The sequence below is a fragment of the Psammomys obesus genome, unplaced genomic scaffold (genome assembly GCF_907164565.1).
Source record: "Psammomys obesus unplaced genomic scaffold, mPsaObe1.curated_primary_1811, whole genome shotgun sequence".
NCBI classification, from domain to species: domain Eukaryota; kingdom Metazoa; phylum Chordata; class Mammalia; order Rodentia; family Muridae; genus Psammomys; species Psammomys obesus.
In genome coordinates this window covers 37,416,557-37,550,819 of record NW_026596034.1, presented here as the reverse complement: position 1 = coordinate 37,550,819, position 134,263 = coordinate 37,416,557, and the positions used below count along the sequence as shown (strand labels likewise).

At 54.3% G+C, this 134,263-nt stretch overlaps 8 protein-coding genes across 15 annotated transcripts in view; 6 read left to right on the top strand and 2 right to left on the bottom strand.

Moving 5' to 3' along the window:
* Galns (galactosamine (N-acetyl)-6-sulfatase) overlaps nt 1-4,915 on the top strand; it is a 34,211-nt gene extending 29,296 nt beyond the window's left edge. The window contains exons 13-14 of the mRNA XM_055620737.1: nt 1,408-1,525; nt 3,301-4,915. Of these exons, the coding sequence (XP_055476712.1) occupies nt 1,408-1,525; nt 3,301-3,387 (205 nt within the window). The 3' untranslated portion in view covers nt 3,388-4,915. The remainder of the gene's footprint in view (nt 1-1,407; nt 1,526-3,300) is intronic.
* A 1,039-nt stretch (nt 4,916-5,954) lies between these two features.
* Aprt (adenine phosphoribosyltransferase) lies at nt 5,955-8,144 on the top strand. The gene is made up of 5 exons (XM_055620738.1): nt 5,955-6,113; nt 6,242-6,348; nt 7,261-7,394; nt 7,565-7,643; nt 7,745-8,144. Exons 1-5 carry the CDS (start codon nt 6,034-6,036, stop codon nt 7,885-7,887), a joined length of 543 nt encoding a protein of 180 aa, XP_055476713.1. The 5' UTR covers nt 5,955-6,033; the 3' UTR covers nt 7,888-8,144.
* A 750-nt stretch (nt 8,145-8,894) lies between these two features.
* On the bottom strand, nt 8,895-13,228 carry Cdt1 (chromatin licensing and DNA replication factor 1). The gene is made up of 9 exons (XM_055621321.1): nt 13,006-13,228; nt 12,373-12,516; nt 12,142-12,293; nt 11,441-11,638; nt 11,199-11,344; nt 10,968-11,068; nt 10,346-10,534; nt 9,920-10,072; nt 8,895-9,834 (listed from the first exon to the last, which is right to left on the bottom strand). Exons 1-9 carry the CDS (start codon nt 13,219-13,221, stop codon nt 9,472-9,474), a joined length of 1,662 nt encoding a protein of 553 aa, XP_055477296.1. The 5' UTR covers nt 13,222-13,228; the 3' UTR covers nt 8,895-9,471.
* A 13,853-nt stretch (nt 13,229-27,081) lies between these two features.
* Piezo1 (piezo type mechanosensitive ion channel component 1) lies at nt 27,082-86,605 on the top strand. Its single transcript, XM_055620934.1, has 51 exons — nt 27,082-27,418; nt 59,265-59,360; nt 64,268-64,390; nt 65,291-65,333; nt 65,453-65,591; nt 67,638-67,803; nt 67,905-68,118; nt 68,205-68,376; nt 68,495-68,581; nt 68,660-68,747; nt 69,660-69,760; nt 70,010-70,267; nt 70,926-71,037; nt 71,120-71,298; nt 71,380-71,528; nt 71,644-71,826; nt 72,058-72,173; nt 72,373-72,533; nt 72,696-72,872; nt 73,253-73,378; nt 73,472-73,672; nt 74,066-74,270; nt 76,004-76,108; nt 76,479-76,632; nt 76,721-76,964; nt 77,044-77,140; nt 77,232-77,403; nt 77,880-77,969; nt 78,045-78,145; nt 78,558-78,629; nt 78,966-79,066; nt 79,722-79,815; nt 79,893-79,949; nt 80,026-80,198; nt 80,313-80,419; nt 80,631-80,837; nt 81,016-81,274; nt 81,340-81,528; nt 81,678-81,990; nt 82,286-82,421; nt 82,507-82,654; nt 82,772-82,986; nt 83,122-83,280; nt 83,366-83,513; nt 84,680-84,868; nt 84,974-85,066; nt 85,156-85,328; nt 85,392-85,514; nt 85,588-85,667; nt 85,749-85,965; nt 86,042-86,605. The coding sequence occupies exons 1-51, from the start codon at nt 27,355-27,357 to the stop codon at nt 86,289-86,291; spliced, it is 7,626 nt and encodes a 2,541-aa protein (XP_055476909.1). The 5' UTR covers nt 27,082-27,354; the 3' UTR covers nt 86,292-86,605.
* On the bottom strand, nt 86,575-93,115 carry Ctu2 (cytosolic thiouridylase subunit 2). 8 transcript variants are annotated; one of them, XM_055620935.1, is made up of 16 exons: nt 93,016-93,115; nt 92,720-92,794; nt 92,453-92,544; nt 90,804-90,874; nt 90,550-90,609; nt 89,503-89,563; nt 89,051-89,160; nt 88,584-88,870; nt 88,374-88,509; nt 88,078-88,209; nt 87,558-87,649; nt 87,351-87,454; nt 87,133-87,271; nt 86,967-87,033; nt 86,834-86,892; nt 86,575-86,750 (listed from the first exon to the last, which is right to left on the bottom strand). In XM_055620935.1, exons 1-16 carry the CDS (start codon nt 93,081-93,083, stop codon nt 86,609-86,611), a joined length of 1,695 nt encoding a protein of 564 aa, XP_055476910.1. In that variant the 5' UTR covers nt 93,084-93,115; the 3' UTR covers nt 86,575-86,608. The 8 variants fall into 8 exon arrangements, with proteins under 8 accessions (XP_055476910.1, XP_055476911.1, XP_055476912.1 ...); XM_055620936.1 differs by having other exon boundaries at nt 92,453-92,579; nt 93,016-93,096; XM_055620937.1 differs by lacking the exon at nt 92,453-92,544 and having other exon boundaries at nt 90,796-90,874.
* An 83-nt stretch (nt 93,116-93,198) lies between these two features.
* Rnf166 (ring finger protein 166) lies at nt 93,199-103,552 on the top strand. Its single transcript, XM_055621383.1, has 6 exons — nt 93,199-93,419; nt 99,119-99,275; nt 100,868-100,980; nt 101,259-101,373; nt 101,567-101,674; nt 102,422-103,552. The coding sequence occupies exons 1-6, from the start codon at nt 93,265-93,267 to the stop codon at nt 102,485-102,487; spliced, it is 714 nt and encodes a 237-aa protein (XP_055477358.1). The 5' UTR covers nt 93,199-93,264; the 3' UTR covers nt 102,488-103,552.
* Nucleotides 103,553-108,845: 5,293 nt separating this feature from the next.
* On the top strand, nt 108,846-115,196 carry Snai3 (snail family transcriptional repressor 3). The gene is made up of 3 exons (XM_055620744.1): nt 108,846-109,015; nt 112,629-113,222; nt 114,379-115,196. Exons 1-3 carry the CDS (start codon nt 108,940-108,942, stop codon nt 114,558-114,560), a joined length of 852 nt encoding a protein of 283 aa, XP_055476719.1. The 5' UTR covers nt 108,846-108,939; the 3' UTR covers nt 114,561-115,196.
* Nucleotides 115,197-127,942: 12,746 nt separating this feature from the next.
* Nucleotides 127,943-134,263, top strand: part of Mvd (mevalonate diphosphate decarboxylase) — an 8,668-nt gene continuing 2,347 nt past the window's right edge. Inside the window, exons 1-8 of the mRNA XM_055621573.1 lie at nt 127,943-128,170; nt 130,770-130,840; nt 130,945-131,059; nt 131,315-131,461; nt 132,399-132,598; nt 132,928-133,002; nt 133,174-133,392; nt 133,759-133,874. Coding sequence (XP_055477548.1) covers nt 128,098-128,170; nt 130,770-130,840; nt 130,945-131,059; nt 131,315-131,461; nt 132,399-132,598; nt 132,928-133,002; nt 133,174-133,392; nt 133,759-133,874 — 1,016 coding nt within the window. The 5' untranslated portion in view covers nt 127,943-128,097. The remainder of the gene's footprint in view (nt 128,171-130,769; nt 130,841-130,944; nt 131,060-131,314; nt 131,462-132,398; nt 132,599-132,927; nt 133,003-133,173; nt 133,393-133,758; nt 133,875-134,263) is intronic.

Below are 134,263 nucleotides of genomic sequence, written 5' to 3'. Positions count from 1 at the left end.
ATTTATTTATTTATTTATTTATTTATTTATTTATTTATTTATTTATTATTTTTGGTCTTTTGAGACAGGGTTTCTCTGTGTAGCCTTGGCTGTCCAGGAACTTACTCTGTAGACAAGGCTGGCCGTGAAATCACAGAGATCTACCTGCCTCTGCCTCCCAAGTGCTGGAATTACAGGCATGCACCACTGTGCCTGGCTGAAATATTTGTTTGTTTGTTTGTTTGTTTGTTTGTTTGTTTGTTTGTTTGTTTGAGACAGGGTCTCACTATGTAGCCCTGGCCTGGAACTCACTATGTAGACCAGGCTGGCCTCAGACTCATAAGAGATCTGCCTGCCTCTGCCTCTTGAATGCTGGCTTTAAAGGTGTGAGCTACCTTTAGCATTAACTGTCAGGGAGCCACCAGCCAGTACCCAAGGCTGGGCCATGGCTCCTTCTTCCTCCCCATGCAGTCCAGGGGCAGACTTGTTCCCTGGGATGTGGCAGCCCATGGTTCTCATGTATAGTCCCCTGAGGACTAGGCGACAGCAGACATGATTTCAAATGACAAAAGACTTGGTCCACATAGTCCTTTCAGCTTCATGGTAATACCACAGTTGGTGACAGAACGGAGGTTGGTTATATGTGAACTGTGTAGTACATCCATTAACATGGTTTTTTAGTCAGGCAGTGGTGGCTCACGCCTTTAATCCCAGCACTCGGGAGGAGGCAGAGGCAGGCAAATCTGAGTTCTAGGTATACAGCCTGGTGTACAGAGTAAGTTGCAGGATAGCCAGGGCTACACAGAGAAACCCTATCTCAAAAAAATTAAAAACAACAACAAACATGTCTTCTTAGTGAGAAATGAATCAAAATGCTGCAAGTGTCTGTGCTTTAGGGATATGGTTGCTCTTTTGTCTCCATCTGTACCTGACCCCTTTTCAACATGAGACAGTACTTTCTAAGGAGAAAGCAAGTGTCGTATGTGTACGTGTTTCAAACTAGTACCAACTGCTGTGGCGGTTCCCACAGAGAAGCCCTAGTCCTTAGACCCTCGGTCTCTAACCCATATACCCCTGGCTTCTCACACACAGGTCATACTGGCAGTAGCAGGAGGTCTCCCTGCCTCACATAGCTCAGCTTCCTAGGTCCTCATTTCCCTCCCCTGGCAGAGTCTAACAACAGGAGAGCAGCTCACAGTGCAGACAGCTGTCAGGCAGGCTCGAGGGTTACCAGGTAGGAGCCCATAGCCCACTCTTGACGTCAGACTGCCATCCTTGCTCTTCCACCTCCAGAGACCAACTCAGGCCTCAGGCTTGCCAGGCTAGACCACTCTATGTCCTAGGATGTCTGTGAGACTGCTGAGCTGCCTGCAGGAGCTGACTGGCTCTGGGCACAACAACCTTGTGACCAAGCCTTCTTCTCTCCAGCTTTGCCAGCACCGAATACCAGGATGTCCTCAGCAGGACCACCCAGGTTGTCCAGCAGCACCAGAAGTCCTTGGTTCCTGGACAGCCACAGCTGAATGTGTGTAACCAGGCTGTCATGGTGAGTGGCCCGTGCATGCTGGGGCTTGCCTGTGCTTGGATACTGCTGCCCATGCTACACGTTGGTCTCATCCAGTTTTGAGGATGCCTTGGCTCCCTGTACACACGCAAGCTCAGCCTGGCAAGAAGAAATCATTTTTCTGGGCAGTATGGGAGGGAAATGTAAAACATTCCCACTGACGCTAAGGACCGTTGGAGGGTGAGGAGCCTCGTTCAGGACTGGGTTGGGCACAGCCTCCTCTGAGGGTCCCACTGGGGAACAGCTTCTTCACTGCAGTCACAGACTGCTGTCTGAGTTGCTGGCTGGTTATGGCCAAATTCCTTCCCAGGGGGAGATGTAAACATCTACCCCTCCTCCTAAGGTCCCCATAACCAACAGAGGTACATTCCACCAGAGTTTACTCTGGGGAACCAAAGAACTTATAAGCTTTCTTATAGGACAGTGGGTAAAGAGTTTCAGGCAGGAGATGAGGGAGGGGCCTTTTAAAGCAGCCATGCTAGCAGTTCTATACCCAGCCAGGATGACTCCCTCAGAACTGTGTACACAGAGCTCCCTCCCCCAGTCCTTCCCTTCCTCTATACTCCAGCCCCTCCCCAATGCCCCTATGCTGCCTACAGTTAGGGCGGAATTGTGTACAACTGGGAGGAGTGGCTGAGCACTCAGGTGAGAGTCCTATGATTCTCATGGTCGCCCTCCTTAAGGAAAGTGAGTGGTCAAAGCACCAAGCTGTGCTACCTTTTCTGCAAGCAAGGCCAGCTAAATTCATGAAGATGGCAGCAGTCTGGCTCAGGGGATAGTCCCACAAGTTACTAGTGTTCCCACTATGGTAGGCCAGGGAGTTCCCTCTTAGGACTACCGAGTTTCTAGGGCCTCAGGAGCCTGAGCGTCCTCATGGTAGGCATCGCTGTTCCCATCCAGTCTGCAGCTGCTCTGTAGTCCAGTGAGCAGCCTCACAGGACAGTACAGGTCTTTCCTAAGGAGTGGCTGTGACAGTCGGAGGCCTTTGATTGGGTTCACTTTCTCTACCAGTTAAATAATTAAAAGGCCGGAAAAATCTGGAGTACAGCAGGTAGCAATGAGAAATCTCAAATACCACACAGAATTGGCAGCTGAAGAAAGGCTTAACTGGGGTCGAGGACACACACGTGCAGCAACACCAAGTCTCTGAGAGGTTTTTTCTTCACTCATACAGTGTTTGTCGGTTTGAAGAAAGCTAGGATTGGCCAGAACTGTGTGTAGCATGTCCTGGGCAGGCCTTGACATGCTGAGAGACGAAAGCCTGCAAAGCCTTTGTCTTAAGCTGGCGGGCTTTATCAGGAGGGAGAGGAAGAAGCCTAGCCGGCCATCTTGGAAATTCTCCTCCTGTATCGCCTAGACATGGCTCCTCTCCCTGTCTGTCTACCAGGGAGTCTGTCTAACTCCTGTGCTCTCATTGTGTGGCAGCCTCTTGTTCCTGGTTTCCCCCACTTGGAAGCTGCTGAGATTAGGCAGCTGGGTAAAGTTCTGCCCTGCGGCTTCCCTTACTGGGCCTCACTTTCCTTGCAACTTACTTGCCAGTTCCAGCCCACCTACCTCCTTCTCCGCAGAGCCAGAGCTGCTGCTTGAAGCTGCTGTCCTGGGCCCCATGTTCCTAGGATTCTGGAAGGCATGGAGATAGGGATGTCTCTGCCCTGCAGCCAAGTGGGTGGACGAGGTGGGAGGGCCATATCTTGTTAATTGTGCCCAGACCAGAAAAGCCTGAATAACTGCAGTTCTTCTTAAATTTCACTTTCTAGAATTGGGCACCCCCAGGCTGTGAAAAGTTAGGAAAATGTCTGACACCTCCTGAGTCTGTCCCTGAAAAGTGCTCCTGGCCCCATTAGCCAAGACCAGAATCTCCAGCCAGCCCTGCAAGTGTCTGGAAGACCTTGGCCTTGAGACTGATGGATGAAAGAGACCGGCTGCCCTCTGCCTACCTATCACAGGATGGATGGTCCTGCAATCAGTAAATGGTTCCAGACTGTACATCTGGAGTTCCGACCCTGGAGTCCACTCTCCAGCACTGCAGCCTGTTTCCCCAACTGGCTATTGAAAAAGAAGTAGCTCTCACTACCCCTGCTGGCCTTGACAATGACACAGTGCACCAGCCCCAGGTCTAAAGGGCTGTCTTTGCCTCCTCACTGTTCCTGCATATATTTCAACCTTGGTATTGTAGACAAAGTGAAGATTTCAGCAATGTGCTAAGGACCCACCATCTACCTGCCCATCCGTCCTCATCCCTAGGTTAACTCCCTTGAGCTATCCTCCCTCTTTTCCACTGGCTATAAACAAGAGACCAAGATAGCACATTTTCCAGCCCAAAGTGAGATCTGTTGCTGCCCCAGGGAGAAAGAAAGATGATAACCTAAGTTTCTGGCCTTGGCTTAGCATAGTATGGGGTTGATTCTGCTGTACCTGCCACCTGTCATACACAGGCTACTAGACAGAATCTCCAAGGTCCTTTCCCTGAAGGCTCATGGGAATTGTCCATCATGAACAAGTTTTCCCAACTGTGAAATAATTGTAGTGCCAAAATGGCATTGTAAAGGTTGGAAAATAATAATGAAGAGATTGAGAGACCAAGAATAAAGGAACAGGAAGTATGTTTGCTCTGATATCCTTAGTCCTATTTATTTACTTATTTTGAGACAAGGTTTCTCTGTATAGGCCAGGCTATCCTGGAACTCACTCTGTAGAACAGGCTGGCCCTGAACTCAGAGATCCATCTCCTTCTGCTGGTTTTTAAAACGTGATTATGTTGGGAGACATTGGCATTAAATGTCCATGTACCTGTTGCATGAACTTTCCCTGGGAGACATAAACATCTATACGCCCCAGATGGGATACCAGTGACAGACTAAAGGAACCACTGCCTCCAGTGAATTCATTGCTGCATCACCCAAACTGAAAAGTCTCAAGCCAGCATGGATGACAACTTCCCTATAGATACATACATGGAGCCTCCCTTCCGTTTACTTTCCACCCTGTATATATTGATTGATTAAATAAAATGGAATGAGCTAATGGTGAGACGAAGCTATATTATATGAGTGAAGGTTTATTAGGAGCAGCGTGAGAAGGGAAGGGATAGAGGAAAAGCATGCAGAGAGAAAGGGGAGGAGGAGAGACAGAACAGAGCAAGAGAGGGGGTTGTTGGTATTCAGGCATCAGGCTTCTGGGTTGCTTAGTAACCTATGATGTCATCACGTGTTACCAGCTGCACAGGAGCTATACTTGGACCCCTCTCTCTTGTGCTTTTGCTGTTCCTCTCTCTTGCTTTCTCTCTTTTCTCCGTCCGGGCACCCCTTCCCCTCCCCTTATCATGTCTCTCTCATCTCTCTCCATCTCCATCCAATAAACCTCTTTCATATATCTGTTGTTCACATCATCCTTTCACGGGGGGGGCGGGAGGGGGGAGAGAGGAAAGAGCAAAGGGCAGAAAGGGTGGGAGGAACCAGAATGTCTGGATTATATAGTGAAGGGCCTCCGGGAGAGTGGAAGCCCAGCACCAGGGTAGGGCAGGCCTGCCAGCCCCGGCCTGCAGCAAGTGAGATCTAAAATACATACTCCAGCGCACCTCCAGAGGCCACTTCAGATGGAAGGACTGTAGCAGGCAGGGGGTGGGGGTCGGGGAGGGAATGGTTGGAATGCACGAGGCCCTCCCGCACCCTCTCCTTCGATGGAGCATAGGCCCAATCTAGAGGATCTCTTTTGAGTAATTACAACTGCAGTGAAGATGATAATAACCACTATACTCAGAGGACAGCCTTCCACATCACTGCCTGTTGATCCATGCACTGTTGGGCAGGTAGATCCTATGTCCGTGACAGATCTTCCGGTCCCCCATGCGAGGAGGACACATCCTGCTGCAGGGGCACAGGAGGGCCTGTGGTAGGCATTCCCCACCCAGGTGTGCTATCCTGCTTTTCCTCTCCGCTCTAGGCCGTACACAACGCTCTTGCACCTCTGGACCCTAGACTATCCACCAGCTCCCTTCGAGCTAATTCCGGAAAAGCAGGTGCTGAATCTCAGCCCCTCACAGAGTGCACAGAGGGAAGGAACCCAAGGCGAAACCACACCAGGGGCCTTGAGCAAGACCTGCCCCGGCCCTTCCTGGTCCAGCAGGCTGGCCTCAGGAAAAGCGGGACCGGAAAGGCACGCGGGAGCCAGACCCAAAAAGGTGCGCATCTTTTTTCCACCCATATGTCCTTGAAGCAGGGATGCTTATGTTTAGGCAACTCAAGAAATAATCCCGGGTTTTCAATTTGAAGTAATTTAGGGTTCGAGCAAATACGCTACTTCCTGCCTGAGGCCACGCTTCCACCCAGTCTAGCAGAGGCCCCGCCCCCACGCCCAGCCCCGCCCCCGCCGCCCCTCGTGATAGACCCTCTACCCGCCCACCAAGGACGCCCCGCCCTTGTTCCCGGGACAGGCTTGACCCTAGCCAGTTGACACCTCACCTCCGCCCTTCCTCTCACACGCACGCGGCCATGGCGGAACCTGAGTTGCAGCTGGTGGCGCGGCGCATCCGCAGCTTCCCCGACTTCCCCATCCCGGGCGTGCTGTTCAGGTGCGTCCACGAGCCGCCCAGGCGTTGGCGCTGCGCCCTCAGCCCTCCAGCGCAGGCGCGTGAGCTGTCTCGGGGATCTTGCGGGGCCTCCGCCCAGCCATACCCAAGTCACCATCCTGTGTTCCCAGGGATATCTCGCCCCTCCTGAAAGACCCGGACTCCTTCCGAGCTTCCATCCGCCTCCTGGCCAACCATCTGAAGTCCACGCATGGCGGCAAGATCGACTACATCGCAGGCGAGTGTTCTTGCTAGGCCGTGCCCGTTCCCACTGTCCGGGCCGCCATCCCGTGTTCCCTTTTTCGTGTCACCCACACCCACCCCTCCTTTCTCTGACACTCCTAAGTTCCCTGTTCTTCTCTGCCTTGGTCCCGTATTCACCCCGGATGACTGCGGAGTCTCCCACCCTCTGACCTCTGCTCTCAAAGCCTGTCCCTACTAGAGATGAACTCTGCTCTGTCCATGTGTGCAGGGCCAGCTCTTCCTCTTAGGCCTGGAGCTTGGCTAGCACCCTGGCAGCAGGAATGGGAGGCGCACGTGTGTGCTCTGAGGATAACTTTGAGTCAGGCCCTGGAAACCCAGGTGATGGACATCCTTGCTAGTGGTCGCCTTGGGACAGCAAGGAGCGTGCCTGGGCAGGCCTCAAGCCCGATAGCCTCCGGGGCTGTTTATCTCTCTGTCCCCTTGCACAAGCTCCAGGCTCCATGTGTGAGTTTCTGAAACACGCTAGGGTAGCTGAATGTCCACCAGGAGAGTCCAGAGGGAGGGTGGGCACCCCAGGGTGGCCCTGGCAAATGCTCAGGGGCCAGAGTACTCGTGCCCACTTCACTTCCTGTTGGAACCCCCTGGCCATGCTCCAGAAATGAGGGTATGTATGCATCTTTCCTCTTTAGCACAGGTCTGGAAGTGACCTGGAGTCAAAGGAACCCAAGGTGAAACTACACCAGGGGCCTTGCGCAAGACCTGCGCCGACCCTCCTGGTCCAGAAGGCTGGCCCCTAGACTGGGATGCACCCTGTAGTTGAAATGCTCCTGGGTAGATGCTGCATTTGAGCGGTGGCCAGAGCCATCTCTATTATTGTTCTCTCTACCTCTGGCCTATAGGCTATCACCCAGCTCTACCCAACAACTCTCCTCCCTTACCCTGACAGGCCTAGACTCCAGGGGCTTCCTGTTTGGCCCCTCCCTAGCTCAGGAGCTGGGCCTGGGCTGTGTGCTCATCCGAAAGCGTGGGAAGCTGCCGGGTCCCACTGTGTCGGCCTCTTACGCCCTGGAGTACGGAAAGGTAAGCGAGCTTCGGGTAGAGGAAGCACAGGGTCAGACCACTGCCGAGGATGTTTAGGAGTAAATGTTGGGGCTCAGGCTTGCACCACCAGGAAACATGGGGAGGCCAGCAGTGGAAAGGCAAATGGACACTTGTTAGCTCCTGACTCTCACACTGCTTCCTGTCTTCAGGCTGAGCTGGAAATCCAGAAAGATGCTTTAGAACCCGGGCAGAAAGTGGTCATTGTAGATGACCTCCTGGCCACTGGAGGTAAGAGCCACTCCGCACTTTACAGGTTACGAAGGGCCAGGCCCTGTCCAGATGCTGACTCAGCAAAGAACCTTACCACTTCTCTTCTCCCTTCACACCAGGAACCATGTGTGCCGCCTGTCAGCTGCTGGGCCAGCTCCGGGCCGAGGTGGTGGAGTGTGTGAGCCTGGTGGAGCTGACCTCGCTGAAGGGCAGGGAGAAGCTAGGACCTGTACCGTTCTTCTCTCTCCTGCAGTACGAGTGACTGGGGAGCTGAACGGTTGCCACACCCCTGCTCCCAGCACCAATAGTTGGACCAATAGCCAAAGGGCACCTAAGTGGCCTTTATGAACTACCAGCTGCTCTTCTGTGACTGTGTTCACGTGTTTCTTTGGTCAGCTGATGGCCAGGCCTATGGACCACCTGGGGCCTCGCATCTTCTAGATGTACCAGACCCTGGAATGGGGCACCAGCTGCGCTATGGAGGGCATGACAGCAAAAGCAATAAACAGTTTTGTTACACATGGTGTTTCCTGCCTATTGCATGGGACACATTCCATAGCCTCCAGAATGACATTACAAGGACAGGGGGCTCAGTGTCATTTTGTGGACCTCCCCATAATAGGTAGAAGCTGGCAGGCTCAGCTGTGGATAGAAGGCACAACCCCTAGGAAGCAGGTACTACTTTATTAGTCTCCCTTTGATAGAGATAGCTAACTACATACAAATTTAGTTTAAACAGCATTACTACTTTTCTAGGCCATTCCTTTAGGACTAAAATGAAGTCACTACCTTAAACTGTCTTTTAGTCAGGCATGGTGGCACATGTCTTTAATCCCAGCACTCAGAAGTCAGATAGGTGGTTCGATGAGTTTGAGGCCAGCCTGGTGGTGAATCCAGGATAGCCAAGGCTACGCAGAGAAACCCTGTCTCCAAAAACATTTTGTAGCTGGGTTTGGTGGTGCACACCCCAGCAGGTGGATCTCCAGTTTGGTCTATGTAGTTCTAGGACAGCCAGCGCTACACAGAAAAACTCTTGTCTCAAAAAGAAAAAATCCAATTTTGTTTAAACATCAATAGCAAGTTGCAGGGATGCTGGGAATGACAGAACCAGCCTTGCATGTGCCAAGCAAACACTGTCACTGAGCCACACTTCCAGCAAATTCTTCCTGGACCAAAGCCTGATCTCACTAGTCACGAAAGGAAATACTGCACAACAGCACCATTCAAAGGGGATCCTACAGTGACAGGTTCAGTTTAATCTTGGTGGCATTTTATTTAAATCTTAGATGACTTTACAAAAAGCCAAGACTAACAGTCATATCCAGGGCCATACAGGTATAGAAGGTTAAATTCAAAACAAACCACAAAAATCTTGATCTCAAAACCTATAAAGATAACTTCATTAAATATAAAAGGCCCAATATCACTCAGCCACTCAATTATCATCCTTGGGAAATTTGGCCAGAAGTTCAAGTTCTGTGTGTGTCCTTCGGGCTCTAAGCAAGACAGCAGCTGTCAGGAGCATGGAGGAACAAGGCTAGGCAGGCCCAGGGCTTCCACCTGGACCTTGATCTTGACAGTACCCAGAACTAGCCTTGAGTAGCTTGTGGGATGGACAGCCAACATACCCTGCTCTCCCAGCGTACTTCCCCAACACTCCACAAGTGCTGGGGCTAGGGTACACCAAAGGCTCAGAAGCCAGTTTAACACCAACACCACTTTACAAGATCCATGGGCACAGCAGCTGCCCATACTGGCGGTAGGCCCTTGGGCCTGAGATGTGGAGAGCGAAGCTTAAGTGGGTTGTACTGATGAAAGGAACAGGCAGTCAGGCGATGAGTGCGAGTCACAGACTCTCGGTGTGGACCTGGTGGGCCAGCCTCGCAGTGAGGCCAGCCAGGTCAGTAGCTTTATCCAGCTTGATGTAGGTGTCAGTTCGAATGTGATGCAGGCTGAGCCAGTCTGGCAGCAGCTCGGCCAGGAGCAGCAGGTGCTTCTCCATCTCCCCTGGGCTCAGGGCAGCTTGGCAACTGTCCACCATCCTTGCACAGACCACCTCCATTGTGAGTGCCGGCTTACGCTCGGACACGAAGACACCACGCAGCACGCGGGCCAGCTCTGGCAAGCGCTCTAACCTCTGCAGCCGAAGCTCTTGCTCCGGGCACCGCGTCATCTGTGCTAGCTGCTTCTGGACCTCCTTGGCCCTTATCTGCATGAGGGAGGGTCAGCAGCAAATGGTCACCAAGGGCCTCCTCTCATCACCAAGTCCCCCTAACCTGTTACCCAGGACTTACCCGTGCCAGCAGGGCTTGTGACACACCCTTGAGGGCACTGGAAGTGGCAGCAGGTGGGGTGGCTGGTGGGGTGGCTGGGAGCGCTAGACTAGAGGAGCCAGGGCTAGCAGGCTCCGCTGAGCGCAGGGCCAGGTTACTCAAGGCCTTCTCCATCTGCAGAGGTCACAAAAGGTCACAAACTGCCCCATCCTTGTGAGAGGGAGCCTCACCCAGGAAGTATTGGGAGTCCCCAGCATATGTACACAGCCAACTGTGCGTGTGTCCATTCATGTGTGTGTTGCCAGGGTACAGAGCACACCTGACTTCTCTGTGCCCTCAGCTGATGGAACATCAGGCCAACCCAGAGGCACTCAGCTAGCCCTCTGGGGTTAGGCAGCCATATTCCCTGAGGAGAAAGGAATGAAATTAGAGGCTAAAGAACCTCACCTTGGGTGACATCAAGCTGCGGGCACGGGCCAAAACCTCCTGGGCAGTGGTGAGCTTCTCCAAGACAGGAGGCTGGGGCAAGTCAGCTGGCTCAATATCAGGCACTTCATCCACATTGAAGCGCGGGTGCCAGCGTGTTAGCTGGTCTTCGGGCACGGCCATAGGGGGGTTCAATGAAGCAAGGAAAGCCTGAAGGAAAGGAGGAGAATGTTGGACTGCTCATTTCATTTCCAGCCAGAAAGAAGAACCCCTGGGCAAACAATTTAGCCTTTCTGTGTCCAGGTACACAGTCAAGTATAAAGAAAGGCATGTTCCTAGCACACGAGCATGGCTGACTAAATGACAAGAAAACCCTCACAGGCTCTCAAGTTAATCCCGAGTGTCCAGCTTTTGTGTTCCAGGCTCCCAGGGTCCCCAGCTCCAGCCTACAGTGTAGGTTAGGTGTTGGCAGCAGAATCAACCCTCCTCACACTTAAAGATAACCATAGCCAGGGGTTGGGACAAACCTTTGTATTTGAGGTAAGGACAGCTACTGAAGGGGGAGCAGGGCCATTAGGGCCACTGTCCACTAACAGCAGGGACTGAACCTGCTCAATGGCCTCCACAAACCCCGAGCATTCACCTTGTGATGCTCCTTGACCCGCTGCACCAGGTTCTGCCGGAAGACCTGCCGGCGCTGCAGGAGGCACGTGGCAGTGAGCTGTGTGACACCACCGCCAGTCTCTGTAAGGGGAAACCACGGTGAGCCCGGGGCCCCAGACTGAGACCCAAAAACCAGGCCCAGGACCACACCTCACGCTCACCCACAAAAGCCCGAGACGAGTGAGAACGCCCAGGACCTCCAAGGACTCACCCTGATTCAACAAGGGCTCTATGGTGAGCTGGTAATCAGATCTCTTGACGCCGTCCTTGAAAGTGGGGACGTTGCATTCCTGGCGGAAGCAGTAGGACGTGGGGTACACGGTCTTGATCTGGCCCACGTTGCGCTCCTCAAAGCGCCTACAGAAGGAAGAAAGGGCTGAGTGAGACGGAGCGGGCTGGGCAGCCGGCACCAGACATCAAGAGAACCCAACAGGCTCCCACCGCACCACTCACTTGCGCATCATGTCCTGAACGCCCTGCTTGACTTTAGCAAAGGTGGCCGTCTCGGCGCGGTTGTGAAGCATGCTCACGATGGTGTCCATGCTGCGGAACATCTCGGCCAGCACTTGATACTTGTAGGGGAGGACGAGGCCCGGGGGACCAGGCTGGGCCAGGGCATGGAAGCGCTGGTAGGCAGGGACCTTCTCCACACTGTCAACGGGGCAGCAGTCTCATTAGACTACCAAACGACACGGTGTGACACCACTCACCCCCACACCGCCCAAGAGGGCAGCGCTGCTCTTTGCAACCAGAACCTCAAAACTACCCAGTCGCAGAGTCCGTGCAGATCTGCTGCTGCCTTGAGGCCGGCATCAGGAAGAGACAAGCAGCAGCCTGCTCCACACACCAGCTCTGCCTTACCCTCTGAGGCCTGCAGCCTCAGCTTGGAGAGGCAGACAGACAGGCACAGCACCCACAGCTCCCTATAGTACTCAGAAAGAGGCAGGGCCAGGGGTGATGATGCCCTTTTCAGGTGGTGGACAAGGGCATTGCGCCAGAAAGGAGCACACTGGGGTATTATCTAGGCAATCTGGCTCCAAGCCCCATGGCCACACCAACTGTCTCCCCAGTAGGCCATCCACCCACTCAGGCCCTACAGTTCCTCCTTTCAAAGGCCCATCCTCCCCTGAACCTTGTGGCCCACTAGCACTCACCATGGTTCCTCTGTGGGCACCTTGGCATCTGGGGTACAAGGCTCCACAGCATTCTCCTGGACTCTAGCCCTTAGGGCTCGAGCCTGGGCTCCCAACTTCCGTGCCCGCCTCAGGCAGGACTTGAGCTCTGAGATGGAATCCTCTGAAGGTACCTGGGGACACAGGTGCTTGTCAGTTCTGCCAGCTGTCCACATCCCTGCCCACAGTTCACCCTCAGCCCATTTTCCTTACCTTGTCCCGCTGTTGAGCTGTGGCACAAAGGCCTGGGCCGTCTGAAACACTGGCACTCTTTATTCTCTTGACGGGGGATGGGTGTGCTGGGGGGCCAGGGTCAGCTGGAGAGCTGGGCTCAGCTGGGGCACTGGGGCAGGAGTCCTGGCAATTAAGAAGCCACAGATCAATAAACTGGGTTGAGGAAGAGTACCTGCTCGGTAGGAAGAGCACCGGCCTGCAGAGCTAGAACCAGACTGTCAGTTCACTCGACCCTGAGGGCTGGAGCCAGGCTCTAGGGGGTGCCTGTCAATCGAGATGTTTGATGAAGCAGTTAGGAAAGATCCAGCTGGCCTGCTCCTTGCTGTAGCAGCTTTCAGGCCTAACTCTCCAATGCCTTCCCTCCTTTTCAGGAGCTCCAGCCCAGTGCTTTGCGGAACCCGCCCGCCTGCTGTAGCCTCCCAGTAAGTCTAGGTGGCCTCTCGCTGCACTCCTCTGCAGGGACTGACTCCCCTGGGCAGAGGAAGAGGTGCCCAGGCTGCTCGCGATCCTACTGCTCCCTGCATCTTGGCGCCCAGTTCCCTGCCTGAGCGCCCGATAACCTGGATTTCCTCTCCTAACCAAGGGTCCTTTAGGGTGGCGTGCACGCCTCACCAATCCAGGCAGCCGCAACCTCCGGCGAGCGGGCGGCGAGGGCTGATCGCTCCTGGGTTCGGCGTGGGGACGGGCACGCTTACGGCTGCTGCTCCGGGAGACCTCGGGGGTCACGAGCCCACTGGGACTCGGGGTGAGGCAGGTCGACTTGGCCCGCGGAGCAGTAAGGCCCGGGCGACGGCACGCATAGAAATCGGTAACACGACTCTGCGCCATGGCGCCAAGAAGCTAGTTCCCGCGGATTTCGCGCGGTTTTCGCGGCTTCAGCCGCGCCCCGCCCAGGCCGTACCATTACGCACAGCTCTGGGAGGGGGAAACGTGCATACTCTAGAGCATGCGTGCTAGCATGCACCAAGACACGCATGCGTGTGTGTTCCCCCCCCCCCCCCACACACACACATCGGCGCCACACTTTTGGATTGGGTGACAGTGTTTAGGAGGGAGAAGGGGCAGGAACGAGTTCGACCCCTGAGCACTGGCGCGCAGACGAGCGGCACAGCAATGAGCTATCCGCGTCATTTCCGCGCGCAGCCAGGCCGTGGCGCGTAAGCGTTTCAAAGCCACTTCGCGCGCTGCTTGGATTGTGGCGGCTGGAAGGCCACGGCTTCTGCCCCCGGCAAAGGGCCGATCAGGTGAAGGAGACGCTTTTGCTCCTGTTCCTCATATTTGCAAAATAATAGCCTGGTCTCGAAAGCCAGCAAAGAAGCTGGATCTGAGTCACAAGCCACTGCTGAGAACCTGGTCCCGGGCGCGAGATGACTCTACACAGGATGGCTCAGGCAGCCGAACATGCTCCAAAGGCATCTCATTTCTCTGGCCACATCCGGGCTAAGGCGTGCAGAGGTTGGAGTTGCGCCGTGGCAGGAAGCGGCCTAGAGGCCTGGGAAATCCGGGGAAGACACGCAGGACTGCTTTCCCCATGACCTGGCAGTCACTGCCACGCAGTGCTTCCAACACTCCTGGAGGGCCATGCAGACAGCACTGTCATTTTGGACAAAGGTGGCTCCCGAGCAGGGAGGGGATGAGGGGAGGGGACAGCTCGGAAGTGGAATCAAGGAGGCCTGGATAGCTGTAAGGACGAGCTGCCCCAAATGAGATTTCTCAGGAGGTGGGAGCTTGTACAGCCCAGAACATGAGTCTAAACCGCATCTGCAGCTGTGGAGTAAAGAACCCAGATTTAGAAGCAGTGCGTTTGGAGACTTGGTGCTCGCTCCTCATGGGTGTGGAATGCCCTGGAACCTCACGGCCAGTGTTCCTTCTGGAGGCTTAGGTGCAGCCCATAGTAACCATTCTACATTTGTAAGGCCACCTCTGGAAAACAGGACTTTGGGATGACACAGCATTGGAGCCCCTCAAATCTTGGTTTGCCCAAGTGACAGGACAAAGCCAGCTGCCTTCTGGTCACAGCCAATTAGATAAGTGATGCATGGCTGAGCCAATCACATGTTCTGGGATCAGAGAAGGCTCTGGAGTCTGACTACCACCCTTTGTGCTGGTGGCCTCCCTTGATGGTAAGACAGCAAAACAGTGACTTTCCAGAGGCACAGTACCAACTGAGCTGTGTCCCTTAACTATGACATCCTCAGCTTGGCTGGACTTAATCACCATACCTCTGGGCATGTCCATGAGGGATTTTCTAGATAGGCTAATTAACGTGAGAAGGGCCAAGTGTCACCATTCTGTGGGTTAGGGTCCCTGACTGACACTAAAAAGGAGAAAGGTCTAGGTGAGGCAGCCTGGCAGCTCACACTTGTAACCCCAGTACTTATGAGACCCTGTCAGATAACTTTTAAAAAGATTAAACTAGGCAAGGTGGTGGTGGTGTACACCTTTAACCCCAGCTCGTGGGAGGCAGAGGCAGGCAGATCTCTGAGTTTGAGGCCAGCCTGGTCTGCAGAGTGAGTTCTAGGACAGCCAGGGAAACCCTGTCTCAGTAAATAAATAAACTCAAAAGACCTCTGTGCTTCCTGACTGAAGACATGGGACCAACTGCTTCACGATCCTGCTGCCATGCCCTCCATGCCATGGTGGACCTTCCAACTGGGAGACAAAATAAACCCTGGTCAAGGCCTCTTCCAACCCACGGGGCCATGGTCACAAAAACGGATCAAAGCTGGCCATGATGGCGCACACCTTTAGTCCCAGCACTCAGGAGGCAGAGGCAAGAGGGTCTTTGTGAGTTTCATGCCAACCTGGTTTAAACATCAAGTTCCATGTCAGCCAGAGAGTCCCTGTCCTTTGTTTGTTTGTTTTTGTTTTGTTTTGAGACAAGATTTCTATGTAACCCTGGCTAAGACACCCTGTCTTTAAATAATAATAATAGTAAATCTACATGATGCTTGATTAAAGCAACTTGAGGAAGGACATGGTACAGTTCGTCATGACAGGAAAGCATGGCGGCAGGAACAAGAGGCATCTGGGCATGTTGAACACAGTAGGAGAGATGGGCACGGATGCTCACCTCAATTTCTTTTTATTTAGTTCATACAAGGGTGCATACACACACACACACACACACACACACACGGTACCATTCCCCTCCTCCTTTAAACCTTTTTGAAACATCCTCAGAGACACACCAAAAGGGGTGTGTGATTCTAAATCCAATAAGTTGCCTTTGTTGCATATTTTGTTACAACAGTTAAAAAAGTAACAGTCACCCCGTTTTCACCATCATCATCCCCATCTTTTTCTAACCACCTGAGGACAGTTGCCATAGGTCCTCGGTATTGATGATAGCTATGGTCTGGCGTCACCTAACTTCCCTAGAACCCACCCTTGTTCCCCAAGCCCTGTTCTCTGCCAGGCTACAACCTTGATACTGTTACAGGATGAATGGTCTGTAGGCTCTGCTCATCTGCTACATCCTCTTGCCGTCTGTGGGAAACAATGACGAGGAGCCATAACTGCAGCACGTCACTGCCTTCAGGTGCGTTTAGTGACAGAGAATGGCTTCTGTCCAGGTTTGCTGAGCAGACAGCCCTGCTTCCTGTGCTTGGGATGGCTTCTCTGTCTCCTTCAGAGTGTTTCTCTAGATCATACCTGTGTGCAGGTGAAGAAGCCGAGGCTCCAGGCTGCTGAGCCAGGGAGCTGGACTGCACTCCCCCTTCCAGCTCTCCGTGTGCCGCTATCCCTCACACTCCCAGACAGGAAACAGTACTTGGGCTCACGGAATCCCTCAGGGACCTGCTGAGGCTCTGTTAGTCACCTGCAGCCACAGAGGAGCTTTTTGTGGTCTTGGCTTTTAACGCTTTTAACGCAGGGTTTGTGGGCAAGTAGAGAGGGGCACTTTCACCTTCAATGAAGGCATCTGGGTCTCAGCCAGGATTGACCTGCACTTGGCTCCCTGTCTGCCAGACAGCCTTGGAATCCATTATGGATGAGATAGAGCAGGATGGATGGGCAGATGCCTCTGCTTGCCACGTGTTGAGTGACACCAGCGGTTTCTGCTCCTTCCAAGACTCAGTTTCCTTGTCAGCTCTGGGATGTGTTGTCTTGTGGACCCTGCTTCACAACAACATGGCTGCAAGACTCTGAGGAGGAAGAACTGAGAGCCACATCATCATCTCAGTGATGACAAACGCCCCATTCTCACTCACACTTGGTTTCAGAAAACATCACACAGGGAAGGGCTAACTTTGCCTTTATCCGTCTTAGTTCTCTTTCTTTTCTGTTGCTGTGGCAAAATACCTGACAAAAGCAACTTAGGAGAGAGAGAAGCAGGCCAGATGGTGGTGGCGCAAACCTTTGATCCCAGCATGTGGGAGGCAGAGGCAGGTGGATCTCTGTGAGTTCAAGGCCAGCCTGGTCTACAGAGTCAGTTCCAGAACAGCCAGGGCTACACAGAGGAAAGGAAGAGAGAGACAGAGAGAGGCTATCAGACTCACAATCTCAGGTTTCAGTCATCATAGCAAGGAAGTTAGAGTAGGAGGGGACTTGAGGGGGAACTGGTCACATCTTGTGCAGAGTGAAGCACAGAGGAGTTCATGAATGCCAGTGCTCAGCCTGCTTACCCGGACCCTGTGCCAAGGGAATGGCGTTACCCGGAGTGGGTCTTCCGGTTAACTTTAATTAACATAATCAGATTATTCTCTATAGGGAGGCCTACTGGCCTGCCTCTCCGGGGCTTCTGCATTTTGTCAAGTAACCATTGTTTGCATGTCCTGTGTTGGCATCTAACATCTGTACAATAGGAATGCAGCATGAGCTGTGCGGCTCCAAGTTTTCCACTAGTTCGATACGAAAAGGAGTAAGAATAACGTGGCAATAATTGGGTCAAACTTTTATTTCAATTTTTGTGTGGGTCTTTTGCCTGCATGTATGTCTGTTACATGCATGCATTGCCAATGGAGGCCAGAGGACATCGGATCCCTTGGGACTGTGATTACAGATGGTTTGAGCTGCCATCTGGGTGCTGGAGTCAAAACCAGGTCTTCTGGAAGAACAACCAGTATTCATAACCACTGAGCCAGCTCTCCAGCACAAATTGCAATAACTGTGATAATTAAGTGATAGCACTTATGCCCCCAAAGTCTCTCAAAGCAAAATGAATTATTTATCTATTATTTTGTTCTTTTGAGACACGGTATCTCTTCATAGCCCTGGCTGTCCTGAAACTCACTCTGTAGACCAGGCTGGCCTTGAACTCACAGAGTACCACCTGCCTCTGCCTCCAGACGCTGGGATTAAAGGTATGCACCACCACACCTAGCTTATTTATTATTTTTGAGAGAGGCTTTCACTATGCATCATTTGCTGTCCTGGAACTCACAATGTAGCCCAGACTGGCCTCAAACTCACAAGAGATCTGCCCTACTTCTGCCTTTCAAGTGCCGGGATTAAAGGCATTCACCACCATGCCTGGATAATATAATTTCTTTAGATGAGACATTTGATGAGACATTTATTGCCAACCACCCAAATCATGACCTTGATTGTCATCACCATCACCACCATTCGCAGCAGCAGCAGCAGCACTGCGTTATCTTACCATCCTGGTGGCGTTTATAGCTCCTCCTCTTCTGATGGATCGCAGAGCCTTGGATAGAATGCCCTCAGCACACTTCCTCTCCCGTATCTCCTATTTCAGGTGGCACAGTGATGCTTGGTGGAAGTAGGGCATGGTGAGAAGCCTAGCCTAGACTCTGTCAACAGGAAATGACTTGTGGGCGTCAGCCTAGACAGCAACCCACTCTGGCCACAGGTGAAGCTGTGAAAGTTCGGCAGGCACATAATTCTCAAGAGCTGCACAGTCAGCTAAAAGTACCAACCGCGACGCGGGGCCCTGAGTGCACAGCCTGGGCAGCAATTGGATCTCAGGGCTCTGGGTGCAGGTGCCCTGCTTGAGAACCACTGGTCAGCTGGGCTAAGCTACCCACTGTCTCTTCTCTGCTGCCTGCTACCCTCCGAAGACCTCGTACTTAGCCCCTCCTCGGCAAAGGGTCTTTGAATTATTTATAAGAACTCAAGAAAAAAATGCCTAGAACTGTCTGAATAACTCAATAGAGCCCTGGCAGCACTTCCAATATTTTCCCCAAACTGCAGAGCTTATTCTAGGAGGAAGCCAGGTCCTGAGCGTGGTGAGGTAAGTGAGCTCATCCCAAGGTCTCTTCTCCTGCATCCTTCCCAACAGGCTTTGCTGTTCTTCTTGCCTAAGGAGGAAGAGTAGGTCCTGAAGGCCTCACAGAACACCTCCCTGGAGTACCACTTTGAGTGCCCAAATGAGCACTGGTCTTCTACATGCTGCCACTTTCAAGCATAATGGCCATCTCCTGTGTACCTGCAGCCTCGGGAGGCTGGCTGTTATTAGGGGAAGCTCCCATGATTCCCTATCAAGTGTTTAATTTCCTGCTTCTTCCAGTGGGTCTGCCTGGGGCCAGGAGCTGAAGAGCAGCTGTTGTAGTTATCTGGAAAAACCCACAGATTTGTATCACAGGTGGATGGCATTTAAGATAAAGTCACCTAGGAGGCTGAGGCAGGGGGCTTACCTTAAATTTGAGCTACAGTGTGAGACTCTTGTCTCAAAAAGAAAGAAAAAAGAATTCACTAGCTGGGTGTGCTGCCATATGTCTTTAATCCCATCACGTGGGAGGCAGAGGCAAGTGGATCTCTGAGTTTGAGGCCAGCCAGGGCTACACAGAGAAGCCCTGTCTCAAAAAAAAAAAAAAAAAAGAAGAAAAGAAAGCCAAACCTGGGGTCAGATACCATGTGTACAGGGCGCGCATGGAGGCTCAACCCCTCTTAGGTACAATGCTCACCTGCTGGCCTCCTTGGTGAACTCTAAGCCGGTGTCGGCCTGCCTCCTAGGCAGTGCTGAAGAACAGAGCCCACCCACAGTTAGGAATGGTGGCCAACAAGACGTGCCTCCGTGACAGGTAAGGCAGCTCCAACCCTGGCATTTGGGACCTAGGACAAAGGAGAACAATTTCTAGGATGAGACACTTGGGCTTTGAAGTTGTATGGCTGGACCTGTGGCCTTCGAAATGAGCCAGGGGCATTAAAGGGCACTGAGTAGGCCCTAGACAGTACAGGCTCTATAGCTGCTCCTAACTATAGTGGAATGCTGGCTAGACCATAACCTAAACGGAGGACCTGGAGGCATTTTGACTTTCCTTCTGAGGCTTCCTCTGCCATGGGGACTGACAGCAGTGGCTGGACTGTTGTGTGGAGCATGGCAGGGGAAGCCACACAGAAGGTGGAGGACACAGGGAGGCCATGTGGTGACCAGCATAGAGTCTTTAGCAGCCTTTGGTGAAATCCCACCTGTGGTGAGGAGGAAGAGAAAGACAAGACACATCAGGGAAAGAGGAAGGTCCCAGGCCCTGGGAGGGACCTAGACAGGCAGATGGCAGAGAGCAGAAGGAGCCAGTCATGGGCCCCACCCCTGAGAAAAGGTTCTGGGCTTCCAGGCAGTTCTTCCCCAGTGTGGAATCTAGGAGGGGAATTCTCAGCATTCCTGCACCAAGCTGTGCCTGAGAGACTCCTGAGGGGGTATCTGTCTACCTCACTTACCCCTTGGCTTGGTCCAGCCTTCAGATGTGCCCCACACAGGAGGTGATGAAGGCCTGCAGGGGATCTTGCCTCTCAGCAACCTGTCTAAAACACCAGCTCAGGGCTGAGGAAATGGGATTTCACTGAGCCAGTCTTCACGGCCAGCAGGACTGAGGCATGCTGGTTGGCAGAGGCCCTGGGCCTCTTGACCAATAGCCCTGTCTTCAGGCCTTTCCCCTGATAACAAAGCAACCATAAAGAAACAGCTTCATGAAGGACTCAGGGAATCCAGAGGTGAAAGGGAGGTCCTAAGGGATACGAGGGGCCACAGATAGCTGCAGTGGGGCGTGCTACATTCAGGGGTTGAACCTGCAGGGACCCTGGTTTTGAAGTCTATTTTTTTCCTTCTTCAATAATCCCTGTAGCAAGTGAGTGAGAAAGAGGGGATGCGAGTGCTCCTAGGTATGGTTGAGGAGAAGGTTTATTGTAGATATGAGGGAGAGCACAGCCAGAGGCATCTGGAAGGATCCAGACCGAACCAGGCCGTGAGAGGAGAGGGGATGGAGGAGAGTAAAAGAGAAAGAGAAGAGAGGGCAGAGGAGGCCAAGAGAGTACATAAGCAAAATGGCTGAGGTTATATAGGATCAGAAGCCAGGGGAGGGGAAGCAGAAGCCCAGCCCCTAGGAGGGAGGGGGTTGAGGTGGGTGGAGAAGCCAGTTACTGAGACTTGTCCCAGGTTCCTTTGAGACCTGACAGTTGAGACTGTGTCAGGGATAGGACAGTGTATACAAACACACACCCATATAAGCCAGCTACTCATAAGGCCACTGAGCCACACCCCTAGCCAAGGACTGGGGACCTAGAACACTAAGGAAGCAGAGCTGGAGCCAAGGGCGGCCCTAGAGGCTGGTCTTGGCTGACTATCTCTGTGGAGCTGGACACTCAGTCACACTCAGGGGTATGCTGATGAGCTGGCCACACCTCAGGACTTGGGTATTTACCCAAAGCTGTGAGGACAGCTATACCCCTTTAGAAAAGGTTTTGTGAACTCATTTTTGTTTGTGGATACAAGGACCGCAGTGGTGTCTGACTTCTGACCTCAGGATTCTCTGGGACCAGGTAGCTCTCTGTGTTGGCCCTGGGGACGCCAAGTCACGGAGACATCCCAGGAGCTCTCAGCCCTGTGATCCTGATGGTTACACTAGGAGGTAGGACAGACATAGGGGATGTTCCAGGTTCATCTGCCTTAGCTCTCCAGACATGGTAGCGACCACTGGGCAGCTAAAGGGCTCCTAAGTCGTTCCGAAGGAGTTTGGGGATGGTATCAAGGTGGCTGTGTAACAGAGGGGACACTCTGGATGTTCTCAGGAGTGCTACCATGCCAGTGCACAGTACTCAAACAGTAAAGGTGGCTACCCTAAGAGCTGTAAGTGCTGGTCATTGTCACCTGTAAGGAGGGACATAAAATCAGCCCAAATTCAGGCTGAGGGTGCCCAGGTCCTTTCCTCCCGACCTGGGCCCTCGGGGCATGAGAAGAGGGCTCACCTCACTGTGGCCAGTGTGAGCGTGCTTTCTGCCCTTCCCTGGGAAGCAGGTAACTTCTATCTCTAGGGCTGGGAGACACCTAGGCACCTCAGCCTGAAGTAAGCCAGGTCATGAAGGGCCTGGACAGGCTTCCAGAGTGGAGCTGGGTCTTCCTTTGTAACCAGTCCTGGAGCTTCTGGAAAAGGAGGAAGGGGCTGAGTTCGCTGGCAGTTCCACCTCTGTGGACAGGGGAACTGTGAGTGGCAGGGGGCAGGGGTAGCCAACTCTGCACACAGGCCTGCACCTCTTCAGTCCTGACTCTGATCAGACCCTGGAAGAGGCCATGCTGTGGTTCCCTGCCTCCGAGGACCAGGATGGGGAAGCCAGCCCCAGGGAGGAGGCCAGGGAACACTTACCAGGGCTGGAGAGCAGGTGGTGGAGCTAGAGGAACCCCCTGTCTATGGCTCACTTTGCTCCAGTGTTAGCATGGATTGGAAGGCCTGCCCAGCGCCACTCAGCCGTTGCTGCTCCTAAAAGATAGTGCAATGTTTTGGGGCCCTGGAAGTCTGGACAAAAGCTTCAGTTATAGATCCTCTGTGGCCTGTCTAGAAACAAACCTCATGGGATGTTTATGTGGTTCGTGCAGCTCTGGGCTTGGGTCTGAGCCATCAACCTCTGCTTGGTTTGGGCTTGTCCCTCCAAAACCCCCACTTCAGTCCTGATCTGGTTTCACTGCCTAGATGGGCTAGTATAACCACAGACATCCTTCTGATGCTGAACTCATTTGGAAAATGCTGATGACTAATCTCACTGCCGTCCCCCATCTTTCTCACATGAGTGTGGGCAGAACTCTTGCTCCTTCCCCCACCCCACTCCTGTTAGTAATTTGCCAAAGGCTCCTGGCCACAAGCCCTGCTGGCATGCTTCCCAGAGGAGTCTCAACTACCAACCTTATTATTTTAAAAACAACATCTATTTGGTGTGTGTGTGTGTGTGTGTGTGTGTGTGTGTCTGTGTGTGTGTGTGCGCGCACGCGCGCGTGCTCGCGTGTGTGTGCCTGTGTGCGTGCGTGCATGCGTGTGTGCCTTCTTGTGCCACCGCATGTATGTTTAAGTCTGAGGACACCTTCTGGGAGGTGATTCTCTCCTTTCTCCACATGGGTTCTTGGGGATCCAATGCAGTGCTGAGCTGAGCCATCTCTCTCTCAAGCCTTTAGACCCTTGACTATGTATTTATTTATTTATTTGTTTGTTTGTTTGTTTATTTATTTATGACTTAGTTTCAGGTAGCCAAGTCTGGCATTGAATTCCCGATCCTCCTACTTCAATATCCAAGTTTTGGGGTTATAAGGCACCAGGCCCAGCTTTTTATTTGTTTTAAGACATGGTCTTGGCTGGCAGGGAGTAAGTAGTGATTGTGCACACATTTAATCCCAGCACTCAGGAGGCAGAGAGAGGTGGATCTCTGTGAGTTCAAGTCCAGCCTGGTCTACAAAGCAAGTTTCAGGACAGCCAGGGCTATTACACAGAGAACCCTGTTTTGTTTTGTTTTGTTTTGTTTTGTTTTGTTTTGTTTTGTTTTGTGGGGGAGGACACAGTCCTACCCTGTAGTCCAGACTGGCCTTGAGTTTGGTTCGATCCTCCTGCCTCTGCCACCTGAATGGTGGGCTCACAATGTATACTATGTCCAGCTTCAATGACCAACCTTCTAATCTACCTGGCATTTAGGAAGCAGGAAAGTTCTAGGTACATCTCCAAACAATAGATATGAAACTGGGGTCTTCAATACACTTGTCCAGTGTTATCACAAGCAGGGGCAGACTCGAGACAAGTCTTCAAGTGGGAAAGAGTGGGCAAGGTCAACCCCTGGGCTCCTGCCCGGCACTGGGCCGTGAGGGTGTCTATTACCACGTGTGGTAGCTGGCTTGTGTGAAAGCTTTAAACTTATGTGTCCCTTGAAGGCAGGAGGGCAAGGGACAGCTCCAAGTATGCTCAGCAACACGAGTTGGGGTCCTCTCAACCCAGAGAGGCCTTTCTGGGTTCACCAGCTGCTGACCCTTAGATTGAGGACGAAGAAGAGGGGAATGGCCCATCTGTTAGAGCTGTGTCTTGATAGAGCCTGTTTCTGTGCCCAGGCCAAGGCAGCCCTTTGGAGTAGTCCCTCGATGTGCCGGCAAAGGCAGGTACCAGCCAGCTTTCCGGATGCATTTTTCTGTTTCCAAAAATGGGACCTGGCACTGGGCAGAGGTATACTCGGGGAGGTAAAATAATAGCTTCCCAGCTATCACAGTTGCTGGGCAGGAGTCAAGGAAGTAAGATGCTGGCGAAATCAGCAACATGGGCCACCTCTGGGGGTTCGGGGAGGCGTTAAGATGTGCTATTTGAAAACTGTGCAGCTCTTTTTTTAAAAAAAAAAATATCTCTCTCCTAATTATATCCCAATCACACTTTCCCTTCTCTCCACTTCTCCCAGCCCCTCCCAGCCCCCACATCTTCTCTGTTCCCCTTCAGAATAAAGCACACCTCCCAGGGATGCCAACCAAACAGGGCCTAGCAAGGTATGATAACTAGGCACAACAAACAAACAAACAGCAAAAACCTGTTTGCTATAGTAAATCACACAGCATCAACTTGGCATTTTAATCACTTTTCATTTTTTCAAGACAGGGTCGCTCTGTGTAGCCCTGGCTGTCCCTGGAACTCACTCTGTAGACAAAGCTCTGTTCAAACTCAGAGATCCACCTGCCTCTTCCCAAGTGCTGTGGCTAAAGGCCTGTGCCACCACACTTGGCCATTTTAATAATTTTAAAGTGTGCAACTGAAGGACTTTCAAAATCCTCTACCTCCTCTTCTTCATTTCTGGAGATAAAGTGGTCCATCCTAGCCTCAAAGTTGCAATCCTCATGCATCCTGAGAGCTGGACTGACTGCTTTGTGCCACCATGCCTAGCCCTAGACTCTTCTAAGTTCCCATTTCCCAATCTCCTCCCTCCATGCACCCTGCTCTGGCAGCCAGTGTCTTGGCCTCCCTGTCTGACTATTCTACTCTACTCTCCCCGTCTGACTCCCTGGCTTAATCTAGATACTTTCATGAAGTCCAGCATGATCCCAGCACTCTTAAGAGGGAGGCAGATCTCCATGAGTTGGAGATCAGCCTGGTCTACACAGCAAGTTCCAGGCCAGTCAAGGCTACATATTTTTTGAGACTCTGTCTCAAAAAATAAAATAAAATAAGATGGCTACTTGTCACTGGATAGATACAGTTTGTCTAGCAGTCCTTGGCTGATAACATTTGGCCTGTTTTTACCTTTTGTCCACTGTGGATAGTTGTTTTTTTTTTTTTTTTTTTTCTTAACACTCAGATTTCAAGTTCTACATTGGTTTTTGAGCCTTAAAAAAACCAACCAACCAACCAAACAAACAAAAAAAATCAAACAAACAAAACCCTGGGGTTCTACACCATTTGTCCTTTCTGTCAGACTCTCACTACTAGGCTCAGCATTTTCCAGATGTTTGACTAGCAACAGTGCTATAATTTGGTTCCCTTCTATGGCCACCCATTCACCCACTAATAGAACTTGGGGTGTTTCTGCAAACCAGGATCAACATTCCAGTATAGACAAGTGGTGATGACTGGATTATGTCTCAGAAAACATGGGAATCCTAGGGGCACAGCTGAACCCCCCTGTCTGCTCTGGCCCACTTCCATTCTCCCCAGCTAGGGGACAACCCCTAGCCAGCACTGCATAAACTCTGTGTGGCAGTACACATCTGCAATCCTTCACACCTGGATGCAGGAAGATCAGGGGTTCAGGGTTATCCTTGGCTACAGAGCAAGTTGAAGCCACGTCAAAAGAAAGAGGAAAGAAGTGAGAAAAGTGATAGAGAGGTTCCAGGGCTCTTACTGGCCTGGCCTGCTCCTTTCCTGTTGTTTGGCAAGCGACAAGTAGGAAAGTTCTGATACTAAGGATCTGGTCCGTTTTGTGAATTGTATTTGATTTAGAGTGTGACTGACTATGACATCAAAAGGTAGGAGCTTGCTTGCAGGCTGAGGCTTCATGCCTGCTCTGTTGCATGTGAGGGTAGCACGGGTTTCCCAATGGTAACACTGTATCTTAGAAGCTGCTTCTACAATACAGGGAGTCTTCAGACGCCCTGTAACTGCTACAGAGAAGATGCAACAGTGCAGGATACATTTTAGCTTCTTTGAGAGTTCCTGTGCTTGCACCTTTTCGTTTTCACCTTTTGCTAATTTGACAGTTTTGGGCCACAAACATTTCCGTTCTTCTAGAACAGCGGTTGGTTCTTAACCTTCCTAATATTGGAACCCTTTAATACAGTTCCTCGTGTTGTGGTGACCCCAACCATAAAATCAGTTGGTGGCTATTTCGCAACTGCAATTTTGCTACTTTAACCAATAATAATGTAAATATCTCTTTATGCAAGATAGCTGATATGCAACCTCTGTGGAAAGGTCGTACAATCCCAAAGGAGTCACGACCCACAGTTTGAGAACTACTGCTCAAGAAGGTCTGAATGGTTTTCTGAGCCTTCCCCGTGTCTCGGCGGCTCCCATTCAGAGCCAGACTGGAGGTCCATCTTGGAGACCAAGTTAGGCAAGGTTTAAACACCAGAGGTCCAGGGAAAGCCTGCATTTCTGGTGGTTTTGGAGAAATGAAGGTTCTGAAGTGATGACTGGTTGACTTGAGCCTGCTCGTGCCCAAGGCTCAATCGTGGTCACACCATCTCTCTTGGTCCCTAAGCTCCAACTCTACTCATTCTCCACTGCGGCTGAGTCTGGGCATGCTGAACTTGGTGCAGCTGTACAGTCCTGAGCCCTTTTCCCTTTCTTCTTTTCTGAGCCAAACCAAGGCGGCTTGGGTGAGGTACCCAGCACACGCAGGTCTCAGACCTGGTCCGGCCACAGTGGGACAGCAGGTGCTCTGGCAGCATTTGCAACTGTCTCTAGCACACTGATTAAGGCCAGGCCACACAGTGGGCTCGGAGTGACTGGAAGCAGGCCCAGAGCCCCAGTCCAGACCACTGGGACGCAGCTGTGTGGTGGCAGGGCGGCACCGTGTCCCCACCCCAATCACCAAGGCCTGGCCAGCGAGGCCTCCGAGGTGCTGCGGTTGGAACTCTGGCAGCCCCCAGGGGTCGCTGCGTCCTCACAGCTTGGGGAGCAAAGCGAAAGTTGCTCCAGCCACGAGGGGCGCAGTTGCGCGTGGGTGCTCCAAGGGATCTGGGGAGCCAGGTCCTTGGGAGTCTTTTAATATTGCCCCAATCTCAGGTCCCTGGCCCCGGCCCCCCCCAGAGAGAAGCGCCCCCCGAGCACTGTGCGAGTGACGCGGTGGGCCACACGGGGTCCTCGGGGACGCGCGGACCAGGGTCTCCGGCTCACCGGCACCAGCCAGGCCGGGAGGGAGGGAGACTGCGCTGGGCAGCGAGGGGTGCCTGGGCCCGCCAGGCCGTCGGGGGAAGCGCGGGGGCGGGCACTCCGGGGAGGGCGGGGGCCGAGCTTATAAAGGCCCGCGGGCGGGAGCAGCAAGAGAGCCGCCGAGTCGCCGTCCGGCCCTGCCCGGCCTCCGCGAGCCGCCCAGAGTTCCGCCCGGGGCGGGCTGACACCGCAGCGCGCGGGCTCCGGCCGTCGGTAGCAGAGGGCGCGGCCGGCCGGGACCCCGGCCCGAGGCGGAGGCCCGCAGGAGGTCGTTGCAGCGCCGCGCCGCGCCGCACGTGCGGAGACCCGCCCCGAGTGCCATGGCGCGCGGTTCCCCCGGCCCTCGCGCGTCCCTTTAGCTGCGGCGGCGGGACCCCGGGCTGCCCCCGGGCCGCGGGGCATGGAGCCGCACGCGCTGGGCGCCGGGCTCTACTGGCTGTTGCTGCCCTGCACGCTCCTGGCGGGTGAGTGGAGGGCGCGGGCGGGAAGGCTGCGTCCGGGGAGCGCCGCGCCGCGCCGCCCGGCCCCACAAGGGTGCGCGCGGTCGAGCAGAGGCGAGGAGATTCCGCGGGGCTCGCGGCCCAGGGCGCCCGCATTCCTGAGGCGTGAGCGCGCCGGCGGCCTCGGCGGGACCGGGCCCGGCACCGAGTGGAAGCTCGGCAGGCGGGCAGCGGCAGAGGCGCGGGTCCCCTGAGCCCCAGATAGCGCTGGGCGTCTCCGCGCGGGCTCGAAGGAGAGGCCCCGGCCAGGGGCTGTGTGTGTCTGAGACGGGAAGGGAGCGCGAAGTTCTATTCTCTTTGGTGTTTAGGAAAACAGCAAGAAGGACGAAAAAAAAAAAAAAAAAGTCGAACTTGCATCGTGATTTCCTGACGAAGCCTAGAGCTTTTCAAGTTAGAATCTTCCTACCAGAACTAATGTTCCAGCCCTAGGCGCAGTCCCACTTCGGAGGCTGGCCAGCCCCATGCCTTGAAAAGAGCTCCTGTCTTCCCCGTGCTCTACTTGGTTACCGTCCAGAGGGACTGGGGCACAGGGCGCCCCAGGAGCTTCTGGAGTTCCCCAACCTTGGCGTGTGTCCCTTGGCTTGCAGAGAGCTTCTGCCCTTTGGTGTTATAGGTGCGGGGCTCCTTTGCAGCTCTGGCCTCACTCAGGGCCCCGTGCCCAGCCGCTCACCCCCCTTATGCCTGCTGAAGCAGTCAGCTCCCCTCCGCATGTGACCTTCTCCACGGTCTGATCAAGTTAGCCCGCAGAGAGTTGAAGCAGTTTGCGCTGCGAAAGTTTTTCTGCCCCGTGGAAATTCATTTGTCAGGTGGGGGATTGTGTATGAGTCCCTCAGTCCCCCCAGGGACACTGCTCGCTTGCCTCCTGTTTTAAGTAGCTCTCTTAGGCACAGGCTCCTGGGGTGTCTGGCCACCTGGGCAAACCCTACTGCGACTTCCAGACAGGCTAAGTTTTGATTTGTAGGACCGAAATGTGGTGGGGCGTGGAGGAAATTTTTCAAGGCAGGAATCAATGAAAACCATTGAGCTTGGAAAGGAGGAGCCAAGGGGACACTGTCCTCAGCTCAGCCCGGACTTAGGATGAGCCAAGGTTCAGGGCCCACATTGGTGGCTTGTTTTCCTCACCGGCCTGTACACAGGCCGGCTGTAAAAATAAGCCAAACGGGAGGATGATGATGTGGAAGACAGGCACCCTTAAAGATGCCTTAAAGAAACAGCTGGAGCTGTTTCTCAGGACACCTGAGGCTCCTTAGCTGTCTGTCAGCGCTTGGGGAAAAGAGGATCAGGACAGGGAATGGGTGGTCTTGTAGCGTGGAAAGAAAGGCTTCTTCATCTTCACGGAAGAGGTCCTCTTCCACAAGCAGGGCCGTGCTTAAACAAAACTGGCAGACTTTGCTCTGACAGGCCAGATGGCGAATGTTTTCACATCATGAAATACTCTGATTTTTTTTTTCCAGCTGTTAAAAAAATGCGAAAACCATTCTTAGCTGGTGGGCAGTATTGAAGTCAACCTCAGCTCAGGCCCAGCCGGCTGCTGGCTCGAGCTTATGACCCCTGAGGATGGGTCAGGGCTCTGAGCTCCCTGGCTTTTCAGCTGCAGTGTGTGGGTGGCAGGGGAAGCTTCCAGTGTGAGTCTGGTTAGGACGGGAAAGAGGCCTTGCCAGCCCAGGGGGTTCCCACCCAGCCTGTGTGTTAGTCACCTGGGGAGCTTTCAAAAGAATATTGATGACTAATGCTCCTGCCTTTCCTTAGGCCCAAACTGTTCCCCCAATAAAGTCCATTCATGAGAACATACCCAAGCATAGGCCACACCTACCCTGACACTGAGCCTGGGTGTGGGCTTGGTCATCAACAGTTTTCTTTATTCTGGGGGAGGTGGGCAGGGGACACAGAGCCAGCCAAGAGCTGGTGACACAGGAGGTGCTGGCATCCCATTCGTTTCTATGGGGCTTAGTCATCGCTGCGGGGACCTCTTGCTGGAGGTGGAAGATTCACTCCATCTCTTGAGAGCCCTCCCCCTCCCCCTCCCCAGGAACGCTTTGAGTCCTGTGTTTTGGAAACAAGGGCTTCACAGGTTAGTCATCCTAAATGCTGGGTGCTGGCTCAGGCCTTCTTGAAGGTCTGAATCATCCTGGGGTGCTCAGCCCCCCCTTGACACTCCCCTAACAGGATGACAATCTGAAAAGCCAGGCAAGGTGATGCCCCAGTCTCAAAGGAACAGTGACCAGCCCAGGCAGACTCAGCTGGTGACTTGGAAACCTGGGGATCAGGACTCAGAAGGGATGTTTTGTGCTTGGGAGAGAAAGGACACGTCTCCTGAGTCTTGGCCTCACAGGGGAACTAGGAACATAAAACCCAAGCAAGAGCCAGGTGGTAAGAAAGCTCCCACGTGGAGGGTGATGACGAGAAAGACTGTGACAAAGCAACATGGTCTCTGCTCTCAGGGTGTCCAACACATGGCACGTGCCATAGCATGGGAGGCACATCCCTGATGCAGTGGCACCTGGGCTTGGCTGATTGTCTCTGTTTACAGTCGGCATGTGTCCTCCTTCTCAGAGTATTTTCATGGTCAGCCATTTACTGTCCAGCTGTGAGGCTGGAGGTGGGAATGGTATCTGGCTTGCCCCCCAATCCCCAGTCCTGGCACACACACACACAGCTCAGAGAGGAACTGGCCAGCCCTCCCTCAGTGGTCAGATCTATTGCTGCAGCTCAGGGCCAGAGAGAGCAGTAAGAGGGCAGAGAGTCGAGCTTTTCCTGCCGCAGAATGGGTGAGGTCCTACTTCCCCTTGCAGCACTGTGGGGGACTCCCTGCTGAGCTTCAGTGACTGGGCCTGGCAGAGGGGTGGGACCCTGCCCTATGGGCTGGGCCTGGGAGGGCATGAGCAAACAAGACAGGAAACCCACCAGATCTCAGGGTGTTTAGGGAAGGAGCCGGTGACCATTTCGAGAACTGATGGCTGCTTGTGCTATGTTCTTATTGTAGGTGGTCACTGGCAGCCAGGGGAGGGTCCTGCAGAGGGAGTGACCTTGCTGGGGTGGGCAGAATCCTGGCCCCAGACTGCTTCCTGGGCGGTGCCTCTGCCTGCTTGTACTGAGGACACTAAGTTTGCTCTCTTACTGTCAGAGCTGGGTGGGGTAAGCCCTTTGACTCCCAGTCTTGGCCCCCCTGCACCTCTGAGATCTCCTTTCAGTTTTGTTACCTATTATAGAAATGTAATTAGATGTTTGCTTCTTCATTTGCATTTTTTTCTTGTCACTAGAGTTCAGCATTTACACCTGCCTTCTATCCCACCATTGGCTTTTGGGCTCCCTATCAGAAGGCAACTGCTTAGGATTAAGAAGAATTCACAGGCCCAAGAGCATGTCTCTTCCCATCCATATGGGATGAAGTTTCCTTTGCCCACTTTGCTGGCAGGTACCTATTTAAGGTCACCGGGAGGGCAGAACCTGCTGGAGCATGTGCCTGTGCCACAGGTGATGAGTTTGTGAGTGAAAGACAGCAGACAGCAGACAGTGGCGGCCAGTCCATTCATCTTGCTCTGAACTTGCCTGGCCTTTCGCCTCTTTCAGGGCCTCATCCCCTCCCCTGTAAATGGAGCTATAACGGCTTCAAGGCCACTTCCAGATTCTGTTTTCTGGTCCCTGGGCTGTGCATCTCACACCCAAGCTGGGGAGGTGGAAGGGTCGGCTGTCTTTGGAGAAAGACAGTCCTTCCTTGGCTTTGGTGGCTAGGTGCTTTGCCGTGTGTGCTGGGAACCGGCCATCAGCGGCTAGGTCGGTTTTCCGGGAGCTGAGCAGAATGGGGCTTCCCACCACTGGCTTCCCTTTAACACAGAGGAGTCTTCTTGGGAAAGTCAGGCACTGGTGCCCTCAGTTGCCGTGCATAGACCTGCCTCGGGGAGTCTCCAGTTCTGTGCCCTGCATGGACCACCAGGCTGCACATGCAGCATGCAGCTTCCTGAACCGTCCCGGTTCAGCCATGCGTCCTCTCATCTAGGTCTTGTGGGACAAAGTCCTGGGTGGCAGCCAGGACCAAGTTCTGGCTCCAGGCCAGTGATGCCTGGGCACGGGGTGGGCGTGGGACTGATGGACGTGGTGGTAGAGGTAGGAGCACTCACCCCTTTCTGACCGTGAGCCCCCGCAGCTGTGCATCGGTGGAGAGAGGAACAGAGGGAGCAGCTGCACCCACAAACAGGCTCCCATTAGCCCCTCTCAGAGGGGCCCCACATAGGACCATCCCAAAGGACTCTCTAATAATGACACCCCAAACAATCTCTCCAACAATCCCTCAAAGTGGGGCACCCCGGAAGTGCCTTCCAAAGTCTCTCCCTCTTTTGTCTGAACAAAACAGTATGAATGGACAGGGCAGGTGACCTTGTGGCCTGCTGCTGGGTTGGACTCTGAGGGCCAAGATGGCTTGGGTGGCAGAGAAAAGCCAGGGTGGGGTCTCGAGTTGCAGGAAGAGGAGGGTGTAGGATAGGGGTCAGCTAGTCCAGACGGAGGGAATAGGTAGCCAGGCTTGAGGATGAGGTCACTGCAGCATTCCAGGGCCTGCTGCCTCCTTAGAAGGAGACCAGCTGGGGCTTGGTGGGCGGAGTGCTGCTGGAGTTAGCGCTGCTAGGATTTGGGGTGGGAGTGCAGGAGATCCCTCCCTGTGCCTGGCCCCTCTTTGCAGAGAGGCCTCCAGGACAAGAGCTGGGCGTGGGGGCATGGGAGGGAGGCTGGGCAGAGCCTGAGGCTCCCCCACAGCCAGGTTTTCAATTATAGTGATCCCCTTATCTATGGTTCATGCTCTAAGACTCCTGGTGCAGCCTGTCTTTAGTGACCAAAGCCTGAAATCCCAGCTACCCTGGAGGCTGAGACAGGAAGATCACAGGTTCAAGGTCTGTGTACGTCAATTACCAGGCCCCGTTTCAAAGGAAAAAGCAGAAAGAGGCGCTAGTGAGGTCGCCCGGTGATAAGAAGCCTGGGATGCGTGATAGCCTGGGTTCAGCTCCCAGCACCAGGAAAACCAAACAAAGAGCCCCGGTGGAGCCCTGTCGTGTACTCAGCAAACCATTTTTCCTAAAACAAACAAAATACCTTCAGGAGATGTTGGAAATCTGCCATTGTACCAAACAAAGTCTTTGTGTCATCCATCATTCTGTATATGCACCTGCGATAAGATTTAATGTACATACCAGGCTTAGGAGTGAACCGTAACAGCTAATGATAAGATTAAATAATTACCACCATAGACGGCACTGAAACTTATTTAAGCCCAGCCTGGTGGCACAAATCTTTATTGCCAGCACTAGGGAGGCAGAGGCAGACAGATCTCTGTGAGTTCTGTCTGCTAGCCTGCTTCTCAGTTTCAGAGTTTCAGGCCAGCCAGTACTACATAATGAAACTCTGTCTAAAAAAAAAAAAAAAAAAAAAAAAAAAAAGGGTTTAAGGGTTGGCAGGATGGCTCAGTGGGTAAAAGCTCCAACGTTGTCCTCTGAGCTCCATACATACTACAGTACACATGCCCCACCCCATACACACACACAAACAGATAAAATTTAAAAACTGAAAACTTAGGAAACACATACTTCTGGAGCGCAACATTTAATATTTTTGGACTGTGGCTGGGTGTAGGAAGGTTGCAAGCTAAGGTGCTAAGGTCAGCTGAGCGTAAATTCTGCTTTAACCCTTTGAATTTCTAACCCCACTCCCACCCCATTCCCAGGAGGGCCTTGGTCCTGTCCTAGCTCTTTCTTGTCTCAGCATGAATGGCATGTGCTGCGTGTGGCCTGCTGCTACAGTCTTGTCACCTCATCTTGTAGTTGGAACATCCATGGTTGTTCTGAGGTTCCCCCTTATGCCCTTTCCTTCAGTTGCTCACAGGTTACTGGTATTAAGGACCTCTGTCCTTTCATGTGTTTCTCTGGGCTGGATACTGTGTGGGTCCTGTCCCATTTGTGCATGAAGATAGCAGGCTGTGTCCAGGCAGTCACTCACACTGGTCTCTTGGGGAACTGGCCACCATGAGAAGCGAGCATCAACTTATAGGGGACAAGGACAGCTGTCCAGCCAGACCAGCCTCCTGGGTGATATCAGATGCCTTAGTCAATATGTCCAGCCTCCTGACTCCCCATAGCCATCCCAGAAACCCTTGCTGAGTGGGGTGGGTCCATTTTTCTGGTATGTTTTAATAGCATAATTATAGGGGGTATTTTTGGTTCTCTCGAACGGGCTGACAGGGTCAGCCACGACTGTTTACCAGGCTGCAATGTGCAATGCTATTTTTCTCTGGAAGTATATATAGCTGGGGCCATTTCTTCCCTGGGCTCAGGCTGCTGAGGGACGGTGGCCACTTCAGTCTCCTGTGGTTTCCTTTGCCATTGAATGGGAGCTTAAAATGAGCCCAGGGAACAGCTGCTGGGCTCTGAGGAGCGTGAAGCTGGGCTGGCCTCCTATCTTAGTTACTGCTCTATTGCTGTGAAGAGACACCATGAACAAGGCAACTTATAAAAGAAAGCATTTATTTGGGTGCTTGCTGACAGTTTCAGAGGGTTAGATGTCCATCACGGTGGAAAGCACCAGGCAGGCCTGGTGCTGGAGCAACAGCTGAAAGCTTACCTCTGATCTGCCAAGGTGGAGGCAGAGACCGGGAGACTGGACATGGTGTGGGCTTCTCAGAGCCCACCTCAAAGCCCACCCCCAGTGATACACTTCTTTTAACAAAGCCACACCTCCTAATCCTTCCTAAACAGTCCACCAGCTGGGAACCAAACCTTCAAATATATGAACCTATGGGGCCGATCTCATTCAAACCACCACGCCTCCCATCCATGCCCTGAACCGTAGGGTAGGGTACCTGCTTAGCCTGGTAAAGTCTGTAAGAGCGCCTCCTTACTGCTGCTTGCTTCTCCTGGGTCTAGAAGCCACCCCCATCCTCCAAGCCTTGGCTATCATCCCAAGACCCTTTAGTGGGAGAATTGAACTGCTAAGGAAGTCCCCAGGGTCTGCACTGAAAGCAGACCCTTGGGGTCCCGAGGGTAAGGTGAGCCTGGGAGACCACAAGCACAGACTTTGGTATTCACTCCTGGAACCCCCAAAACCTGTTGTCTGTCTGCTGAGGCCTCCCGCTCCAGCTCCCAGAAGGTGTGTCTGCCCCTGGGCTGTGGCTCCAGCATGCTCCTGGCCCGCCTTCCCTCTTCCCTCTCTCTCTCATTGCCCTCTTCCCTCTCTCTCTCTCTCATTTACTTGATTTCTGTTAAAACACTGTTTAACAGCATCACCCTGACAACATCGCTGGGAGTTTTAAAAGGGAAATGAGGGAGCTACAGAGATGGCTCAGCAGCTCAGAGTGTGTACTGCTCTTGCAGAGGACAGGAGGTCAGCTCCCACCACTGACACTGGGCCTCTCACAGACTGTGACGCTCTAAGACTCCAGACACTTAGACATCCTAGCACAGCTGCTCTCACATGTACCTTCTCCTGTCCCCCACATATACACTCTATAGATCAGGCTAGCCTCAAACTCACAGAGATCCACATGCCTCTGCTTCTCAAGTGCTGTGATAAAAGGCACGCATCACTACCTCTCAGCTTCACACGTATGCACATAAATTAAAAAATAAAATCTTCAAAGGGGAATGAGACTGTCCACTAGCCCGAGGGCTGTTTTCTTCCAGCTCCATGAGGACCCAGCAGCTCTCTCCTGCCTGTGCTGCTGAGGCCATGGCAGCCACAACTGTCCCTGCCTTGCCAGGATCATGCCAGTGTCCTTCCCTCCAAGCAGTCCCCAGAGCTGTGTTGTCCACTCTGAGAGCCTTGGATCTTTGACCTTCCAGTCTCGGCTCCCTCCCCAATCCATGGCAGCAGGCGCTGCGGGTGGGAAAGCCGCTTCTAAGTGGGCAAATCCTTGTTTCTTTTTAAAAGATTTTTATTTTTGTGTTCGAATGTCCACGTGTGTACACGTTCATGTGTGAGGGTGTGTGTGTCCTATGGTGCATATGTGGAGGTCCGAGGACCTCAGATATCGGACCTCCACCTTGTTTGAAGCAAGACCCATCTTGTTTGCCACTGTACTGTGTCCTTCAGGCTAGCTGGTTTGTGGGCTTCCGGGGGATTCTCCTGTCTCTGCCTCTCATCTACACACAAGGAGTCCTGGGATTACAGACAAATGCCACAGTTTACACGGGTTCCAGGGATGTGCATGAAGGTCGTCAGGCTCACATGACAGACACTTTCACCCACGGAGTCTCCCCAGCCCACATAGCCTGGTTGTTTTTTTGTTTTTTTTTTCTTTTGGGGGGGGTGTTATTTTGTAAGTTTTGTTTTGTTTTTCCTAGAACTCACTCTGTAGACTAGGCTGACCTCAAACTCACAGAAATCTACCTGCCGTAGCCTCCCAGTGCTGGGACCACTGTCTTAGCCTGGTTTCTAAGGAGAAATAGACGATGGGTGTAGCATAGTTGGGGTACATAGTTCTTGCTCAGAGCCAGAGATCTGCTCCAGCAGCCCTGCCCTCCAGCCCAAGCCCCTTCTGTTAGCACTTTCTCTGTTCTGCCTTCCCAGGTGGATCCCTAAGGATGCCCTTCCAGACATCCCCCTCATCCAGAGCTGGGTCACTTTGCTTCCCCCCAGCCCGCAATATCAACTCGCCTGTCCTCTCCTCCCTATCTGGTCACTGTCCTTGGCATTCACTTGGCAACCGTATCTGTAAGACCTGGCCTGGCCAAGGCTGTCTTAGGCTTTGGGTTCCCACTGATATCTCCCAGTTTCCGGTACACCTGAACCATGAAGCCTGCCCAGGGCCTGCAGGGTTTTCCTTCTAAAGTGTTATCAGCACCCAGTGGAGCCCGCAGTTCTGCAGCGCTGCCTGGTGAGGTTCAGCAGCTGACAGTTCCCAACCGTTCCAGAATAAGAGGGTGAAAGGACCTCCATGCTGGCCCCAGCTCTGGCTGCTTTGCCTGGGTCTGGGATTCAGTGGGCCCACGGATCACGTGCTCCTCCTCTTCACTCAGGCGTGTGAGGTTTATCCCAGCTGCTGTGTGCTACTGCTCCCTTTTTGTGTTTTTAGACAACGTCTCCCTACATAGGACAGGCTGCTCTGGAACTCAAAATCCTCCTGCCTCACTCTCCACAGATGCAAGATTCACTGTTCTGCTTGTGTCATGAAGTGGCTGTGGGGAAAGGACTTCATCTTCCTGAGGTTCAGGGGTGTAAGCTCAAAGACAGCCTCCAGCCTCTGGATCCTACTCATGTGTGCAAGGAAGGCCCTGGCATCCCACAGCCTGTGTGCGAGTTGCCGAGGAGGGGCCTCCCGTGGCTTCAGCTTGCTTTCTGTGAAGCTGAGCTGGCGCTTGGGCCTGGTATGTGACCCTTTCTGAGTTCACTGTGAAGTGTCCCTTTATGTCTTTCAGCCATTTAAAAAAAATTGAATAACCTCTGTCTTGGTTTCTCTTTCTTTGATTCTCTATTCTGGGGTGTGTGTGTTTGTGTGTGTGTGTGTGTTCATATGTGCACACAGGTACACAAAGAGACCAGAGGCCAACCTCAAGCATTTGTCTTCAGGAGCTGGCCACCTTATTTTCTGACCGAAGATATCTCAGTAGCCTGTAACGCTCCAGTTAGACCAGGACTGAAGGCCAGGGAGCCTTAAACTGTTTTACTCACTTTTCTGTTTTACTCACTCTACAGCCCTGGCTGGACTGGACCTTGCTGTATAGATTAGGGTAGCTTCAAAGTCACAGCGACCCTCCTGCCTCTGCCTCCTGAGTGCTGGGATTACAGGTGTGCGCTGCCACACTGGACTCCCTAGCTTTTCAAACACGTGCCTTCTTGAGATTGAACTCAGACCCCCATACTCACGGCACGATCACCCGACTGAGTTATCTCCTCAGCCATGTCTTAAAGTTTTGAGATGGGGCCTTGTGCAACTCAGGCTGGCCTCAAACTTCCTGTGTAGCCAAGGGTGTTCTTGAACTCCCAACCTTCCTCTTGAGTGCTAGGGTTACATGTATGTGCCACCATGTACTAGGGATTGAAGCCAGGGCCACATGCAGATGGCCAACCGAGTGTATGCTCAGCTCTGTCTGAGTCAGGATCTCACTAAGTAGCCCAGGCTAACCTCAAACTCTTGATCCCCCTCCTAAGGGCTGGAATTACAGGTGTCTGGGTCCCACCTGGCTTCCTTTATTTCTGATCCTTGGAGTCTATGACAAATTTGACATCTCAGCCCTCTATTAACTGCACCATAAGGTTTTTTGTGCCTGCGTGGTATACCTATTCCAGTGTTCCCGGTGTCATTCTAGGGGCAGGCCCTTTTTAACCACACACTTCACCTGTGTGACTGCTGCTTACTCTGTCTAGATGGTCACTTTTCCACAAGAATGCTTTCACTCCATAGCCATGTGGCTCTCCCTGCCTTGCTGTGTAGCTGGACCTTGTCCTGCCTACCACCTGCCTGGATGCCTTATGGAATGTCCTGTTCCACCCTCCCACACACACACCCACATACACACACACCCACCCACACACACACCCCGTCCACCTGCTCAGCCTTCAGTACTTCGGTCAGACTTCACACCCCATGGGCCTCGTCCTGCATCAGAGTGGCTGTTCCTTCCCTCCCTGCACTCACTCCTGTTCTGAGAGTCACTGGCCTGAAACCAGGGCCCTTGGGAACGTGGACTTGCAACGTGGCCTCCGTGGCCCACTGGACCTGGGGTCTTGTGTTTTGGTGTCCTGACTCTTCTCGTCTTTGACCCCAGGGACTGTCGTGGCTGTCTCTGTACCCATGAAGACCCCAGGCACCAGTCTGAAGGGTTGGGTAGTTTCTGTGCTTGGCAGATGCTGTGCCAGGGGCTCACATGTTGTAGGTGTGGGCTACTCTGATGACTCGTGTCTACGGATCCTCTGGGAGCCCAAACAGTCTGTGGCCCCCAGTCTCCTCAGAGGCTTAGTGCTAGCCAGCTGAGTTGTCCCTCAGGCCCTGTCCTTATCTGGGACAGCATGCCTTGTGGGGTCTGGGTACAACCTCTTGCCTCCTTCTCTGCCTCTAGAACCCAGCACTGCCATTGGCTGGCCCTACAGGGCTGTCCTGTTTCTGCTCCATCATGTAGAGGTGGCTGGGCCTATTGCCTGAAGCTTGACCTGGGGACAGTGGCCGGGCCTTGCATGTCTGCAGCCCCATCATGCACTCCTGCCTGAGCCCCGTGCCGTGCATCTGTGGTTTACTGTCTATATTGGCTTAGTGAGGTCAGGAAAGGAGTTGCCATCCTGTAGGTGGGGAGGGAATGTCAGCAGAGGCCCAGGGTGGATGTTACTCCAGGTGTCAGAGGTCACACCCCTCCAGTCTTGCCTGGTGACATGTGACCACGTTTCAGGCTGTCCTAATTCCGTTTCTGTTGCTGTGATAAAGTATCCAGACAAAAAGGCAACTGAGGGAAGAAAGGGATTTATTTTTAGCTCATGATTCTGGGTCACAGTTCATCACTGTAGGGACGTCACAGCGGCAGGAGCTTGAGACAGTTGGGCATATCACCTCTGCAGTCAAGAGCAGAGAAAAGAGGCTTTTTCGGTCACTTGCTTGTACTCAGCAAGTGATTTTTCTCCTCTTACACAGGTAAGGCACAGGTAAGGACCTCTGCCTAGGGAACAGCACCCCCCACAGTGGGCTGGGTCTCTCCCATACCCATTAATCGTGAAGACAAGCCCCCACAGACATACCCACTGGGTAACCTGATCTAGACAACTTCTCAGCTAAGATTGGTTCTAGCTTCTGTCAGCTTGACAGTTAAAACCCACCATCGCAAAGACCTTATCAGTGGGTGCAGCCCTTCCCAGCTGGGGGGAGAACAGCAGCTTAGGCCCTAATCTTCCTGGATCAGGAGTATGGGGTAGAGGCTCACAGTGCTGTGGGAACAGGGACCTAAGAAAGCTGTTGCTGTTCGAAGGGGGGTCCTGCTTAGAGGAGGCTTGGTGGAACCTGAACCCTTAGACAGGCCTCTGTAAAGGGCCTCCTGCCTCAGTTTCCAGTTCTCACAGTGAAGACAAGCCTAGAGAGTAGATTAAGTGAAATATGGGGTGATTGCAGCTGTGTGTGGTGGTCAGGGATGCTATGGATGGGATGTCCTGGGGCTGCTCTGGACCTTCTTTCTGACAGCGTAGGTAGACAGCAGGGATAGGTGTCTCCTTTGCTGCTTGCTGTTACACTGATGGTCAGTGGTTATCCCCGACCTTCTGGGACTCTGTTCCTCAGCCTGGGAAGCACCAGCCTTCATCTTCACTGGGTAGTCATGGGTGAGGCTGAGTTTCCCCAGGACTTTCAAGGCAAGCTCCTCCTCTTCTCCCTCCCACCTCTACACTTGTCTATAGTGGGTGGGAAAACCTCTTCCACACCTCCATTCAGGCTCCTCAGCATCCCTCTACATCCTCCAGCACCCCCTCAACTGTGTAAAGCACAGGATGTAAAGCTCCTTATGAACTGGAGGCCCAGGTGACACCTTGGCCTTCGGGCTGTGGGAGGAGCTATAGTCATTGCTGTCAAGGATAAGGAGCCCTGAGCTCTGGACCAGCAGGCTGAGTTACATTCCAGAGATGACAGGCCTTTCCACAGAGGCCAGTGAGGAAGTATGGGTGTTCACAGCCCCAGGTGTGGCAGAGAGTGTTGAGACACAGTTATCCTTCTCCTTACTCACTGGAAGAAAACTGGCCCTGCTGGGTGGCCTCACCAGCTTGTGGTTTTGCCTTTGGGGGAGTGGTAGACCCAGGTGGGGGCCTCAGGAGATAGGTGTCTCCCACCATCTTAAGGGCTTGAAGCCAGAGCCTTCACTCTTTGCCAGACTCAGGCTCAGGTGCCATCCTGAGATATCCTAGGTCACAGCCCACCTGCCTGTGGTCAGGACCTGGTGGTGTGAATACAGCAAAGGCCATCCATTACCCCTACTATCCCCAGGTCACTCGGGATTGAGCCCCTGTCTTTGGTTATTTGTGACTCAAGTCCCTTCTTCACTGAACAGTGTTCTGAGTTAGATTAGCTCCAGGAAGATGTGGAGCAGGGGTAGGATAGCCACGAGAGCCCCCTGGGCTCTGCCGAATGCCTCATGGTGGTTGTGAGTGACATTTTAGAACTGTGATTGGCAATGCAGGGCAGGATGAGGACAGGTCCCCGGCTTAGCATCTTGTTGAATCCTGTCTGTCCTCAGATGCTCTGACTCTCAGCTGTGCTGCTGGATGCCTTTGGGCAATATACATAGCTTCTCTGAGTTTTTGTTTTTGTCACAGGGTCTCTCTGTGTAGCCTTGGCTGTCCTAGACTCACTTTGTAGATCAGAATGGCCTCAAACTCACAGAGATCTGCCTGCCTCTGCCTCCCAGAGTGCTAGGATCCAAACTATGTTTTAGTAAATTCTCCTTCCCCCTTTGTTTAAATGTTTTAAGTTGTGTCTATTTTATGTGACGGTGTGTGTGTTTGGGGTGCATGTGAGGTCAGAGGAGAACCTGTCTTTTCTTCCACAGCACAGGTCCTGGGGTCAAACTTAGGTTGTCAGGCTTGGCACCCCTTCAGTCTGAAGGTGGGGCAGGTCACCCAGGCACGGCAGTTCATACCTATAATCCCAACCCTTACCTTAGGAGACTGAGGGAGGAGGATTGCTGCTAATTTAATGCCAGCCTGGTCAGCCTGGGCTACAGTGTCAGATGCTGTCTCAACAACAGCAACAACAACAACAACAACAAAATACTGCAGGACTGGGCATGGTGGCACACACCTTTAATTCTAGCACTCTGGGGGCAAAGGCAAGTGGATCTCTGAGTTCAAGGCCAGGCTAGTTTAGAGTTCCAGGCCAGCCAAAGCAATATAGTGAGACCCTGTCTCAAAACAAAACAAAACAAAAAAAACAACGGCAGAAAAGCAGAAGCACCGTCTCCTGCACAGCACGTGGGACACCCCTCACGGAGCCTGTGTGGCCAAGTGCTTGCCCCAGCAGTACCTGGAACAGCTGCCCAGTACTGAAACTATTCTGTGTGGAGGCTCCTTCCTCCAGCTAGTCTTTTTAAAGTCCCAGCTGTACGGTTATCTATCAGTGATACTGCTTGGCCTCTCTGGAACGGCTCCAAAGGCTGCATCGGTGGAAATGCCTTAAAAATCCAACCTGAGGCAGGGCAGGGCTGGTGCACAGGCCAGATCTCTCTCTCTGCAGCCACAGTGAGCTGCACATCATGAGGACGGCACAGGTTAGCCACCTGCTTACACCCTTGCCTGTTGCCAGTGTGTGCCGTCGGGCATTCTGATGGCTGGCCAGGTGAGGAGATCAGGGGTGGGATTGGACGTCCGCTGCTGGGTGCCTTTATAGGCAAGTTACACAGCTTCTCTTCACTCTGAACCCTTCACCTTTAAAAATGGGCTTCCTGCTGCCAAGTGTGGCTACTGACTTCCTTGCTCAAGGCAGCCCACAGCTCAGCAACTGAGCCAGAGCTCATTGATAAAAGGAGTTTGGCCACAGTGCCCTATGGCTTCATCCACTCTGAGGCCCTCTGGCTGAATGTCTGTGGGCAAGTTCTCCTCTAAACTGTGCCATCTGTGCTGTGGTATCCCTACACTGCCATAGCAGCTTCATGTAGCAGCTGCTGTCCTTGGCCCTACCAAGCAGGCCCTGGGAGGCTGAGCAAGACCTTCTGTCCATTGGATGTGGCCAGCCACAGGGCAGGTGGTTACAACTGGCGACTGGCGTTAGCTGATTCCCTGAGACACAGTGTGAGCTGAGGGCACCATTGGTTCCCTCAAGCTCAGCGGGTTCTGTTTGCTAGCCTGTGAGGTCCAAACCATGCATCTTTGAAAGGGAAAGTGGTGGGTAGATGGTCAGCCATCAGGGTTAGTGGGTGTTATCTCCGGCCAGTGAGGTGTCAGGCTCTCTTTGCTGAGGCCTGACTGTGAACTGATATTGGAACAGGTCTTAGAGGCCACTGTATGTCTCCTGTTGGGAATGGTCAGAACCTCCAGTGATCTGTCCCTCAGATCACTGTCCACACTGTCCTCTGTCCACACTGACCCCAGAGGAAGCAGCATGTGGCAGCCCCTTTAGCCAGTCACCCTCTTTCTATCTATTTGGGGAGTAAAGGAACCTGAGGTCTGCCCTGGCCCCACCCACCCCACGTTCTTGCCAGGGATAGCCCCTTAGTTTACCTGTTCCTCCTGTGTTAACCCCGGCAGCCTGATACAGGGGTAGCGCTGGTTCTGTTGTCTTTAGGCCTCTTCCTTCCTGGGAAGGGGCCAAGCTCACCTTTGACCCTTCAGAGTGATCCTTAGAGGCCCACAGGAAGCCAGGAAAGGCTCTTTGGGGTCAAAGGCCACTGGAGTCGGGAGTCAATCTCAGAATTCCACGGCCTGGTGTTTCCAAGGCTGTCCAGGGGCTCAGCAGCCCTTCTTGCATCCCCAGTGAGCAGTTTCCAGGAGGCGAAGAAGGAAGTTCGCAGTTGCGAAGCTAATGGCAAGCTGTCGCCATGTCTGTTTTTTAATTACTGTTTTGTCTGTGTGAGGCTGTTGGATCCTGGAGTTATAGACAGTTGTGAGCCGCCATGTGGGTACTGGGAATTGAACCCGGGTTCTCTGGAAGAGCACTCGGTGCTCTTAACCATTGAGCCATCTCTCCAGCCCCTCATTTGGAATTAATTCTTTGAAGAAGATAGGATTGTCAACCCACTTTACAGATGAGGAAACTAAGGCCCAGAAAGTCAGTCAAAAGCTGAGCCAGGACTCTGGCAAAGGCTGTTCTGGCCATTAGGCTGCTGGGCACAGCCTAGGTCCTGGGAATACACAATGTCTCAGTACTTCTGGCCTGTCTTTCATCCCCAAAGGACAGCTGTCCCCATCTCTAGACCCACTGAGGCTGTGTGGGACATGTGGCCCAAGCTTGGGCTGAGGGTGAGAATCTGCCTGCATTTCACTGGTAGCAAGGCTGCCGATGCAGCTTCTCTCTGGGGGTGGGGGGAGAATGTGGCTGTGAGGGGAGCTCCACCTTCCAGGGTGGGGCTGGCAGGGAGGGCAGCCGCTCTGGACACCGGGCAGAGGGACCTCACCCTATGGGGGCTGACATTGAGGCCCCTGGGGACCCCAGGGGATGTCTGCTGCTGGCTTCACCATCAGGAATTAGATTAGTTTTCCATAAAAACAGGATGTGGTGGCAGGAGGACTGCCCGCCCGCCCGTCGTTTTTCTCACTCCTCTTTTTCCAGGAACTGAACATATAGCCCTTGGCCGGCACTGTCCCTGTCCCCACCCTGCCTGCCTGTGCAGGGAACAGCCCGCACTCTGCTCTTAAGTGGCTTCTTAAAAGGCTTCTCTTGCTGGCCAAGGGAGCTCACTGCTTCTCCTGGAGCCAGTAAGCCTCTGTGGGGATATTCTGGCAGTGTTCAGGGGCCAGTGCCCAGTGACCCAAACCCTTCTTCCCACACTACACTATCTCCCCTCCCCAGGACACATGACAGGCACAGAATCAGGGTTCATGGGCCCCTCTGTGAGCCCCTGCTCTAGAGGTCACAGGTTTAGAGGAGCAATGCTTACTGTAAGCAGCTGCGGTGTTGCTGAGGAAAAGTCTCCAGGCCGTGCACCTGGAGGAAAGTAACAGAAAGTGGTGTGCCTGGGCTGGCAGGCTCATTAGGAGAGCCCTGCCACTCGATGAGGCATGGAGTGTGTGAGCTGTGAGGGTTCTGTCCCGTGAGTGACAGGTTCCACAAAAGAAGCCTGTGGAAGCTGAGTTGCAGTCCTTCTCGCTCCATTTCTGAGTCCTGTAGGGTGGGGGCATGGTCCCTGGGGTTGAAAGCCGGCTTAGTGATACAGTTCTAGATGGCTCTGTCCCTCCTGGCATGGTTCATCCTCCACCAGTGGGGACGGCAGTCGTGCCCCCCCCCAGGTGTTCCAGGTCTGTCCTGTGAGTGTAGGACCTGTTCCTTGGCTCAGCTGGTAATGCTCTGTGGGGCTCTAAGATTGGAGCAGAGGAAGGGGTGAAGCCATTCTCCCCATCCCCCAAAGGAGAACAGCATGACTCAGCCCTCAGCACCTCAGCACCCTCGAGGGAGTGGTGATCAGAACCAGAGAGGCCTCTCAGTATCTGTGGAGGACTGGGCTGCTCATCAGTCTCCTCCCCGGCAGGTCTGGGGCTCCTGGATCCGGCCTCTGTGTCCTGGTCTTGGAATGGCTGCTGTGGGTTGAGCAACACAGCTCTACTGCCAGGCTCTGCAGGGTCCCCCTCCTGCCGGGAATCCAGCCGTTTTCCTCTATTCCCGTTCCAAACATCCTGCAGCCACAGTCCTGGAATGCCCTTGGAAGTGACCCTGGGGTAAAGCACAGGGCTCACGTAGTTCCCTGGAAGAGTTCTGGGGAGACAAGGGGATTATGGGAGCCAGGTAGAGAGCACCAGCTTCAGCTGGCTCTGATGGGGAAGGTAAAATAGCAGGAAGTGTGTCCCCATTCTCTTTTCCTCTATATTTTAAAGCCTTGAAAATTAAGATCACAAAGTGTTCTGAAAGTTGATCAGGGGTCTTCCACGAAATGGGAAACTGAGGCTTGCTGGGCCTAGGTTTTCAGCAGGCCCTCCATGGTCATCTTCTCTACACCTACCTGTTGGGGTGAGACCAGGCATGGCCACCAGTCTGGTTATTAGAGCTGATATTGTTGAATTTGCCCTTGATCACTTACCTTCACAGTACATGTGGAGACTGGCACTTTGCCACCCTGCCTGTGGCCACAACTGTTGAGCAGAACTTGGGTCCAGGCCTCCTGTTGGTTGGCTGTACTTTGGCCCATCTCCTGCTCATGTTGGGGTGCTGGGGCTAGGGCGGGGTCACCTGTTGCAGAGTTTTAGACAGGAGTGTTCCAATTGTCTATATCTGTCTTTATCATCTATCTGCTTATAGTCTGTCTCCTATCATCTGTCCATTCAGCCATCCATCTTCTATCTGTTCTCCTGTCTGTCATTTACCCATTTATGTAATGACTGGAAGATGGGGGGGTCCAGATGCCACTTTTCTGCTGGGCTGGGGTGCCTAGTCAGGGAACTTCCCCCACCTGGCTGCTTCCTGGGCCAGTGACTACTTCCTGCTGTGCTAGCAGCCAGAGGCAGTCAGGTAACATTCCTCCAAGGTGCTGGGGAGGCTCTGGAGAGCTGGGTGGCCTATGACCAGGCCCTGGACAGCTTACATAAGGCGGAGTGAATTCACTAAGAGGTGCTGTGGTGGATCACAGGGCAGTGATCTGAGTCAGTGTACAACACGGGAATGTGGGGTGGCCAGAGCTGCGGAGGCCAGGTACCCACATCTACAAGGAAAGCTATGGCCCTAATGCGTGGTGGCCAGAGGGCTTCCAGGTACCAGAGTTCCTGTGGAGCCTACTTCCTTTCTGGGGCAAACTGCTACGTGTTACTGCTAGGGGAGCTGGTCAGAGCAGGCCACAGTCTCTGTGTTGTCCCAGCAGCTGTGGTTCAGGGCAGCTTGCTGTGGGATGTGCTCTCACCAGTGTGCATTTATACAGGCTGTAGCAGGCAGAACTAGAAGTGTGGCCTGTACCTTGTCTCTCTTCCTCAAGGGAGCCCTGAAAGCTACTGTTATAGGGAGGGCACCCCAGGACTGCACTATATAGGAAAGACTGAGCGGTGATTTGAAAGGCTGTCCGTTATAGGCTCGTGTATTTGAATCCTTGGTCCCTAGTTGGCAGAAGTGTTTGGGAAGGATTAGGAGGTGTGGCCATTTTGGAGGAGATATGTCACTGGGGGTGGGCTTTGAGGTTTCAAAAGGGTCTTCCCAGTCAGCTCCCCGCCTCATGCTTGTAGATCAGATGTAAGCTCTCAGCGACTGCTCCAGCTCCATGCCTGCCTCCCTGCCTGTTGCCATGCTCCCTGCTGTGATGGTCATGGACTCTAGCCCCCTGAAAGTAAGCCTCAATAAACTCTTTCTTCTGTAAGTTGCCTCAGTTGTGGCGTCTCCTCCTAGCTGTGGAAAAGTGAGATTCCGCATTTCTGTGGGCCCTCATGTGGGGCTGAAGGTAGGGCTGGAAGGCCCAGCTTGAGGACTTGTGCTCTGTAAGATGGTGACACCTAACCTGGGCATGGAAAACAGATAGTGGGGCGTATGACCCAATGAGGGATCCTGTTCTGTGACTGACACCCAGTGCTTCACTGCAAGTCCTGCCCTGTCACCTTTGCACTTGAAGCTCCCTCTACTAAAGTCCCACGGTCCAGGCCCATCCTGCCGCCATGTCTAGCTCCACTGCCCCCAGCGTGCTCACAATGTCTGATGTGCCCTATATGTACTGGTTTATTGTCCACCATGACCTGGGGAAACCATGGGCTTCTAAAGGTGGGTCCTGGCCCTCCTTGTTCCTTTTCTTTCCTTTTCCAAGGCAGAGTTTCTCTGTGTAGCCCTGGCTGTCCTGGAACAAACTCTGTAGACCAGGCAGGCCTCAAACTCAGATCTGCCTGTGTCTGCTGGGGTTAAAGGCATGTACCGCCATTCCTGGCTCTCCTTGTTATATCTGTAGCCACATGACCCATTGGGCAACTCCTGTGTTGTTGGACCTCAGATCTGCAAATTCTGCATCTGTGAATCTCTAGTCTCATTCCTCTGCTCTGAGGTTATGGTAATTGCCTTTCTACTAAACTGTACAGACCATTTTTGTTGTCATAATTCCATGAACAGCTCAGTCTAACAACTGTTTGTGTTGCACTTACGTCATGTCAGGTACTGTAAGTTATCTGAAGGTATACTGGAAAAGGGAGGATGGCCGTCGGATCTGTGCAGACCATTTTATTGAAGGGGCATGAACGCCGTGCATCACACATTCAAAGGTTCCAGAGACAGTCTGTCCTGGGTATTGAGGTCACCCATATTGTTTTTGTTTGTTTGGGACAGGGTCTCACTTTGTATCCCAAGCTTGCTTGGCCCTTTCCATGTAGGGTAGGCTAGCTTTAAACTCACAACAATCCTCCTGCCTCAAATTCCCTAGTGCCAAAATAACAGGTGTGCACCGACTGCCACACCTGACCTGTATTTGTGGCAGATCTGGATGCCATACTGACTCATAGTCTAATGTTCTCCCTGCTATGGTGAGCAAGTTCCCTCTAGGCTGCAGGTATCTGGGGTTGGAGCTGTGGCCATCTTTTTGTGACTCCCACAGCCTGGCCTGGGCATTGCAGGTGGGCACATGCCCTCTCTGGGAGGAAAGGGGGCAGCTGCTCTTGTCTGGGGCCAGAGCAGCTCCCGTAGTGCTGTTCTTGGGGTCCCTCTCTGACGTCAGTCTCAGGTAGGCTTCTGCTGTGAGAGTTGTGGGGCCCAGGGTTGGCCTACAACCTCAGAATATGAGTGTGGAGGTGAGGTGACGAAGGGACTCTGCGGCTCAGAGAGGTCCAGGAAGCTGGGGTGGGTGGGCACTGCGGAGGTTTCCCAAGCCTTTCCACCCTCCTCAGGTGCCCTGCTTAGAGCTGGCAGCTTGGAATTCTGGGGGCTGTGCTGTTTACCCAGAGCACAAGGCCAGCCCTCCCATGCTAATCAGTGTGGTTCAAGAGGCTTTTGGAATGTGCTGTCCACTCTGTGGGGCAAACTGCCTGTGGTGACCCATTCCCTGCTCAGCAAGTGAATGAAGGTGCTCAGTGCTTTTGTTCAGGAGACCCCCCCAATACTTGTCTTGTTGGAGCACCCCCTCCCTGAGAGAGAAGAGGAGGGACAGAGCTGCCTTTCCCAGGGGTTCACCCGTCATTTTGGAGCCTGCTCTGCTCACCAAGAAGCCCTTTATGTGCTCAGCCAGGCAGTTAGCAAAACCCCTGAGGGGCTGGGACCCAACTGATGCTATCACTGAGCATTCAAGAACTACCATGCTGGCTTCATCCTGTTGGCTGCAACTTAACAGCTGGGCACTGGGCAGGTTTGGATCATAACCTGGAAACTCCAGGTGACATCAGGCCCCACACCCAAACTCAGGTCCTGCGGCAGCGTCTGTGGTCAGCCTGCTTCAGTTTCCTTCTTTCACGGCACCCTCTGTGATGCTCTCAGATGGCTCTAGCTGGAGAATGTAGAACTGAAATTGACCACTAACCTGGGCTGTGTGAATGTCCAGATGGGGGATGTATAGTGGGGTCCCAGGGTCTGTGTGTTCCTGGGAAAGAGCCAGAGGCTCATGTTGGCTTATTGCCAGTGGGTCAAGGAACTAACAATGCCCTGGCCCAGTTCTTTTGTTTTGTTTGTTTGTTTGTTTTTGTTTTGTTTGGTTTGGTTTCTCCAGACAGACGTAGTCTGGGTTCATCAGTGTCTGCAAGAGCAGGTAAAGCTGTGGAGGGGCCATGCCCTTTGTGCCTCCGTTTCCCCCATCTGACAGATGGCACATTGGGTAGGGAAGAGGAGGCTGTACCCAGAAAAGCCTTCTGTGGGCTGCTGGGACCTTCCTTCTCTGCCCTGTGTATGCCATACGGTGTGGTACCTTTGCAGGTCAGCCCTGTGCTTTTCACAGCTTAGCTGGGAGGCCCAGACACAGGCTCCTGTCCCTGGGAGTCTTGAGCAGCCAGGATCTGGCAAGGGGTGACTTATGGTCAGGTCAGGGCAGTGGACACAGCTGACACTTGTGGAGGCTCTGAGTGGCTCACTGTGGAGATCCCACAGTGTGCTAAGGGAAGAACTCTAGCTCCGAGGCTAAATTTGTCAGTGACATACTGTGTGCAAGGCCAGCCGTGGCCCCTTCCTAGCTAGGCTTCCTGTGGAGGTCAAAGACCCCCGAGCTCCAGGTGGTCTGGGAGGAAGGTGTCACTTTCGGCAGGGACAGTTCTGCAGGCCCAATTCCCTCCCAAATGGGTGAGAGACTATCCTGGACCCGTGTATTTCCCGGGGCTCTGCCCATGCTGTACCCTGCCTGTTTACCTGTGACAGCCAGTAGAGATGGCTACAGATATGTCTGGCTTCCTCCCTCCCTGGAGGGTGGCTGGGGAAGACCCACGGGCGAGTGGTGAGGATTGGATAACCGAAATGGAATGTGGCCCACGCTGAACCCTGAGTTCCCTCCTCCTTTGTTGATAGCTGAGTAGGTCAGCTTGGGGTGGCTGCAGTTTCTAACTTCCAGGGGACCAGCGTGGAATATAGCTCTGCCTCCATATGATGGGCAGTGTGTATTGTTTAGGGGGAGGCTGTGAGCAGGGTCCCTGGACAGGACTTAGCTGGATAACTGGGACCAAGCCGGCTTCTGCTGCGAAGGGAGCCCCTCATGGCCCGCTGGCTGAGTCTCCCCTCATGCGTTCGTCTCCATCTCTGGTCTCTGGCTGTGAGAAGTTGGGCATGGAGGCAAACAGCCCTGGTTTGTCACTTGTCTCTGCTGCGAGGTCGCCAGTGGCAGCTTGTGCCATCCTCGCCCTCTTTGCTGATACAGCCCTGGTTGAGAGACAGGGCTCAGTACCAAGCTACTTCCTGCTGGTCTCCTGGGGAACCACCTCCTTCCGCAGCTCTGATATGCTCTTCTAGGAGGGTGCCCCAGGTTAGTGATAGTGAGAAGCCAGAGGCTGGAGCCACAGTGCCTGTGAGCCACATCAGATCCCTGGGCAGTGGCCATCCCCCCGCCTCCTCCATGTGTCGGGGCTCAGGTTGGAACTGCTGCTGGCTTGTCCCCTACACAAACACCTTGTCTGCAGCCAGTGCCCTCCTGCCCTGCAGCTTCCTCAAAAAGTATCACAAGGTCACTGTGGGCTGAGGGAAACAGAGAAAGGTGGCTAGCTGTCCACACTGGAGAATGTGACTGGCCCAGTTGTGGCTGTGTTCCCTCGGTAGTTGGGTCCCTGCTCCTTTGTGTGTGTGTGTGTGGGGGGGGTCCCTTAGTGTACTGTGGCTACCAGGCCACCCTCGGTGCAGAGAGAGAGCCAGGATGACGACCTGCCCCGTGTAGGTCAGATGAGCCATGAAACCACGTTTCCCAGACACCGCACTAATTAAACCCCTGACATTGTGATAATTAAATGCTCCAAGCGCTCCCAGAGCCCCAGGCTGTTTGGCTGGACTCCAAGTAGGTAACATCATGTTCTGGTGTCTCTCCACCCTTGCTGCCCAGGCCAGGCCAGCTCCTACTTTGACCCCTGTGCTCACTCAGGCAGGACTGGTCCACATGCCCTCCTGGCCCTGCTATCCCGTTGTCTCAGCTTTCTCCCATGGGCATCGGTTTTTCTCTCTAGCAGAATGGAAGTCCTGATACATTTAGAACTCTGTAACCACACTGTGCTGTGAAACTGTCCCTGTCTGCTTTGTGCCCTGAGGAGCTGTCGGCATGGCACTCACCCCCCTTGTCTTCCCTGTCTCCAGTCATCTCCAGGGTAGACAGGGAATGGCATCGAGGATGGGCCAGCCCTATCAGATACATCTGTGAACAGTTTGTGGCTGGCTCTGAAATTAAAGAGGGCCTGAGGTCCTGGCTGGTGTGGGTGGGCTTTGGATGCAGAAGGTGGAGCCTAGGTCCCCATCTCCTTTTCATGGGGAGCTCACATGACTGCCAGGCTCAGTGTCTACTCTGGGCTGTAGAGGTAACAAGTGATGGAGGAGGACAACTTCAAATAAACAAAGGAAGTTGCAGATTAGGCTCCACCCTCTCTCCTGCTTAACTCTACCTGGGCCTGATCTCAAGGGCCTAAACTGTCTGGCCACAATGCTCTGACTAACCCAGTTTATGAGCCTTAGTCCCAAGCCTTGGGGGCAGCTGGCTTTCTCCTGTGCTGACTGTACCAACCCTCCTCTTTCAGGAAGGGGGATTGACCAGAACCCTCCTGGACTGGTTTGGCTTAAGTTTTTTGTTCTCTGCCTCCCTGGAGATGGCAGATGTGGCCACCGGGCTTCACTGACATCATAGCCTGTCTGGTGTAGCTCCAGCAAAGGGCAGAGCTGACCTAGCTGCTGCCGGAATCCTCTGCCACGTCCTCCTCCTTCCTCTTCCTCCTCTGCCTGGCCCCACCCACTGGCAGAAGCCTCACACAGAAGTGTTTATGGTTGCAGCCCAGGCCAAATAAGGCAGACAGGCAACTGGGAATCTCAGCGGGTTGCAGGGAGCAGTAAAGGCTGCGGATCAGGACCCCCAAGTCCTGCAGCTATCCCACTGGGCAGCGGTTATCTGCACCCCCACCCTTGCACCTCCTGTGGTCAGCAGAAGGCAGGATCTAGCAGGGTGCTCCCCTAGGTCAGGAGATTCTGGGTTCCGGTGTGCTTTAGTTACTCATTCATGGATTTTGTGGTACAGGGTGGTTGATCCCAGCGCTTCATACATGCTGGACAAGTGCTCCACCACTGAGGCCCAGTGCTGGCTGAGTTTCCTTAGTAGCTGGTGATGACCTCACCTGATCTTCCTGCTCTGACCTCCCAAGTGCTTAGATTATAGGCATGCACCACCACACCTGGCCTCCAGCCCTTTGTTATTTTTTATTTTGAGACAAGGTCTTGCTGAGTGCCTCAGGTGAGGCTAGAACTTGTCATCCTCCTGCCTCAGCATCCCATGTAGCTGGGATCCCAGGCCTGAGCTACCAGGCCCAACTGGTAGCCTCTGAGAACTCTGGGAGGAAGATCTCTTGTGGCCTCCCCTGCCCTAGCCACTTTTGTGAAGGACAGACAGGGCCAGATGCTGCAGCCTGACCACACTTGACTGTTTTTCCAGGCAGTTCATGTACTCAGGTAATGTGTGGCAACAATCTTTTTATGAGAAAAGGAAATGTCACATTCAAACTTGTAAAAAGTCGTATTTATTTTTATTTTATCGTGTGTTTATAGGTGTGTGGTATGGGTGTGCCACAGCATGGTTGTGGGGGTCTGGGGACAGATTCTGGGAATTACATCTCTCATTGTGTACAACCTGGAGATCTAACGCAGGTCATCAGGCGTACTCTTTACGCACATGACCATTTTACGAGCCCCAAGAAGAGATATTGGTGAGATGACCCCGGGTCTTCTGCAGAGATCATGGGGACCCTGTAAGCCGTCCTGTCTATTTTCAAAAGTCAGATACTGGGCTGTTTCTTGTTTACTTTTATTTATTTGTTTATTTGTTTTCAATTAAAATTTATATCATTTTAAGTATAAGGATGCATTGACTGCATATATCTGTGCACTGTATATGTTCCTGGTGCCTGTGGAGGACAGAAGAAGGCGCCAGATCCCCTGAAACGAGTTACAGATGGTTGTGAGGCGCCATGTGGGTGCTGAGAACTGAACCTGGGTCCTTTGAAAAAGCGGCCAGTGCTCTTAACTGCTAAGCCATCTCCCCAGCCCTCTGGTTTACTTTTAGATTTTGCACGAAGGAATCAGTGGGTGAACTTGTCTCACAGTGTCTGTATCATTTGTTCAGAAATGTATGTCACCTCCTGGGCGCTGTATCTAGCACGATGTGCCTGCAGGAAACCCTTAGGTGGCGACAGTAGGGGCTCTTGAAGAGCAGCTGAGCAATGTGAGATAGGTTGGGCTTATCTGTAGCTGTCAAACTTCAGGAGGAACCCAGGTGCCCTGGCATCAGCTTTGCAGGGCTCATCCCAGTGTTTGTAGGGTCCCTATGGCCTCATGTGGACCTCTGGTGGACAGGAAGGCTGCTGCTGAGCCTGTTACTCTGGTCGCCAGGCTTGTCACCTCCTGTGGGTCCACAGCTGTGTTCCTCCAGGACACCCAGAGTAGTGAGAGTGAGCCGCTTGTTTTCAGAATGCTGTGGCCGGCAAAGGCTGGAGGAACAGCAGGCATGTGTGAGCACCTACAGACCAATGCGATGGACACCGGCCTGAGCAGGCTGAGTGGTAAACAACAGGAAGGGAAAGGAGAGGCCTCCGCCAAGGCTAAGCCACAGACAGTGCATTGGCTTGTAGAAGAGCCACAGAAAGCCCAGAGGGGTGCGTGGTCACATGGCAGCCTACAATAAGGATCTCTAATGCTGGGCGAGAGATGTGGTGTGGTGAGCACCGAGGTGCCTTGACTGACAATAGGAGGAAAAGCAGGAGCAGCCCCTGTGTGGGGATGCAGCCTGGATTATGGGCATGAAGCCAAGGGTGGAGGGGACATTTCCCTGTGTAGAGGAATTTTCATTCAGATCATGGCAAGAGATCACCTCCAAAGACCTTCTAGGTCTGTGTGATCTGGCTGGAATGCAAACATGCCTTTAATCCCATGAGACAGAGCCAAGCAGATCTCTGAGTTCAAGGCCAGCCTAACTTTGCTGGTTAGGAAAATGGCAGTGGTTGGGCTATCTGACCTGGCCTTCCTAAGGCATCTTCTGGGGTTGGCTGGAGTCTGTAGTACTCATCTGGACTGGCTCTAGATGGTCCTGCTTCCCAGGCCATCTGCAGGAGTAGGGCTAGGTGGATGAAAGTTACTGTCCTAGATTCTCCTAACCCAGCTCCCCTCAATCCCTGCGTTGCTTCTATACTGTCTTAGGCTTCCAGCCCCAGAGGTTGGGCACAGTGCCAGGATGAGAGCCCAGCGTCCCCTTCCCTTTATGGCACCAATCCTTTGGTGCATTTTACAGAAGAGGAAAAAGGAAGGGAAAGGTTCCAGTTCTAGTCCTGCTCTCCATACCTCTTCCAGAATCTCTTCCTATCACTTGTTCTGAACGGCTGCCTCTCTGCTGTGCCTAGCACCTCCACACTGAAGCCCTCACTAAGTGCTACAGGCTACAGTGCTCAGAGCCCTCAGTGGTTCTGGCTGTTCCCAGCATTCATTTAGGCACAGTCCCGCTCATCCCAGACACTTCACTTGGGCTGCTGTGGTTCTCTCACCTCCCATGAACTTCCCTCCTGTCCCAGGACTCTACTTGGCCTCTGTGGGTCAGAACTGAAAATCCTGGTCTTTCCTGGGTCCTGCAAGATCCTTTACCTGTTTTTATTCTTCCTTCTTACAAGTACACACAAACCACTCTAGGGACAGGGACCCACCCCAGGGCACTTACCACAGCCACCGGTGATTAGGCTCTTTGTGGTGCATGGTGTGGGCAGGTGCCCAGTTCTCGGGGGCAGGATTTATCAGCTGCTCCACTCCAGTGGTAATCACTGCTGGCCAGTGATGTGTCCAGGACCCTGGTCAGATGGACTTTGGTTGATCTCTGTCTCTGATCCTTGAAAAACTCAGCTTTCAGGGACACTTGTAAGACTAAAACCTACACCAGGGCTGTGCCAGACACTGGGTTGAGTGTGGCATTGTCCGGGACCTTGTCCATTGCCATAGGATGGTGCACATGCTGCCCCTCTGAGTAGTAGTATTCTAAGGGCATAGGATACTCCTGGACCCCAAACACACCTCACAGAGCCTTTCGGCCTGGCAGCTATGGGTTAGCTATGGGTTAGTGGGAGGCTTATATGAGACACTTAAGCTTGTGTCTGTGCTGGGCCATGGTGTAAGGGCTGAGGTGTGTCTACTCCCCATGCTGTTTCCATACACGAAGCTTGTTTCTGCCTTTGCCAGTCACTTTCCTATGTCCGTGTACACTAGGTGTCTTAGTGAACTTTACCAGATTCTGCCCCTGCTTCTACAGCCCTGCCCTGTAAGGGCCCCATTCATCTCAACCACACCACATCCTGCTGTGCTGGCTGAGGCAGGGGCAGCTCCCAGAGATCAGCCTCGACCTGTGCTTCAGGCTGTGCGCCATTTCCAGAGCCATTTATCCTGGCGTTGGCCTCGGGGTCACCATGAGGCTTCTTTGAACAGAGGTGTATGGGGTGCCACGCATGCTTGCAGGGGGTCTGAGAGCTGAGTGGGGTCTAGCTTTCTCAAAGAGCCTGCATGGAGTGGTGAATCCAGCAGGCCCAAGGGGTCCTCATCTCCTACCTAGAACTTGGGCCAGGCTAGGGGATGTGTGCTAGGAACCACGTCATCACAGGATCTTGAGGGGCAGAGGTCCTATTCACAGTCCTACAGACCCGTCTTCGTGCATACAGTGGGAGTGGGGCTGGTGAACAGCCTTCTGTGTGATGGACTCTGGGAGATTTGTGTGGTCTTGTTACCCCCAACCCTCCCATCCTGACCCGCTCCCCACTAAGAGCAAAGGTCAGTCAGCTCTGCTCTGGGTCACTCAGAGGCCAGGGGAACCATCCTATAGACTTCAGTACCCACAGCCATGGGTTGAGGACCCAGAGTAGATGATAGCAAGGGTCTTCAGCTTCGTGCTACAGGGTAAGGGTCTGTAAAGGGTTAAGCATGCGCTGGCCGGCAAGGGGCCCTTCCTGTCTGCCTGTCCTATTGTTGCTGGCTCAGGAAAGGCCTGTTTCCTGTGAAATCACAGGCTTTACCCAGCAGTTCCACCAGGGCAGGCTGAGGCTCTACCCGCTTTTGGGAATGTCTTTGTCCCCCATGACCCTTCCAGAAATTAAGTTGCAGCTAAGCTTTCAATGACAAAAAGCAAGGCTGTCCTCTCCAGGCTGTCTGCAATGATGCCTCGCCTCTGGCTTTGGCACAGCTACAGTCATGGCTCTGACAGTCACATCAGTGTGCTTTAACCAGTAACCCCATCAGGACCAGGGCGCACCTGGGAACCCTGGCAGCCTGACGCAGCCTGGCTATGTTGCCTCTTCCTGCTCTATCTCTTTCTTCCCAGAGGCTAGAGCTCTCTCTGAGTGCACCACCCCGGGGGGGTCACTCTTCTGGCTGGCTTCTTGCCCCACGAAGCTCTTGAGGCATGATAATCTGGGAGGAATGATGGCTGGGAATGAGGCGATGGACTCTCAAGTTGTACCCTCCACCCTTCTGAGCCTCTTCCTTGTGTGCTACGGTAGAACGTTAGTCTCTAGACATTGTCTTTATTTATCTGTGCGGTGATGGGGCCAGCTCTGCCCTGAAGGTAAGGAAGGGAAAGGGAGGGGAGAAAGGAAAGAACTCAGGGCTTGTGTCTCTCCCAAGCTGACCTGTGTGGCTGAGGCAGGGCAGGGCAGGGCATTACCCTTGGCCCAGTGCCTCACCTCCCGTCTCCTACCTTTGGCACATACAGCCATTTAGGCTTCTTCTGGCCCCACCTGGGCTTAGGAGTAGTGGTCTTAAGCTCAGTGGCCTGTGTCACATTTCTGTGTGACAGTAGACTAGGTGTGGACCTGTACTTACCCCTTGCCATCTGGGGTCTCCGGCTTCTGGAGCCCTTCACAGGTTTTGGACACTAGTCATTTGTTTATTCTGGTAAAACACATGCCCACGAAGTTTGCTATCGTAGCCTATTTTTGATAGCGTGGTGACATTAGGCACATGCTCACATGTCACTAATGGGCCATCTCAGGGGCATCTCGTCTTCCCGACTGACACTCGATAGCAGGTGAACGCCGGCGGTCCCCCTCCCTCCACACACACAAAGAGCCTCAGGTTCTAATTTTAAGTTTGCCGGGCAGGCTGTAGGATAAAGCGCCCGTCCCTGCCTCCTGGAGCCTTTGTGGTGCTCACGCCGAGCTGGCTGCCCTTCACAGGCTGTGCTTGGGGGACCACAGATCAAAATCGGATGTCTTCCTCAGTTGTGTTCCACCTCATTCTTTGGAGTTCATCCCTTGGCTCGCCTGGGCAGCAAGCTCTGGAGATCCACCTCGTGCTGTTTCCCACAGCCTCCGCTCACTGAGGTCGCAGCTATATGCCAGCACACACAGCTATTTATTCCTGTATCAATCTATCTCATGTAATCTGAGTGTGTCTGGGCATCTGTGAGTTCATGTGTGTGTGAACACAGGTCCGTGCATGTCACAGCATGACCATGGAGGTCAAAGGGAAGCCCTGGGTGTTGGCCCTCACCTTCTGCCTTAGTTGAGACAGGGTTTCTCTGTTACTGCTGCGTTTGTCAGGCTCGCTGGCCCTGCGACTTCTGGAGATTGTCCTTTCCTTGGCCCCTGCCCTCCCAGTACAGGACTCTGGGATTACAGGCATGTGTGGTTCTGTGTCTGTCTGTCACACAGCTTCTGGACTGTCATCTTTTTTGTGTGGGTTCTGCTGATCTGAACTTAAGTCTACATGCTTATGTGGGAAGTACTTTTCTGACCAATTTCCCCTCAGCTCCTGTCACGGGTTTTTGATCACCGCCTCTCATGTGGTTGGCCTGGTTTGGTGCTGGCATTCCTGGCATATCAGATCCAACCAATGTCCTCACAGGCAGGACCTGCAACGTCAGTGTCGGGAAAAGTTATCGGGGACCTGTGGATGAATGGATGGGTGGGTGGGCAGCTGGACAGACAGGTGGACAGAAGGATGGAAGGGAGAGTGAATGGACAGCTGGGTAGACATACATCTCACTGGAGAAGCGGGCGCCGGCTGGTAGGAGGGGAGAGCTGCTGCCTCCTTGAGATGGGCTAGACTGCACTGATGGGGCTCAAGAGTGAAAGCAGAAGGATTTTGGAAAGCTTTGCCATAAATGCACTTCCCTCCTGCCTCTTGGGCCAGAGAAGATTGATTTTTTTTTTAATGTATTATTGTTGAAAACTTCAGATTTGATTTAAGAGAGCTGAGCTGTGCCTGGTAGCCAATGTATGTCAGGAGAAAGACGGTACCCTGACTCCAGGGAGGCCATTGGGAACCAAGAGAAATGCTGCCATGGCCAAAACCCTCAGCCTCCTTGAAGCAGCAGGTGCCATGGGAAGTTTAGACACATTCCATGTCCACTGTGACCCTGGAGGGAGATGGTTTTGGGGGCCTTGGAAAGGGTAAACGCTGAATTCAGATGTACTCACAGAGGGCTGTCCTTCATGGGGTCAACCACCCAAGTGGGTGATGTCACCTGAAGAGGGGCCTGGCTCAGCTTGTTTTTGAATGTTCCATGCACTCTGGGTCCCTGCCACTTCCTTCCAGCAGAGCCTGTTTCTATGGCCAATTTCTGTCTCCCAGTTTAGGTCTGCCCTGGCTGTTGAGGGCTGTGGTTAGGCTCATGGTTTTCATATTTGGGGAGCATGAGTATAGAAAACGCCTCCCCAGCCTGCTCCAATCCCTGAGGAGACTGCTCTCAGCAGGATAGTGAAGTGGGGTTGACTCTGCTGGGCACAGAAAGTCCAGTCTTGGGATTGCATTGTCCAGGAGGAGGTCGGGGCTCAGGTTCTGCCACCCCTACCTGGCTGGTTTCTAAAAACTGACTACCTGAGAGGTAGAGGACGGGGGTGGGGCTTGTAGTGACTGGTACTGTGTGCAGCTGGGATCCGTCAGGCAGCATGTAGAACCTGGTCTGGCTCCTTTTGTACCCCCAAGGACAGGTGGAAATGGCTGGGGCTGAGAGCTGCATGGGGCCCCGAAACCTGTCTCCTGGAAACCCCCCAAAACATGCTCATTTGGCCAGCCATGTTCTCTACTTTCTGCTTCATGTCCTTTGGCCTCCCTGGCAGGCTTCATGAGGACAGTGTAGGACAGCATGGGTGTCGGGGACATTCCCAGAGGGAAGCCAGGCTGTGTGCTGCCGCAGGTAGGGCCACAGGTGCAGGCAGAGTGGTCGGAAGCCAGGCTCAGTACCTCACAGTTCCATCAGTGACTCTGGAGGGTGCCAGAACCCTGTGTCCCAGTGACGTCCCACATGTTAGTTTGTGGAACCAGGCGTCGGTTGAGCTGCCTGCCAATCAGTAGACAAAATGTCAAAAAGAAGGAAAAGCAAGCTGGGAGGACTGGGCACCAGAGCTCTGTGTGGGTAGGATTATGTCAAGTGGCCAGAACCTTGTGTGTATACACGTATGAGCACACATGTGGGAGAATCGTGTGGTATCGTTGAGCCTGTGTGTCTAGTGACAGGAACATAGATTCTCTGTCTGTGGTGCACGAGCCTTGTGTATACAGGCTTACAAGGGTGAGGAAAGGGTACTGGGGTCCCCTCAGGGTGAGGGTTGCCCCCGTTGTTGCTGTACTAACCATGTGTCTCCTCTCTAGCCTCCCTGTCACGCTTCAATGTCCTCTCGCTGGTCTATTTGCTGTTTCTGCTGCTGCTGCCCTGGCTTCCGGGCCCCTCAAGACACAGCATACCAGGTAAGGGGAAGGGGCAGGCCGTAGGGGGTAGGGTGGAAGTGGGATAGAGCCCAGCTCCTCAGGGGGCTCTGACCACAGGGTGGGGGGCTGGGTATTTGGATAGACACACTCTATAGCCACAGACTAATCTCTGTTTTAGCAGCCTGTGTAACTACTGAGGGGAAGGGTTGGCTCTGTCACTGAGCATCCCTCAGAAGGCAGAGGGAGGGAGTGGGGCCTGGCTGTCTCATCCAGGTAGAAGGTTTAGGGATCTGCATAGTGGTCCATTCATCTTTCACCTTAGCTCCCAAGGCTGACCTTGTTGCTTCTTGTGCCTGGGGAGGCTCTGGCCAGCTTGTCTCTATCACCCTGTAAAGCCAGGACCACCTTGCTATGTAAGGAATTGGAAAACAGTGGGCTCCATCAGGGTCTAGGCTGGGCAGGAATATGTTTCACTGTTTTGTGCCTTCCAAATAATAGATGGTATGCAGGCCAGCCCCAGAGTTGTGTCCATATGTGGGACTGGACAGTGGCTCCCCAGCAAAGCAAGAAAAGCTGCTATTGTACCCCATGTAGGATGAGGTGGGAAGGGCAGGACCACTGTGTCCTCACAGCCCAGGCAGCTGAGGCAGTGGCCTTCGAGGAGAAGGACTTCATAAAACCATCATCCTGGGGCTCTGGTCACCCATGCAGTAGATGCCTAGAGTCTATTTTGTGGTGTTCAGTAAGTGCTCAGTGACGCATCCCCAAGTGTACCTGTAACCCTGAAGTAGAGAAGGCCCTGAAGGCCCTCTGCTGTCTTCTCGGATTGTGGTGAGGGTGGGGGAGGCTCAAGATCTGGCCGTGACCTGGGGAGCATTAGCATCAGAGTGAAAGACCCTGCCCCAGGAGACATGCTGGCGGGTGAGTTTAACAGCCAGTGTCTGAGGATCAGCAAGGGTCAGAGCTAGGGCCCAGGGGAAGGTACTTGCATCCTTGGCGCTGTCCTCAGAGGTGCTGCATTCAGCATGCCTAGCTGTGTGGGCCCCAGTGAGAGTGGGTTTCCAGTGGTCTCCGGTGACAAGTGACGCTGCCCTGCCGAGAGCCACACCCACTGTCTTGTGGGCCTGTAGTCAGGACACTAGCCCAGCTGCACCTTTTCAGAGAGCTCCAGGAACCGCTTCCTGGCTCTTCTTTTGGGGCATCTTTGGCTCACGACACGGTGGCCAACCGAACCCTTTCCACAGCCCATGGCCCTATCGCCTGCCTCACTCCTAATGCCCTGTGATGACAGCCACTGACGGTCCAAGACAGACTCCCTTTGTTGAGTTAGGGGTGACATCAGCCCCACCTCTCTGCCTTGGTCTCTTTGGCCATGTGAGTCACATGTACATGGGGGCAGAGATTGGGCAGGGATGTCTCTGGGTTCATCCTTCTGCCAAGCATAGCAGGGATGTTGTGCAGCTCAGTGTGCTTTGCAACCAGAGGGGCCTTAGGGGATGTAGGATTTGGGGACGCAGGAGTTCAGCCTGAGCAGTGTGTTGGCAGCCGTGGGGCCCTGGGACAGATCCCTCCTGGACACTGGCCTACGCACTGGGTTCTTTCTCCTGTGTTGAGCCTCTGGTGAAGGTCTGGCTTCCATACTCTGTTCACCACAGAGCCCAGCCCCTCTGTCCCCAGGTCCTGCTTGGAAACCATTTGCCTCGAGACTGTCTCATGCCCTGTGAACAGCTGGAAACACTCCTGATCAACCGTGGGAGGCACAGACTTCCAGCCAAGCAGGGGGGATCAGGAGGGAGACTTGGAAAGCGGAGTGGGAAGCCTTTCCCGTTCGACCCTCCATCTGTCTATCTGTCCAGCCTCAGAGGCCCTTCAGGGACACCATGCTGCCCAGTTTTTCCAGGCGTGAGAGGAAAATGTGAGGCCCGACGGTGCGGAATGGAGCGCCCTGTGTGCGTTTATGATTTGTGCAGCTGCTGCCCTGGCACTGGCTCCTGGAAGCTCTGACACCGCTGGGCCCTGTTCCCCGCGTAGGCGGCTGCCTGATTCTCAGAGGCTGGGCCAGAGCTGGGCTGCACAGGGAGGAGATGCCGGACCAGCCTAGGGTTGCGTGTCCCAGGCAGGACAAGGCAGGACAGGACACAGTTGGGATGCATTGGAACCCATGGTGTGTGGGATCTGCTCTCAGCCACATGCTGGTGATTAGAGCTAGGAAACCCACTCCCTGCCCTCTGCCCCTAGTCTCTGACAGTGCCTCACTACCACCACTATTCCTTACTCTCCTCCAGGGGGCCTGCTCCAGTCTTAACCTCACTAGTCTCTTGGTATCTCCCCCCTCCTCCCGCCACACGATTGGCCCTGTAGTAGATTCTCCCTTGCTTTGGATGCACTGTCTTCCGGGCTCAGCCCGAGAAGCCACAAAACCCTCTAGCACTGCCAAGCCCTGCCCTGCAGGTACCTCTGCAGCTCTTGGTTGTTAGGTGCCGTTTGACTGGGAGAGGGATAGTGGGTGATAAACAGTTGAAGGTAAACCAAGTGACACTGGGATCCTAGGCCTGTGAGCACGCTGCCTTGCCCTCCCAGGAGAGACACCTGCACCCTAAGACTGCAGCCTCTCAGGGATGCTGGGTCACATCTGGCTTCTTGTTCTCTGTGTTTGTCCATGTTTTGCTCCAGAATAGAAGGGAGAGGCCTTCCCCAGCTTCTTCTCCCTACCGGGTGAGCCTCAGCTCAGACTTTTGGTATGATTCCTACCCTGTCCTCTCTTCATCCCATTTCAGTGTGTGAGATCAGATACAAAAGACATTCCTTCCCTCCCTAGGACCCTAGGCAGCACACCCTGGCCCAGCTCACACTACAAAGATAGTGTTTGCCAACTGTGAGGTACTGTGGAGTGGTGTCTCTGCCTAGGGGCTAGGAAGTGCTCATGAGTCCACCTTGAATGAGGCTGAGAGAGGGCTGCAGTCACTGGGGGGTGGGGCAAGTCCCTGGGGGCGGGGCATGAGAGGCTCCAGAAGGTGAAAGGCGGCAAAAATCTGGAGAAGCAGAGGAGTGAGAGGCACCTCTGAGCCTGTGCTAATGGATCAGGATCAATGGTTTTAGGAGTTCCATTCTAGCAGGTCAAAGCGTGGGTCAGGCACCAGGTCTGCTACTCTTTCTGTTTTTCCTAGGGACCACTCTGATTGTCTATCCGTTCACTGGTGGATATTTGTTGCTGTGCCATGCCCCTTCCTTGTCTGAATGGTACAGGGGTATCACATGATCCAGTCGGGGATGGCAGCCCCTTCCCTGAAGATGAGCTTTTCCCATCAAGCCAATAGGGTCAGGGCCCAGACAGTGGTAGGAAAGAAAGGTGGCCAGGGATAAAGGTGGCTGCCATCCAGGGCCCTGGGTAAGCTTGGCTAAGCCCAGTGCATTCTCTTTCCCAGGACAGGGGAGTGGTTGGTAGAGGAGGCCCTGCCTTCCCAGAGGCTGGGCACTGAAGAGTACTTGGGCCACAGCTGGCGCATCACCCTGCCCTCTTATGCTCAAGGCCTGGCTCAGAAAGCCGGTGATACAGGGAGACCCAACCAGATGCACCGTGTGGCTGAGTGCCAGAGCCTTCTGGGGTGGGACTCACAGGGAGAAAAACAGCGCGGCTATCACTCATGAGGCTAGCCCAGCAAGGACCAAGGTCAATGTCTATTCCACACACTTGGGCTGTGTCCAAGAGCAGACATACTGGCAGTGGCGGCTGGGAAGAGAGAGGAAAGGTACAGTGTCGCTGGGCTGCCCTCCTGGGAGAGGCCTGAGGCTCTGAGGCTTTCTGTGCTGATGGCCTCAGTGGCCTTGTGGCCTATTTGACAGGCCTGCTGCAGTGAGTTAACTGCAAGCAGGTGAAAAGCTAGAGGCTGGCCCCAGCTTCTGTCCAGCTGTGAGTTGCCCACCCACTCTCAGAGGGCAGAGGCAAGGATCAGGGCCCTATGTCTTCTCTGACCAGGCTACCCAGTCTGGTCTGCAGCCAAGAGCCTCCCTGCTGGGTGGGCTGGCTGGGGTGGCCAGAAGCAGAGCATGCCTGCAGAACGTTCTTAGCGTGCATATATGGCCTGCCAAGCTCAGCTCATCCCCATGTGTCAGGGTCCCGTGATTTGATGGCTGATTCCTAACCTGTGTCTTTCCCATGAAATGATCAGTGAAACAAGATCTTTGAGGGCTAGAGCTCAGTGGGGCCTGAGGCTGGGGCCTCAGTCCTGTTCATCATGGCTTTGTATGACTGTGGGTGCTGGTAGCCTCTGCTCTGCAGCATCCCCACACAGAGGCAGCTGGCAACCCACTTTCCTGGGGACTTTTGGACACCACCGCCCAGGCCCCTTCTTTGGGATACCACCTTCCTCATGGCCTCACTGTCAGCCTCCATTCAGGGGGGCATGGCTGTGGTAGATAATGGCCTCTCATTTCTCCGTTTGCCCCCCACCCCTTGTTTCCAGCACCTAGCAGTGAATCCCTATATTTGAAGTAGATAAGAAAGTGCAATTGTGCCTCTCCTGTTCAGGGGGCCTGCAGTGTTGGTCTTTGACGGGCAGAGTGCCTCCGAGTGTGACAGAACAGTAGGGAGCAAGGCCAGTGTAGCACCTGGCCAGAGCTGCTCCCTAGACTCCCCTAAACAGTCTCTGCCAGTCCCTTCCCCGTTCTGCGCCAACATTCTCATTCATAAACTAGTTACAGCGGTGTCTGCCAACCAGGCCTCAGGAGGAACAGGCACCCCCCTGAGGGCTACTCTAGCCAATGGAGGCTTTCGCTGCCTCCTGGAAGGTGCTGTGAGTCCTGGTTCTTTGCAGCTGGTCCTGTGGTCCAGACCCTGTGTCCATGCTGGGTGTCATGACTTAGGCACACAGACAAGGCATGGTCTACCTGGAGGCTACTGGCATAGGCAGTATCCTCACTGCTCCTTGCTCTGCCTGTTCCACCAGGTCACACAGGTCGCCTACTTCGTGCACTACTCTGCCTCAGCCTTCTCTTCCTGGTGGCCCACCTTGCCTTCCAGATATGCCTACACACCGTGCCTCGCCTGTACCAGCTTCTGGGACAAAACTGTAAGTGATCGGGGAGCGGTTGGGGAGGAGCTCTTGAGGACAGCATCCCAGGGTAGGGGGATGAGAGAGCTATTCTCAGGCTTCCGGCCTATTGGGCCACCCTGCCTTACCCAGGCTTCATCCAATACAGGCTGCCCCAGGTGCCCGACCATGATTTATGTCTGACCCAGATGGCTTAGCCTGCATGCCCCCGGCAGTGATGTGCCCAGAATGGCATCAGGTGGAGCAGCCTCAGGCTTTCTGGTGCCTTCACCTGGCAACATCTTCCTCCTATGCCTGCTTGTAATTGGTTGTGTGGCTGTGTAACACCAGGGGTCCTCAGTGTCCCTGTCCATCCTTACTGTCCCACCCTTGTGCCCAGGGACAGTGTCTCCAGGGGGTACCTGCCTTCCAGTCAGGCAGGGACTGATACCAGCAACCCCAGCTTTATATGCAGAGGTTCCGAGATTCAAGTCTCCACCGCTCTGGAAGCCAGTTCAGTTTCCCCTGACTGAGATATCCTGTCCTGCCAGTCATGCTGATGAACTACCAGGCAGCATGAGTTTACCTGGCTGGCTTCAGTTTCACTGTCTATAAAGCTGGAATTTTTTGGCTGGGCATGGTGGCACACACTTTTAATCTTAACACTTGGGAGGCAGAGGCAGGAGGATCACTGTGAGTTTGAGGCCAGCTTGGTCTACATAGCAACTTCAGCCAGTATTTACAATAGATAGAAAGTGTCTCAGAAAAGAGACAAAGAAGCAAACCAAAAGGGTGACATTCAGATTCCTGAATCACTGATGCTCCGTCCTACATGAGATCCTAGCAGCCATGCCCACAGGGGCCCCTGCCCCCATAGGAACAACCACTAGGCACTCTGCCTGGCCTGAAACCTTCCTCAGGTTTTTTTTCTCTCTGCAGGCAGCCTTTGGGAGAAGGTGTCTCAACACATAGGGATTACAAGGTAAGATCCTCTTTTTCTCCAAAACCCCTGTGAGCCTCCCACCGGGTTCCTCAGCCCTAAGGATGGCCTGCGCATGTCCCCATCCCCTTGTCCCACTCTGCTGTCCCTGCCCTTCACAGGCTGGAGCTGAATGACATCTTTAACACCACCAGGCTGGTGGCGCCTGACCTGGTCGTACTAGTGGTGTCCTCCCTTTGCCTTGGCCTCTGTGGACGCCTCACAAGGAAAGCCCGGCAGAGCCAGCGCACCCAGCAGCTGGTAAGGGACTGAGCAGCCAAGATCATGACAAGGGTATTAGCATTGAAGTCCCAGCCACTCTGATAGTTTTGGTTTTAACAAGCTTAGACTTTTAAAGTTAAGTTTGGAGGGTAATGTGTAAAAAGCGACATGGGAGAGAAAAACGTTCTGCCGCATTCTCCCGGTCTCAGTCTTGTGGTCTGTTTGCTGGAGGACCCCAGTTCTTAAGCACTGGAACCTCCAAGTGGGTCTGTGCTATTGGAACTGTTACTTGCCGGCATCAGCCAAGCTGAAATACACCAAGCTGGGTGAGGACCTGAGATGTTGTGGTTGCATCCCCGCATGAGCCGAGGCTCTCATCAAGCTTATTTCTAGGATGAGACAGGGTCCTGTCAGTGTTCCCAGGGGCCACAGCTGGACATTCAGCACCCTTGAGCCCTGCTTGAGGGCTGCCGTCCAGCTTTCCCATGTCAGGCCAGCCTTAGCCTATTCCCCCACCCCCACCCCAGCTGAGATAGGATTTATGGCTACCCGGGTGTCCTGGTGCAGACACACCCTGCTCTTAGGTCCTAGGTCCCAGCACCCATTTATCAACACCTGACACTTGGTGAGCTCTAAAGGAAACCAGAGAGGGGAAGGGACTCCAAGAACCTCAGGAGGTTGGGGGCTGGGTGGAGCTGTGAGGATCGGATATCTTGGGGGCATCTGTCCCTTTGTCAGTGGCTATCCTTTTCTTCCTATGCCTAGAACTGTTACAATGCTTCTCAAGAGGTTCCCAGGGCCTAGGCCAGGTCATCTTATCTTCCACCTCTGCCCTTAACTAGCATAGTATAGCTATACCCTTCTCCTTCAGACCCCCACCCCTCAAACCCTCCTTCCCAGGTCCTCATTGGACTTACTTCGGCCTCTATGGGCTTGTGGAAGTGGTGAGCTCCGAGACCAGCCACTCTGTCTCCTGGCCTGGCCTCCGACCTTCATGCTTCTAGTCTATGATCAACAGTCCATCCCTGGGATCTTGATAGCTACCTCAGCTGAATGGCCTATGAGGACAGGACCTGCAGGCTCCACAGCTTGCTCTGCAGATGGGAAGCACACTCAGGGAGGTGTAGACTGTCCTAAAGCTAAACAGAACACAGACTGTTAGAGCTGGGAGGTACCCATGCCATCTAGCTCCAGAGCCAGTGCACTCAGCCTGAGCACCCAGTAACCCCTCAACTGTTCCCACAGGCACAGCTGGGGACATGGCTGCCAGAGGCTGGCTTGAGCTAGGGCTGCTGACGACAGTCCATGTTCTTTTCTGCCATACCCTGGCCTTCCCTGAGGCCTGGGATCCAGCTCTGTTCTGGGAAACCTTCTGTCAGTGCCAGGAAGAACAGGTCCTGTCGGGTCTCAGTCTCCTGCCCCAGGCAGGGACTGTCCCACTTCCTTCCAGGTAGCTGGTCACTTCTGCCATTCTGGAGGGTCAGAGAGGGCAGCCTCAGTCCAGGACATGGCACCTTCTCTGTGATGAAGAAAGGCTAGGAAATGCCCACTCAGAAAGCTGGAGGTCCTGATGCTGCTGTGCCCCTAACTCCCTAGAAGCCCCACAAGGTGCAAATGTAGCCCCGCCCTCCCTGACTGGGACAGTGTTCTGTCACCTCTGGATCAAGGATTGTGGGTCTGAAGATGCTCTAAACACTGTAGTCTTGGGTATGAGGAATGTGTGTATGATCCTTCCCTCTTCCCTAAAGAATCTTCCAAAGAGCCAAACGAAACCCGCACAAGGTCTTCAGGGACAGAGTTGGGACTTGGGAGGCTGTCCTATCTCGTAGGGCCTCATGGTCAAGACGGGGCGAAAAGGGGTGCTTAGGGCTGGGTCACCCCATGCCTGGCAGGACTGTGTGTCTCAGAGTGGGATGGGGCTGCGAGGATCCCACTGTGTGGCAGAGCTCCAGTAGAGAAGGGAGAAAGGCTTATTTTCAGGCTGAGGGCAGCATCAGAGGGGCCTTATCTCACACCTCAGCAAGGCAGAGGAGGCTGCAGCAGCCTCGGGGTGATGGTCCTGATGTTACTTCCCCATGACTTCAGCAGGGTGAGGACAACGCGGATGCTGCCCCAGCAGCGGGGCTGCAGGCAGCCCCTGGCCTGGCCACCAAGCACAGGCCGTGGCTGGCCTCCCGTTTCCGGGTCACAGCCCACTGGCTGCTGGTGGCCACTGGACGGATGCTGACCATTGTCCTTCTGGCGCTGGCAGGTACTCGGGGCAGGGAATAGTCTTGGCACTGACTGGAATGGGTGTGTGTGTGATGGGCCAGTCCAGGAGTGACCCAGAGTGCCTTCCCTCCCCTACCCCAGGCATAGCCCACCCATCCGCCTTCTCCAGTGTCTACCTGCTGGTCTTCCTGGCCATCTGCACGTCGTGGGCCTGCCACTTTCCTCTCAGCCCCCTGGGCTTTAACACACTCTGTGTCATGGTGAGCTGCTTTGGTGCCGGCCATCTCATTTGCCTCTACTGCTACCAGACACCCTTTATCCAGAACATGCTACCGCCTGGCAGCATCTGGGCCAGGTAAGGCTCCCGCATACGCCCTCCCACCCTGCCGTAGCGCTGCTGCCCCCAGAGCTGGCAGCCAGTGACACGCCCTCTCTGAACAGGGTGTTCGGTCTCAAGAACTTCATAGACCTCCCCAGCTGCTCCAGCCCCAATGTGCTGGCGCTCAACACTACGCATGCCTGGCCCATCTACGTGAGCCCCGGTATCCTGCTGCTGCTGTACTACACAGCCACCTCTCTCCTGAAGCTCCGGAAGAGCTGTGCCCCAGACCCGGTGAGTCCCTGCCACCACCTCTGCTGGCATCGGGCACTCCGGTGAGGCAGATGTCCCGAGGCAGGGGTCCTGGGGCCTCCTGGACCCTGGACTGCACTCAGAGTTGTGGTCTCTGCAGAGGAAGGAGGCACCTAGTGGGGATGAGGAACATGAACTGGAACTGGACCAGCTGGAGCCGGAGCCCCAGGCTGGGGAGGCCACCCAGGTGAGCCGGTGGTCAAGAGGGTCGAAGAGTCACGGCGAGCCGCCTGCAGCAGCTACCTCACCCACATATCCTCTGCAGGGTGTGACGCCCACGTCCACAGAACCTGACGCTGACAACTGCACTGTGCATGTCCTAAGCAGCCAGAGCCCCGTCCGCCATCGTCCCAGTGAGTCAGAGGCTCTGTGGCCATGGGGCTGCCCTCGTGGGAACACTTGGCGGGAGGCATTCGCTGTGCTCTCTCTGTGGACAAGTCTAGGGCTGCCCCCTGGTGGCCATAAGTCTTATACACACTCCTTGCCCTTTGCCCGAACTTCCCAGGGTCACTCCTATGGCTAAATAGCTGGCCCCCAAGACTCTTTGGGTGGCCCTCCAGGTCTCCCGTTCTCTGTTCTCAGGTGGGAAGTGGCTTTTTGAGCTATCCATGGCTCAAGGTCCCAGGAACCTCTGTCATCCTGGGAGTCCTGGCCTGGAACTCTCATTGGTTTGCATTACTGTGGAGACAACTAGGTCTTTTTCTGGGTCCTTATTTCTTTATCTTGAACTTAAAAAATATATAGTTAATTAAATTTATTTATTTATTTATTTTTTGGGCATGTGTTGGGGTATTGAGCTATTATATGCAAGTGGAAGTCAGGGGACAACTTGTTGGTTCTCTTCCTACTCTGGAGCTTGAACTCTGGTCCTCGGGCTTGGTGGCAGGCCCCTTAACCTGCTGAGCCATCTTGCAGACCTCTACTTTGAGCTTTGCCACTGGACTTATTTTCTGATCCTGGGGATTGGCTGCGGGACCTTGCCTGCTGGGCTTATCCTGTGCTATGGAGCTACATCTCCTGCATCAGAGTCTTAAAAAGGAAGGCCAGTAGGTTCCAGCCAGGGTCACATGACATTCCAGAGGGGTCAGAGTCTTCTGCTGGTTTTGGCCAGCGTCCGCTGTGGCTGCCCGGTGAGCCTGGCCGCCTCCCACGTGTGAGACCCTGCCAGGGCCGGTGGCCTGCTCTACCCTTTAGGGCCACATTGAGAATGGGGGAGGGATGCCACAGGGTTCCCATATGGCCGCTAATCTCAGTCCCACCCCCAGCACGCCCCAGGCTGGCCGAGCTGAAAGAGATGTCACCGCTGCATGGCCTGGGCCACCTCATCATGGACCAGAGCTATGTGTGTGCCCTGATTGCCATGATGGTAAGAACCGGCCCCAGAGCCACTGCAGTCTTCTCATAGAAGGTAGGGAGGCGGGATGCAGTTCACCTCAGAAACTGAGGTCCAGTCACTAGAAACAGTGCCAGAACGGCCCATGACATCACCAACATCCCATAGCTGTGCAGTGTGTGTGTGTGTGGGGGTACTTCCTTGGAAGGAGCGTGCTGTTGGGGGCTCCCAGGCTGGCCAGGTGTCCCCTGCAGGCCCTACTCACGGGGCCTGGCCGTCCAGGTGTGGAGCATCACGTACCACAGCTGGCTGACCTTCGTGCTGCTGCTCTGGGCCTGCCTCATCTGGACTGTGCGCAGCCGCCACCAGTTCGCCATGCTGTGCTCGCCCTGCATCCTGCTGTACGGGCTGACGCTGTGCTGCCTGCGCTACGTGTGGGCCATGGAGCTCCCCGAGCTGCCTACTACCCTGGGCCCTGTCAGTCTGCACCAGCTGGGGTTGGAGCACACCCGCTACCCCTGCCTGGACCTTGGTGCCATGGTGAGTGTCGCCCGCCACATCCGGGGGAGGTGGTGGGGTGGGATTCCTCCCTGGGAACCCAGGAGGATAACAATGTTCTATTAATTGGTCACGTGTTCAGCTGGGTGGCGAGTATGGGAGAGTCTATGTCTGAAGGCGACATGGTGCTTCTGGGGCTCCACCCGAGAATATAGAAGTCGCTCAGCGCGTGTTCGCTGAGTGACTGCGTGAACGGCACTGTGCTATAGCAGGTGCTAGCTCCATGTCCTCGATGCTGTGGGTGTCCATGTGTGTTCTGCCTGCCAGACAGGGCTCCATTACATGGCCTTGAGTGTCCATGACTCATGTCTGGTCAGGTCGGCTCTGGGGTCACGCAGGTGTCCCTACCTGAGGCAGGTATATAACTGTTGGCGCCTACCCACCTTTTGTGGGCTGGTGGATTATGATGTGTCTCCAGTGAGTCTGTGAGTCTGTACGCGTGCTGGTGTGAACATCTGTATGCATCTGTGTGCGTGTGAGTGGAAACTTGTGAGTGCGGCCGAAGCGGGTAAGGTTGTGAACCTGGTCTGGGAGGCTTCCGCGGACATCTGTGGTCTGTGGCAGTCATGGAAGGGGCTGAGAGCTTTCCATGGCCCTGTGTCACGGACTGGGCCCTCGGTGACACCCCTGCTCCCCACAGCTGCTCTATCTGCTCACATTCTGGCTCCTGCTGCGTCAATTCGTGAAGGAGAAGCTGCTGAAGAAGGCCAAGGTGCCTGCTGCACTGCTGGAGGTCACCGTGGCGGATACGGGTTAGTAGTGTGTGGGGTGGCTCGAGCCCCCGCTGTCCTGTCTGTCCTGTCCCGTCACTCTGCCTTCCATCCCGCTCCGCAGAGCCCACGCAGACGCAGACGCTGCTGCGGAGCCTGGGGGAGCTGGTCAAAGGCATCTACGCCAAGTACTGGATCTACGTGTGCGCGGGCATGTTCATCGTGGTCAGCTTTGCCGGCCGCCTGGTGGTCTACAAAATCGTCTACATGTTCCTTTTCCTGTTGTGCCTCACACTGTTCCAGGTGCCCACCGTGACGGGCAGGTAGGGCCGGTGGGTGGGGCTCCACCCCTCCCCTGCCCCGCTCACCGGCCCCCACCTGCAGGTCTACTACAGCCTGTGGAGGAAGCTGCTCCGAGTCTTCTGGTGGCTCGTGGTGGCCTACACCATGCTGGTGCTCATCGCAGTCTACACTTTCCAGTTCCAGGACTTCCCCACCTACTGGCGCAACCTCACCGGCTTCACGGATGAGCAGTGAGTGGGGCCCGGCGGGGCCGCCCCCTCCGCTGGCAGTGCTCCGGCTCTGCTCCTGTCCACAGTGGGGGCTGGGGCAGGGCACAGGGCGGTGCTGATGGCTCTCTTCTGCCAGGCTGGGGGACCTGGGCCTGGAGCAGTTCAGCGTGTCGGAGCTCTTCTCCAGCATCCTCATCCCCGGCTTCTTCCTGCTGGCCTGCATCCTCCAGCTGCACTACTTCCACCGGCCCTTCATGCAACTCACCGACCTCGAGCACGTGCCCCCACCGGGCACCCGCCGCCCTCGATGGGCTCACAGGTTTCCTGCCTTCGAGGGCCACGGGTGCTGGTTTGTGGGACTGGGGGTGACACTGGGGGCTGTGTCACAGGGTTAGGTGACCGTTCTCGGCTTGAGGAGGAGCCAGAGTGTTGCTTTCGGCCATGCATGCTTGGCCTAGAGTCTACAGATGAAACAGTGAGGATGCTGTGCAGGGACGGGGTAAGGAAGAGACAGGAACATGGGCAGGAAATGACTCTTGGGCTTTCCCAGGCAGGACGCAGTGAGCGAGGTCCCTCTGCTGCAGCATCAGGAGGAGGAGGAGGAAGTCTTCAGGGATGATGGGCTGGGCGTGGATGGGCCCCACCAGGCCACACAGGTCCCCGAGGGTGAGTCTGAAAAGGGTGGACAGAATGCAGCCCCACAAGGCACACATGGTGCCAAGAAGTGTTATCTGTGTTCTGCCACCTCCCGCATGTGGATTTCAGGAAGGCACACCCTCTCACCAAATCCCCCTAGCCTCTCCTCCTCACTAAGCCTCAACTCTTCACCAAGGCCTACCCTCCTCACTGAGCACCACCTTTACAGGTGCAGCCAGCAAGTGGGGCCTAGTGGCTGACCGGCTGCTGGACCTAGCGGCCAGCTTCTCGGATGTCCTCACCCAAATCCAGGTGTTTGTACGGCGCTTGCTGGAGCTGCACATCTTCAAGCTAGTAGCCCTATACACGGTCTGGGTGGCCCTGAAAGAAGTGAGTACAGCAGGCTGGGCTCAGTTTCCTTGTCTGCAGCAGGGTCACTCCTGGCCTGGCTTTGCCGGCTGCTCCAGAACCAGGCCTGACAGGTTATGGCGGTTGTCCTGGAGTCTAGTCCGGGTGCTGCCTGGTTCGCCCACCGCCTCCTGTTCTCCACAGGTGTCTGTGATGAACCTGCTGCTGGTGGTGCTGTGGGCCTTCGCCCTGCCCTATCCACGCTTCCGGCCCATGGCCTCCTGCCTGTCCACCGTGTGGACCTGTATCATCATTGTGTGCAAGATGCTCTATCAGCTCAAGATTGTCAACCCACAAGAGTACTCCAGCAACTGCACTGAGGTACAGGCACCGGGGCTATGCCTAGGGTGCAGGGGCCTCCTGAGGAGTTGTCTCAACTGGAGTGATTCCTCATGGAATGTAGAGACTGCACCAGCGACTTCTGCAATGAGAATAGAGGGGGGCCCTCAGGACAGCTATGCCTGGAGATTCACCTGGATCCATCCTTCCTATTTGGGCAACTATTCACACCTCTGGCCCTGTCCCTTTCCCCAACAAGGTGGCTCCCAGACTGACAGCCCCATGAACCTCTGGTAGAGCAACCGTTGTCTACCCTGGACCCACCAGGAGCTTCAGCTATGGGATGGGCTAAGGATCGGACCCACGAACCCCACTCCATCCTGAGCTGGGGCCTGGGAACTCATGCTCATCCCTCTTTGCAGCCCTTCCCCAACAGTACCAACCTGCAGCCCATGGAGATCAACCAGTCTTTGCTGTACCGTGGCCCTGTGGACCCTGCCAACTGGTTCGGGGTGCGAAAGGGCTACCCCAACCTGGGCTATATCCAGGTGAGTGGGGACTGGCAGTCAGGGCAGATGGTCCTTGATGGTCCTTGATGGTCCTCGATGGTCCCCACTGACCCCTCGCTCCCACCTTCACAGAACCACCTGCAGATCCTCCTGCTGCTGGTGTTTGAGGCTGTGGTATACAGGCGCCAAGAGCACTACCGCCGGCAGCACCAGCAGGCCCCTCTGCCTGCCCAGGCCGTGTGTGTAGATGGCACCCGCCAGAGGCTAGACCAGGACCTACTTAGCTGCCTCAAATACTTCATCAACTTCTTCTTCTACAAATTCGGGCTGGAGGTGAGGCTCCTTTCGGCAGGACTGAAGGCAGGAGGCTCCATCGAACATCTGTCATGACGTCCAAGTACTCTAAGCACAGCCTATCCCAAGGCTAGCAGAGAGGCTTTGCCACAGTGCCCAAGAAGATCGGGGAGGTTGGACTGGGTCCTCCCTGGAAGGACCAGTGGGCCAAGGCTGGCCAGTGTCTGAAGTTAAAGTCTCCCAGACACCCCTCCAAGTACAGTGGAGATGTGTCTAGCCTCTGCTGCCCTCCTCGGATGGTGGTCTGGGCGACTACTCCCCCACCCCAGTAACGATGCACCACTCTGTGACCTCAAGGTATGGTGCTCTGAGTCAGTGGACCTGGAGCAGATCCCTTCTTACCATTGTACCCTTCCCCTGCATCCCCTGCAGATCTGCTTCCTGATGGCCGTGAACGTGATCGGGCAGCGCATGAACTTCATGGTGATCATCCACGGCTGCTGGTTGGTGGCCATCCTTACGCGCCGGCGCCGTGAGGCCATCGCCCGCCTCTGGCCCAATTACTGCCTGTTCCTCACATTGTTCCTGCTGTACCAGTACCTGCTGTGCCTGGGCATGCCACCCGCGCTGTGCATTGGTAAGCCACAGGGGGAGGGGCTTGGTGTACGTGGTTGCGTGGAAACTCACGGGCTGTTTCCTGTCCAGCCTCCTGGACTTCGCACAGGTCCCTTCCTGTCCACACCTACACTCCTGCCGAGGGAACCCAATACATCTGTGGCCTGCAATGCTATCTGGGCCCCTGGAGCCATAGTGTGACATTTTCACACAGTGCTGGCTCGAGGCTGGCTTCTTGAGGGCAGGGTGACCCTGTGCCTGCAGGGCGGTGGCCTGTCGTGACAGCCTGTTGCCGTGGTGCCATTGTCAGGCGTGTAGTTTGTATTAAAATGGCACCAGTTCTTTCTTGTAGCCGTTTTCAGTTTGACCTGTCCCCTGGCTCCTTTGTCTCTTTCACCCAGCTCCTCCCATCCCTGTGACCTTTCTGGACAGCCAGGTTGGTGGCTTTGGCCACATGCCCCAAGGGTTGGATGTGTGAAGAATTCTATGGTCATGGAATTCATGATGGTGCCACGGAGCTGATGTGGTCCATGACTGTAGCCATTTGCCCATTTGACCTGTTGGAAGCAACCTTGCCTGCCCACATCTGGGTGCTGCATATACATGATTAGCACAGGGTCCTCTGCCAGTCACTGCTTTCTCTCTGTTCTCCAGTGCCTTCATCTTCCAGTAGCGTCTCTGTGGGAGAGAGCTGACATTTTCAACTACCTACTTAAAGTGTTTTTTGTTTGTTTGTTTGTTTTAATTTTAATCATCCTTAGGGTGGGGACGGAGCCCATGGCTGCACACGTTAGGCAGGTGCTCAGTTGGTGACTGCACCCCAGCCCCAGTTCTTTGTTTTGAAGACAGTGACAAGAGTTTCAGGTCCCCCCATTGTCCTCTTGTCCCAGGTTGTAAGGACCCAGCAGGCACCCTGGCTCATCCCACCCTGCCAGCTGGGTGATTCCTGAGGTTTTCCTTGTCCTCTGTGTCCTTGATGAATGGATACCCTCTCCTCCCTGGGATTGCCTGGGATGCCCCTTTCACTGGGCGATGTTCCTGGGACGGTTTCACACATTTCCTAGAGGGCCCTGGTTCTTGGCAAGCGTGCCCACTACCCTACACACCCCTTCATGCAGATCTTTGAAGCCAGCGCTGCCCTTCCTCAGGCAGCAGCCTGTCTTCTGTCCCATTCAGGGATGTCACAGGGTAGAATGGTTCACTGTGCCTCTGTTGTGTCGGTTTCTGTCTCTTAGCGAGTGCAGACAAAATTCCTCAGGCGTGCTTTCTGACAGAGGGTTATGGCAGGGCCCTTCAGGTGTTGATCGACACTCAGGTGGAATTCTTCCAGGTGGCATTGCCTCGGCAACAGTATCCAGGGTGTGCAGTAGCTGAAGTGTTGTAGTACTTTGGGGTTGTTTCTAGCTTTGGGTTATTACCTTATATGTTTCAGGCCATTAACTGTATGAGCCATAATTCATTCCAAATGTGGCATTTCCTGCCCTGTCTCAGGATCATCACAGTCTTGCCCTTTGACCCATCCGTGGGTTCCTGTGCCACTCCCTCCACCCAAGCCTGGGGTAGTTTCTGCTTAGCAATCATGTCCTGTTAGAATCTCTAAGCCTGTGGGTCAGTGTCCTTGAGTCTGTGAGTGGTGCTGAGAGTGAGCTCTAACCACACTGGAATGTGTGACACAGTCACTGGCCCCTGAGGCTCCTGGTAGCAGAGTGGGGTAAGGGTTGCGTTTGTCCTTTCTGATGTGTCCCCTATCCACAGACTACCCCTGGCGCTGGAGCCAGGCCATCCCCATGAATTCTGCTCTCATCAAGTGGCTGTACCTGCCTGACTTCTTCAGAGCGCCCAACTCCACCAACCTTATCAGTAAGAGCAACCCCGCCACTCACCCCGGGCGACCTGCCCAGACAGGGCCGAAGGTCTGACCCTCGCACACATAAAACATGTCAGAGAGTGCATGTGCACACAGCAATGCAGGCCCGTGTTCACAGGTGTGCACACTGGTGCCCTCACAGTGTGCAGGGAGAGCCACGACAGCCCATGTCCCCTGACACGCGTGCATGTGTACAACATGCATAGACTGGTGTGTCCTCAGTGTGACAACCTCCTGTTTCTGGCTTTCATGTGTGGACGCTTCCTCAGCCGTGAAGCAGGGACAGTCTCCCAGGCCCCCGAAGCACCTACTTCCTCCTCCAGTGCAAGCTGCATGCCCAGCAACTGCTCTCCTCTCCTGCAGGTGACTTCCTCCTGCTGCTGTGTGCCTCCCAGCAGTGGCAGGTGTTCTCGGCCGAGCGGACGGAGGAGTGGCAGCGCGTGGCCGGCATCAACACTGACCACCTGGAGCCCCTGCGTGGGGAGCCCAACCCTGTACCCAACTTCATCCACTGCAGGTAGGTCCCGCGCTGCCCGCTCTGGAGTGCCTGCTAAGGGGTCGTCCGGGCTGATCCAGAAACCTCAGTGACACCCCCCGCTTGTCAGGTCCTATCTGGATATGCTGAAGGTGGCCGTCTTCCGGTACCTGTTCTGGCTGGTGCTTGTGGTGGTGTTCATCACGGGGGCCACCCGCATCAGCATTTTTGGGCTGGGGTACCTGCTGGCCTGCTTCTACTTGCTGCTCTTCGGCACTGCCCTGCTGCAGAAGGACACACGAGCCCAACTCGTGCTGTGGGACTGCCTCATCCTCTATAACGTCACAGTCATCATCTCCAAGAACATGCTGTCGGTGAGCAGACTGCCCTGGCGGCCCCGCCCCAGCCCGCCCCAGGAGCCCTGGACTAACCTGTCCCCACTCCTGCCTCCAGCTCCTGTCCTGTGTCTTCGTGGAGCAAATGCAGAGCAACTTCTGCTGGGTTATCCAGCTCTTCAGCCTCGTGTGCACGGTGAAAGGCTACTACGATCGTGAGTGGGCAAGAAATGGGGGGGAGGCAGGCACAAGGCTCTCCACTGCGTCTGGGGCTGACCCCCAGCCGTGCTGGCCTCCGCCTCACAGCCAAAGAGATGATGACCAGGGACCGGGACTGCCTGCTGCCCGTGGAGGAGGCGGGAATCATCTGGGACAGCGTCTGCTTTTTCTTCCTGCTTCTGCAGCGGCGCATCTTCCTCAGCCGCTATTTCCTGCACGTCAGCGCTGACCTGAAGGCCACTGCCCAGCAGGCCTCCAGGTCTGCCAGCTGCCCCTCCCCGGGCTGGGGAAGAGTCCCCTATCCTCAGCACAGGTTTCCTGTACGGCAGCCCCTCCCCTCAATCCTGTCACCGAAAGGGACAGCAAAGGACCCCTGGCACCTTGGTGCCGTGAGGGCTGCCCTTACTGCCCATGGCTGTATGTGGCTCCCAGTGGCCTGAGCATGCCCCAGCTGGCCAGCAGAGGTCTCTGCCCCTGGAGCTGAACTTAGGGTCAGCAGCTTCTTCTATCTACCCGAGTTGTCGCCCAGTGCTCCTTCCTGTGATGGTTTTCTGCCCCAGGTAAAGAGGTGGCAGAAGGTATTTCCCCTCTCCTGGCTGCAGGGGGCAGGTGTCTCTGAGCACATGCCCCAGTGTGAGTAGGAGGACCAGGAGGCTCCCTAGGGACAGCCAGTCCCACAGGTAGAGAAACCTGGGCTTCCGGAGATAAGTGCTGAGGTCTCGTGCTTCCCTGCAGGGGCTTTGCCCTCTACAACGCAGCCAACCTCAAGAGCATCAACTTCCACCGCCAGGCTGAGGAGAAGTCCCTGGCCCAGCTCAAAAGACAGTAGGTGTTATCTGGGCCAGGGACCCTTTGACCCTTCTGGCCAGCCTGGCACTCAGAGTTCCTTCCTGCTTGCAGGATGAAGCGCATCCGTGCCAAACAGGAGAAGTATAGGCAGAGCCAGGCGAGCCGTGGCCAGCTCCAGTCCACAGACCCCCAGGATCCCAGCCAGGAGCCAGGTGAGCATGGGCAGAGCCCAGCACCCCACGGGGTCCCCCCACGACACACGCACTGCATCCGGGCATGTCTGTGCTGCTGCAGCCTTCCCGCACCTGTGCAAGTGGGGTGCCCGCAGGGCCCCACCCCCTTGTCCTGTGCTACGTGTCAGCGGCGGGTCAGGGACCCTGCCCCCCGTCCTGTGCTACGTGGTGTCCCCCTCTGTCCCTGCAGGCCGTATGGCCACCTGGGACTGTCTCCCTGCACTCGTGGCCCCTCTCCATCCCTCCAGGGCTCTCAGACGTGCGGCACCACATGGAACCTTGTCACTGCAGGAGTTCTGCATCTGTCTGCCTCTGTCATGTGACCTTGTGCCCACGATAGGCTGCCCTCACACCTCCCCTGCTTGTTCACGCTTGCCTTGCTCCTCCACAGGGCCTGACAGCCCAGGGGGCTCCTCCCTGCCACGGAGACAGTGGTGGCGCCCCTGGCTGGACCACGCCACAGGTACCCGACCTGGACCCCTCCGCACGTCTGCTGTTGACCCTGCTGCCCACTAGCTTCTCCTTGTCCTGTCTGGTTGTGTCAGGCCCTCTGACCTGTGCATGGTTCTCTGTTCTGTCCACGGACCACCTTCCCCATCCTGCTGGATGGGCTGGGCCTAGTGGGAAGGGTAGCGCTCAAGCAAGGCCACGTGGGTGGAAGATGCTGAGGGGAAAATCAGTGTTAACAGTGGGTCGGTCTGCTACCACCCAACTCCAAACTGGAGATAGGAGCTGCAGGACTTCTCAGGGGCCTGCCTCAGAGATTAGCTCTCATGTACACTACCCCTGCTGATTACAGTCATCCACTCTGGGGACTACTTCCTGTTTGAGTCAGACAGCGAGGAGGAGGAGGAGGCCCTGCCTGAGGACTCCAGGCCTGCAGCGCAGAGTGCCTTCCAGGTGAGGGGCAGCCATGCCTCCCTGCTCCGTCTGTGGAGTTCCTGAGTGGGGCAGTGTGCAGGGAGGACATCAGAGTCCAGCTCCTACACAGTAAGGAAGTCCACCTGGCCCTTCAGACCTGCCCAGGCAGCTAGGGTAACAGGTAGCCAGTTGCCTGTCTGCCACATTTCCTGAAAGGCCTGGCTCTGACACCCTTCTCCTTACCTGATGGGCTCTGTGATCGCCACCTGGTCTGAGAGAAAGGCTACATGTGTGCTGTCAGCGCCACCATCTTGGCTCCAGCCCCCACCCCCTACTCTTTCCTCTGTCCAAGCACTCCCATATACCCCTCATTGTTCTTTTTCAAAATCATGTTTCATTGTTATTACACACTCGCTGGATACTGGTGTCATGGGACTAAAAGAGGCCTTTGTCTGTCTTTGAGGCCCTGACACTGGTCATGCATGACAGCTACATGTCTGTCTTTATATCAGGGTCTCTGGAGTCCATTTCCAAAGAGGCCTTGGGGAGGTGAAGACCCACAGCTGGGTACAGAGCAGATCTAGGATCTGTTCCATGGCTGCCCCTCAGTCCTCTTCCTTGGGAGGGGACCCTGATGCCAGGCTAGAGATCTCAGTTAGATTCCAGAGTCCTAACCAAGAAATCTGGCTGGCAGATGGCGTACCAGGCCTGGGTAACCAACGCCCAGACAGTGCTGAGGCAGCGTCGGGAACGGGCGCAGCAGGAGCGGATGGGACAGCTGGCTTCTGGTGAGTTGTGTTTGGGGGCTGCGGGAGGGGCGCTGCAGGGCCAACTGATGGCTGATTTTTTTTTTTTCTGTGCCCAGGAGGTGACTTGAGCCAGGAGGTAGAGCCAGTAGAGGCCCCAGAGGATGAAATGGCGGGTATGTGGGCTTGCTGGGAAGAGGGCCCAGGGCTCTGTGGCCAGCCAGCCCTCTAGCACGGTCCTGCCTTCTCTAGGCAGAAGCCATGTGATGCAGCGCGTGCTGAGCACCATGCAGTTCCTGTGGGTGCTGGGCCAGGCCACAGTCGATGGGCTGACACGCTGGCTGTGCGCATTCACGAAGCATCACCGTACCATGAGTGACGTGCTGCGCGCAGAGCGCTACCTGCTCACCCAGGAGCTTCTCCGGGTAAGTGCCGCTTGGGCCAAGCCCCTCTTGTTCCTCAAGGCGACACCCCTACCTACTGCCTGTGACAGAGCTGGGCCAGTCCTGGTGGCCTGAGAGCTCCTCCATGCCCTGCAGGGTGGAGAGGTACACCGAGGCGTGCTAGACCAGCTTTATGTGAGCGAAGCTGAGACCACCCTGTCAGCTCCCGCCGAGACCCGCGATGGACCCAGCACAGCCTCAAGGTCAGTGTAGGGCCCGTGGGGTCTGCGGTGGGCCAGGGTCCCCTATTCCTGCTTGTCCTCTGGCCCAAAGCGGGGACTGATCCCTGAGCTTCTAAGGAGCCATCAGGGCATACACTGTTCAGGCTCAAGTACCCCTTGTCCCCCTGGCACCACTCCGCCATCCTGCTCGAGAACCTAAGGATCGGCCTCTTTGTGACCTTTTCTCCCGCAGTGGGCTGGGAGCCGAAGAGCCTTTGAGTAGCATGACAGACGACACCAGCAGCCCCCTGAGCACAGGCTATAACACCCGCAGTGGCAGTGAGGAGATTGTCACTGACACTGGGGACCTCCAGGCTGGGACCTCCCTGCATGGCTCCCAGGAGCTTCTAGCCAATGCTCGTAGGCGGACGCGCACAGCCAGTGAGCTGCTGCTGGACAGGTGGGACAGGGCGAGGCTCTGTGCAGGTTTTCAAGGGAATTCTCCTGAGCAGGAAGCCTAGTGGAAGGCACTGGGTGAGGGAGGCAGGAACTGTCTGCCGCCATGGCTGCAGGCTGGGCTCTGTACCTCAGGGGTGCTATTGGCTCCTGCCTCCAAAACTCCTTCGGTCCCGTGGCAGGCGCATGCGCATCCCGGAGCTGGAGGAGGCCGAGCAGTTTGAAGCACAGCAGGGCCGGACTCTGCGGCTGCTGAGCGCCGTGTACCAGTGTGTGGCAGCACACTCGGAACTGCTTTGCTACTTCATCATCATCCTCAACCACATGGTGACGGCCTCGGCTGCCTCCCTGGTGCTGCCTGTGCTCATTTTCCTGTGGGCCATGCTGACCATCCCAAGGCCCAGCAAGCGCTTCTGGATGACAGCTATCGTCTTCACTGAGGTAGGTGGCAACTCGTAGGGTCGGGGCCGGGCCACGTGGCCCATGCTGAGTGCCCTGTCCTGCAGGTCATGGTGGTCACCAAGTACCTGTTCCAGTTTGGCTTCTTCCCCTGGAACAGCCACGTGGTGCTGCGGCGCTATGAGAACAAACCCTACTTCCCTCCACGCATCCTGGGCCTTGAGAAAACTGACAGCTACATCAAGTACGACCTGGTGCAGCTCATGGCCCTCTTCTTCCACCGCTCGCAGCTGCTGGTGAGCCCACAAAGCCAGTGCAGGGGTGGCAGGGCCTCCTTGGCAACTTCCAGGCATTCTTAAGCCCAGTGGCAAGCCCAAGGCCCAGCATGGGTCTGGTCTAAGCATGGCCTGGGTGGGCCTCTTGACTTCTCCATTATTTCCCATAGTGCTATGGCCTCTGGGACCATGAGGAGGATCGATTCTCCAAGGACCATTGCAGGGATAGTGAGAAGGACCAGGAGGCCAAGGAAGAGTCAGAAGCCATGCTGGAACCGCAGCCTGAGACAGGCACTGGGCATCCCGAAGAACTGGTGTTGGCTGACCTCCCCAGGGACCGCATCCAAGGGAAAGGGAGGGTTAGAGCCAAGGATGGGGTCCAAGAGCCCCAAGAGGACCTTAAGCCCCAGCACACGAAGCACATCAGCATACGCTTCAGGAGGAGGAAGGAGACCCCAGGACCCAAAGGAGCTGCAGCCGTGGGTGAGAGCCCCGGGAGGGTAGGAGACACAGATGACCCCTCAGTTGGAGATGGCCAGCCCAGCACGGGGGACAACCCACTGGGAAGCACACAACTGCTCATGGGGCTCTCCCTACACCCAGGATGAGATGTCTGTGGGCCTGGGCTGAAGTCTCAGGGCCAAGCCAAGAAAGGACCCAGGAGCAGTTGTCCCTCACTGGTGACCATGGGGAGGTTCTTGCGCTGTCCATAGAGTGGGGTGACATTAGCCTGTTGGAGTGGGCTCACTGGCACTTCCCTGGGTATACACACTCACAGAGGCTGAGCAGGAGGAGGGGGAGGAAGAAAAAGAAGCTGCAGGGAGAAAGAGCCCAGCTCAGACTCGAGAAAGACTGAAGGTTCAGGAGAGAATGAAGGCAGCTGGGCGCTGGCTGCAGAGCTTCTGCCTGTCGCTGTGAGTGGCCTGGCTGGGAATGGTGGGGGCACGGGGGCGGGCAGCAGTCCCCAGCCGGACGCTCTCTGAGGCTGTCCATGCCCAGGGCCCGGAGCATCTATCAGCCCCTACGGCGCTTCTTCCATGACATTCTACACACCAAGTACCGAGCAGCCACTGACGTCTATGCTCTCATGTTCCTGGCCGACATTGTTGATTTCATCATCATTATCTTTGGTTTTTGGGCTTTTGGGGTAAGTCGACCTGGGACCCCAAAGTAGATGACTGGCTTCTAGCCTTTGGAGTGCATGGGCTTAGAACTCTCAGGCTCACTGCGGCTCCGTCTCCCCGACCTTCACCCTCTGCTACAGAAGCACTCTGCAGCCACGGACATTGCGTCCTCACTGTCAGATGACCAGGTGCCGGAGGCCTTCCTGTTCATGCTTCTGGTCCAGTTCAGCACCATGGTCATCGACCGTGCCCTCTACCTGCGCAAGACTGTACTGGGCAAGCTGGCCTTTCAGGTGGTCCTGGTGGTGGCCATTCACCTTTGGATGTTCTTCATCTTACCAGCTGTCACTGAGAGGTAGGTGGTGTGAGCCACTGAACCTTGGGGCCTCAGTCTCCCTGATGTACTATACTCTCTGGGTGTGGCACAGCTTGGGTTGACCCCAGAACTGATTCTGTCAGGTTCACCTTTCCTGATGTCCTGTCCCCTCAGGATGTTCAGCCAGAATGCGGTGGCCCAGCTGTGGTACTTCGTGAAGTGCATCTACTTTGCCCTGTCCGCCTACCAGATCCGCTGTGGATACCCCACACGTATCCTGGGCAACTTCCTGACCAAGAAGTACAATCATCTAAACCTCTTCCTTTTCCAGGGGTGAGTGTGGTCTGCCTAGGGATCATGAAGAGCAGGTAGAAGCCATTGCAGGCTGTCCCTGCTGACGGCACCCTGGCCTTGACAGGTTCCGTCTAGTGCCCTTCCTGGTGGAGCTGCGGGCAGTCATGGACTGGGTGTGGACTGACACCACGCTGTCCCTGTCCAACTGGATGTGTGTGGAAGACATCTACGCCAACATCTTTATCATCAAGTGCAGTCGAGAGACAGAGAAGGTTGCCAGGGCAAAGAGGACGGATGGGTACCCCTGGGCATTCGAAGCCCACATGCACAGCAGCCCGGAGAAAGGAGCTTTGTAGAATTCTTGTGGACAGCTGCAGTGGGTCCAGGGGGCAGCAGGGGACAGTGGACTGGGCCCTTAGGTTTGGGTGGTGGGTCAGGCAGATAGTAGCTATTTGTTATGAGGACCGTTTCATGGTTTAGTATATTCACAAAGTACATACCCCCACCCCACCCCTGACAAAGGTTGCTTCCCATCTCCCCTCTCTACCCGTCTGTGAGTGTGCTTGTTTGATGACACAGCCATTTTGGACCAAGCTTCCGCCACTCAGCAGTGTTCCCAGGGGTCTTTGCGTTGGTCCACACTCCTGCTAGAGCCTTGTGACAGACTCCGTGGAGTGCGGAAACCCTAACACATTTCCGCCTTTCCGTGCATGCTGTTTTCACTGTGTCAGCCTACTCGTCATTTTGAACGGTTTCTGAAGTGGCTGCGTCCCTCTCGCCAGCAGACTGAAGTCCCATTGTCTGGCAGTTCAAGTGTTGCTGCCTGATTGTCTTTAGAGAAACATGTATTCAGATCACATCCTAGATGCACTCAGGCCGTTTGTCCGATTTACAAGCTTCCTTTGTAGGCCCTGGCTGACCTTTAAAAGATTGCTTTTGCTTTAAATTGTGTCTTTGTGGGTATGTGTGCAAGTGCAGGTGCCCATGGACGCCAGAAGAGGGCATCAGATCTCCTGGGGCTGGAGGTACAGGCGGCTGGGAGCCACCTAACCTGAGTTCTGGAAATGGAGCTCTGGTCCTCCACAAGAGCAGTGCCCTCTCGTGTTCACTTCTGAGAGACACAGTTAGTTTTTAAAATACTGTTCTCTCTTCTGTGCTCACTTCTGGTGTCCCTCAAGAGTCCCCGGCCACATCTAAGATTGCAGAGATGTCTCTCTTCTGGGTAATTCAAACTCATACCCAGCTCCCTGCCTGTGGCTGTGTAGAAAGCAGGCTCCCTTCTCTCTGTGAGTGTGGCGCACAGTTCATGTCCCCTTCACCGAAGCAGCTGAAGCTACTAAGGGTTATTTCTGGACCTCAGGCCTGTTCTGGACCTCAGGTTGAGGCTTAGAGCCTGTGGCCAAAGGGGCTGGGAGGGTGACCGGTGTCTCCCTTCCAGAAATACCCGCAGCCCAAAGGACAGAAGAAGAAGAAGATCGTCAAGTATGGGATGGGCGGCCTCATTATCCTCTTCCTCATTGCCATCATCTGGTTCCCACTGCTCTTCATGTCACTGATACGCTCTGTGGTCGGTGTTGTCAACCAGCCCATCGATGTCACTGTCACCCTCAAGTTAGGTGGCTACGAGGTGAGTAGCCGGCCAGCAGCCCACCCATCCCCAGCACAGGGGCTGGGCTACCCCCACTTGTTCCGGACTGTGGGGGTTCATGCTGAGCATGCGTCCCATCCCCAGCCACTGTTCACCATGAGTGCCCAGCAGCCATCCATCGTGCCTTTCACGGCCCAGGACTATGAGGAGCTATCCCAGCAGTTCGACCCCTACCCAGTAAGTGACCCGTGCTGTGTCCACTCAGTGGGAGGTGGGCTGGCAGGGACTAGGTGGCCCGCTGCTCCTGACTGAGGTGTGCTCCACAGCTGGCCATGCAGTTCATCAGCCAGTACAGTCCGGAGGACATCGTCACCGCACAGATCGAGGGCAGCTCCGGGGCACTGTGGCGCATCAGCCCCCCGAGCCGGGCCCAGATGAAGCAGGAGCTGTACAACGGCACGGCCGACATTACACTGCGCTTCACCTGGAATTTCCAAAGGTGGGGCCCGTGCTCGGGGGGCCTGGGGACGCCCCACGCTGCCTAACACTGCCTGCCCCCCAGGGACCTGGCCAAGGGCGGCACAGTGGAGTATACCAATGAGAAGCACACCTTGGAGCTGGCCCCCAACAGCACAGAACGGAGGCAGCTGGCCCAACTGCTCGAGGGCAGGCCTGACCAGTCAGTGTGAGTGGAGGCCACTTCGGGGCAGGCGGGTGGGAGGGCGAAGATGCCTCTGACTTCCTGACTGCTCCCACAGGGTCATTCCCCACCTCTTCCCCAAGTACATCCGTGCTCCCAATGGGCCCGAAGCCAACCCTGTGAAGCAGCTGCAGCCAGGTGGGTGTGGGACCAGGGTGCTGGGACCCAGTCCAGGCCAGGGATTGGTGGTGACCCAAGACTCTTAACTACCCCACTCAGATGAGGAGGCCGACTATCTTGGTGTGCGCATCCAGCTGCGGAGGGAGCAAGTGGGCACAGGGGCCTCTGGGGAGCAGGCAGGCGCAAAGGCCTCCGACTTCCTCGAATGGTGGGTGATTGAGCTGCAGGACTGCCAGGCTGACTGCAACCTGCTGCCCATGGTCATCTTCAGTGACAAGGTCAGCCCGCCGAGCCTTGGCTTCCTGGCTGGCTACGGGTGAGTACTGCAGAGGAACCTCCTAGAGCCCCTGGGGCAGTTCTTATGGTCCCTGTTCACATGCCTCTCCCCACAGGATTGTGGGGCTCTATGTGTCCATCGTGCTGGTCATTGGCAAGTTTATGCGGGGCTTCTTCAGTGAGATCTCGCACTCCATCATGTTCGAGGAGCTGCCGTGTGTGGACCGCATCCTCAAGCTGTGCCAGGACATCTTCTTGGTGCGGGAGACCCGGGAGCTGGAGCTGGAGGAGGAGCTGTACGCCAAGCTCATCTTCCTGTACCGCTCCCCAGAGACCATGATCAAGTGGACGCGTGAGAGGGAGTAGCAGCCCAGCTCCTGGGCACCGGGAATGAAGGAGCTGCCCCAGGGCAGCATGGCCACCAGGGCTGGCAGAGCTCCTTGGACTGGAGTGTAGCTGCCTGAGGCCACGAGCTGTGACACGTCCCCCTGGCCCACAAAAGCCCTGATGATGCTGCTGTTAAAGGGACGCTGTGTCCCTACCTGTTGCGTCCCCGCCTGTTGGGCTGGGGGCCCAGTGTAGCCCAGGGCTAGCCACACTGGGTCTGGGGGCCTGGCTCTCCCTTCCCACAAGTACTGTAGAGTTTTCTAAGTAAAAACATTTTTATTTATACAAATGGACAGTCACAGACCGATCCCTGTGTCTTCACCTTCCTGCTTCACGGCTTTGCATGATTGGGCATGCCCAGGCTCCACTCTGCCTTCCTCCTCTTCCTCATCACTGTCTGTAATTAGATACTCCTGGATTTCCTGAGAGACCCAGGCCCTAAAGGAGACTGCAGTGAGAACCAGCCCTGGGGGCAGGGGGAGGGGGAGTTCCCAGAGGTCTCCCCAAACAGCAGGCATTACCTCTGGCTGCGGAGCTGAGCCTCGGCCAAGACATAGGGTGGCAATGGATCCACGGAGGGCTACAAGAGATGGTAGTGTGAGAAGCCATGGGGCCACGGGGACAGCTCAGAGGGACAGATGGAGAGCCACTCACCAGGTCCTTCATGTTCACCCGGCAGCCATAACACAGCTGCTCTGTGATGCAGGCCTGTGCGTCCCCCCTGAAGAAACACAACTGGACTTGTGTACCTGGTCTCAGTCTGAACTCTGTTTAAGGCCAGTCTTCCTACCCCCTCCACCCAGCACAGGCAGGGTCTCACCTCCTGCCAACTGCCCTGTGGCAGCTCTGGGCCGGACCCTCCCCTGCACTGCAGCAGAGCGGGGTAGGTGTCCCAGCCTCAGCAGGCAGCATCTGGGAGAGATGTGAGGAGGACTGAGCCCCAAAGGCCGTGGCACTGTCTGCAACAGAGAGGGGCTGAGGGACCCTGGGACAGCCAAATAAAACCCACACAGCACTCCAGGAAGGCCCTGCACGCACCAGCAGTGTCGATGTCCAGGGCACACATGCAGAGGAGGCAGTTGGGGCCTGAGGGGCCGGTGGCACAGCCTTCCCTGGGAGCCTTGACCAGCTTCTCACTTGTCCTATGGGCAGGTACATAGGCAAACAGGCATAAGTGACAAGTATGCCCCCGGCCATGGCTCTGCTCCCCTCAAGCATGGGCAGCAGGCTCAGTAGCACACATACCTGTACACAGTGCTGACTGTAGAGGGGAACAGAGTCTGCAACCTCAGGATGAAGGCCTCCATCAGCCGGTGGATGCTAGCCTTTTCCGGAGCCTAGGGTCAATCAGATGGGACATCTCAGAAGGACCAAAGGGCACCTAAAGCAAGTACCACTGGCTTCACATGGCCAGTCTGAGGCCTGGCCTTGCTGGGACTGAGACCAGCATAGGACTCAAACTGGATGACAGCTCATCTTGCCACCCCTTCACCTTAGGGACAGACTAACGCTCCCCTCCAAGCCACCTCCTTGGGGATACCAGCCGGCCCTTCAAGATACATGGACACTACTACTGGCCTTTTCAGAAGCAGGATGGCAGGTGCTAAGGTCACAGGGAACCAGGTGGGAGCAAAGGCCAGCACTAGAGGAGGAAGGGCAGAAGCTGCCTGGCAAGGATTCAAGTCCCCCATGATGCACCAGGGACTTCTGATCCTGTGTGGAGAGGCTGCCCCCAACCAGCCCATGCAGTTCTCCACAGGCCCACCTTGGTATCAATGGCTGGTGTGAAGACTGAGGGCACACCAAACAGGTGGTTGTAGAAGGCCACTTCCTTCAGCGTGTGGTCCCGCATGGGCCTCACCAACACCACATCCCCATGTCGCTCATCTGAGAAGCCCTGGGGAGCAGACACTGTGTGGCTCAAATCTTCCCATAACCACCACCATCTACAGTTGGGTCCCAGGCCACTCCACTTGGAAGACCTCAAGGTAACCCAAAGGTACTTTCAAATGAAGGAGGCCAAAGAGTCAAGGGACACCTTGGCCTTGAGACCCTGCATACCGTGTCCCAAGCAAGGAAGGCTCCTCTCCCCAGGGCCAAGTTGGTCATAAGCTTGATGGCCAAGCGGGTGCAGCTCTCCCCAGTCATCACCTTGCAGTAGCCATGGGTCCGGGCTACATGCACGATAAGATGGGTCCTGTGATGGGGTGAATCACAGAAGCTAGAGCTGGAGTCCCACAAACCAGGCAGGGCTAGGGGGAAGGCACTCACCTCAGGGTCTGCAGAAGCTCTTCTTTGGCTGTCAGTGTCTTTATGGAGTTAAACAACCTAGACAAGGCCTCAGTCTGAGCGGCTATGGGGGACCCAGTTGTGCCCAGAGATTCCTGGCTGTGGGATAGGTGCATCTGCTCCTCTCCCTCAGCTGGGCTCACACAGCCCTCAACCCCTAGCATATGCTGCTGTTGCAGGAAGCTGTCCACGGCCACCTTGTAGGCCTCCTCTGTCCCTGCTGGCTCCTGGGAAGCACAGCACAGCACCGATGGTGGCAAGCTGAACACCTTCCAGGATGGAAGAAATGATGTTGAGTCCAAGGCCCATACCCACCCTCCAAAATCAGTTGGAAAACCAAGGCCTGGGGCAAGAGGCCCACAGGATGGCTCCAATAAGCAAGCGTGTAGCCCTGAAGAATATCCCTCCAAGGTTACCACAGGGTCCCTGACTAGGGGAGGCCCACCTACCTCCTCCAAGGCAACCACATGCCATGGAAAGCCAGTTTTCTGCAGGATCAGCTTCACCTCAGCCAAGGTCTTTACTCTGTCTTCTGGGCTCTGGCCACAGGCTGCTCCTTCTATAAAACCCAGGTGAGAAGCATGGAGGATTCACAGAGAAGACACTGATGGGACAGGCTGAGTGGATCAGTGCCACACACAAAAGTCCTACCAGGTCCATTCTTTAGAGAGATTCTGTAAGGGCAGGCCTGGTCTTTTTTGGGGGGTTATTTTCAGACAAGCTCTCCTCATAGTGAAAGAAACTGCCTAGTCTTTCATCCTCAAAGACCAGCTAGAATCTCACCATCTTCAACCCTGGGCCCTTCAATATAATTGGGAAGGTCCCTCTGCCCTCAGTCTGTCCCCTGGAGAACCTGTGGGGTTCACCATTGCTGGGGACTGAACACAGTGACCAGACCTACCGTCAACATAGATGACTCCTGGCACGAAGCGGAGCCGTTTTGCAGAATCCTGACTCAGGCCCTAGAAGGCAAGTGGCAGGACTCAGACCTAGGCAAAAGCACTTCTCTGGACTCTGACTCTCCACGCAGTGGACAGAATTGCCTGGGTCTTCCCTTCCAAGGAGAAAGGGTAGATCTAGGCCTCCTTCCTGCAGATGGTTCTTCCTTCCCCACAGGAGGGTACATGGGTACCTCCTGTATGTATGCCCTGTTTGTATCAGAAGCTTCATAGCTACTCTCTTCAGCCTGTCTCTGACTCCTGTGCAGCCTGAGACATCAGCTAGACAGGGCAGTGGGGACTCTACCATGTTCTGGGCACCACAGAACCCTCAGAAAGTGTTTTGGTATCTAAGAACAAAAGTGGCAACCTATGGAAGGCACAGGCAGAGTGCCAAGAGAAGCAGTATCAGACAAACGGCTTCATGGAGAGCTCTCTCGCCTCCTCATGTGCAGGTCTAGGGGGCCAGCAAAAAGTACCCCACAGGCTATTCTCAGTGGAGCAGCACTGCCACCGACCAGGTTCAGTTCAGACCACTGACACCTGCCCTACCAACTACAGCCTTTTTGCTGGCCCCTCTAGTTGGTGCTCCACAGTGAAAGAGTATGTAGGTCCCTCTTCTGTCCCAGGGCCCTTCAAGGAAACCCTGCACACCCTCAGCAGTGTCAGGCATTCTTTGAGTCCTCACTCTATCTGCCTCTGTCCCTTTCATATAGGCTACTTCTTTTGTTTTTGGCAAATATTTTTCTCTGCCCACCAGTCACAAGCGGCCAAACTTTGATTCTTTATTTAATACTAACAAATAAAGCTAAACAGGAATGTACCTGGGGACCCTGCATAGGGTTTCTGGATTGCACACCTGCTGAATATATGTGGGAGGTCCTATAGGTGTCCCAGCTGGGGTTGGGTGCTGTCTGGTGTCAACCAAAGACTTTGTAGTATAGGATGAGGAAGGATGTCCCTGCTAATTCAACCTAGAAACTTAGGCTCAGAGAATGGTGTAGATGTACCTCAAGAACTTGCCAGACCATGGAGCTGGACGAAGGGCCCCCAGACCACGCCAAGAGCACCTAGGGGTGGGGAAAGAACATCAGCAAAGGCATGCATCTTCAACATGAGTGTGTCTGCTCCATTTCTTGGACAGCCCCAGATAACAAGTCTACCCTCAAAGCCCAGAGACAGTAGGCCAGCTGAAAAAGTGTACAGATGGGAAGGCAGCATGGGCTGACAGCCAAGCACCTGGGCCCTGCATGTACCTTCTCACCAGGAAAAATGAGTCGGTTCTTCCCAAGCATGGCTCTGAACTTGTGGACATAGAATGCCTTGAAACAATCCCTGTAACACAGACACAAAGAGAGGCTGGCTGTACCTGCCCAATAGCCCAAGACCCCCTGGGTGATACTGTCCCTCTTTAGAGTGTCCACACTTAGAGGCAACATTTCCATAGAGACACTCTGTCAGAGCCTGGTGAGGTTGTTGGACGGAGAAGCATTCCTGGTGGTGACTCCCAGGGCTGTGCCTACAGCCCATCCTACATGAGCTGCAGAGCGCCCCGCAGGTGCTTAGGAAGGATTCGGCAATGAAAAGGCTGAACTGAGGCTAGAGCAAGGCACAGTCACAAAACATGTTGGGGATCTATTTCAAGGACCCCATAAACAGAAGCACTATGTCTCTGGAGGTCAAGGGGGAAGCGGAGAGAGCCCAGGACCCGTTTGACCAGAGCAGTCCTCATTTTTAGATACTCCTAAGTTGTTAAATCAGTACTGTGGTGGTTTGAATAGGTTTGGCCCCGGCCCATAGGGAATGGAACATTAGGTGGTGTGGCCTTGTTGGAGGAAGTGTGTCAGTCACTGTGGAGGCTGGCTTCGAGGTCCCACATACATATATACATACGTGTGTGTGTAAATATGTGTTTTTAAGCTCATGTTATACCCAGTGTGATAGGCTCTTGCTAGCTGCCTTCAGATCAAGATGTAGAACTCTTAGCTCCTCAGAACCATATCTGCCTGGATGCTGCCATGCTTCCTGCCATAACAAGAAAGGACTAAACATCTAAAACTGTAAGCCAGCCCTAGTTAAATGTTGCCCTTTGGGCTGTAGAGATGGCTCAAAGATTAAGAGCACTGGCTGCTCTTCCAAAGGTCCCGAGTTCAATTTCCAGCACCCACATGGTGGCTCACAACCATCTGAGATGAGATCTGGTGCCCTCTTCTGACATGCAGGTGCACATGCAGACAGAACACTGTATACATAAAAAATAAATAAATCTTTTTTTTTTAAATGTTTTCCTTTATAAGAGTTCCCTTTGTCACACTGTTTCTTCACAGCAATGGAAACCCTAACTAAGAAAAGTACCTACCTTGCCCAGGTTGTAATTCCTGGTAACTACCTTTCCTTTCAAATCTGGGCTCCCAAAACATGGTAGGTCACAAGAAAGACTCTGGAAGTCAGTTTCTGCCCCTCTGGAGACCAGACTCTTTTGTGGAACATCTTAGAAAATAGACCCAGAGATTCAAAGGAACTTAGAAACGTGAGATCATTACTCACTCACCAAACATATACTAAACAAAGCAGTACCCAGCACCGGTAGGTATTGGAGAAATAACACTGGAGATGTTTGTTCCTGCCCTGGGAGCTAGAGATTTTGTTAAAAGTCGTATTAAAACAGTTGTATTCCAAAAGGGCTAAAGTTACAGATAAAATGGGAGTCCTCCTGCTGTGGTCCCCATGGGAATATCCCCTTGTTCCTCTCCAAAGACCTGGAGAAGACTGGAGTTCTCCTTCCAAGCCTGTGTAGCCGATAAAACAGGTACCCCGTGAAAGAGGAAACTACTTCCACCCAGAGCACTGCCCAACCTCCCAAAATGTTCTGACCTGCACCTTCTTCATAGGCTTCCCCAGAGATCTTCCTACCAGTAGGCCCATCAAGGAAATTTGTGGAATTTTGAGAGATTTTCTCTGCAGCCCAAGCTGGCCTCGAATCTGACTGAGGTAATTCTCCTGTCCTGGAATCCGTAGTGTTGGAATTACAGGAGTTAGCCTAGTTTAGATGACAAGGGTCGTTACCAATGGTTCCCACCACTTCTTATGGGTCAGGGCCAATGCGACAAACACGTACAAAGAAACCGTGCCCTTACAGGGAAAAAGCAAGCCCGGAAAGGGGGGCAGCCAAGATCTCACCTGCAGAAGGCGTCTCCCGCTCGGATCACCACCACCGGCAGGCCTTCGGCGCACTTCACACATTTCTGCTCCCGGCTTTGGAGAGAATAAGAACATAAAGGGCAGATTCTCCCACCAGCAGCGTACTTGGGGGAGCCAGCGTCTCGCTTCCTAGCCTCAGCTGGAGGAGCAAGCCTCACACACCAGGGCCTATCTTTAGATCTAGCTGCCGACTCAAAGAGGCCCTGTGGAACTCCGGTCTGCGGCTGCGAGGGCCGAAGGTGACTGTTGGCCGGCCCGGCGTAGAGGGCTCTTACCTCGGCCGCGGCACGGGCGGGGGGTCCCGTTGCGCCGGCTCCGCGTAGTCCTCACCCGCCTGACACATGGAGGGGCTGGTTTGGACCGCAGAGGCGGAGAAGTGGCGCGCCGAGATGACGTAACGCAAAGCGGCCTCTGTCGTGACGTAACCCGGGGGCCGGGCAGTGACGCCACCCCGCGCCGTCGCGGCGGTGACGCCCGCCTCCCGGCCTGGATAGGGGGCGGCGGCGGCGGCGGCCTGGCCGGGGATGGCGATGTTCCGCAGCCTGGTGGCCTCGGCGCAGCAACGGCAGCCGCCGGCTGGGCCCGCGGGCGGTGACAGCGGCTTGGAGGCGCAGTTCAGCTGTCCCATCTGCCTGGAGGTGTACCATCGGCCGGTGGCCATCGGCAGCTGCGGCCACACGTGAGAGCGCGCGCCGGGAGCCCGCGGGAGGGGGATCCGGGCCGGGGTCGTGGCCGGCGGCCGAACGGGGACAGGGGGAAGCAGGCCCTGTCCCTACCCGCCGGCCTCGCGCGCACCCCGCACCCGGGCCGAGGGACGCCCTGCACCCGCCCCGGCCCCGCGCGTTGCCAACGGCCGCCGGCTGCTTCGAGGGCGGCGGACGTGGCCGCTGCGCCAAGCGTGGGGGTTCGGGCTTGTAGAGATCGGGCGGGCCGTTGTAAATAAATGACTTGTGGCTTTTGCAACCCACTCTGTCCACCCCATGTCTGCTCGTTTTGACTGCCAAGGAAATGAGTTCCCTAAAGTTAGGAGAGGGCTGGTTTGGAGCCTGAGGTTTTCTTTTGAAGGACTTGGCTTATTCTGAACATGAAGCTTCCAGGCAGCAGGGCCTAAAGGGACCCAGACACCAAACACCTTCTTAGGTGCCCAGCTGAGTCAGGACCTCCCCCAATTTAGCTCCTCCTCCTCCTCCGTGTTTCAGGAACAGAAACTTGAGGACGAGACTCCTTGCGGGAGGGAGCCTCCGGTGCTCACGGCCTTCACAACTCCTGCCTGGTTGGGAGGGAGCCAAAGTAGAGCGTCTGCTCCATGACCTCCCCACAGTACAGCTCTTGAGATTAGCAGATGGAGAAAGGGCAGGAGGGACTTCCCTGCTGAGGAGGTGGGGCTCTGCGCTGCTTGGGGCTGGACAGGGTGCACCCAGATTGGTGGGAGGCATTTTGCAAACAGAGGCAGCTGATTTTGGAGGATCTAAGGCAGAGGGAACCGCGACTGCTTGGGTGGGCGTGGGCCTGCCTGCCATACAGGGCGGTGGCAGGGAGCATATCTCCATCCAGAACTGCCTTCACTTTCCCTGCCCCCGGGTCAGGCCGAACCTGAGACTCGATTCCACTGAAGAGTTCTGCTGAATTGTTAGGGCACAGCTGCTACTCAATCTACTGCTGCTGTGACATTCTAGTTGGAAGCCTTTGATCAGGACCCTTTTTTTTTTTTTTTTGTATGCACGCATGAGTAGGTGTCTTACGTGCGTTCTGTGAGGCTTGTCAGCGTTGAAAGCCTTGCCTCCAGGTTAGCTTCCTGGTATTCACCCATCAGTGTCTGCTCCCCCCACCTCTCACCCCACCCAGTCTTAGTACATTGTCCTCCTGGCTACACAGGACTGAAAAACACCTTCCCTGTAAAACTGTCCCCGTTGCTGCTCCGGCAAGCTTTTGTGTGGACAGCCTTCACCTTGGAAAGGTGTTCCTACTTTCTTTGCTTGTTCCATTTTACCTTTAATTTGCATTGGTGTGAGGTTTAAGCTTTTGCACCACCTTTTGAAAATTCATTGATTCTTCCTGTCTCTGAGCCTCCTGACCAGAAGCAGTTTCCTTCCTGAGGTTTTCTTGTGAGTGGGACGCTGCAGAATTGCTGCCCTGGTACCTGGACAAGAGAGGGAGAGGATGTGGGGAGGATTCTGAGGCTGCAGGTACAGGCAAGAGGCCCGCCAGTGGGGCCATGTAGTGCTCAAGGAACTATCTTAAGGCCACAGAGGAGCTGGGCCTGGGATGAGGGCAATCTTGAGACTTAACAAGGCAACTTTGCCGGAGGGGACTCGCTACCTGGAGGGTGTCTGAGTGTATGCCTATCCAAGAACACAGAAAGGGGAGCTACAGTGGTGGGCCTCTATCCTACACTCATGCCCTCAGCTGCTTCATTTGGTGGAGAAGCTGCCCAGTACCAGACTCTCTGGGCACAGGCAGGAACTCTCTGTGGGAGAAGTGTGCCCTGGAAACTGGGCCAGGAGCTGCACCACTGTTTCATTCCTCCCCTTAGGGGCGGTGTCCTTGAGACTTCTCTGCATTCTTAGAGGGGAATGAGCACTTTCTCTGTCTACTTAAGCATCTTCTTTGAAGACCTGCTCTTCCCAGCTCTTCCTGGGACACTTTTCCTTTTTCCCAGTGTGGCTTTGCTTTCCCTGTGGGTTTCTTTGAGGTGGAATTCAGTGCTGCACAGTTTGCTCATTCAGAGTGTGGACACCAAGCAAGGCTTGGTGGCTCCTGCCTGTAAATCAGCACTCCTGGTATTCGGAAGGCTGAAGTAGGACAATAATGAGTTCAAGGCCTAGAATAGGTCACACACTGAAACCTTATGTTAAAGATTTTAGAGTTTTTGGTTTTTGCCGGTGGATGTTCTGCCCACATGTGTGTCTGCATCATGCATGCATTGTCCGTGGAGGCCAGGAGTGGTGTTGGATGCCCTGGGGGCCGCAGTCACAGACAGTTGATAGCCCCACGTAGGTGCTCTGAAAGAGCGGTCAGTGCTCTTAACCTGTAAGTCACCGAGCTATGGCTCCAGCCCCATCTCAGTTGTTTTTTTTGTTTTTTTCAAAAACTGTAGAACACATTGATTTCTATTTGCTCAGTCTCATAACCTTTAGCACCATTTAGAACATTCACCAACCCCAACAGTCCTGACAGCTGCTCACCATTTTTTTTCTCTCTCTGATTGGCCCATGCTGCACATTTCATCTAAATGGTACTATACAGTACACATTGGCTTTGTGCTGGGCTTTTCCCCCCAGTGTCCCATTGCAGGGTGTGCCTCTAAGTAGCTGTGCCAGTATTCCTGCACAGCCTTGTGCACCCGCCACGTGCTGATGCACACCTGGGTTCTGCTGGGAACATGGCACGTATGTGTTCATGGCCCCCATGTGTGCGCCATCTCACCAGCACCTGTCGGGACTGGCTGGCTGTCCAGCTAACCAAATCTTAGGGCCAGTGACAGAGACCATCTTGGACTACTTGCTGGGCTAGGTGTTTGGTTGCTGATGCCTGCCATCCCACTGCTCTGTGAGGGTGAGAGTGAGGTAGGTGACAGAGCCACTCTTGACTGCAGGAGAGTGCTTCTGAGAATCCTTTCACATCTGCTGGTGTCAGGTCTCAGGCTGATTTTGTTTCTCTCAGCAACATGGTTTGCCAGGTGGTGTCTCCATCAAGAACAAGAGTGCAGGAGCCTTTGACGCTGCCTGAGCTGTGGGTCCACCGCCCTCATTGCATAAAGGGCCTTTTCTTGAGATCTCATAATGCCGAAAAGGACATTGGCTGAGTCATCTGCAAATCTAGGAATATTCTAACATCCCTTCTGACCAGCGTGGCTCCTCATCCCCTCCCCACAGCTTGCTGAAAAGTCGCAAGAAAAACTAAAGCTGCACATTGGCTTCTTGCAGCCTCTTCACAGTGTTTGAAGGTGCCATCTTCTGGAGGCTGAGTCATTTCCCCTCCTACCAGGTGCCATTAGCACTTGTGATTTTGTGCAGAGGTCATCGTTCAAAACTGTGAGCTTCCATATTAAACCTAGAAGCTCCACTCACTGGTCCCATATCAGTGAACTCAGCCTGACACCATTCTGTGTTCCTTCCACCATTATCCCACACCCTTTACAGCCATTCCCACACACACTTCCCGGACCCCTGCTTGAATGAAGTAGCTCATTAAGCTCCTTAGTAGTCTGTCTCACCTCGTCGTGGGCTCCACCTTCAGCCTCCCCTCCAGGAGCCTGCTAGCCTTAAGTCTAGGTATGGGTCTAGAGACAGCTGTTGGTGGGTCTCTCCTTCAGAGAAAGGCACTGCAGGTTTATCAGACAGTGAAGGGTTAATTTCCTCACAGGTGGAAAAGGCAATAATACTTCAGGGGATTGTCTGTAAGTGCAGCTTCTGCAGTGAGTGGCCCTCGAGAATCTGAGGGTTTGGAGTTCTCAGCTTCAGTTTGGCCCTTTCACACACACCCATTCCAAGTTACAGGATCCAGTTTTTGTTTGTGTGTTTAGGTTTTTTGTTTTTGGAGACAGGGTTTCTCTGTGTAGCCCTGGCTGTCCTGGACTGGCTTTATAGACCAGGCTGGCCTCGAACTCACAGAGATCCGCCTGCCTCTGCCTCCTGAGTGCTGGGATTACAGGTGTGCACCACCACACCCGGCTTAGGATCCCATTTTTTACCAGTTAATGCCAACACTAGCCGAGGTTTGGACTTGAATTTTTGTTGTAATTCAGCCAACCTTATGATGAGGTTTGCTCTCCTTCAGCTTGAGCTCCGTAGGTGCGGGAAAGAAGGTTCTCTTCTGGGGAGCACTCAGAACCCCGTAGACTGTGCACATCTAAAGCCGATCATTTTTATCACTGATTTTATTGTTGAACCTCACCATATTCTGCGATGCTAGAAGTTGGTTAATTTTTATCACAGAGCTCATTCCCTCTTCAGTTCATCTAGGGATGCTGGGAACAACCAGCCAGGATCACCACTTTCCTTATTTTTCCACAAATTCTCAAAAGTTTTATATTCAGAGTCACCGAATTCATTGCCTCTCACAATTAGTGACTCAGAATAATGAAATCCTTTCATCTCCTTAAGTTTATAAAACAGTGATCTTTCAGGACTCTCTGAGCCTTCAGGAGAGGCTTCAGTGACTGTAGGTGTTGGCTGTTAGAAAGCCTATTCCAGATACTTAAAAAAATTCATCCTTATGCGTCTTTTACATTAGAGTCAATTCTGATACCAAAATCTGTATTAGTCAGTGTTCTCTAGAGAAACAGAACTTACAGGATGAATACACACACACACACACACACACACACACACACACACACACACACACACGGGATTGATTTATTAGAATGGCTTATAGGCTGTGTGGTCCAGCTAGTCTAGCAATGGCTGTCTACCAATGGAAGGTCCAAGAACCCAGTAGTTTTTCAGTCTACAAGGCCGATGTCTCAGCTGGTCCTCAGTATACTCCAGAATTTAAAAAAAAAAAAAAAAAAAAAAGTAGGCTATAATGTCAGTGAAGGAATGGACACGCCGATGAGAGCAGGAGCAAGCAGACAGGGCAAGCTTCCTTCCATGTTCTTTGTATAGGTTGCCAGCAGAAGGTGTGGCCCAGACTCAAAGATCTGGATTAAAAGTGGGTCTTTCTCTTCAAATGATTTAATTAGGAGAAGTCCCTCACAGGTGTGCCCAGTCATTTGGGCTTAGTTAATTCCAGATGTGGTCAAGTTGACAACTGAGAATAGCTATCAGCGTGTGCAGCTGAGCTCCTTTCCCTTTTGTTCCCCGCTGGCGTGTGTCTGATGAGTGGAAGATCCTACAAAAACCAGCCGGGGATGTGGGCAGGCAGGGACAGAACTCTTGCTGCTGGCATCTGGGCCCCTGCTAACATCAGTGCGCCAAGTGTGTGTCCAGCACTTGAGCCAGCCCAAGTGCAGTCCCTCCTCTCACCAAGGACGCAGGAACAAGAACCCCTGTTGCTTAGGACCATGTCCCTGGCCAGCTTTGAGCATCTGTTGGATCAGGGCTCCAAACATGGCATTTTCTTCCCAATTGTTAGTGATTTTACTCCCTGGCCCTCTGGACTGATAACCCTGACCCCTAAGGTTCTGTCAATCACTACATGATCAGGAGACTTCCAGGAAAGAGCCCGCATCCTGCCCCAGGATGCTCGTTTTGGGTACAGGCTGTAGGGAATGTGCCCATTATGAGAGGGCTGTACTGCTGGGAGGGGTAGCTCACCTCTTAACTATGTCCAGCTGGGAGCAGGGGTGAGGGGCTGATGTATGTGCACAAGATTGTCCCAGAACCACTGTGCGCTGGCACGGAGGAAGTAGCCTCGGGTCCGTGTCACCTGCAGGTTCTGCGGGGAGTGCCTCCAGCCATGTCTGCAGGTGCCATCCCCTCTGTGCCCGCTCTGCCGTCTGCCCTTCGACCCCAAGAAAGTGGACAAAGCCACCCATGTAGAGAAGCAGCTCTCATCTTACAAGGCACCCTGCCGGGGTTGCAACAAGAAGGTACCCGCCCTGCTCGGGTTTCCTCAGGCTGGGGGGCTCTGGGTGGGGCAGCTTCCGTACTGGGTTCCACTCTACCGTAGAGGAACTGGGTGAATGGGCTCACGCCCCTTCCTGTTGAACCACAACAGCCCCGGTGTGAGGCCACCTGCCAGACAGGCTCAGAGCTCCCAGGGAGCAATGCTGTCAAAGCTGCCTGACCTAGGCTCAGCTGGTGGCGCATTGTGGCTGCTGCAGGCTCTGCAGATGCAGACGGAGCTCTCAGGCTGTGACAGACAGATCTGGGGGCAGCCAAGAAGGTTCTGGGGGCTCTGAGGTGGGCAGTGCAGCTAGACAAAGACAGGGCTTTTTGAGTGTTCGCTCCCCGCACATGGTTTCAGTGTCTCTCCTGAGCAGAGTGGTGTGAGCACTCTTGGCTGTGCTGTCACACAGGGTTCTGCCACTGTAAGTGGGCCTACAGGCCTCTTCCCATCCTGTCCCCGACCCTGCCTTGCTCCCACCTTCTTCCTTTTACCTAGGAAGGTAAGCAGCATGAGCACACTGCAATTTATGCTTCAGACATCCCTGTGTCTCTAGTTAATAAACTGTGTTGACTTGCCACAGTGTCCTAAAAGTCACCAGGCAGATAAACTGGAATGACCCTGGGCCTGGAATAGTGAGGCTGAGTTGGCCCCAGGGCTCCTTGGTGCTTGGGTGCCCTAGTTAGGCTTTCCTAGGGAGACTTGAGGGCAGCTCCTGTGAGTGTCACATGTGAAGCAGCCCCACCCCTCACTTGAACACCTTAGCTTTCTAATCTGTCTTCTGGAGCAAGTTTTTCTTCGTGGATACCCAGCTGTGACAAGCATCTTCAGGAGGACCTGTTTGGACCCCTGCTGGCCTTGGGCACAAACTCTGGATGCTGAGGAGACCTGCCAAGGGCGGGTATTAACATGCCCTCCTCCCCACTCCCCTCAGTTGTGTGGAGTGTCTACCCCCAGCCTTGGTGTGTGCCAGGGGTCAGGGCTGTGTCCACCCTCAGGGGAAGGCTGGCCATGGCTTCTTTTCTCTGTTCTGGATTACTTATTGAGCCCGTGCTGGGATGGGGCTCTAAGGCAAGGATGCATCCCTTGCCCTCAAGCCAGGCTGCTGCCGTTGGCCAGCTTACCGGCATGGTTGGTTGTAGGGACTTGATGGGGCCAGCTGGATGGTAATTATCACACTGCATTGTGACTCTTACCACAAACAGCATCTTATCAGAAGAGGGGTTTTTCACTGGTGTCCCCCTGGGGGCGTGGGCCTCCCCCCCCCCCCCCCCCGATAAGGGCTGAGCTTGTGCGCTCATTAGAACAGCTTCCCACTTGCAGGTCTCTCTAGGACTCAGGCATGGGGCCTGCTAGTCCTGTCCTGAGGGGTTCCTGGCCTGCATCAGAGCTACCCTGAGGGTGGTGAACATGTGTCCTCCCCTCCTTACGAAGGCCCTTCTAGAAGCCCCAGTTGTAGGTTGCTGCTTGGAGTCTTAGGAGCGGAAGGGAGGAACAGGTCTAACTCTTGCTGGTCATTCTCGGTTCCTGCTGCCTGAGGCCATGACCTGCCCAGTTCTGCTTTTCCTCTCATAGGTGACGCTTGCAAAGATGAGAGTGCATATCTCCTCCTGTCTGAAGGTCCAGGAGCAGATGGCTAACTGCCCCAAGTTTGTCCCTGTGGTGCCCACATCTCAGCCCATCCCCAGGTAGGCAGCCTTCAGGATGGAGACATGAGATGGGCAGAGCAAGGGTACCTCCTAGGCCACAGACCATATAGTCACCACCCCTGTGTCATAGCCACAGCCCATTAGTCCAGTGTGGGGGTAAAGGTGAGGACCAAGGGTTTCCTTACAAGGCAGAATGTTCCTTAGGCTGCAGGGGATGAGTCAGAGCCGGCCTGTCCACAGAGGGCAGGGCAAGTTTTGGGAGAAGTCAGGGTGGGTGCTCTCAGCCCCAGGCGGGCTCAGTGTCCTCCCATCCCCAGCAATATCCCCAACCGGTCTACCTTCGCTTGCCCTTACTGCGGAGCCCGCAATCTGGATCAGCAGGAGCTGGTGAAGCACTGTGTGGAGAGTCACCGCAGCGACCCCAACCGTGTGGTGAGCAGCAGCAGCAGCAGCAGCAGCAGCAGCAGCAGCAGCAGCACGGGGCATCTGCCTGAGGGAGACATGGGGGCTGGCCTGGGCTTGGAATAGGTCTGGGTGGAGGGTGCTCTGCGTGCCATACTACGGTTGGGGGTGGGAAGGCAGACGGGAGGGCGCCTCCCTGCTACCCCCAACCTCTTTGTTCTAGGTGTGCCCCATCTGCTCAGCCATGCCCTGGGGGGACCCCAGCTACAAAAGCGCCAACTTCTTGCAGCACCTGCTGCACCGGCACAAGTTCTCGTATGATACCTTCGTGGTAGGTGTCTCCTGCTGAGCCACGGCAGTGCCTCCCTGGCCACTGGAGGGCACCAGGCTCGCACTTGACAAGGTCTTGAGCCTGTGTGAGGCTAGCTGCTCCAGTCCCTTGATACCCACTCTGGGCCACCTGAAGCAGCTTCGGAGCCTGAGTCCCTGGTAAGGTGTTACTTCCAGGTGATTCTGAAGAGAAGCTGGAAGGACTTTCTCAGGAGCACCTGCCCACCCCCAACTGGGTCAGAAGGGTGCAGCCTACTTGTAGGCCCCTCACCCAGGCTCTTCCTTCCAGGCAAACCCCCAACCCCCATCCACACCATATTCTGCAGCCTCCAGCCAACTAGGGTTTTCTTTCTTCCTGGTCCCCAAGGCTGGAGATCTTGTTGCCCTGACTGAAGGTTCATCTCAGAAACCCCAGTTCTTAGCCAGGAAAATGGGTCAGTGGGTAAAGGCTCCTGCTGCCATGTCTGACAACTTGAGTTCAATCCCTGGTACCCACACTGTGGCACACATGTACACACACACACACACACACACACACACACACACACACACACCTCAGCCATAAAAAGAAAGATTTTTACCATCAATGTATTCATGAAATCAGCCCTCATGGCCACAGAGCACTGATGTTTTGTGAAGGGAGGTTGGGCCCATAGAACAGCTCTGTCCGGGTGGACTAGCATGGGAAGTGGGCTGGCTGTCAGGAGCCATTCTGCTCCTCCCGCTGCTCATCTCTGCTTGTTTTTAGGACTACAGCATCGATGAAGAAGCCGCCTTCCAGGCTGCCCTGGCTCTGTCCCTCTCGGAGAACTGAGGTACAGCCTGACTACCCACCTCAAGTCTGGGGCTAAAGACACACTCCCGCCTCAAGGGATAGGGCTATTGCCCTCCTGCGCTGGCACCTGCACAGGAACACACCTCACTGGGCCAAGCAGAATTTCACACAAGGAGAGTTGGTCTCAGAACCCCCAGGGCTGAGATCCTGGCTAGCTGGCCCCTTGTCATCAAGCAGGGCCACAGGGTCCTGGCCAGCCGCACTGGGTCATCGGTGCTTCGAGGGGCAGGTGCTGGCCATTGGGTTAGAGCAGTTGGCTGCCTTTCCCAGCCAACGTGACCTCGTGTGGAGAAGGATGAGGTGCCCTAAGCTGTACCCCAGCAGGACCAGGGAGGAGGCGCCCCGCCAAGGCCGCCAGCCCACCCAGTCCCTAGCTTCGCTTCCACCGTGAGCAATTGGTACTGGCTTTTGTGATATTTAGGAATCCTGCGTTTTTCTATCTTATCCCATGTGATAATCTTTTCACGTTTTATAGAGCAAAGACAAAGCAGTTACTCTTCTATTGCAATACTTGTGTTTGACTAGGAAGAACAGTATTTTTATGGAGCATTTACAAAGTTATATTTTTTAAAAAAAACAATCAAAAATAAACACTTGTGGGATCAGTGTAACGAGGAAGGAGAGTGGGTATAGCCAGGGCTGCCTCTGTGTGTGAGACAAGAGATAATATCCCCAAGCCACTCACTCTTTGAGGAGGAGGCTCTTGTTTGCTGTTTTCTTTTTGATGACCCAGAAGAAATCTTAGCACCGTGCCTGGCCACTTGCTGTGGCTGCTCCCAGCAGATATAGGACAGCCCAGGCAGAATGGGGGCCTCCTGCCCCAGGAACTGTCCATGGCCCCCTGTCACCTTGCAGAGCCAACCACATCCCTCCCTCCTCAGGCAGGGACTGCCCTTACCAGTGGTAGAGCCTGCAGAGGCCAGAGAGGCCTGCTTGGTGGCAGGTCAGGCCAGAAAACATTTGTCAGCATCTTGTTCTGTTCATGGCATAAATTGCTATCTTTTCAAAAGAGTTTAAATAAAGTGTTTCCAAGCACCCACGGGAGCCTTGGTCCTGGGTTTTACTGCACCAGTGTCAGCTGGGGCTGCCAGGGTTCATACCTCTTCTCTGAAGGGGCTTTCTCCCTGGTGGCTGTACCACCATGCACCGTCGGTAACCTTTTCCCTGGCCATGGGTGGCCTGCAGGGTGGTGGAGACATCAGTACCAGTTGCTTCTTTCGTAGTCTTTGCCTCCAGTTTCTCACTCTCCTGAGGCTGTATCCTGGATCTTGTGAGGTAGGCCAGCTGCTGTGACTTCCAGGGGCGCCTTCAGGACACAGGGTGCCCTGCTGTCCTCTAGCTCACTAAGGGTTTCTAATAGCTGAGGAGAGCTGGCCATGGTGGCTCATGCAGGGAAAACCCAGCATTCAAGAGGCTGAGACAGGATTGCTGTGAGTTCAAGGCCAGCCTGTGCTACATGGCAAGCTCCAGGAGGTCAGTAAGGACTACAGATAAGACCCCATCTCAAAACAGTAATAAAAGCTGAAGAGGCACTTGGCAAGTCAGGCTCCTCCTCCGGGGTAGACTGCCGTCTGCCTTACTGCCCCTCTTTGTTCTCGGGTGGCACCCAGTGGCAGGTCTCTGTTGTAACACTTAAAAGTAGGACATGGGCAGGCAAATCAGAGCCCCCACCCACAGGCTGTAACTTGAGAGGGAATGGTTGCTGGGCAGACAGATACCCTGTAAGAAGCAGGGTCACCTTCAGACTTTCCTCTGAGTGTTCTCCATGCCTGGGACCCATTGCACGTAGTATCAGGCTCTGGGGTCAGCAGTGCTGCGTTGAGGCTGTCCTCGCATGATTTCCAGAAGTGGGTCTTCGCTGAGCTGTCAGCCACCACTGAGCCCTCAGAGCAGGGCTGCCCTGTCATCCCCTGGCTGCCAGCCTGGCCTACCACTTCTTGGGCAGGTGCTCACAGTCCCAACAGGAGCTGGGTTCTTACAGGCCCAGGCCTGCGCTATGACTGACCACAGTGACAAAGGGAGTCCTCAGAGGGCATGATCTCTAGGTGCCCAGGGAACCCTGGAGGCAGCTTCGGGCCAGTCACAGCAGGCCCTGACCTTAGCAGCAACCTTCTGCTTGAGATGCTTCCTGAGTTTTTCTGCACCACACCTGTGGGGGCCTCAGTGTAAGCCCAGCCTCTAAGGCTCCTCAAAACCAGGGCCTGCAAGCCTGTGGGGGCTGGGGAAAGAAGAGGAATGGCCGGTTGGGAAGCCATAAGTCCATGGCTCACCTTGCCAAGGGGTACAGGACAGCCTGACTTCCTAGGCTGTGCTCTGCTTCGTAGACAGTGCAGGGAGTAGCAGATCACGGAGCTCACCGGATCAAGTGTGGGCTCACCCCTTGTACACGGGTATCTGGTCTCATCCCTCAAGAGTCTGGGGGAGGGGCAGAGGAAGAGCCACACCCAACTGCCCCTGCTGTTGATGGGAGCAGAGGCAAGGGGAAGGAAAGGATTCCTTTTCTGTGTCCCATGTGACCAGCCACTGTCATTTTTGAATACATGCTTCCCATTCCCCTGGACAGACAATAATTAAACCTACCACAGGGAGAGCAGTCCCCGAGTGAAAGGAGAAGAAACAAAGGAGGTATCCACCTTACACACCTACCCAAGAGTCCATTCTTTCCAGAAAATTCCACCCTGTGATGAAGTTCAGCCCATCCCCTCTCCCTGGGTGCAAAGAACTCCAGGTTCTTCGATGCTGTCCATGGAAGCCCTGAGGCTGCCATGGACGCCGTGGATGCTCCTGTGCCCAGAACGGCCTACACACCTCCGCTCTGTCTGGGCTCTGAGGGTGGTCACCCCTTAGCAAAGCCGCGAGGCAGCATCCAGCTGAAGCTTCCCCCATTGGCCTTGACACCTTCGGGTGACTCCATGTCTAGGAGTCTCTGGAGGGATGTCAGGGTAAACCCCAAGGAGGGTGGGAAACCCAGAACAAGGCAGATGGCAGCATGTCCAGGTGAGACAGCCTTAGATCAGAAAGCAGCCAACCATTCCCTTGTATTTGGGGGTGGAGGGAAGACAAGTAGCTAGAATCTGTAATACTAATGGGATGCCTCTGAGAACAGGGACCACGGCCCTTCTGGAGAGTATCACACACAAACCTATAGCCATATAGTCACTTGTGAGGTTTGCCAGAGGGAGGGTCAGTCTCCTGAGGCTGAGAGCAAATCGGCACCATGTCTACAGTCAGCCCCGGTCCTTAGGTATGCCTCAACCTTTCTAGGCTGGAAGTTCAGCAAGCTAAGGGTTGTTTTTTTGTTTGTTTGTTTGTTTTGTTTTTTGTTTCTTTCCACCTTGAACTATTCTAAAAATAGTAGGAAGCCACCTGGGCCTCCCTTGTATGCCTCACCTCGACCATCTTCCCCCGGCCCACGCCGCTGCGCCCTGCAGCATCTAGGGTATCAGAAGCCTGGGCCAGTGGCAACATGCCTTTAGTTTCAAGTTATGCAACAGCACCGGAAGCTAGCACCCTGCTTCCTAGAAAGCACCCTTGTCACAGGTCCCTGGACCTTCTCCTTAGGAGAGAGTCAGGTGGCCAACTGGAGAGCACAGGGCTCCTCCGCCTCGGGCCTCTGAGGAGCTGTCAGTGGTCTGGGTCGTGGGAGACCTGTGTGCTCCCCACAGCACCAGAACAAACAGTGGTGTGTGATTTTCAAGGTTTTGGCACTGCACGCCTCAGAACCTCACTGCTGAAGCAAACTGCTGCGCTTCACCCACCCACCCACCAGCCTACCCGGCTGCAGGAATTGTGCCTTCCCATAATCCTTCAGGCACATTTGTATGGTGTGCTTGGCACTCACCTTCTTAGTGCAGGAGTGCCCCATTGGAGCTCATGAGGCCTTGTTCCCATTGGATGAAGGGATTTTGGAGACCCAGGTCCCCAGCTTGTCTGGGGGTGGACATGTTGGAGCCCTCACGGAAGCCAAGGCCTCTGCAAAGGACCAGACCCTCAGCTGAGGCTCTGGTGCCGGGAGGAGACTGAGAAAGCCTTCCTGTACGTGAAACACCTGGGCGGGCTAGGCCCAAGTGAGGGATCCTCTGTCTCCGAGTTGCCCACCTATTGGGCCCTCGCTGCCCTCAAAACACTGGAGAAAAAGGTTCCAACCATACATGGTAGTTGTCAGGGCCTAGTGCAGTTCAAGGACTCTAAAAAGGCCAAAGAGTACCTCCTTCTGTAGATCAAAGACCCTCTCAAGGCCTTCCACTCTGTCAGGCAAAGGAGGCTAGTTGAGCCTACCTCCACCTCAGTCTGACCCTCTACCCAGGGAAAAGCGGGAAGATGGACTGCTGAGGCTATTTGTAGACTAATCAGTCCGCAGTTCTGAACTTCAGAAATGCTGGGAGCAACAGGGCAGGCTGTGTGCCCGGGTGAGACACAGAGCAGGGAGCGGTTACAGTGCTGTGTCCGCCACAGGTTCTCAGCAATGCTCATCCAAAAATCTGCAGGGCTGACCCAGCCTGCTGCTCCAGATTTTCCAGGATGTCATCTGTGTAAGCGTCAGGAGCTGCTGGGATGGAGGACGACGAAGTGGCTCTTTGTGAGAACACCAGAAATGTGCTTGGAGGCCAGAAGACGACAAGGGTTGCTGACCACTCAGGCCTTAGGCCTCTATCCTGACTCTCCAGCTGCCCCCGTTGTCTTGACAACAGGCTGCTGCCTACCTTGTGCACACCTCAGTCTTGCTGCCCTCTTAGCACATCCTGGGTTAGAGCCCATCCTAATGGCCTCCTCTGGAATCAGTAACATCTGCACGGATTTAGCATGTGAATTAAATCACGCAGCTGTATCTGTTGAGTAGACACAGTCCAACCCATGACACCCTCTCTTAGCTCCGTCAGTATGTCAGGGACCGAGGCGGGGACAAACTGTGACTTCTCTTGTGGGCAGGTTGGGATTTCCCCAGGCGGGTGGCCTGTGGAGTTACTTGTCTCTGTGATCAGGAGTGTTTGCCCCACAGTCGTCAGCCCTGATGGTTCTCCTGTAACCTGCTCCACCTGCTTCCTGAGGTTGCTGAGAGCTTCATGGGGCCTGCAGAGCACCACTGAAACCCGTGAGTTGGTTCCCAAACCTGTATTTCTGCTAAAGGAGGTGAGTGACCAACACAGCGTGTAGGCAGCAGACAAGGCCCAGGTATCCAAATAGCATATCTCAGCATCTTTAGGAAAAGCTCTGAGGAGCTCTGTGTTGGCTGAGACAAGCCTCGCTCTCACTGGGGAGGCTTCTCACTGCAGGGGGTTTAGAATTTTAAACCGCCTCATGATGGCTCCTGAATGCCTGAAACCCATCAGCCACCCGCACCCCCCCTCCAAAGATGGGCCCAGAACTCTTGACGAGGCTGGCAGTTGGACTCAGGGGTACCAGGTCATCCCTCATTACAGGGGTTAGGGTATGAGCTTGGAGAACTGGCCAAAGACCGCACAATGGGTGAGTGGGTGGGAAGAATATGGCAGGTGGGAGCTGGCTCAGAACCGCCTGGGAGTGGAAAGGTACAAAAGGCCACAAATAGAAACCTTACAAGTCCCAGGAACAGGTGAATGGGCAGCCAGCGGGCTTCTGTCCTCAGAGAGCCTCCCTGCAGATGCCCTATTACCACACTCTCACACAGTAACAAAGGAGTACTCCCAGCCACGTCTAACCAGCCGGAAGTGGGGGCTAGTCCTAGCTCTGTTGTTCAGAACCTTGGTTTTCTCTTATGCAGACTAGGAACGGAATGACACCGGCTACTGTGAACACGAACGCCAGGGTGACTCAGCCCCCTTCCCCCACTGTCTCCTCTGCACAGTCACCTCCGTTCCCACCCCAGCCCACAGATGCCAAGGAGCCATGTTATAGGGTAAAGCTCAGTTCTGGCCAGACAACCCTGCATCTCAGCCGCAGACACACCCAGGTGTTGCTATGTCCGCCTCCCCCAGAGACTGTCCCACCGGACCCCTAAAGTCGTAAACATCCACATGGAGAACCTAGACAACTGGGCTGTTCCAGTTCTCCTGGGCCTGGGTTAGAAAGGATGCTGCAGAGGACAGGGACTTTTGATTTGTCCAAGTTGGCTGGCCCTTGACTCCCAACCCTGAACTCTGCTCTTTCATCCATGGCCGGTCAATGGCCAGCCCCCGCGGGGTCGGTGCGTGACCACGGCGCGGGCCAGCGGAGTCCCGTGGGGCAGACACCGCCGACCACGCGTCGGGTTCCCCGCCCGCGCACCTGTCCTGGGCGTGGCCTCGCGGCCCCGCCCCGCCGTGCTCCGCGCTGGTTGGCCGAGGCGGTGCGCTATGCTAATGAGCCTGACCCTTCTCGCACCTGCCGGCCGCGCTGCCCGCGGGCACCGCGCGGACTCTACAGTCGGTATCCCGCTGCAGGCTCTAGACCCTGCCGCCTCTCGGGAGGAAGCCATGCCGCGCTCCTTCCTGGTGAAAACGCATTCCAGTCACAGGGTCCCCAACTACGGGAAACTGGAAACACAGAGAGGTAGGGGTTGGCGGGATCTCCGCCCCCGGCACTCAGCGCTTCGGGGGCAGGAGGCAACTGGGAAGTCCTTGGGAGCTGGGTCACACCTGCCCCAGGTGAGAGGGGAAGGGGCTAGAGCTTTCCAGCACAACGGGGACGAGGGTCCCTTCTGGCCTAAGACTGGGGATCCAAGAGGGATGTGCCCAGGGCAACTTCTCTGCTTCGGAGGACTCGGGCACGCCTTGGGCTCCCCACTCAGAAAAGTTTGCTGAGCCCCAGGGTTACCCTGGAGCTTCTTCCTGTGGGCTGCCAACACATCGGCTCCAGCTGAAGAGACCCTGAAGTCCTCTGTGCAGGCCTGGAAAAGTCCAAAGTTAAAATATGGCCCGGGTGCTGTATACACCCACCTAGAGAAGGCCTCGCTGACCACAAAGCCAGGAAACTTGTCCTGCCCACAGAAGGTGGCTGGTGAGAAAAGGCAGAACTCCCCCAAAGCATCCTGCCTGGGACGGGGGGGGGGGGGGGGGTGCGGTGCTCGGTGAGCTCACTGACAGAGCAAACAGAACTTCCGGTGGTCTCTCCTCTTCCCAGAAGCCTTGCTCTCATAGTACAGTGACCAAGGGTGTCCACCATTCCTGCTAGGCTCAGGGGCCATGTGAAAGTCTGGAGCACCGGGGAGGAGAACCCTTAATCCTCAGGGTCAGCCTGCTGCCGTAGGTCAGTGCCATCCCCACTCGGGTGGGCAGCGTCTCGGAGAAAGGACTCAGTGGGGAATTAGCCAGGGGCTGGGGGTTCCTCTGACGTCAGGGCTCAGCCCAGGATCCCTCACATATGTGAGTCCTACCCAGAGCCCCCAGTTGGTGGAAGTTCCTTGGATCAGGCCCCACCACCCGCACTGCCACCAGGGGGTGCTATCTAGGGTCCTCTCTTCAGGGAACCTTTTGAATGCAATTTAATGAAGTCAGAGTGCAGTGAGCATTTTCTCTCTCTATCTCTTATTTGTTTTGTTTTGTTTTTTAAGACAGGGTTTCTCTTGTAGCCCTGGCCGTCATGGACTATGTAGAGCAGGCTGGCCTCAGACTCACAGAGATCCGCCTGTGAGTGCTGGAATTACAGGAGTGCTCTACCACTCCTGGCTGATACAGTGAATGTAATAGTTGTTCTCCTCCTCCTCTTCCTCTTCCTCCCCCTTCTGGTACTGAGGATGGAATCAGGGCCTCCCATAGGCTAGTCAAGTTGTCATGTCTGTGGTCCCTGGCCATACTTCTGAAAGTTTAAAACCTTAGGGTGCACTCCTACAGCACACGCCAGCTTAACACTTAAACAAGCCAATCAGGTGCCCCAAAGGGCCCCGTTAGGGACAGAGGATCGTTCAGGACAGCCTTGATTCACTTTTCACACTTCCTCTTTGCTTTCCCAGGACCCCATGGCCCCAGTGACTCTTCCTCTAGGGCGTCACCCTGGAATATCCTGAGGTACTGAGGTCTAGGATCCCCCTCCCTCCGCCTACGAGGCCTCAGGGATGCCTCCAGCCAGAGGGCATTGAGACCCTCCTCTCCTGGGAACCAAAACTTCGAAAAGCACAAGCGTGCAAGGAAAGGACTTGCAGCAGCCACAGCCACTCCCGCCCGGCATGGGGTTCCTCTCCTCTACCTGTGGAGTGGGCACAGAACACAGGCGGGGCTTGAACCTTGCAATGCCTGGGTGACAGCAGTAGACTTGCCTGCAGACAGGACCCCAGTGAAATCTCCCAGGATGCTGATTGCATTCTATTTGTCCGAAACTCTGCTAACAGTCTCTCTACTGTCCTGCTCTCTCCTCCCCAATTCCACGGTATGACATGCTGGCTAAAATGCATGGAAGAGCTCAGGTAGGGAGAGAGTAAAGGGATTTAACTCCCTGGTTCTCCACATCCTCACCAACACTTGTTGGTGTCTTTTTCCATAAGTTCTAGCCACCCTTGTAGTGTGAAGTGGTGTCTCAATGTAGTTTTAATTTGCATCTTTCTGATGTCTAATGATGCTGGGTATTTTCTTGTGTGCTTATTGCCCACATGGGTATCATGTGTGAATATCAGAGATGATGTGAAAGAGCTAGCTTTCCCCATTCATCACATGGTTGAGGATAAAACTCAGGTTGCAGACTTGGCTGCAAGTATGTTTAATACCTGCTTAGCCATCTTCCCAACTTTGCTTGTGAATTGTCTCTGGAGAAATAATATTACAGACATTTCTATATGTCTCCCCATTTTTGAGGTGGGATGGTGCCCCATGTATTCCAGGCTGACCTTGAACTCTCTGTGGCTGATGATGACTTTCAACTTCTGATCATCCTGCCTCCACCTCCCTAATTAAGATTACAAATGTGCAACATTACACCCAGTTTGGAGAAGGGACCCAGGACGTCTTGGGCGAGCACTCTCCCACCTGAACTGTGCTCCCAACTTTTTGTACCTATTTTTAAACTGTGCTGTTAGGCTTTTCACTATGAGGCTGTAAACCTTTCTTGTATATACGCTAGTGTTTAGTCAAACGTTTCAGTCAGGAATATTCCCTCCAAACCTGTGAGCTGCCATTTCTACCCAAAGCCTCGGCAGCAGGGTAGAAACAAGGCTGGAGGTCTGTCTCAGTGTGTGTGGGAGAGGAAGTGGATGGAGGGCTGACTGGTGTTTCTGTCTGTGGGGAATCCAAAATTTGCCTCTTATTTGCAGTCTGGTCTCTCTTGTGTGGGGGGGGAGGGGAGGGATACCGGCATTATTTGGTCAAGAACATGAAATTCTGGCCACAAATACAGGAGCCACAACCAAAGAACATATAAAGCCAGGACTAGCCCTGCTGCCGAGCGAAGCAGCAGCCCCCAGCTGCAGCTACTTGCCTGGCTGGACGTGTTCATGCATGTGGACAGGGTAACAAGTGTGTGCTGCCCAGTGGCCAGGACTGCGGCTGAGCACACCGCATCATGACACACTCAGGGAGACGCCACAAGGGTGACCCTGTGGTGAGTGGATGCTGTGGGGGTGGGTGGCCGGTTTTACCAGGTTTCTTATGTTCTGAGTGCATACTTCTGTGTGGGAACTCAAGGGTGCCAGCCCCAGCTGCTGCCCACTGTCCAGATGTGGGGCTGAGGCTCCTTAGACAAGCCGCCCAGACCTAGACTTAGAGCAAGCACTCCTGTGAGGAGTTGGTTCTTGGGGTCTCCATATGGTGCTCAGGCTGGTTCAGGTTTGAAATCCTCCTTGACTTGGTCTCCTGAGTGCTAGGTTTACAGGTGTCTACACCCAGGCCTGGCTGTGCAAATGTTTATGCTTCTGGGCCCTGGAGGTCCTGGAAGATAGTCCCTTCCTTGTTTTAAACAGACAAGTTCAGTTCACTTTGTAGTTGTGGACTTGTCTAGTTCACGCATTCCTCAGCCCTTGCCTCCCATCACCACCACCCCTATGGACCAGAACAGGAGATGAAGGTGAGGACGCCTGGCTGCTGTAGGCATGGGCTCATGGTAGGCATTTGTAGGTCCTGCTGGCTGCTGATGACCTGTAAGACAGGTCAGACTGCAGCTAAATAAGTAAGAAGTTTGAAAACCCAGGCACTGCGCCTCATTCCTCACTATGTGTTCTCTCCCCCGTCTGCCTCTCTAGAAGCTAATGGCTCCTGCTCTGCATGTGAGGACCTGGTGGGATCCTGCCATCTGCCAGCCAAGGAGGCCTATTCTACTCCCACTGACCCTCTACTGCCCCGGGACAGCACCTCTGCCATCGCCTGCATCTCCCTACCTCTTCAGCCGCGTCATGGGGCCTCTGGGCCAGAAGCTCAGGAAACCAGCTGGGTGGGCCCTCGGGCTGGCCAGGACCCCAGTGTGCCCCTCAAAGACAGCGTCAATCTGCCCCCGCTGTTGGTGCTGCCCACACGGTGGCCCCCAATCCTGGGCCCAGATGGAGCACTAGGTGAACATCTAAGGGCTGAGGGAACATCCCGAGTCCCAGGTAGCTTTGAGTGTGTCCACTGCCACAGGCCCTATCACACACTGGCCGGCCTGGCCAGGCACCAGCAGCTGCACTGCCACCTGCCGACTGGGCGTGCCTTCACCTGCAGGTACTGCGACAAGGAGTATGCCAGCCTGGGTGCCCTCAAGATGCATATCCGTACCCACACGCTGCCCTGCATCTGCAAGGTGTGTGGCAAGGCCTTCTCCAGGCCCTGGCTGCTCCAGGGCCACATCCGCACCCATACAGGTAGGATGGGTGGGGCTGCAGTCCCAGAAAAGGATCCAGGTTGGGTGGAGGCGCTGGATAGAAGAAAGGAGAAGGTGGTCTCATCGTTGGCAGGGTCTTACACCTCCTGCAACTGCTAACACATCCCACAGATGAAGAGCACCACAGACATGTCCTCTCAAGGTCCTGGGGCCAGAAACCTGACCTCCAGGCATGGCCAAGCCACATTCTCCCCAAAGGCTGCAGGAATGATAACTTCTTGCATCTCTTGTCTCCTGGCAACTGCCCTACTTACGGGCAGATGGCCGTGTCTGTGTCTCTGCCTCTGCCTTCCCAATGCCTTCTCCCCTGTGTGTATGGATCTCTCCGCTGTAAGGGAGGGAAACCCCTGTATGTCATAGAGTTAGGACTCACGCACACGGCCTCACCTTTAACTCAGTCTCGGCAAAGGCCCTCTTCTGAGTCGGGTTGGAGGGTAGCAGTCAGGAAGCGGGTGTCCCCTGACCACTGAGGCTACAGGGTCCAGTGGAGCCCATCCACCCATACTTTGTGGCTTTGGGGCCAGGGAAATGTGTAAAGGTGAGGAAGCCTGGCCACAGTGAAAACTCCAACAGGAACGACAGACTCTGGGTTTGGAGAACTGTAACCAGTCAGGAGAGAAGCACCCCTTGTGGGTTGCAGAACCAGATGCACAATTCTCAACTACCCATCTCCTTCCACTTGGGAAGGTCATCCTGGAAGCCAGGGACTTAGCAGAAAGATTTTGTTCAACCCATGGTGGCCCGGATTGGAGGTGATGCCTGCGTCCAGGTGTTATAGCTTACTCCACTCAGTGCTGCCGTCACCGTACCTCAATATTATCCCAGCTAGAGGCCAGGAAGGCCTTCCAGAAGCTCTCACTACATCTCATGGTCACAACTGAGCATCCAGGGATGGGCAGAGACAGAGCAGCAGCCACGCTGCCTTTGTCTCAGAAGAGCTCTGAAACTGTGAGCCTGCCCAGAGTGACATTCTGATTGTCCAAAGGGCTCTGACCTTGGGTGCTAGGGCTGTGAGGAGCGTTAGGAGGGCAGGGGCGAGTTAATCATTGCTGGACGGGGCATTTCACCTTTGGCCGCAGTCTGTGGGACTGTCCTGGCTGCGGTCACTTACCTGACCTCCCTTCTTCCTCCCACAGGTGAGAAGCCCTACACTTGTCCTCACTGCAGCAGGGCTTTTGCTGACCGCTCCAACCTGCGTGCTCATCTGCAGACTCATGCTGGTACCAAGAAGTACCGGTGTGCTGTCTGCTCCAAGGCCTTCTCCCGCATGTCTCTCTTGGCACGGCACGAGGGAGCTGGCTGCTGTCCTGGCCCCTAAGAAGCAGAGCAGGGTGAAGGGGCCAAGTCTGACAATAGTCTCAGTGCTCCTATGTCATCTAGGACAATCAGAGGAGGCAGGGACCGAGCCCACTGATGCCTGTGTCCTGCCAGAACCATGCCCAGTAGAGCCTTTAGGCATCTTTCCACAAGGCCTCTGTTCAGAGGAGACTTATCACCACAAGGCTCACCAAAATAAGAACCAATGGTTGCATTTTCAGCTTGGCCTGTCTGCTGGACCTATTCCAAAAAGGAGAGACTGTTGGGAAATGCCTAACAGTGGACAAACCCCACCCCAGCACCTGGGTACCTCTGTGTGCAACTTAAAATGCCCACTTTCACTTGAGGGGGGTACACTGTGTGGATACCCTTGGAAGGCACAGCTGCCTCTCAGCCTGCCTCACTGGCCTTTACCTTAGGGTTGGAGTCACATTTTCTCCTGCCCCTTGTGTCCACACATATGTGTACATGTGATCACACATATGCCCTGGCTCCTCCCCTTCAGATGAGGCAGGGCCAGGGAGGATTGGGCTGAAGCCGTGTCCCACCTCATCAGCGCTGTCATCCTGCTGGCCTCAGTGGCTGGTTAACGTCTCAGGAGAACAGCTGTGGCGTAATAAAGAGCCCCCACACTCACGCCTCCTGTCTCAAGCCTTGAGATCTTGAGTCTTTACCAAGCCCCTGGATCTATGGAGGAGGCAGTTCTCCAAGGGCAGCAGGATTCCAGATAACCTGGACCCTTCTGGGCACCAAGCAGGCAGGAGACCGAGTGAAGGCATTTCTGTGCCCCATGAGCAGGTGAGCCTGGGGCCTTCACTGGAAGAAGTGAAACCTAAGAGAGAAGCTGCATGATGTGCTTGGAAGAGTGGTGATGAGGGCACCACTAGCACCAGGAATTAGGGCCCATGAAGGATTCTTGGACAGGACCAAGGCTGAGAACTGGTAGGGTGGCTATGGCAGCTAAATAGTATCCCAAGCCCAGGAGAGAGCAGGATTTGGTTCTTCTAGTAGATCCGACTGACTCTAGTTGGCATTTGGACAGAGAAAGGAGACCCACAGAGTCCACCTGGGAGAATTCTTGACACATTTTTAGGTACAAATCTATCGGTCACTCCACTTCTGGCCTAGAAGGAGGGCTGTGAGTCGGCCATGTTTGTCCAGGCCCAGTAGCAAAGGTTCCCAGCTTCTGAACTTCCGGGAACTGGCTAACCCTCCAGCCAGCTGGTGGAGGTTCTTTTGTGGGAAAGCCCATGGGTCAGGTACCTTAGCCTCTGGTTTTTCAGCTGCCTCAGGCTAGACTTGGTAGTAGGTATCTAGCTGTGGTTTGCTTCTGTGATGCCAGCCCTCTAAACGGCCTTAGGGATCTCCCGGAGGAAGCTTGACCTATCAGTTTGGAGTCAGCTCCAGACAAACTCAGTGTACAGCCCACACTGGCCTTGAGCTCACAGCAATCTTCCTACCTCAGCCTCCTCAGTTCCGGGGTACAGGCATGAGCACCATACCTGGCTAAGAAGCTTGACCTTGAGCTTGGGCTTCGAGACCAGGAGGAAGGACTGCAAATGCAAAAACACTGCACCCCACTCCTTTGAGGTGCCGACTGCGCCACACCTGTAGAGGGAGGTGCTTTTGAGACAGATGCATTCATGTTCTCCAACCAAGACCACTGCCTCCCTACACGGGAGGTAAGAAGTGAGCTTGAGGGTACCCTCTGAATGGAAATGCACCCACAAAAAGTCCCAATTCAAGGTGACCTTCAAGTCAGGGGGTGGGTGTGGTCCTTGGTTTGTAGGATTTCCTCCATTTCCTCCTCAGCCATCACACTGGGTTCCTGTGGGTCTCTCCAGAGTGACCTCATCTTAGCAGCCGCAAAGATGCACTTCTAAGGTCACCTCCTAAGGTTCTTCTATGGGTGAGGATTTTGACATGGAATTGCAGTAGGGAACTATTGTCCAGCCCAAACATCCAAGAACACGTGGTTTGCGAAGTCACCCTCCCTGGTCCTCACTCTTAGGCCAAGGCGAGGGGGTCTGATGATCTCTTCTTGAAACCTATACAGGATCACAGGATATAGTTATCTGAAAGAACGTCAAAGGCTGTGGGCAAGAAACCCCTTCTCTCCCCTCCCCCACCTCTTCATCCCTGTCAAAGCAAAGGAAGGAGTCTTGTCCCTAAATGTCTGGTCCTTCTGCAAGCAGGTCAAGATTGCCCAGGCAGAGGGGCCCTTAGAACCCCAACCAACATGAGCCTGGGTTTCTCACAGGAATGTTCTTTTAAAATAGCATCCAGATGCCCAGAGGAAGCTATATTGTAGATTGTGTTCTATTTCTGGTTCCTCGTGTCTAAATGGGGCTGTCGCACCTGTCGAGGATGAAGCAGGGAATCTCACAGCCCAAAATAAAGTGGAATGTTTCCCCCCCTTTGGTTCCAGCCCATGGAAAATGCTCTTATATTTATATCTGTGCTGATGGAGGGCTGAGGTAGCAGAGGGCGGGGATTGGCAGGGAAGCGCCAGGAGGGTACCTGCCAGGGAACTGATATGGAATGAATGGAGGACACTTTCCACTCAGCAGGCCAGACCGAAGTCAGGCCACCGAGCTGTCTGCAGACACCTGTGCCTGCCCAGGCAGCTTGGCACTCTGTGGCTTCCTCCTTTACTGTCCCTCATGTCACACAGCACAGCAAAGGAACTGGGGGCATTCACATCTCACTTGACTTATGGGCCCAGAGCCTGACATGCAGATGGAGGGTCAGGAAGGAGGTCCCCTAGTGTGCTTGGCTAGCCTGTTCTCTGTGGTCGTTCACCTTCCCTGTCTGTCCCCTTCAATAGAATTACTATTGAAAGTCCCACTTCCCCGCCTAAGAAAGATCTTTTGAGAAAACTAGGCATTTTGTTAGACCCTCTCTCCAAAATGGGAGCAGAGGACAAGGGACAAAAAGAGTGGGAAACCGGAGGGCTAGTCACAGCCCAGGTATGTCTGTGGAAAAGAGGCCTATATAAGCTCAGCGATGTTCTGAACTAGATGAACGTATACCCATCATATCTGGAAGCCATGTTCTCTGAGTGCTGGTTGCACACGGGACAGGTACCTGTAGAGAGAACTTCTGTGGTCTGAGGGCCTCCACTGCTCTTCCAGTTAGGGATGAAGGCAAAGAACATCCCTGGCTTTCTGGAAACAGGTGTTTGCAGGGACAGCAGGCCTTTGGGTGACCCAGTCCCTGACCCCACAGCCTATTGAAAGAAGCCTCTTCAGAAAGCCAAAGGGACACGAAGGTTATGGCTTTTGCTTCCAGAAGCCTGGTGGATTCTATAAATAGCATTTTGGCCTGGAATATTCTAGGGGGTTCTCCAGGTGCTTGAAATAGTCCACTTGTTACTAACTATACTCAGAGCGCCCACTCCTGACCGCGCCCACATGGCTAAGTATAGCTTACTGGCGGAGCTTGATGGAACACAAGTTTCCAGGCTGCTTCGATTGTGGAGCAGGACATCCAGGGAGAGCACATGGCTGCTGAGACAGGCAGCCACACCCTTCCAGCCCAGAACATCTAATGTCTGCCGAGTTAATCATATGGCTGGCTTCTCCATATCTAGAACCACCGGGACTAGAGAGATGGCTTAGGGGTTACACAGATGTGTCAGGCAATTTATGAGTGTCTGTAACTCTAGCTTCAGGATCCAACTCCCCCTTCTGGCCTTCACGGACATCCACATACTTGTGACATATAGACACACATATATAAAAACAGAATCCGGGGCTGGAGTGATGGCTCAGAAGTTAAGAACACTTGCTGTTCTTCCGAAGGTCTTGAGTTCAATTCCCAGTCAACCACATGATGGCTCATAACCATCTATAGTAAGATCTGGTGTGCAGGCAGAATGTTGTATAAGTAATAAATAAATCTTAAAAAAACAAAAACAGAATCCTTAAAAAGAACCACACAAAGCTCAATGTCAGGATTAAAGAGAACACCGTGAGACCTGGGTTTTATCCTTGGCTCTGAATTTTATATCTTTATAGATCACTGAGCTGGGGATATGGTTTAGTGGTAGAAGATGGCTGGCATGGCTGAAGACCTGGGAAAAAGAAAGGAAAGGAGGGAGGATAAATGAATCCTTAAGGCATTTAAGACACAATATGACTGCCTTGGAAGGTATTAGAATATAGTCTTGCCCCTTAAATACAGTGTCACTCTAAAAGGTCAGATCCCAAACCCTGAATAAATCAGGTCACACCTCCCTGCAGCTCTCTCTTTAGGACGGAGAGTTAAGAAGTCTGCTGTGACAACTTTTTTTTTTTCATGTATATGAATGTTTTGCCTGCATGTATGTCTGCGCACCACATGTGTGTGGGGTTCCCATGGAGGGCAGAAGATGGCATCAGATCCCCTGGAACTGGAGTTACAGATAATTCTCATCCACCGTGTAGATGCTGGAAATCAAACCCTGGTCCTCTGCAAGAGAAACAAGTGCTTTGAACTGCGGATGCCTCTGTCCCCCACTGGGAGAGCTCTTAATTTAAGACACCTGCCTCCTCCACAGTCTTTGTCCTGTACACTGTGTTGAACCAAATCATGTGATGCGATGCCTCCCTTAGAACACTCGGACCCTTGTTTTGGGAATTGCCCAGGACATCGCTGGGGACCCCCTCAAAGAAGTTCTCTCTGGCCTCACACCCTGCCATCTCACAGAGTCACCCACCCCGCCCCACCCAAGCCTCCTTCCTTATCCTTTTTTGCTACAATTCCCTCCCTTGGGGAAACAAAAGAGCAAATTTACCTCATTTCCTCTGTGGTCCCAATAACTGAGGCACTGTTCCACAGGATGACCCCTGCACTATGGATTTGTAGCTGGAGTTTCTTCCCCCCAAATTCTTCCCCCACGTATGTCCTCTAGCCCTAGTGAGAGACCCCAGGTCACATGCAGTTAGAGAAAACTGCATACAATTTGCTTGTTGGGAGGGGTGGTTGGATACCCAAGTGAGTTCCCATGATCTTCTTCACGCATTCCTTCTGAGAGGGAAGCCCAGCTTTGATGATCTCTGGCTACGATAGTCAGGGCACTGTGGCGAAAGCACTAGGTTTATCGGGTGCATCATTTGACTGACCAAGAGCCGTTGTTTCTCCGCTGAAGCCTATGGCTTCCTTGGTGAAATGTTTTTGTCTAAGTTCCCAGTACCAGATAGGAATTTCCTCCTCTGGAAGGGCTTTAAGTCCATTCACAAAGTTGAGGGGAGGGTTGTTTGTTTCTTGTTTGACTTTGTCTCTATATGTAGTCCTTGTGGTCCGGGAATTCTCTATGTAGACCAGGCTGGCCTGGAACTCAACAGAAATCCACCTGCCTCTGCCTCCTGAGTGCTGGGGTTAAAGGCGTGTGCCACCACACCCGGCTTAAAAAGTTTTATTCACAACCACTTGGGCCACTTTTGCAGTAGCCACCATGCTGTGAAGCATGCAGGGTCCACACCGCTGGGGGGGGGGCTTTGGGGTCTTGTTTGTTTGTTTGTTGTTTGTTTTTCTGAGACAGGGCTTCTCTGTGTGGCCTTGGCTATCCGGCTTTGTAGAGAAGGCTGGCCTTGAACTCACAGCGATCTGCCTGCCTCTGCCTCCCCGAGTGCTGGGATCATAGGTGAGCGCCACCACACCTGGACTGGACTTTCGGTCCTACTCCTTCCCAGCATCCTTAGTAGCAGCTTCTGGTACCACAGGGACTAGCTCCCAGGGAGGACACTTCCAGCTGAGTCCTAGCTCCAAATCCTGCAACCAGAGCATAAAGCATCCTCATCAATAAAGCCTTACCATTCAGTTCTGAAACGCAACCAGCAATTGTGGCAATAGCTGTTACCTTTGAGTAGCAGCTGCTAGGAGGCAACTCATTGCTGGCACTGGGATTCTCAATCAACAATTTATGGGCTGGGCATGGTGGCATACAGCTTTACTTGGGAGGCAGAGGCAGGTGGATCTCTGAATTTGAGTTCAGCCTAGTCTACATAGCAAGTTCCAGGCCAGCCAAGGCTACATAGTGAGAGCTTGTCTCAAACAAAACAAAATATAAACAACAAAAACAACCTTATGACTTCAGGGAGTATCTGTTTCTACTCTCACAAGATACTCCATTCCCGCTTTCTCGTTAACATTATAGACCCTGGTTATTGCAGACTTGTCCCAATCGCCTTGGCAGGTAGCATCTGTGCTTACCCAACCACAAAGCTCCGAGAGTGTCCCAGCTGCACCTGGCCCTCTCGTCCTTTTAACTAATTTCCTATACTTGCTCCTTCTGGGGCATTCACAAATCTCACATGGGTTTCCAAATCTGCATTTTCTTTCTTTTTTCCTTCCTTCCTTCCTTCCTTCCTTCCTTCCTTCCTTCCTTCCTTCCTTCCTTCTTTTTTTTTGTTTGCTTTTTGAGATAGGGTTTTTCTGTATAGCTCTGGCCACTTTGGAACTCACTCTGTAGAGCAGGCTGGCTTTGAACTCAGAGATTCTCCTGCTTCTGCCTCCCACGTGCTGGGGCTAAAGGTGTGCACCACCTCTCCCAGTAGATTTCCAAATCTGAAAAACAAAAACAAAAACAAATGAAAAACGCTCATAGCTGACCATCCTTTGACCTATGCAACAAAGCCTTTCCCCAGGTGACGATCAAGACACATCACAATGCAAAGTCCTGAACCTCCATCCCATAATGATTAGTGGCTGGTGATACACTCTGAAAGCCTATTGCAGTGTCAGGCCATTATAGAAGTTCACAACGAAGAAGATTCCAAAATCAAACATAAGCAAGCTCTAACACAGCACGAAGAGATCCACCACCGCTCCCATTAGAACTAGTCACTTCCTCCCTAAATCAAGTTTGGGCACAGTTGCGTGGATAAGAGACACTACCACAGTCTCCACAGTTCTCAGCCACTCTCTGAGCCCTTCCACCTCCATGTGCTGAAACCCCTGATGAACTCAGCGGGGCTGGCTCAAGTTGCCCAGCTCTACCCTACCCAGCCGCTGCTCCCCCTGTGGCTCCTCCTGGAGTTCGCTGGGTCTGAGAGCCGTGGGTTGGCCCTGTGGCTGTCACACAGCTGCTGCTTCTCACCGCACCTGGCTACTGGAGGAGGTCCTGGTTGTGCAAACAGTCTTGACCCCTATTGTAACTTCTTGCAGCAAGGTAAGTGTCTGACACTTAATCAGGGACAGGCGTGGTCACCTTCAACGGTATGATTTTCTCACTTCTTTTCCTGAGTAGCACCTAGCTCTATTCCCTGTTGTCCTCCAGCCCCCAATATCCACAAGGACCTCCAAGTGATGACCAAGTGTCTTAGGTAGTGTATCTATCACTGTGATCAAACTATCACCAAAAAGCAATGTGGAGAGAAAAGGGTTTATTTGGCTTGAGAAGCCAACACAGGGACTCAAAACAGGCAGGAACTTGGAGGCAGGAGCTAATGCAGAGGCCATGGAAGGTGCTGCTTTCTTATAGAACCCAGGACCACCAGCCCAGTGCTGGCCCCACCCACAATGGAATTGGAACCCCCTTTCATCAATTGCTAATTAAGAAAATGCCCTACAGGCTTGCCTTCAGCCCAGTGCTTGTGGAGGGATTTTCTCAATTGAGATGACTCCACAGATGACTCTAGCTTGTGTCAGGTTGGCCCAAAACTATCTCTAATGTCTCCTATGAGGCAGCCCATCAGGACTGACTCCTGCGTGCCACATGCCGCCTGAGGTCTGCAGCTTATGTTCCAGGGATGAATGTGTGACACTGATTGGCGTCTCTGGTCCATCAGCACTCACGTTCAGCCTGCCTGTCCCCACAGCCCACAGCTCACAAGCCAGGCTGTGAGAGCTTCCTTCGTTGCCTGTTTAAAGTTTTTCCCTGACACATCGATTCCCGTGCTGCGTGCTCTCTGACTGCTATGATCTCCCACACCAGACTGTTGCTAGGTCCCCTGTGCCTGAGAACTGGATCCAAGATTTCCCCGTTCTCTCTCAAAGGTAGCAATTGATGGGTGTCCTCTGTCTCTATTTCACACTCTTCGCCTTCACTACCAGACACCTCGCACGGATTCCAGGCTTCAGGGTCCTAGAGGGGGCTCTTTAATGCAGATCCGATTTAAGTTTTCTTTACCCTTCTGCCTCTAAGCTCTGAGAAGAGGCGAGCCATCTCCCCTCTCTGTTATCCAATCTACTCTCTAGACTGGAGGCCAACACAGAGGATGTCAGTGGCCGGTGCCTCCCTCCCTCCTGCAGCAGTCTCCCTCCCTCTGGGCTGTACTAGGCCTCAGATGGCTCTTTTACCACCCACAGCAGTGGCCAGGCTGCCTCTGCACCTGCTGGGACATCCCTGTCCCGGTGCTTCACTCCAGGGTTTGTGATGTCTGCTCTGGCTGCTCGGCTGTTCTCAAAGTATCTCCACACTCCCTTAGGCAACCCCCACCCATGCCACTTCCTACCACATCACCAGATTTTCCCACACAGACATCCCACCCCCGCTTGGTGGTTTCACCCTCCATGCCCACTGCCCTCTGCAGTACACTCAAAAGGCGCATTACCACATGCCACCTGGGAATGGGAAGCCATGGCAAACGTCCTCTGCAGATGCTCCACCCTCGAGCAGCATGGCCTCAGCTGCCTCATTGCCCATCTCCGGAACGACACCACTGCTCTTCCCAAACCCACCCTGGCTTTTATTGCATCCTGCTGGCTGACTATGCCAGCTAAAATTCCTAGGCTAAAATTCCTTCCCCAGGGGAGACATCCCGCTAAGGGTCCCTTTGATAAACTAAGGTACAATTCCATCAAAGTTCACTCTGGGGAACTAATGTGTTTATTTGGCTTACTGACCGAGCAGTGGGTAAGGGGTCACAGGCAGGATCATGGGTGAACAGCAGCCGCGCTGGCAGATCTGACCCACATGGAAGATGACGCCCACCCCTGCCCACCCCTGCCCACCCCCGCCCACCCGGTGCAGGGCCCTGATTTTGTCAGGGGCTGGGTAGATGGAGCCCCTTCCCTAGTCTTCTACCTCTCTCCAAAGTATGATGCTACATGCAGTTTTTGAGAATTGCATACAGCTGATTGGAAGAAGTGGCTGGCTGCTCAGGCAAAGGTTCCATGATCTTTAGGGAGGAGGTCCAGCCTAACTCTAACTCCTGAAGATGGTGGCAGATTGGCCCAGAAAGACAGTCTTTTACAAATGAAGGATTGCATAGAAGGAGGCTGGTGATGATTACACACGGTGTGGGTGTGTCTGGCCTCACTTGTGTATATAAAAGTCATGGCAGCTACTTTTATGGTTTGTAATTATTTTTGTGATTATCACACACTGGCCTCCAATTTGCTATATAGCTGAGGATGACCTTGAACTTTTGATCCTCCCGTCTCCACCTCCTAATCCTATTGGGATTAGGTTTGTGCAGTGCTTGGAATTGCATCCTAAGTATACACTCTGCTAACCTAACCTGCTTTATATATTTGGCCACAATTTTAAAAACACCCAAATTGAAAGAATTCTCTGTGAAACCTGGAAAGTGAGACACACTCCAGGTGTCTATGCAGGTGTATGGGAACAAGCCATTTCCGTTTATTTCCTCCTTCTCTGAGGCTGCTATTTCCTGTGACATGCCCCCCCATCCCAACACACATACTCACAGGCCCCTCAAAAACTGTGGCTCATACCTGTTCTAATAGGCCGTGTTGGCAATGGTCAGAGTCTAAACAAAGAAGGACCTTTAGAGGTTACCCGGTGCAGGGCCCTGATTTTGTCAGGGACCAGGCAAAGAACAAACCAGGGGAAGTGGGAAAACAGGGGCAGTGAGTCCTGAGAGCTAGTGCCCAGGCCCCAAAACAGATCATAGGAGGCAAGGGTGGCTACTCTCCTGGCCTAGCTAGGAAAGCAATTTGCTTCTTATGGGAGGGTAAGGAAATTCCAGCCTCCTTCCCCACCTTTCGTGCTCCCCTCGTATGCCCAGGCTCCATCTCTACTCTAGGTTCTTTCCTACTTTAACCCCTCCTAAACACAGCTGCCAGCTTAAAGCTGCCGCTTGAGTGGCTGCCTGTGCTGGCCCTGCACTGTGCTGTTCTTCACACAGAGCCAGAACTCCTGGATGAAAGCCACACCTCTTCCAGGCTCTCCGGTTGCCCAGGCTAGCTGCTCTGCAAAGACGCTGACCTCTGAGGACTTCCCTAGGGAACCAAGTTCAAAGGGACAGGGACAGAGAAATCCACAAATCCCCTTTTAAATCACTTTCAGAGGTTTTCTGTCCCCAGTGCCTGGGCTGGAGAAAGGCCTTCAGGGATCACAGTTGCACTTTGGCTCCCTCTGCTGGCCTGTTCAGGCCACGCTCCAAGGTACAAGCCGAAGGATGCTCAGCCCTGGGTGGACTCGCCTCACCTCTCTCTTCTTTTCCTCTTCCTCTATCTCATACATGCCTATCTGTGACCTGACAATGAACCTCACACACATGACAGACACTTGTAATGTCTGATGACTAGAGATGACCCCCACTGACTCCTAGCTTCAAGGCACACAGGGTTCCAGGAAGATGTCAGCACTGGGGTCCTTCAGCCTGTGAGGTGACCTTGGCCTCTGTACCTAATAACGACATTCAAGGATTCCCATGGGTGCAGCTGTTCCTTCTGTATTGAAACATTCCCATCTTTCTTTAGCTTATTTATTTTGTAGAGACAGTGTTTCACTGTGTAGCCCTGACTGGCCTTGAGTTCAGAGCTCCACCTGTCCTCCTCTTCTTTGGATTATTTTATTTATTTATTTATTTATCTATCTATCTATTTATTTTTTAGGCAGGGTTGCTCTGTGTGTAGCCCTGGCTGTCCCTGAACTCACTGTATAGGCCAGGCTGGTCTTGAACTCAGAGATCCTCCTGCTTCTGCCTCCCTGGTACTGGGATTGCTAGAGTTACGGGCACCTGTGGGCCATCCCACCTGTGTGCTGGGAACTGAACTCAGGTCCTTTGCAAGGGCAGTGTATGCTCTTAACTGCTGAGCCACCTCTACAAATGGAGACATCATTTTCTCTGAAGGGTGTGTGTGTGTGTGTTGCAGGCTATATAGTGAGTTCAAGGTCAGCCTGGGGTGTAACTGACAGTTGACTTTGTCTCAAGATGCAAAGACAGGATCGTTCTCTGTGCCATGCGTATGCCAGCAGAAGGGAAGTCTGCCTGCCACTTTCCCTGAGTCTGCTGCTTGTCTGCAATCATCCCAAAAGATTGCGTTGGTGGGGAACTCTCCTGTAGGGTTGGGGATGTACTTCAGTCGGTAGAGTGCTTGCCTAACACTCCAAACACTCTTGCTTTTATTCTGAGGTTTTTGTGTTATCATATCCATTTTTGGCCTTGTGATGTAGATCAAGCTGGTCTCAAACCCACAGAAATCTACCTGCTTCTGTCTCTCAAATGCTGGGATTAATGGGTTGCACGGTGGGCTGGAGAGATAACTCGGTTAGAGCACTTAGTTAGAGCACTTAGTATTTGTGCAGAGGACCTGGGCACCTACAAGGTGGCTCACGGGTCTAACTCCAGTTCCAGGAGATCCATTCCTACCTCTCTCTTCCCCTTCTCAGACTTACGTATTTGTGTGGGTGCACTTATGCTATTATGCTATGGCATACATGTAGAGGTCAGAGAACAATGTACAGGAGTCAGTTCTCCTTTCCTACCTCAAGGCTGGGCTGTGTTCACAGGTTTTACATGATGTGATATTATGATAGGCAGTAGAATCGACGAGGTACCCAGGGACCCAGGCTTACACCCAGCTCAGTGTCTAGCACAGAGGAACTGTAGAAGCCCGTCTCTTCCTCATTGCAGGCAGGACAGGTGCAGATTACTGCGGTGCATGGGTGACCTCTCCGTCCCTGGTACCCAGGTAGCTCAGTGAACTCAATGAGGCTGCTTGCTGTCCCTCTATAGCAACCTGAAAACAACACTGTTGAAGAAGTCTTGTTCTGTTTTTGTTTTCCAAAACAGGACTTCTCTGTGTTGTCCTGCCTGTCCTGGAACTTGCTTTGTTGACGACCAGGCTGGCCTCCCACCCGCCTCTGCCTCTCAAATGCTGTCATCAAAGGCGTGTGCCACGACCACCACCCAGCTGGAAAAGAAGTCTTAAGGGCTGTGTGTGTGTGTGTGTGTGTGTGTGTGTGTGTGTGTGAAGCATAAAAGTTATTGAAAGAGAAGTTGAAAATAAGAGCCATCTAACAGGCAACCAGGAAACAACAGTGAGACCCCATAGGTTCTCTGTGAGCCTGAGGTGACAGGCTGCCTACTGTGCTGCTGAAGGCTGGTTCACACTCTCACAGTCTGGTGGAGAGCCGAACAATCGATCCAGCTCCCAAGATGGCAGCCTGCCAACAGCTATCAACACTGCCCCGGGCACAGGGCTGCTTGGCTGGGCCATCCACCTCTAAGAATCTCCACACAGAAGCACTCATACAAAATGCAAGGGGAGCATTGTGCGTGGCCTCAAAGGGCGATGGCTTGAATGAAGTACAGACGGTCTAAACAAACAAAGAAGTGGATTTCGTGCAGACTTGGAAATTGTTCAAGAAACGCACAAGTAGAGGCAGCAGGATGGAAAATAAACGGTTCCCTTCCATCGTGTACGAAATGTCAGCCAAAAGGCCGTTAAAGAATTGGTGCCATCCACACTCTTAGGAACAGAACTGGTGGCCTGTTTACGCCATACCGTGCACTCTCGAATCTCTAAACTCTGAACCATTCAAAAGCCACAAATTTTAAGACATGGGGGGGTGGGGGTGGGAAATTGTATCTGTTTCTGTTGAAGGATGAATGGAAAGTTCTGGAAACAGTGGCAATGGCTGTACCAAGCGAATATGTTAAATGCTATTAAACTGTAACTGAGAAACGACACAGAGATGTGCCCAAAAGGTGACAGAATTCTTGCCTCTGTGGAGTCTGGGAGAGAGAAAGGCATATGAAAATGCCCATCTCGGACGGAGCATATCCACTGGCAGTCGGACACCTCAGGCGAGCTAGACGGCCCAGGTAGGCTGTGAGCATGCTGTGAATACAAGAGAAGGCAGATGTGGATGGAGGAGACTCCAGGATGTGGGGCTCGGGCATGACCCTGGGCTGCGGATCCGGGGATCCCTCGGGATTCGTGGTCTAGTGAGCCTTGCGTGCAGCGGCGAGGCTGGACGCGCCCCTTCCTTCAGCTCGGCAGTTGTAGCAGCAGACGGCCCGGTCACTCCAGCGATCCTGAGATCGTGGGCGGGTGGGCGGAGGCTTCCCGCGCCTGCGCAGATCCCACCCGCGCAGATGGCGCGTGCGCAGGCTCCACGCTCTGCCCAGACCCCGCCTCTTGCTGGCGCCCACGAGCAGGGGCGGGCTCAGTGTCGGCCGCACATCATTCGATTCTGTCCATAGGCTAAAAAGTGGACCGTGGGCTCGGCCCGCCGCCTATTGGGCAGCACGGCAGCAGCCCGGTCTGTGGGCCAATCGTATGGCAGCGCGTGAGACTGCGAACCCGGTAGGGAACCGGTGCTGGGCTCTGCAGCTCCGGACTCCAGCCTCTCGGCCATGGCCTCGGAAACGTCTCAGGATCTAGTCGTCACCTGCACTGCGCCGGTCAACATCGCGGTTATCAAGTACTGTGAGTGCTGGAGACTGGGGTCACCTCGGTCGGGATCGGGGCGTAAGGCTGGAGGCCATAGTCACCGGGACTAGAATCGGGGTCCCTGGGCCAGAGGGCCGGGTTCCAGAGTAGGAGAAGGAGATCATCCCGGCTGGGATTCGAGGCTGGGGGGGGGGGGGCTTGGTCGTCGGAGCCCAGGGCTGGCGATGAGGTTTACTGTTGCAGGGACTCAGGAGAGGGAAAGGCCCATGGCTCATATCTGGAGTAGCTGGGCTGGTGACGGCTGGAGGGGAGCTCAGGGGCTGAAGGGGGCGTTCCCGCGGCCGGGATCAAGTAGCACTGGGCAGGAAACGCGGGGGGGAATCACCACTGCAGGTCTGGGATGGTGAAATTAAGGCTCCCTGGGGGCCCGGCCTGGCCTCCACTGTTAGTCCTGAAGCTTTGCTGTGGACACAGATGCCGCTGACCCCGCGGTTGTGAGGAGCAGCCTCTTGCTCTTGCTCCTTCCCTGGCCTGTAAACTGGGAGGTATCGCAGGGAGCAGGGCTTCACATCTGCTCTTCTTCCTTCCAACGTGGTCATGGAGAGCCTGGAAGGATCCACACTGCCTGGAGATTCTTCAGTTTGGCTCATTTCACTCGGCATGCTTTCCTGGGAGCTTATCCAGGTGGATGCAGCAAGGGTTCATTGCCCACCGTTGCTAGGCCCTATTCCACGGCTTGAGGAACCCCGGGGCCTCCAAAGCTGCTACCCACACTTAGGAGCAGGTCTTTGTATGAACTTTCTTCCTTCCGAGGAAGTATTTCCTGGAGCATCTCTGAGAGAGCGAGTGGGGAACCGTGTGTTTCCTGGGGTGGCTGTACCACCTTGCATTCTCACCAGTGGTGCACAGGGCGTCTTGATTTCCATGTTCCAGCGCCCTCATCCCATTTCAGTGGACTCTGATTTTCCTTTTCTTTTCTTTTCTTTTCTTCTTTTAAGATTTACTTTATGTATATGAGTGCCCTGTCTGCATGTACACCTGTATGCCAGCAGAGGGCACCAAATCACATTATAGATGGTTGTGAGCCACCATGTGGTTACTGGGAATTCAGCTCAGGACCTCTGGAAGAGCAGCTCTTAACCCCAAGTCCAGCCGCTCAGTGTGGTTTTGATTTGCATTTCCATGATGGTCAAAAGTATGGACTATCCTTTACTTGAGCCAGCCAGTTGTATCTTGTCTTCTAAGTCGTGTGTGTTTGTGTGTGTGTGTGTGTGTGTGTGTGAGAGAGAGAGAGAGAGGAACAGAGACAGGGTTTCTCTGTGTAGCTCTGGCTGTCCTGGAACTACCCCTGTTGACCAGGTTGGTCTTGAACTCGGAAATTTGCCTGTCTCTGCTGGGATTAAAAGCGTGTGCCCCCGCTGCCCGGCCTTGTGTCTTTTGTCTATGTGCTGATTATACGAGTTGCCCTGTCTCTGTTGAGCTTGGAGTTCCTTAATCCTGTCTCCATCTCCCAAGTGTTGGTCTGTGCCACCCTCATTGTCTTCTACTTGCTCCCGCTGGGGGCTGTGCGGCATCGCGGCAGGAGCCGTAAGGCCTCCTCCGGAAACTCCCAGCAAGGCTGGAAGCGGCATCCAAGCAGCCTTGTGGATGAAGTCCAGGCTGCCAGCTGATTCAGGGCAGCCTGCTGCACCTTCAGGGAGGAAAGGATGAGGCTCCCAGCTAGCCAGCTTCCAGGGCCTTGGGTTGAGGGTGGGGCTGAAACAAGCTGTAGCAAAAAAAGTTTGTGTTGCTCAGTTGCCCAAGTCTCCTTGATGCAAGTTTTGCCTGCCTGGGACATGTGGGCAGAAAGAAACGCGGACAGTGCACCCAAAGCCATGCAATCTAGCAGTCTAGCCATGCCTGCAGCCAAGAATTCAGGGTCTTCCTGCCTCACTGCTGGGCCTCCTGCTGGCTTGTGTAGGATACCTGGGCTTCGGCCTTAGGGGATAGAACATCTCCATATTCCTCAAAGCAGCCGTGTGACTCCAGGAGAGCTACCTGTGTGCAGACGCCTGTAGATGGCAAAGGACGAGAAGGTGTTCACTCACCAAGTGTTAGTCTTCTGTTGTCTTCTGGCCAAACACTTCCAAATTAACTGAGCATGTGCAGATGGCCAACAAGATGTGAAACCACCAGCTAAGCGCTGTGGGTGTGGTCAGATGATAGTCTTTCATCTGGCTTTCTGGAGAGTTGCCTGTGCTTGCTCTAATGGGTGGGGCTCTCTGCTTGGGCAGAGGGGGGCCATTCTGATTGGTGCCATCTGGGACATGGTCAGGAACCAGTCTCCTCTGGGTGGCCAAGCAGTGGGAGAGTAGACCACCAGCTGCACAGGTGTGTGACCCCGAGCAGATGTTCACAGCTATCTCTATAAAGTAAAAGAAAGATGGAGGAAGCATGAGGCAGAGGTGGGCTGGCCTCTTGCGCTCTGGGAACCTGAGCTCTGAGTCTGCAGGCAACCTAGGAGGTCTTCCTGAGGTGCTGAGACAATTTATGCAATGAAAGCAGGATGGGGGTGGGGAGCTGCTTACAAAGGTTGGGGCAACTGGGAAGTGCCAGTGGGGTGCCAGGAACTCACCAGCTTGGGTTGTTGTTGCAGGGGGGAAGCGAGATGAAGCACTGATCCTGCCCATCAACTCCTCTCTGAGCGTCACACTGCACCAGGACCAGGTGACTGCACCACATAGACACTGAGCCCTGACGGCCAGAGCTTCTCATGGGTGGGTAGGCAGGCCTGTGTCCTTCTGATTCCTGGCCCCTGTTTTCCTCCCCAGCTAAAAACTACCACAACTGCTGCCATCAGCAGGCACTTCACAGAGGACCGCATCTGGCTGAATGGTCGAGAAGAGGATATGGGGCAGCCACGGCTCCAGGCCTGCCTTCGGGAGAGTGAGTCGGGGTGACAGCAGCTTCTGCTGTGCCCTCGGGGTGCTGGGTGCCCATAGGAAGCCTCTAGTAGAAGACAGAGAGGGGCTGGGGTTGGAGCACCCAGGAGGAAGGCCGTGTGGGAAGTCTGGGAGTTACTGTCTCACGGATTTCAGCCATCCTCTACCCTCTCCCAGCCTCAGGAAAATGAGGCGTCAGGAGCAGGTCCAGGGAGTCTGCCAAGCGGCAGGGCCACTCACCACTCCCTCTCCCCTGCAGTTCGCCGCCTGGCTCGGAAGCGGAGGGGCGGAGGAGATGGGGACGCTCTACCCCTCAGCCTCAGCTATAAGGTGCACGTGGCCTCGGTGAACAACTTCCCCACTGCCGCAGGCCTGGCATCCTCAGCAGCAGGCTACGCCTGCCTAGGTGGGTGCCCGCAGGGGCCAGGGACCCAGGGTTCTGCTCTGTAGTGTAGGGTGTTCTCGGGCTTGCCAGTGTCCAGGGCTTCCATCGCTGGAGCTCACTACACACAGAGCCTGAGTTTGCCCTTTCCCTGAATGCAGCTGAGCACCATACGCTGTATGTATGAGAGGACCCTTTGGCTCTCAAGTGACAGATGGAAGCCACCTGAGGCTAGAAAATATCTGGAAGCTGGGAATGGGGGCTCTTGGCTTCCCTAAGAATTCCAAGGTCTTGGCTCAGCTTCAGGCACAGCTGCCTTCCGGCTGTCTGACCCCATCGTCAGGAACTCTCCTATGCTTTCTTGCCTGGGTCATTGTGCTTGGCACCCATCCCTGGCACAGGCAGTCCTCACGGTGGTGAGCTTCGACCACCCTCATTCCTTAGCTCCAGGGGTGATAATTTCCTGGTCCAGCTGGCTCCTGTGTCACCCTGACCTGCTGTAGGTGAGCTGGTCCCAGAGGCAGGGTCACCTTCTCAACACTGCTGACCTCAGAGAAGGCCCCTCGCGGATGAGCACTAAGCTTGCCTTACTGCCTGCCACACTGCCTTCCCCCCAGAGCCACTAGCCTCCTGCTGAACACACATTCCTCAGGCTTTCCCGCTGGTCCCTGCTCCTGGTGGCCTTCTGAATGCCTCCCCTTCCCTTAGTGCTCTGCTTTGGTGAAAGAGATTTCCCCCAGCCCTGATCTTGAGGTCTTGAGCCCTGGTGTGACACACAAGTCAAACTCAATGCTGAGTAAAGCAACGTGGAGCTGGGAGATGCCAGCCCAGATGCCAGAGCCCCAGCTCTGCCTCCTTAGAGTCTCATTTCCTATGCAGTGCTCGGGGAGCACGGAGCAGAGCTGGACTGTGTTACACATTAACCCTTACCCTGCCTCCGTGTTCCTTCCTGTACCTGCAGCCTACACCTTGGCCCGGGTCTACGGCGTTGAGGGGGACCTCTCTGAAGTGGCTCGGCGGGGCTCAGGCAGCGCATGCCGCAGTCTCTACGGGGGCTTCGTGGAGTGGCAGATGGGGGAGCAGGCAGATGGGAAGGATAGCATCGCCCGGCAGATAGCCCCAGAGTGCCACTGGCCCCAGCTCCGAGTCCTTATCCTTGTGGTAAGTGGATGGGCCTGCAGCCAGCAGGAGAATGGCTGTCTAGCCGGGGCTCAGGCTAGGAACGGAAGGACTGTATCTATCTGGGCTTCGTCAGGATCCTAGGACAGCAGGGACTAGAGAACAGACCACGGCTGTTGGGTGTAGGTGGTAGGGTCAGGAGTGGCTCCCACATCGCAAGGCTGTGTCCCTTTCCATGATGTAGCTAGACCCAGACTCACGTCCCCCCATCCTGACCAGGATCCCGAGCTTGGGATGTCAGAGGGCAGGGTCAAGCGATAGGGCTGTGATGAGCCCCCTGTGGCCCGGGCCCAGTCCTATTTTCCGTTCAGGTGAACGCTGAGAAGAAGCACACTGGCAGCACAGTGGGCATGCAGACCAGCGTGGAGACCAGCACCCTGCTCAAGGTAGGGCTTGCTGGGGAAGGCAAAGCCCAGAACCCTGCCCACGGGGAGTCTCCACTGCGGACAGTGGAGGACACTCTGGGAAGGGCTCTCCTGGTGGAGGGACTGGCACTGGAGGTCCTATGCCTAGACCTAGCGGCAAGGAGTGTGCCAACCAACTCACTCTCTGTGCAGTTCCGGGCTGAGTCTGTTGTGCCCGAGCGCATGAAGGAGATGACCCGCTGCATCCAAGAGCGGGACTTCCAGGCCTTTGCCCAGCTGACCATGAAGGACAGCAATCAGTTCCATGCCACCTGCCTCGATACCTTCCCGCCCATCTCCTACCTCAATGACACCTCCAGGGCCATCATCCAGCTAGTGCACCGCTTCAACACACACCATGGGCAGATGAAGGTGACGGGGCGTGGGCATGCAGGGAATGCGGGCTGAGGCACAGAGCGTGGGCAAATGATGGAGATGCGGTATACACGGAGAGACTTGGTTCTGGAAGTGGGTGGGGCTGTGGGTGGCCTCCAGCAGACAGCACCCAGACAAGCTCCCCCTACAGTTCTGGTTTGTTCTGTGCTTTGTGTCTTGCCTAACTCGCAGCCAAGGAGCCTCTTCCTGAGCTCCAGGCAGAGGTGACTCACCAGCGAGTTCTGTTGGTGGCACTCCTTGGTTTGGTTACGTGGGCCCTCTTCAATTCTGGGAGACCCTAGGTCCCCAGCAGGTCCAGAGCTAAGGGTGCTGAGTGAATCACTGGGGCACTCTGGCTTCCAGGTGGCGTACACATTCGATGCGGGCCCCAATGCTGTGATCTTCACCCTGGACGACACCGTGGCTGAGTTTGTGGCGGCTGTAAGGCACAGCTTTCCCCCTGCAGCAAATGGAGACAAGTGAGTGTGTGTCCCTCTTTCCTGCCTTGAGATGTCTAGAAGGTTCTACTAGGAACGAGTGGTGGTCACAGTGCCTAGCCTGGGGGTCTCAGGCAAAGCCAGCCTCCTGCAGGGACACAGCCATGGCACATGGCAGCATTGAAACCCCCCTGAGAGCCACAAAGACCATGCCGTAGCCTCCTCTAAGAAATGACGTTTCAGCTGGGTGAGGAGGCTCACATCTGTATTCCCAGTACTCCGGAGATCAACTCAAAACCAGCCTGGGCTAGACTGTGAAACCCTATCTGAAAAAGCCAAACTTCTGAATTATTTATTTATCTATCTATCTATCTATCTACCTATCTATCTATCTATCTATCTATCTATCTATCTATCTATCTATCTATCTA

What these genes read in the sequence shown, in the direction of transcription:
- Aprt (XM_055620738.1), top strand. Translation starts at nt 6,034, where the DNA reads ATGGCGGAACCTGAGTTGCAGCTGGTGGCGCGGCGCATCCGCAGCTTC. An exon ending in ATCCCGGGCGTGCTGTTCAG is followed by an intron (nt 6,114 to 6,241) that starts GTGCGTCCACGA and finishes CTGTGTTCCCAG; the next exon opens with GGATATCTCGCCCCTCCTGA. An exon ending in CAAGATCGACTACATCGCAG is followed by an intron (nt 6,349 to 7,260) that starts GCGAGTGTTCTT and finishes TTACCCTGACAG; the next exon opens with GCCTAGACTCCAGGGGCTTC.
- Cdt1 (XM_055621321.1), bottom strand. Translation starts at nt 13,221, where the DNA reads ATGGCGCAGAGTCGTGTTACCGATTTCTATGCGTGCCGTCGCCCGGGC. An exon ending in AGAGCCCTTGTTGAATCAGG is followed by an intron (nt 11,069 to 11,198) that starts GTGAGTCCTTGG and finishes TTCCCCTTACAG; the next exon opens with AGACTGGCGGTGGTGTCACA. An exon ending in GGGTCAAGGAGCATCACAAG is followed by an intron (nt 10,535 to 10,967) that starts GTGAATGCTCGG and finishes CCTTTCCTTCAG; the next exon opens with GCTTTCCTTGCTTCATTGAA.
- Piezo1 (XM_055620934.1), top strand. Translation starts at nt 27,355, where the DNA reads ATGGAGCCGCACGCGCTGGGCGCCGGGCTCTACTGGCTGTTGCTGCCC. An exon ending in GGTCACCGTGGCGGATACGG is followed by an intron (nt 71,038 to 71,119) that starts GTTAGTAGTGTG and finishes CCCGCTCCGCAG; the next exon opens with AGCCCACGCAGACGCAGACG. An exon ending in GGCCACACAGGTCCCCGAGG is followed by an intron (nt 72,174 to 72,372) that starts GTGAGTCTGAAA and finishes CCACCTTTACAG; the next exon opens with GTGCAGCCAGCAAGTGGGGC.
- Ctu2 (XM_055620935.1), bottom strand. Translation starts at nt 93,083, where the DNA reads ATGTGTCAGGCGGGTGAGGACTACGCGGAGCCGGCGCAACGGGACCCC. An exon ending in GAACCGACTCATTTTTCCTG is followed by an intron (nt 90,610 to 90,803) that starts GTGAGAAGGTAC and finishes CCCCACCCCTAG; the next exon opens with GTGCTCTTGGCGTGGTCTGG. An exon ending in GAGCTTCTGCAGACCCTGAG is followed by an intron (nt 88,510 to 88,583) that starts GTGAGTGCCTTC and finishes ACCCCATCACAG; the next exon opens with GACCCATCTTATCGTGCATG.
- Rnf166 (XM_055621383.1), top strand. Translation starts at nt 93,265, where the DNA reads ATGGCGATGTTCCGCAGCCTGGTGGCCTCGGCGCAGCAACGGCAGCCG. An exon ending in ACATCTCAGCCCATCCCCAG is followed by an intron (nt 100,981 to 101,258) that starts GTAGGCAGCCTT and finishes TCCCATCCCCAG; the next exon opens with CAATATCCCCAACCGGTCTA. An exon ending in TCTCGTATGATACCTTCGTG is followed by an intron (nt 101,675 to 102,421) that starts GTAGGTGTCTCC and finishes GCTTGTTTTTAG; the next exon opens with GACTACAGCATCGATGAAGA.
- Snai3 (XM_055620744.1), top strand. Translation starts at nt 108,940, where the DNA reads ATGCCGCGCTCCTTCCTGGTGAAAACGCATTCCAGTCACAGGGTCCCC. An exon ending in GAAACTGGAAACACAGAGAG is followed by an intron (nt 109,016 to 112,628) that starts GTAGGGGTTGGC and finishes CTGCCTCTCTAG; the next exon opens with AAGCTAATGGCTCCTGCTCT. An exon ending in CCACATCCGCACCCATACAG is followed by an intron (nt 113,223 to 114,378) that starts GTAGGATGGGTG and finishes TTCCTCCCACAG; the next exon opens with GTGAGAAGCCCTACACTTGT.